Source organism: Lepisosteus oculatus, chromosome 8, assembly GCF_040954835.1.
Source record: "Lepisosteus oculatus isolate fLepOcu1 chromosome 8, fLepOcu1.hap2, whole genome shotgun sequence".
Taxonomy (NCBI): domain Eukaryota; kingdom Metazoa; phylum Chordata; class Actinopteri; order Semionotiformes; family Lepisosteidae; genus Lepisosteus; species Lepisosteus oculatus.
This window is the reverse complement of record NC_090703.1, coordinates 23,636,724-23,780,902: the sequence shown is the minus strand read 5'-3', so window position 1 is coordinate 23,780,902 and position 144,179 is coordinate 23,636,724. Positions and strand designations below refer to the sequence as shown.

The window sequence follows — 144,179 nt, the reverse complement described above, 5'->3', positions numbered from 1 at the left end:
CAGTCTTACTTTGTCTTCAATTAATCCAGTTTACCACTTCAAAACCAGTGGTAACCAGTGGCTAGCATCCTCCAAATAAGTTGTTTTTCAGCTAGTTATTTGGAGCTTATACTTCTTCTCTTGTCTTATGATCTTCCCTTGACCCTCATTCTGTCAACTATTCTTAATCTTATTATAATTTATTTTACATTTATTTGTTTGTTTTATTCATTAAACAGTCAAAAATGTAATTGTAACAAAATTCTTCACATACCCAGATTTATATATTGTATGTATGCATATTAGTACTTGTTAACATTTTGCTTTAAAAAAGAGTCAATCTTCAACAGACGAAGTGGTTATTATCGTAGACTTGCACTTGTTTGTAATCATTCAGTTTCATTCAATTTCTGAAATAGTAATAGCTGACTTCCTCTTACCTTGCTTGTGGTTGCGGGTTGCCATGGCGAGCGCTTCCTACCTAAGCTTGCTTGTACAAAATTGCTTTCTAAAACTTATGAGTACAAAGTCCATTGCTCATAACGGATATGTACAGTACAAAAAAGTCTTCACAGATCAGTTAGATACAAAATACCAAATGGGTTATTTTGAATCTCTTGCATATCACATTTCTTATGTTCTCATGCTCATCTTCCATATCCTCTTCATAAGTTTTCTCCTCAAGATGAATCACCCATCTTACATTTATAATGCATGTTTGCTTCCTGTATGTACTGTAATATTCAATAGTCCCCCATGTTACCCATGGCCAGCAGCCATATCACCCTGCAACTCACAATTGGCAGCCCACTGAAGCTAAGCAGGTGTGAGCCTGGTCAGTACCTGGATGTGAGACCTCCTGGGAAAAACGAATGTTGCTGCTGGAAGAGGTGTTAGTGGGGCCAGCAGGGGGCACTCACCCTGCGGTCTACGTGGGTCCTAATGCCCCAGTATAGTGACGTGGAGACTATACTGTAAACAGGCGCCGTCCTTCCGATGAGACGTAAAACTGAGGTCCTGACTCTTTGTGGTAATTAAAAACCCCAGGGCATTTCTCGAAAAGAGTAGGGGTGTAACCCTGGCGTCCTGGCCAAATGTCCCATTGGCCCTTACCAATCACGGCCTCCTAATAATCCCCATCATTATTGCTTCATTACTCTGCTCTCCCCACTGATAGCAGGTGTGTGGTGAGCGTTCTGGTGCACTATGGCTACCGTCGCATCATCCAGGTGGATGCTGCACACTGGTAGTTGTGGAGGGGATTCCCCATTACCCGTAAAGTGCTTTGAGTGGAGTGTCCAGAAAAGCACTATATAGATGTAAAAAATAATATTTATTATTATTATGTTAAATTTCGTTTGTCAACCAGTTTGACAAGTCCTGGACAATAAACTGTAAGTCTTTTTGTATTGCCTTTGTTCTAGGTTTTTTGCCACTACAACTTTTGTGTTGTCTGAAACTTTGACGAGCTACAGTAGAGCTAGATCATTTATGCAAATCTGAAAAAAAAAACAGGACTAGAACTCCAATTAGAGTTCTCTCCTGTAATTTTAACTCTGTTCTGCTCGTTAACCAGTTCTCAATCCATTCACATACATTAAATTAGGTCAGAATGATCTCTTTTCATTTATTAACCACATCCAAGGCTTTCAGAAAATTATAAATAATGCAAATATACTTGTACTACCTGTATCCTTGGCTTTTTATGTATCTACTTAATGTGAAATGGAATTAACAACTATCAGAGGGCAGCACAGTGATGCCTTGCAATGCTGCTGCATTAATGTGTGCATGTTTGTGTACTGTATTTGAGTGCACAGCGATGGACTGGTGTCCTGTCCAGGGTGTATCCCGCTTTGTACCTGTTGCTTGGTGGATAAGGTTCTGAGCCCCTGAATTAAATAAAGAGGTTTAGAAAATGGATTAATAGATAAAGAGCTAAAATATGCTAAATATGTGGACAAGGTAACATTACAGAAATATGAATGTGTATCTTCTATAAAAGCTTGATCAAGTCTTTTAATGGTCTAATCTCTGCACAGATTTGTCTTTCTCATCATACAATCAATGTGTTGCCACACAATGACACATGGAAGATGGTAGACCTACTGTATATTTGACAAAATGAGGAGCAGTTGCTTCGTTTAAAAGTAAATTGCAGAAACAAATGCAATTAAAAATAGTTCAAACCTAGTGATAAGCATACAACTAGAGTCTATTTTGTTACCTTCAATCAATATTTTGTGTAATAAATGCATTCATATTCAAATAATATCTTCATTGCTATTCATTCTGAATCCATCCACATAGCTTAATGTTAGTACTCATTTAATTTTGGAGATTACACTTTGATATAACTGGATATTCTTTTTACTGCAGCTCTAACCGTGGTTTTCTGTTGTTCACAACAATGAATCAGAAAAACAACATGTAATCCTCAGTAGCATTTGATCTACAGTATACCGTAGATGTACTAGATTAATTGCAGTAAAATTATTACTGCGTTTTAATCCTCAGGTAGAAAAATAATGAAAACCTAAAGAACATGTTAAAAAAGCTGGTTTTCCATTAATTACAGGATAGTAAGGATACAGGCCTATAGCATGATTGATAACTATTTCTACAATAACACAATTCTGTGCAAACTATGCACGTACAGTATGCAAAGGGTGTGGAAAGAAAAGTCATGAGAGTAACAATATGTATATAGTACTTAAAATAATGGTTCTTACTATCAGACATGCCTGGACAGCACTCATGGAAATCAGTTGTAATGAGCTGAATCTTTCCTATAAAAAGCTCTTTAGCAGGAGTGGTTTATCTAAACATAGATATCAATCATTTGCTCTCTCATTCATTTAAAGACTTTCCTTCATGATGTTCTCTGCTCAGCCACCCCAACCAAGCACATCTTCCTGATCTTGATCAATTCACTATGGGGTGCAGATGGTAGAGGAGCAGGATTACCTTGTCAATAGGGCCAATTTACCTCCCTTCTATCCAAACAAGTTAAAACCACATTAAACCCTAGCATTCATAATATGCAGCTCCAATGAGCTCATATACAGTATATCTCGACAAAGATATTATTTTATCTAAACATTTCTTAGTTTATAATATTTGATATTCAACAACAACAAAAAAAATTCTACATGAAATTTCTCCTATCGTTCCACGCAAGTTCAAAAGCACTGCATATTCCACTTAAGATGCCTTTCTTCAGGTGCACCTTCTGATAAGGCACATCTTTTAATATAACTTGCATTTTTTAGTTTTGTGTAATTTTACATTGCCCTTTATAGACGCAGCCTCTACATTGCTCATGTCTAATTGCACCGACATTGCTCATGTCTAATTGCACCGAATTTGCAGGTGAATTTGTAGTCATTTCCGAAATCTTTGTGAATGAAGCTCATAATGTGCATTACAGCTGCCGAATATCAGCTGCCATTATCTTCATTGTTCTGTACATTCTACTCAACAGTAAGATGATAAACAAAAAATCTTTAAGAAATTCTAAATTATACAGTGATACGTTTATGTGTGATAAGTACATCATAAAAAATAACAACACTTTTAAATTGTTTTTTATGGATTGTATTTTTATTTAACATCTGTTGCAGTCTTGAGAGCTTTCTGACACTGAGATCATTAAGGAAAAATTTCATATACACTGAGCTACTGGCAGCTTAAAGAACAGAAACAGATTAGAGTGTCAGTGGAACAAAGCAACAGGAAAGAAAAATAAACATCTGTTCTCTATCATGATGTTAAAAATGCCCTTTATAAAGTAACATGCTGCTTGGCAAGTCCAATTTTTTTTTTTAATGTTTCAAGCCTGATGAAGGGGTTTGACTTCATCTTATGCAAATTTTTAGCACTTGGCTCTAATATTCCCTGTATTGTTGAGGTGTTGTGACATGGCTTATATGTCCTTTTGAATGCAACAACCGTACAGGCTACAAAGAAAGGCACAGGCACAAAGAATGAAACTGCGTCATCCAACTAAGCAATGGAATTTTAAAGAAAGTGAATCACTATCCTGACATGGTTTTTTAAATAACCATCCTACGTTAATCATATGTGGCATGAAGAAGTAAAAATGGTAATTCGTCTAAGTGTTTTCTCTATATTTATACAAACCCTGGGTAATTCTGCAATATCGATTATATTATTTATTTAAAAAAAAATGTATTTTGATGGACAAAATATACAAAATAATTTATATATGCAAAGTTCTGAAGTCACAGCTCCAGCATTTGATTTACCGTCATTCAAAACTGGTAACATGGCACAATTCAATTTAATTTTCAGCTATAGGACTCACAACTATAACTTGCCTTACTCATTATTTTTAGGAATGCCATGTTGTGACTCTATATGGAAATAACTTTTTGTTATAGAACCTGAATTTCAAGTAAAAAACATTTAGAAATGCCTGAAAGGAAAGTTTTTTTTTTACATTAATTAAAAGCAAATTATTAGAATTCTCATAGATTTATCAGAATTGTATTTTGGTACCCACACATAGCAAAACACATTATAGATAATTTTGTTAACTGGTATCTTATAAAATGAAAATGACTCAAATATTCCCACATTTGTCACAGGGTTATGGCACTTAGTAACAGCACAAACAGGACCGTTTCACACAAAGCCCTACTTCTACAATATTGTCAAAAACACAAGGACACTTACAAAACCATTTGGTTCATCTAGCCCATTTGGCAGTTAGCATGTAATTGAACCAAGGATCACATCCAGCTGTTTCTTCAAAGACATCAGGGTATCACCTGCACATGGCTAGTTTATTCCATACTCCATACAATCCTTTGCATAAACGACTTCTCCCTGTTCTCAATTTTAAGCAAAATTCTAAAGTCAATTGAGATTTTGAATACTTGCATCAGGTCCACCTGTAATATTCTCTGTCCGATACTAGAGGTTCAGTTCCATTTGCCTGTCAGTGTAGGTCATTCCTTTGAGCCCAAGAATTTATCACTTTGCTCTTCTCTGGCTGGATTCCAAAGTAGCGGTGTCTATTTTGTAACATATATGAATACAGAATATTCAAAATGAGGCCTTGCTAGTGTATTGTACAAACTTAACATCATTTGTTTTAAATTCTTCTCTTAAAACTAAAATCCTATTATCTTTTTTGTTTATTTTACATATCTAGAAGATATAATTTAAGAGTCAACAGAAACCACTTCTGTCTTCTTCTAAAGAATCATCTTCAATCTTTGTATATATATATAATGCATGCTATAACTGCTTGCATGTCAAATGAGTTTAAGCATTCTTCTGTTAAGTAATCTGTACTCTGTTTTTTAAACACTAAGTATCTCTCAATGGAAATAGAAACATTGCCTTGAATGCCTATCACCCACAATCTGAAAATTAATATTTTATGAGGAACCATTTTGATGTCACAGTTTGTCTTACTCTAAAACCATTTTGTATTTATTTTATAGAAATCAGTATTTGTTTAAAAGTCTCCACTTCTCCTTCTAGCACTTATTAGCATGTAATTTGATGGGGAACAAATTCCTTTTAGTCAGATGGGAAGTTTAGTGCATTACCTGTGACAATTAAGCATTTTTTTCATTCATTTGTCCCTTAACAACCCCATTAATGCAATTGTAAAGCATTTTCTGCTTAATATTATAATAAAATTACACTGGACTATTACTTGCTCTGAAACTGTTATTACTATACCTCATGCTCAATGCACCATTTTTTAAGTTATCATATTGTCTGAAAATGTTCTTTAAAAAAAAAAGCAAGTGGATCATGTAGTATTAGTTTCTTATGTCCACAGCAGCAAAGGATCATCTGACTCAACTTCAACTTCTTCTTTACCATGTATTACTTTCCATTTTGACATTTAAATGTTATTACCTGACAAAAAGCTAAGCATTTCAACTGTGAAGATGGATACAATATGTCAAATTTGAGTTATTTGATTTTTTGCATCTGCAGAGAGCTGTGAATCAGGATTAATTTGTAATGCGTGTTAAATCAGACATCAGTTAAATTTAGAGTTTCTTGGTAAATTAAAAAAAGGATGATCTGTACAGTACAGTACATCTCTGTGAACTCTGTTCATACTAAGTTTGATCTCTAAAAACTGCTGTGGTTGTCAATCAACATTTTAAATAGAATAGAATAATGTTACCCTGACTTCAGAATTAAAAATTTATAATGATTCTTCAACACAAGAACTATTTCTGCTCATATGAAACAAAAAAAAAATGGAAAGACAAGTGCAGCATAATTTACAACTGAAGCCCTTAATCTTGTATCTTGAAATTAGACATATGATTTTCTATTTCTATTATGCGTTAACATCCTGCTCAATAACATAAATATAATATATACCATAGAATGGTATGTATTGTATTTAAAACCATAACATCTTAAGAAGTTGTACTTTCCATTTCACATGACTGTATATGTAATTGTTTTTCTTCCCCAATAAAGAATGTAATACTGTACATGTAGCATAAATAACTTACTACTGTATAGTGTAGTATGAATAACAACTTAAGTATAGGTTGAATAATAACTTAGTATAATAAGGATACAGCACAGTAATATTCTTACAGAGCAAACTTTGATTTAGAATCATAATGGCTTTTTAAATTTTATTTTTTATTACATCATTTTCCCTACATTTCCAGCATTAAGTTACCAAATCAATCACTTTGAAATATGCAGATAGGTTTCATATTAGAATTAACTCAAAGCTTCCCCTGTTTTCTACTATTATTTGTATCATTTACCAATCTTTAATTCAAACTGGCTGTCCTGACCTGATTTTTCAAGATTTTGAATAGTGTTGTAGCGGCGAGGCTTATTAATAAGGCAAAATTAAGTGTTTCTGAGCTTTCCCAAATTAGGCCTCATTTCTCTGTTCATCTCTGTGGTCCAGCCACAGAGAAACTATTCATGCAGGCTGATTTAGGGTTCCTTTGATAAGGACAGCTCCCAAAGGGGGATGCACTTAGCTAAGCCTGGCTATCATGATCAATGGTCATCCATTGGCGCCTATCTGTCTAGGGAGTGCCAGTTGGACATCTGGACTGCATTACTAAGTGTCAGGAGTAAGTGACTCATATCTCACCTTGATCAACCAATCAGGGACTGGTAGGGCCAAGTAACCCACGTGGGACTCTGATGCCCATGGAACTTTCAGCCAATCAACGAGCTGAAGTTCCTCCAGGTAAAAACAGGCAACACAGAGAGCCTGAGAGATTCAGTAAGATTCAGAAGGGATTCAGGAGGATTCTGTGGACAATTCTAAAGGGAATTCAAAGGAGAATTCCAGGGCAGGACGGCCCAGGAGCAGAAGGCTCCCAAGGGCAGGACATTCTCGCAGCGAACCTCCTGACCATCCTGAGACTCAGCCCGGACAACCACGGAACGGCCAGTGTGTCCGAGTGCCAGAACTTTCCTTTGTTCTAAGAGTCGAGAGCGGGGGTTGCCAGAGAGTAACCAGAGGATCCACCCGAGGTTAGAACCAGCAGCAGGCCTCATGAACAGGTCGGAACTGTGGACAGCTGAATCATTATTCAGAACTAGCTCTTCATCAGGAACGAACCAGTCCTCTTCCTGACTTGCTGGGACCCACAGTCATCTTTTCTCCTGTGCACAAACTTTGCTAGTTACAGCCAACACTAACTAGCCGGTCAGTGAACATCAGCAGCTCACCGTCGCAAGCCGCACAGCACAGCCTGGCACCGAGCCAGAGAGCGCGGATTGGACAGCAACAGCCTGCAACTGTTTCTTTGTGCCCGCAGGAGATCTGAATCCCCAGAGATTGGATGAGTATTCAACTTCAATGCATTACAGCTCGAGAATTCAATTGTTATCCCAACCAGTTGATATCAATTTAATGTACTTGTTTTGAGTATCTAATGTAGAAGTTATAACCAAGTTCATTTACGAAACGGTCTTAATGAATGATATACTGAACGTATGTCCTCTTGATATGTGTAACACTTTGTAACTGACTGAATATATACCTTTTGTATTCTGATAACCCTCTCGATAAGATCTGTTAGGTTTACATGCATATTCTATGTATTAATAAATGTATCCTCGTGTATTAGTACCTGTGTGTGTGCGTTGTTTGAGTTATGTCGCACATTAGGACCTACACAGACCGCAGAGTGAGTGCTCCCTTTTGGTCCCACTCACACCTCTTCCAGCAGCAACTTCAGCTTTCCCAGAAGGTCTCCTACATTATCTAGATACTGGCCAGACTCACAACAAAACCTGCTTAGCTTTGGTGGGTAGCCATTTGAGAGTTACAGTGTGATATAGCTGCTGGTTATAGTTTTAAGCAGCAGCTATATCACCCTGTGCACACCCTTTTTGTGCATGTCTGATCTCCTTTTGATTTATTACTCTTTCTCCAGTGGTGTGCCAGAAGATAAAGAACTCAGGTGCTTCAAAATTGTATAAACTGCTCAGATGTCTTTTTGGCATATCTTTATTAACTTCAATAATAGTTAGTCCCATCCTATAATTTCTATTTTTTTGACACCCTATTGGTAACAATGACTTACATAATATAAAATAGTTATTATATATAATAAATACTTTATAGGAAAGTTTGATTCACTTGTTTTATTCAATTTAATTTAATTCAATTAATACAGTAATGTTTTCTTAGACCCTATATTTATTCTGTAGTTTGCTTGTAGAAGAGCATATTACTTTGTAGCGTTTTACTATAGCAAAATTAAAAACTAAATGATCAAATAAAACAGCACAACCTAATACCTTATTCAGAGAAATAATTAATAATCTAATGCTTAATCATTTATGAAGTTACAAAACATTAGCTATTATATAAAGTTGATAAAAAGAGAGATTTAGTTTTCTCTCTTCCACATGAAAAAATATGTAGTTTTAGAAAGAAGATTATATTATATTTTTGGAAAGAGCCTAGAGGAAATATTGGATATAGACAGTTAAGCTGATGAGAGCTTAGCTTGTTTGTTGCATACAGTAGTAAAGCAACAACATGACATAAAATTTAGATTTCTATTTAGAACACAAAGGTCTCACCAAAGGTAAGGTCAAATAATTAATGAAGAACTAATAGAAACAATAAAACTGTAACATAAATTTTACATTCTAATTTCTGCAGATGTCAGAGCAAATCAAGTTTATCAGCTAAACATTTAACAATGGAAGGATGACAAAAAACTAATAAAACAGGACGTGATGTTGTTATTTACCTCATTTAGGTCACATTTGTATTCACAGTTGAAGACCATATTGAAACTTAAAAACAGAAATGTGCTTTCCTATTGTAGAATATCCTGAATTTATTATTATTTTCTGATATAACTCAGGATTTTTTGGAAAGTTAAATCAATAGCTGTTTGAAATAATGCGCAAAATCCATTCTTCATGCACAGCCCTCAAAGGCTATATGAGGGGTATATGTGTTTTTATGGGTCTGACACATTATGATTGTTGAAATTGTACTGTATCACATTCAACTTGAGTTTCCACATTCTCTCTTTTGTTCTCTAAGCTTCGGGATTGGAGTTAAACCATTTCCTGTGCTCATATAATAAGCTCAAATCCTGATTCTTCTCACTATACCAAATGAATTTAGTGAATCAAATGAAGGAATCAGTCAGGAACTCTTGATTCAAGGAAAACCAGTAGGAACATGAGGAGAACATAGAAACACCATGTAGATAGCACCCCAGGTCTGGAATTGAACCCAGGGCCAGCACTGCAAGGCAGCAGTGCTAACCACTGCACCACGCTGCCACTAGAAACCTGATCCAAATATTCAAAATCTTCAAAGGCACTGACAAAGTCAACTCAGTGAACGTCTTCAATATTAGCACTAAATCACTGACAAGAGGTCACAAGTAGGAGCAATGTGGGAGCGCATTAAAATCCAAGAACAGTAGGCTTCTTTCAATGTCTGGATTACATCCTCAAATCAATTAGGTAGAATCTACCAAATGGACTAAATGTCCTGAATGACCTCATTTCATTTGTGGCTTTTTTATGCTATTACATTTCACTCTCTGGAAGTCTACAAATTTGCTTTGGCAAAATTGTACAAAGTTGCAACTTTTGTTGGTTATTATAAAGGGTCTTTGGTTAGCAAGGTGATCTGTTCTTAATATTTTACTAAAATATTATCCTTTTTGTTAACATAGCAATACAACTACAGTAGTTGTGAGAACTGAAGGATATAACAGAGGTATTGACAGTTATCGTTACTTAACGCACATATCAGAATGTGAACTTCCTGTGTTTCATGAAGCAGACAGCTTTGAGAAAAATGCAAAAAGAAGAAATATATTGTATATTTGTACACACCCCAAGCCATGTGTTGTACCCTACAAAAGTCAGCAAGACTACAAAACAAATTCAGATACATACAGTGGCTATCAAAAGGCAAAACACTCTATAATGTCAAAGTGAAAACTACATTATACAGATCCTCATAAGTTAAGTATAAATAGAAAATAGAACCAGAAATAACCCCAGTTTAGTCAGACTTGATTTAATTCATAAAAAGATCAATCTAATTGCTTGAACAAACTTCATCCTTGAAAACCAGCTTCAGGCCAGTGTTGTTTTTTGTTTCCATTTCATGTTTCTCATGAAGGTTCCATTCATTTTTTAAATAAAACTGTAACAATAATTTGCCAATTTGCATCATATACCATAAATATTCCAGCTGTGGTTTTAGTACACTTATGTGACATTAACAATGTCGAAATATGTTTGTTCTTCCATCAGTCCAATTTGCACAAGGGCCTGCAGCTTTGAAAAACCTACAATGAATAAAGCCAGTCTGCAATGAGAATCTGATCTATTTTCCTGCATTGCACTGAAAAGTTCAGAGCAAAAGAAAATAAAAAAGTAGGATATTATGTACAATTCGTGTGCAACATTTAGTGAAACATACCATCCAACACCAATATAGTGGCTCCAGGCGTTTCCATTCCAAGTAACTCTCCAGCAGAGCAATCTCAGACTGCAGCATCTTCAAGATCTACAAAACAAGGGAGGTTATTGCAATACACATAGCACCATGCTGCTCAGCTCAGTAGGCACACAAGCAGACTCTGCAATGACAGAAGAACCATCAAGTATGTTCCACAGGCAAGAACTGTGAGGGATCTGGTTTAACTATGAATGTCACAGAAAGACAAACAAAACAAAGAATTAACATCAGAGTACATCGTCTTTACTTACAGTAATTGCACTATGATGACATCATATATGTGTAGTACATGAAGAGCTCATAAATATAGGTAGCTTGTTCAAAAAGCATGATTGTTTTATAAACTAGAATGGTGCCATGTTATCAATGCCATGTTTTAAAATAACACGGTAAAGTATCGCAAACTGCAAAGAGAGAAAAATACCCCAAAACAAAGTACTGTTTGTGATTTCCCACATCCTAAGAGCATGTCGATGCTAATTTTCTGAATCAGTAAAAAAAAATGTCTGAACAAACAGCCTCAAGGCAAAACCCAAAATAATACTAAATAAATAACAACATAACAAATTCTGTACTGTGTTTATTCAAAACTGTTCAAAGCAACAATAGACCCACTGGGAGCTCCCTGTTGCAAATATTTTCTGTAAAGGAAATGCTTTCCATGCCTGGAGGTCCTTGCTCAGGCACAAAAAAGATAAATATGTCTGCTGTTCCTTCCAAATGGATCTTGTTCTCTGTAAAATTCTTAATTCAGATCTTTCCCAAGTTGTTCAATGCCTCAAAATCTCCAAAAAACCAAAAAAAGTCAAAAGAGTTTATTCTAATGATCTGTACAAATGCAACCCTTTGTGATATAGCGTGAACCTAATCACATTTTAATTAAATTAAACTTGCAGTTATCTGTGTTAGGGGACAGTCTGTGCTTAACTAAGAAAACACTAAACCAAGGCATTAAGAAGGTGTAGATAATGTTGCTTAATTCTGCTGTAAAGCAGAATATTTCACTTTTTATCACATGAAATGGTAGCTTGAAAAATTAAAAAATTAGTCACTAAGTGGATCAGCTGATTCTGATCCACTTAGTGATTGATTCTGCTCAGAGCTTAAGTTGGGTTCTCTGGATCACTGCTCAACTTATAAGGATAAGACAGTTCCATAAAAAAGGAACTTTTCGGCTGATCTTGCTTGTTAGGTAGTGTGCTGCAGCAGAAGAATCTGGAGTGATGACAGAATCAACTCAGACTGCTAAAGCCAGTGGGCGATCCAGACACAAAACAGAATGTTAGTATGCAGTCTGCAAGACACTGCAGTGAGCTGATTTATCTCACTATAAAAGAGAATGGGAACAAACAGAAAGCGTCATAATCCCAGGGAGATAGAATGGTGAACGGTAAAGTCTCAGATGAGACAAAACAGCATCTATTATACCAATGGGCAACCTCTTGGTTATATCAATTAGAGATGCACATTATAAATACAGCTGCAGTGTCCAACTTATTTAGCCCCAGCCTCAGGCAAAACTGAGTAAAAAGAAAACAACATCCACAAAGATTATAAAATTGACTTATCTAAAGAGACGGGTAAAGTTAGTGTTCAAGAATCTGAACAATAGAGGATAAGTCTAGATCTCAGACCAAAACCAAAAACCAAAATAGGGAGCGTTAAGTGCAATAACATTGGCTTGGTTTGAGTACTGTTGTTTCCTGTTGTGGGGATACAGAATGTGTTCAGTGTGGAGGCAGAGCTCTCACCAGAGAATGACACATTGCCTCAGTAACCACATCTTAGAAGAGTTTATGAGCCCCAGCTGTGAGAACACTTTAAGTACTGTATAAGCTGAACACTTCCCAAAGAAGCCAACATCTTGTCTTGCACTAGCTGCAGGCAAGAGCGGAAGTGGGAGATCAGATACTCCGTATGCAGAGGTTCGGCTGTGAGAGAGCCAAGCCGAAGCAAGACAATGTCTGCCTTACAGTTGCCAGAGAGATGACAGCCTAATGGCTGTAGCTAAGCCCCAATTAGGGGCACTGAGAGTGAACCACAGTTCTGGAAGAAACTGGGAAAAACTTTGGAGCCTAAAACAGAAGGGACCAGGAAGAACTGTAGTCTTGGAGGGGACTGTGTGACTGAAGCCTTAAAAGACTGTTTCGTGTATGGAGCCTAGAGAGTTAAAGGAAAGATAGCCTATTACAGTGCGGAAGAAAAGGGCTATCAAGGGGGTCAGTGTGTAGAGTGAGTTGAGTATAGGAGCTACTGTAATAGTGAGGGATGCAGTGATGGCGGAGCACAGGTGTGAGGTGCGCCAGCATCTCCACGTGTGACAAAGCAGTGGAGGCTAGAAAAGGAGAAGCTGCACCAGCAGCCACAGAGGCACAGCACGGGGCAGTGAGAGTTAGGTGCCAAAGTTGTTCTGTGTGTATTTTAATTAGGGAGAGTGTGCTGAGTCTCACTATGAGTGGATAAGTGCTATGAGAATGTGTAGTGTGTAGTTACATTAAGAGTTATGGGAGCAAGAGTGAAGCGTGTCTGTCCCAGTGTGTGTGAGGCCCAGCCTGGTGACATTAGGAGCATTTCATCAGCTGGAAGCAGACCTGGAAGTCTAAGGGCTAACTGACTGTGACAGGACCAGTGGCTGTCTTGGGGAAGCAGGAAGCTCCATGAGACATCTAGGAGCCAGAGGTTCCAAGTGAGCAAGAGAGTAGGAGGCTCCCTGAGCTTCTGAGGGTGATGGTTGGAAGTGAACTTCGTTGAGCCCAGGGAATTGTGAGCAAAAGACTCGGCAAGGGACCTCCTTTATGTTCTCGGAGGAGATCATATAGGACAGTGGCATGAGTAAATTAAAGACTCTGAATCTCAGTCCATGAGCTAAGGGCCCCGAGGTCTCTGACTATGTGGCACTACGTGTTCCTGGTGTCCTGGTGAGGGGCCTGAGTCATCACCACTCTCAGATAAGGGTGCTTGCTGACGTGCGAAAATGGTCTGTAGGCTAAGAGGGACATATCTGTAGGAAGGAGTTCCCCAAGGTGCCAGCAACCACCCGTGTGCTGTCACACTGTATATTGTAAGAAATACAGCAAATGTGTTATGTCTGATTCTTAAAGTGGAATTAAGCAGCAGGTGTGACTTGTAAGGTGAACCTACGTATAGGACAAAAGGAAGATAAAGTATAGAGAAGCTGCAGGCAGTGAGGTGTTGTAGGCAGCAGGCTAGTCACACAGGCACAATGGTGACCAGCATGCAGGTAATTGTGGTGTTGTCAAAGAGTCCAGATCTGTGGTCAAAAGTAAAGCGTGGTTTAAATCTGGAGATATGCATAGGTGTAGCACAGTGAAGGCACCAAGACAATTCCACAATCATAGACATAAGCAGGAAATGTTTGTAGCACAAGAAATATACAGTTTCAAGGCACAAAGGGGCAAATGCAGAAGAACGCTGAATGCTAACTTTATTGAACAGCATAGCTTCCAATGAAAAGCTAACTGAAAACCATGGAAACTACTTCCCCCCATAATTATGCAACATAAACCCCCCACGTCCCCTGGAAAAGGGAAAGAACAACTATTGTTCAGTTCTACAATACACCACAGGGTGACATTTGATAAGTATTCCAGATTAGATCAGCAAGATCTGTAGAGAATTTCCACATCAGTGCACCAAAGGTTATTAATCATGAAACACATTCCACCTTCTTTCTTTTTACTGGTAGTATCAGCTGTCAATTCTGTATATCATGAATCCAGCAGGTTGTACAGCAGTATCGGTAATGCTGGGTTTTAGCCAAGCTTCAGTGAAACAGGAGACGCAGCAGTCTCTCATGTTGTGCTGAGTGTTGATCTGACAGGGAATTTAGTCAATCTTATTGTCCAGTGATTGCATATTTGCAAGCAGGATACTGGGGAGTGAGGATGACAGGCATGGTGCCGGAGTCAAACTAACATGCCATTTCTCCTATCCCGCTTCCTCTTGTATTTGTGTCCCTGTTTGCCCTGTGCTTGAGAAGCAAAGCCATGTACTTCCATTTCCACTGAATTCAGATTCGACGCTCAAAATCTCAGGTCCAAGAATCTTTGTAGACATTTTGTAATGGCCACACATGTATTTTTTACACAAAAATTGAGACATAACATGAAAATAAACAACATAAACTAGAGAGGAACGGCACCATCTTGGTAACTGAGCTGCCAATTGTGTGTGGAACAGTCCTCTGGTTTGAATCCATCTATACCCCTATGGATTTTGAATACCTGGATCACTTCTCCTCTTAATCTTCTCTGTTTTAGATTGGAAAATAAATTAGCTATTTAAACTGTCTGCATATGACAGCCACCTCAGACCTGAATCATTCTTGTTGCTTTTCTTTGAATTCTTTCTTAACACTATATTATTCCTTTCAGTATGGTGACCAAAACTATATACAATATTCAGAATCAGGGCTTACGAGTGCATTTTAGACCTTAAGCACAAATTTCCTGCATTTCAATTCCACACTTTTTTACCATGTATCCAAGCATTCTGTTTGCTTTATTTATTGCTTCCCTGCATTAACTTGATGAGGACATAGAAGAATGTAAATGTAGTAGACAACAGAATAGAAGCAACAATATAAAGTCACTCACTAGGGCTTTGGGCCTAGAGTCTATCAGTGTCTGGCATTCTTTAGGAGGTATGTGGCTCCATTTGCAGCTCAAGTCTGGCTGATGTACGTGGAAAACACAGTCTCAGACTTCATTCCAGAATAATTCATAATCCTCGAATGGATTCAGATCTGGTGACTATCAAGACCATGTCTTTCAGTCATGCTAACCATAATTATAGCTAAGGATGCCTGCCCATTGCTTAATTAACACATCTGTTCCACACCTGTATGGAAGCTCTTGAATTGAACATACTATACTTTTTTGTCTCTCATGTACCCAGACATTTAAATTGTTTGTCCACTGCTGTACCTGTACACTCAGTACACTGTACCTGTACACGCAATTCAGAAACACCCATGAAACCTTTCTTGTTTTTATTATTTACTGAATTTCATTATTTGTCACCAATAACTGGGATTTTGTGTTATCAGTGGGTGCTGCACCAATCCAATCAACTCTCCAGCCAATGATGATGTAAGAAAGAAGGATGTCTGCACCTCTTCTGTATTGCACTCAGGGCTGCAGTGGTGAACCCATTTGAATAACAACTGGGGGTTCTATAATGGAGAGGTATTAAAAACAGACTGCAAATGCTGAGTTAGAAGCTAACTTACAAAAGTATTTCTTTGCATTTTCTGGTATTGTTTTACTTTTTATTTGATATTCATGTAAAATGAGTTCTTAGACTTTTCTAGCAATCTAAAATAAAAAAGAAATCCTAGTGCTTCTTTAGCTCTATACCTTGGGTTGTGCTCAATTAAAACACCATGTGGTGAACAGTACTCAACCATCTGTTTTCATGTGATGAAAATATGAAAAACAGGAGTCTGAGTCACCCAGATTATGCATGTGTGAATAAATCATATAAATACATTTAAAAGGGCATGCATGATATTTGCAACATCTTTTCTTTGGGTGGAGAATGCCACCTTGAGTGCTATGATACACTGAGTGAGGAGCAGTCGCTACCACCTGAAGAAATTATTTTGAAGACGTATAGTATGGAAATACATAACCTTAGCAACAATGGCCTGAGCATGCTGAACTCAAGACAAAAGCTCCTTGTAAAACAGTAATAAAGAGAGAACACACTGAAGCTTTCTTAAAGCCTTCCATTAAACGAAATAAAAGCCAAAGAATACAGAGGTGAATCTGTGTTAAAGTCGGTAACCAAGAATAGTGCAGTTTCAGAGATTTTAATCTTAGAAATAGAAAAATGTCAGAGAACAAGTTTCAGTTTTTTTTTTAACAGATTCTGAATTCAGATACACTGGAGGATTTAAACATTAATTTGAAATTGTTTTATGTCTATAAAAATACCATTACATGAGTCATTTCAAAACAGTTTGGTTATACCATTACATTGTCCCGTTATATGCTTTGGACAAATTACTTGCATTTTTTAAAAAATAATTTCTGGAATAAAAGTACTACTACCTTACATTTATGGTGTATATATAGCTTTTCATCCTACTATATAAATCAAGATCTTTACATGTACAGCTCCTTAAAAAAGGTTATGGAGTTTTGTTGCTGTCTGAACTTGAAATCATGTCACTTTCAAACAGGACTATCTGGAATCTAAATCTACTCCACACTGATAAATTTACAAAATGCCTTTATATGTTAATAAGTTAGATTTGCAACGAAAATAAGAATATTCTCAATTGCACTAGTATTCATCCCTCTGTTACAGCACTAAATTAATTCAGGTACAAAAGAATTGCATGAAAGGTCACAAAATTAGTGTAATTATTTCGGTCTCTGAGGAGTCAAAGTGCTTTAACTTGTCTTCAGAGTAAATGCATCTGTCACCGTGAATTCCCTCAGATAGGTATTGAATTTCAAGCAACTGCTCAAAGAGCAATAGACAAATCAACCATGAAGATCAAGGAGTTTTCTAAACACATTGGGAATAAAGTCATAGATAGGCATAGATCTTGAGCAGGTTAATATAATCCTTTAAGTATAGGATGGTTCGTCATTAAGAAGTGGAATATGGGTTGAGCGGTGACACTGTGGCTAAGGATCTGCACCTGTGGCTGGGAGGTTGCTGGTTCAAATCCCGCAGCTGGCAGAGGAATCCTACTCCATTGGGCCCCTGAACAAGGCCCTTATCCCCAACTAACCATTGTGCTGTACAATGACTGACCCTGCGCTCTGATCCCAAGCTTCTCTCCCTGTCTGTGTCTCATGGAGAGCAAGCTGGGGTATGCGAAAAAAGATTAATTCCTAATGCAAGAAATTGTATATGGCTAATAAAGTGATCTCATCTTATCTTAATATGCAAGATACCACATATATACAGTACTACTAATTACATCTGGCTGCCCTTCCAGACTTAGTAAATTGTTAAATTAACAGTGACTGAAAGATTTACAAAGTCTAAGATCTAAGATGGTAGTGACTGTGCTTACAGTACATTGACAATATCCCAGTTCCTACACAAATTTGTATTACTGTACTCAGATAAAAAAGCTTTCACTAAAACAGCATCGTCTTACAAAGATGCATAGTAGCCATTATGTGCCAGCAACCCCCCTGCATATAAGATCAGGTAGAGAAGTGAATACTTGCTTCACCAGTTGACTTAAAGGGAAACATTAGGGAGGAACATAATTTGTTAACATTTCACAAAGAGATGTAGGTTAGAAATAGGAGAGTCAGGTTGCTTGTATTGAGATTACAACTCCTCATTAAAAAAATGTAAACCGTTTTATCTAGTGGGGACAAGAAAGGGGAAATACATTTAAGAAGGGTATGAAAATGGGAATGCCACATCTTAAATTACGAATTTTTATACTGAATGAAAAATGGAGCACACCTTCTTCCTAGGTTACGCAGGTCTGGACTTGAACAATTTCAACTTTTGTGGTCCCATAATAACATTTTTAGGTAAGCAGAGTTTATGTTACATGAAGAAAGAGCAAGTAGTGAGGCAGGTTCCTTCCCAGGACAAACAGCAACGAGTGAATGTAATGTTGTCTCCACCAGGGCTGTTTTACACTTCAGTCTAGTTTTGCTTTCCCCTAAGTGTGCTAACCTCTGCGTATCATCTTTTTCACTGCAAAATGTGAGTAAACAGCATTGCATATGTGATAGAGGCAAATTATTTTACTACTTACAGTATATTATCTACTGTGTATTTTATTACTGAGCATCACAATGTAGGGTAATGAAATGGATGGTTAAATCTGTTGAAAGCTCAGTAAATCTTAATTACTGTACTGTACATTTTTTAAGCACATGTTTAAGCACAAGTTACAAATCTACGGTTGTGGATGAGCTGAATTCAATATTCACTCTCTCAAAAATAAAATTGCTATATTAACACGTTAACATCAATTTAATTCATTTAAGTAGCAGTAGTTACTTATGAGCGCCTGAATGTTGAATATGTTAGTGAGACTGATTAGGATGTTAGTATAATGGACAGTATACTAAACCTACAGTAGTATCCTTGTTTTAATGTACAGTATCTCTTCTGTGCACACCATATAAGCTTGATATCTTGAATGGTTTTATATACACATAATGTATCAATAAATGCATCCCATGTGTTATGAATTCTTGTGAAGACTCCTAGTTTTTCTGTCAATTGATTCCTAACAGCCAAAGTAAACAATTTTCTGTTACAACTAACCATTGAGCCAGTAAATTCACAAAACCCCTACCGTGTACATATATGACCAAAACAATAGGCTTACAGTATCAAAGGAAAACCCTATTAACTAAGTAATGAAGTCTATATGTAAAGACCAAACACTCCTGGCTGCGAAAATACAGGAAGGTCAGGATTAAACCAAAGAGAAGCAAAACTCAAAACAAAGATGGCAAAATTAAATTTTAACTTTCCTGCAGAGCTAGGCCACTTGTAAATCATTCATTCTGCTGAATGAAGAAGTCAATGAGATTATTTTTCATGAATTCAGAAATTCCATCAGGCAATTTATCCCCAAAATTTAAAGAGGGAGAAGGGAGAATTATAGCACTAAAGAAAATTCAAGGTGTCCTGATTTCTCACTGTGACAAGTTAGCACAGAATGGTAACCTGTAGTCTGGACCTCACTAAAATCAGAATAAGAAAAGCCATCTTGATATTTTCCTTGTTTTGTCTTTCTAGGATCAGGATGACTGTCATCTGTCATCTCACAATCTCACAGGGCTGACTTGGCCTTTTGTCCTCAGCAAGAATATAATTTAAAAATGTGGCTGTTAATTCTTATTAAATGAAACAAAGATATAGGACAAAAGGACTGGTACTGTCAGTAGCTCTTCTGCACTAGTGCAAGTTCACCCTCCATGCCTTGTCTATTCCACCCCTGAGGGAAACCAGTAGCACACTGTAAAGACACCACGCCTTGCTGTAGCTGCAGGTGACAAAAGTTCAGGGAATTAAATACCATTAAATAACTAGCTTTGGCACACTATTCTCCAAATAAAAACACATCCTACATTTTAAAAAAAAGTTATCAAGTAAGATGACAACTTTCTTAGGGCCATATTCAAAAGCCATTTTCATGGCCCTTACCAATCATGGCCTCCTAATAATCCCTATTTATGAATTAGCTTCATCACTCTGCTCTCCTCCCCACTGATAGCTGATGTGTGGTGAGCATTCTGGTGCACTATGGCTGCAGTAGCATCATCCAGGTGGGGCTGCACATTGGTGGTGGTGGAGGGGAGTCCCCATTACCCGTAAACCACTGAGTGGAGTGCCCAGAAAAGCGCTTTATAAGTGTAAGAAATTATTATTATTGTTATTGTTGTTGTTATTATTGTTTTTGTTATTATTATGAGTTTGTGAGTTTCATTTCCACTTTAATAGCTATTACTGGTAATATCATCACCAGTCACATGACAGAACAAAACATCTAAGAAACCAAATCTACATCAAGCCATTTTAAAATCATAAGGAGTGTTTGAGTTTTTAACCATAAAAACAGAGGACTATGACCACTGCTAAGGTAGGGTTGCGAGTCTTCACCCTTAATCTTAGAAGAAGGACTCGGCTTGGCAGGTACCTGCAGTGATGCTGGCATGAGACATGTTGCTCCTCTGATAAGTGCCAAGCACTCAAGCAGGAAAATGTAGAAGGAACATGCCTATGTGTCTTATTACTTCAGAGGTAGACAGCAGAGTCTTAAAACATTCTCAATCACTGGGTCTGTTTCTAGTAAAATACTAATTGGAGATAACCAACTAAGTGGGTAAGTAATACAAAAGTGGTAAAAAATGTGAAATCAAAAGAAACATGAAAAAGAACAAAGGAGATCATTTATAGTCCATTTGCTTGTTGTTAGCTTTTTGACCTTGGGGTGCAAGTCACTACCAAAACTCCACAAGCAGTGATTGTTGGCAATTTGATTGCAACATCTCTACACTGAACAAAGTTTGGGACCTTCCATGTGACAATATTCCAGCGGGGCAAACACACGATTCTCGTAACTGCAGAGAAGCTTTCTTGCAAGATGAGAATGTGACAGTTATGCTGTGGATGTACAACACGCCAGTCTTGAGCCTGCAGGAGCATTATGATTCAATGCAGTATTATGCAGCAGCACTGAGCATCAGATCAGGTGAGCAAGTGAGGAACTGCTTCACGTTGAACTAAGGTAACGCTTTTAAGAAGTTCAGAGTAGGATTTATTCAGAACACCAGGGTTAAAGCCCCCACTCTTTCAGGAAGTGCCATCGTATCTTAAAAGTCCATGTGTTCAGTGTAATACCAGTGCGCAGACCTGCTGAGCAGTCGTCTTGAAACTGAGGGCTGAATCCAATTGGGATCTGAGCAGGGTGCAGCAAGCATGTGAAGGAAAGCAGATAATCCAAAGCAGGGAGATCCAGTAGTCAAAGGAAAATGGAGCTGAGGTAAAACAATCAAACAATTATGGAGCAAGGGAACACTTCGACACCCTGAATGCTTGTGGCTCTGCTCTGTCCTTTACTAGGACAACAGACGGTTCCAAAATCCCAAACCTACCCAACAAAGAAAGAAAGACAGAGCTTCCCACAGCAAACAGATAAGTAAAATGAAAAGAAACATTTGAAATGAAAATTACATTTAAAGTTTTGTGTAGATGTATATTCTGTTTGCTAAGGAGTTTAGATGGGTAGGGAGTGAATATATACTGAAATTTCTGTAATATATACAGTACAGCGTGTATGAACAGATGAAAACCTATAGATCATCTGCATGTGCACCCACAGTATGCCAGCTAATACAATTGGAGAAAAAAAAATGATAATTGTAGTGAAAGATGTGAGTTAGTGCTGCCTGAAACAAATATAACAAATATATTTGTACTAAATACAAAAAAATAAAGACCAAAATAAACAGAACCACAGTTAAATAATACATCTGTTGATATAAATAATAAAACTAGAACATTACCACATGAACAGTCTGGAATTCTACAAAAATCACAAAACATTTGTTTGATTTTTCCCTACGTTTGGCATTTGGAAACCCTCCGGGCTCCCATGGTATACCAGTGGTACCCTTTCGGAAAAGCTTGTCTGCTGTTCTATTGTTCATCCTGTATTTTCACTCCAGTAGATGGCATTAAAAAAAGCTCCTACTTGCATCATCACAAAAGGTGTTTCTGAAGTCAGATTAGTAGTGTAGGGACAAGACCTATCATTTTACTTAGAATTAGGTGATATTAAGGATTTCTAACAAGCTTTGTGTGCCTAAACCAACAGCCTGTTGTTTGTTACAGGGATGTAGCGAAAGAGGCCCCTCTCTGTTGTCTCACCCACAGGATGACCTTGTGGACTTGCATGTGAGCAAGTGAGGGAGACGAGCTTATCTTTAGGATAACGATCTTTCTCAGAACAGTCCAGATCCAGTTAAGACAGATGTCCACTGCTGGAGCCTGGCAGAGATCTGACATCTGAAGATAACCCTAAAAGTCACAGGCCACTGTCAATCATCCAACAAGATGACCAACTAATAAGGGACCTGAAGGGTATGGGCACCCACTCCACCTGGTAGCTTCGTGACTGATCATCAACCACATATTTCCCACTTAAAAAGCAGTGCATCACCTCTAACTTCGCCTTCTTCTCTGCTCAACTAACTTGGCTGACTGACAAGTTGTCTGAACTTTGGGACATACTGTAAATGTTTTCCTAAAGCACAAAGTAAGAGATTGAGTCCATTCATATAGTTAAGAGAATTCTGCCTGAGCTCTAGCCTGCAGCAAGACCTCATGGCCAGCTAACTACCACAGTGCGCCTGCTTGATCACCGGAGCAATACGGTTGGACTTTTTGTCAACCATCCTGTATAAAGCATTATTTAGCAGTAGCCACTACATCAGGAGCAAACCAAGATTCTCCTCTTTTTGTGCGACTCACCCAGACTGAGCAGACACCACCCTGTGCGCAGACTTTGCCCCTAGTTCAGCTCAGAGCTGACCCGCAGAATCCATTTGAGGGAATCGACTGCCAGTGCGAGACAACAGCAGGATCCTTCTCCCTGATGCTTCTAACTGCTTAAGGACTGGAGTGGCACAGAGCCAGCAAGATTAAATAGCACTGCAATGGATTTAGTCAGCTGTTCCCCCATCCTTCTGCGTGGGAGTTACAAATCCACAGATGTGGATGAGCATAATTCAATATTAGCCCTCTCAAAAATTAAAATTTTATTAACACATTATTAATATAATTAATTTAAGTAGCCGTAGTTAATTAAGAGTGCATGAATGTTGATTATTTTATGAGACTGATTAAGACGTTAGTGTAACCAATGGCATACTAACCGTAGTACCTTGTATCAGCTTGATATTTTGAATGTTTTATGTACACATTATTTTTATGTATCAATAAATGTATTCTGTTGTTGTAAATCCTTGTAAAGATTCCTTGTTGTTCTGATGATTGATTCTTCATAGCCAAAGTAAACTCACACAATTTACTGTTCCAACTAATTATTGTGGCAGTAAATTCACAAAACCCCTACAGTGGTAAAGAACAGATAGTGAGGATTCGATCTACTCGTCTCACCAGAGAACAGGTAGTGAATTGTGCTTTTAACAGAGATCCATTAAAAGCAATATTTAGCTGTTACCATTACTTAGAATCTATGGCAAACACATTTTTTTCACATCATTTCTTCTGAAAACACCCAGCAGGGGGAATAGTGAGCACTTAAAGTCATTATTTCAAAACAATTACATTTACTTGTTTGTTTGCCAACTGACCTAATCTTCTTCTCAAGCCAGCTGACTATATAAACCTTGGCTCAAACAAAATTCTTAGATCTGATTTGAGTTTCTTTATTCTTTCTATATTACACTTCTTCTTCTTACATCTCAAGATGTTTTTTAAATCAATATTGTTTGCCAAGTATGGAAAACTATACACTAAAGTCATGGAAGGCAGAGGTGAAAAGAAGAAGCTTATTTTCTCAGTTCTCAGTTATTTTATTTTGTCAGTTATTTTCTGTTTTATTACTGTAATTCCCATATATTTCTATTATAATATAACTATTATATAATAACAGCTTCTATTATTTTCATACATCATGTAAGATATGATAAGCTTTGAAATAAAGTGGCTATCAAATGCATTCAGTCCCCTTGGACTTTTTCGCATTCTGGTATGGAACAATTAATCATTTGTTTTTTTTTCTTGTGCCATCAATTGACACAAAACACTGTATAATGTGAAAGTGAAAGCAAAATTCAACAGATCCTCCTAAAATAATTCTAAATATTAAATAGAAAAAACTGATTGCATAAGTATGCACTTCATTTCAATCATCATTTGGTAGGGGCACTTTTGGCAGAAGTTATAGCCATGAGTGTGCTTGGATACTAGCTTTGTACACGAGAACATGGTTAATGTTTGTTCATTCTTCTTTGCAAAATTGCTCAAGCTCCCTTGAATTCAATGAGGACCATTGGTGAACAATAATTTTCAACTACTGCCACAGATTCTTGATTGGATGGTGGTCCAAGGAGAGTAAAAGCAAATGTATAAATTACAAGAAATAATTTCACGATTTAAATACAAAAGACTGAGTTTAAGCTCAATATATTCAGCCAAAAAAATATTTTATTTATTTATTATTGATTTTATTTAACATAACTGCAAGTCTGTCCCCTTACATTAATAGTGGCCAAAGACGGTAAATTCAGACCACATCAGCACTGATAAGTGGGTGCACAGAGCCCTTGCAACATTGAATGCTTTTATGATTAAAAAAAAATAAAACTAATTGATTGCAAGCTTGAATGCAGATCACTGCAACATACCATGAAAACAGTCAAGGCACTGTTACCAATAAAATCAATAATATAAATGAAATCTTTTGCCCCCTGTTCAGCTGCGGGGGCAAATCACGATCTCAATACTAAATCAATACATAAAATTAAATTAATAAGTATAAAAAATAAAATTGTACAATGTACTTTTAATAACTCATTTGGAATACTGTGTACAAATGAGTATAACATAAAAAGTGCAGAGATGAATGACCAGATACATTCTGGCCAAGAGGAATGGGCAAGAAATGCACCAACACCATCTGCAAAGATGGTAGTGACCTACCCAAAAAGATCTGTGACTTTAATTTCTGCCAGAGGTGCTACACCAAATAGTGAGCTCACTGATCTGAATAATTATACAATCAACATTGTCAAATTTAGCTGATATTTACCATTACTTAGCTTAGGAACAAGTAATATGTTTATTCCATGCTGAAAAGAAGAAGAAAGAAAACAACGTTTCAGCCATAGAGCCTTCGTCAGGTGTGAGGTTTGCTCAAACCTGAAGAAGACTCCACGGCCGAAACTTTGTGTTTTCTTTCTTCTTTTTTTCAGGATGGAATAAACCTATTACTTGTTCCTTTGAGGCCTATGCATGCTGATTCAGCTACCCACCTGAATTACTTAGCTTAGGCATATAAGTCTTCAGTTTTAGCATTAGGTTTTGAATAAAATATTAAGTTACAAATATTCATATTATTTATCATTTTGTAAATGCACAAAATCGGAAGGACTCAATACTATCTAGAAAGTGTCAGGGCCAAAGCTTCATTAACTTTTTCAGTAGCTACCTACTGTATGCTACTGCTTTCAACATCTCCCCATGACTGACCTCCATCTCACAGATTCCAGGGCTTTAGGGTTTCACTGGGGAAAAACAACATTATTCATTGCACCACTACAAAACAGAATCCAGTTACATATTCACATATTAGAACTCACATATTATATATATTCATATATTATATATTCACATATTAGAGACCACATCTCAAAATCCTACCCCAATCGAGCATGTTATGAGCTAGAACAAACAGTTATCTACTGTTTGAAATGCGTTTAAGGGTGTTTGAAATCAAATGTAAAACATTTCCTTCTCAAGTACATGATTATTTAGCAATGGACTCAGACATCATCTCATCTCATGGACTCATCTACTTAAGGTTACCTCCAATGGATGAGTATATCTAGCTGGCAAGTAACCATTCACACTTGATTGACACTTCAGGAGGAAAATAGTGTCCCTGAAAAACTCTTACAGATTCTTTTACAGATAGATAATCTGTTTTAGAACTTCCCCTAATCCTGAGATGATACTCTACAATAATATACATATTACTGTTAAATGTATTGCAGTGATTAAGGCCACACCTGAAATCCAGGTCTTCTAGATGCTGATGTAAGCAATCCACTTAAAATCTGCAGATAAGAAGAGTCTAGGAGCTGAATATTTCTCCAAAAGGCTGAAAAGGCTTCAGGCCCATCTCAAACACTTTGAAAAACTGTGTGTTTCATCTTCAAGTTCTTCGAACCCAGGATTCCCACCTGTCATCCAGAGCCTCACAGCAAATTAGATTTCTGTAAGAGGCAGTCTTCTACTGGATAAATATTTTTAAACAAAATAGATGCCTCTACAATTTGAATTAATGGTACATTTGTGGATATGCTAAGAGATAAGTGAGATTAAGCACCTCTGTCATCATGGCACATAAGAATGTTGTTCTAGCTATGAGGTAAGCTTCGCAATTCTAAGCACATGCAACGTTTACCAGCACACACAGATATAAACTGTGATAATTGTTAGAGAAACACTCACCCTGTTCTGCTCCATGGGGTCTTTGATGAAATTAGTTTCCATAGCAGAAAGATGGCTGACTGTAGGGATGATTTGACAGCCTTTAGTGTAGGAATGGATCTAAAACAGATTAAAGAGCCTCTTATTATATTATTACTTGTTATATCTGTATTATTATTTCTAACTATACAGTTTGTAAATAAACATGCCAGTATGTCTTTGAACTGTAGGATGAAACCGGATAACCCAGAAGAAACCCATGGGATGATAGGGAGAATATATAAACTGCACCCCAGGTCCAAAACTAAACCCATTGCAAGGCTGCAATGCTAACCACTATGCCAACGTTCTGTTTTCAGTACTATATATTTATTTATTATCAACACAGATACTTCATTGTCATTTTATACAGAATCACTTATAATTACTTGTAAACTCTTGGGACAGCTTATACTGTATGTCAACGTTTTAAGTTTTTTTTCTAAGTATTTTTACTATATCTCTTCTCTGCTCCTTGGGTAATACAGCCACTTAACATTCTTAATCTCACAAATCTGATGTACCCACCACATTTTTCCAGTTATCTGTGTATACAGTACCAAACTATCTCACTGGATCTCAGAAGCAAGCATGTCTGAAGCTGACTGCTTTGTGGATGACAGAGCTCAAAGGAAACTCATATTGTTGCTGGAAGTAGTGCCTAATTCCCGCTGGACTAAAATGTTCCACATATGATACTAAGGGACACTGAGCATGGAAGACGTACTATATGATGAGACAGGTGCTAAACTAACATCCCTCTCTAAATTGCAGACAAGCCTTTGCAGCATCTGACCTGATGCATTTTAAAGTCTTAAGTTTAAAAAAACTCTTTAACAAGTTCTAAGGCAAGTCAGAGTAAACCTTTTTTTTTCAAAACAACCCCCCCTCCCAAAAAAAAACAAACTGCAAAAGGTTAAAAATCATAAGGCACAAAATGTGAAGGCAGAGGTCTTAACTGTAGTCACTGAGAAGGTCAAATACATTATCAATAGAGCATCCTTGTTAAAGAAACAAATATAATACTGGACCATTCTTCTCATAGAAGACACATTACCTATATAAGAAAAACTTACAATTCTCAGCATTTTACACTGCAATGTCAACCTCATATGAGCTAACAGTGGGCATTACTCCCAACTGAGCAAATTGCAGTGCTCCAGACATCTGTGGAGTAGGACAAATTAAACACTATTCTGGCACATCAACTTCAATCACATTTGATTATCACATATGCAGCCTTGTCCAAAACTATCAGACACCCTCTTACAATATGAATGTCAAATTTGCCTGGGAATCAATGATAACATTCTGATTTCAAATTCAGTATTTGTTCGTGCCTCTATCTGCTTGAGTGACTGCTAAGAGGCCCAAGAGGTGTAATGCCCAAGCGATGCTTGGTGGCACAAAAACTGATGTTACTCTATTACTCTATGGATTTTACTTTTACATGTGTGTTGTCTGGAATAATTTCCACTACGTGTGTTCACAGCGTTGCCCATTTAGTTGTGGTTGAAAAGCACTCTAGTGATATAAACAGCAAGTCAGCACAGGGACCAGAAACTAGTTAATAAACACAAAACAAGAAGTCATCTTAAGGGACAAACTTAACTAAACTGTCAATGATGCAAAAATAAGGGGAATGGCAAACACAGAAGAAAGAGCAAGGGACTTACTAAAAGACAAATTCAAGGACTGAGCAGACACTTGGCAACTGAAATTTAACACCAATAAGCACAAAGAGAGAAACATAAGAAGTAAGAAAATACAGTTGCAAGAAAAAGTTTGTGAACCCTTTGGAATTACCTGGATTTCTGCATTAACACACAAACAATTATATTTCTTCTTGTCAGTTCTGAACACATCCATATATCCACAAGTGATATTTCAGCTGCCAAAATGTCTTTAGTTCCATGATTCCATATTAATATTCCATATCAAGTGGTATTAAATCAGTACTACAACTTTTTTTTAAAACAATAACAGCAAGTACAGTATTTTTATTACCTATTTTTAGAAACATTATAACATTATACTGTTGCTTTTTATTAAATATATATTAATTATACACAATATAATAATTCTATACAATATTCATTATAAATGAACGTCAAAACTTTTCCAAAATAAATCTGTGAAGGACGATGGCAGTGGACTTTGGCATGCATGGCTGCCTCTGGAACTGGCTCTGTGGTCTTTATTGATGATGTAACTCATGTTGGCAGTGTGACGTGAGTTGACGTGAGTTGACGTGAGTTGACGTGAGTTGACGTGAGTTGACGTGAGTTGACGTGAGTTGACGTGAGTTGACGTGAGTTGACCTGCAGCAAGACAATGGTGCAAAATATACCTCACACTTAACCAAGGAGTTCCAAGTGGAAACTTTTGAATTAGTAAAGTCAATCTTATTTGAATTCTCTTCTGTACACACTTTACTTGTTTAAATGGAAATAAAGTCAGAAAACCCTACAAACATGCATCAACTGAAATTGGCTATAGCTGAGACTTTGCATTTCAAAGGAACATACTGTATAGTATCAAGAGTCTGGGTCACGTATATGAAGCAGTCATGTACTGTATGTAAGAAGAAGGCAACCAAATACTACCTTTACCCTAGGTTGATTTACTTTAAATTAATTTGGCCCAGTACTCACCTGAAACAGGGGGATAGAACACAACAAATGATATTGCTCTAAAGTCATATAATAATGTAATGGCTAAACAAAAGCTGAAATTCTGTACTTTTGCCTCATATTAATCTTTTCATCTGGAGAAGGGATTTCAACAGTACACAGAAAAATGACAAATGTCACTTCACTGTCTGCGTACAATGATTTTCACAGGCACCCCTGATCCATTCTAGATAAAGGCAACATTTGATTATGTGCCATTTAACCTTAAACCTTGTTATGGAAATCTGGACTGCATAGGTGTCTATTGTATTTTTTAGTAATAACCTTCAAGAAACTATGAGAGGAGAGACCCCCACATTTTAAAAAACGTCTGTTGAACTATTTTTAAATATATACTGTATGATAAGATCGATCTCAGATCACCTAACTGCAGGAAATTAAATGAGCTACAGTAGATGGCTCTAAAAGAAAAATAGCTTCCTTTCATTTTAAGCTTTTTTTAATTTTCTTATAGGCAACATAACTCTAATAGAAAATAATAATAATTATAATAATTGTTTACACTTATATAGCGCTTTTCTGGACACTCCACTCAAAGCACTTTACAGGTAATGGAGACTCCCCTCCACCACCAATGTGCACCATCCACCTGGATGATGCGACAGCAGCCATAGTGCGCCAGAACGCTCACCACACATCAGCTATTAGTGGGGAGGAGAGCAGAGTAATGAAGCCAATTCATAGATGGGGATTATTGGGAGGCCATGATCAGTAAGAGCCATTGGGAATTTTGGCCAGGACGCCGGGGTTACAACCCTACTCTTTTCGAGAAGCACCCTAGGATTTTTAATGACCACAGAGTCAGGACCTCAGTTTTACGGTTAATCCGAAGGACGGCGCCTGTTTACAGTATAGTTTCCCCATCACTACACTGGGACATTAGGACCCACATGGACCACAGGGTGAGCGCCCCCTGCTGGCCCCACTTACACCTCTTCCAGCAGAAACCTTAGTTTTTCCTAGGAGGTCTCTCATGCAGGTACTAACCAGGCTCAGACCTGCTTAGCTTCAGTGGGTTGCCAGTTGTGAGATGCAGAGTGATATGGCTGCTGGCAATAATAATAAATGATAACTATACTTCAATTACTGACACTGTTGTAAAACAGGAGAGACAGGATCATGTCTGACCATGTTTCACACATGTTAAGTCTTAAGTAATTAAAACATAAAAGTCTTGCTAAAATAAATCTTGTTTTTAATTTGACTTTAAAACACTACTATTTGTATCCATATTGATTTCCAACACTCTTATTACCCAGTTAATTATATTTTACCAAGTCTAATAATACTGGTAGAAGGAAAATGCATAAATATTAAATATAAATTTAAACTTTATTTTTCAGCATCGTATTTAAAAATAGAGACATTCCTTCTCCTGGTGTGTACAAGGTAACTAGGTCAGTCATAAACATGAACTCTGTTACCCAGCAGTGTGATCGTGTGATGGACAGACACTCTTTCAGTGGTTCTCAAGATCGCAGGTCTTAAATGAATAAAGCCATGAGGCCTGCCAAAAAAAGACTGGTTGGATTCCATAGGGATATACAAGTATCACATCAGTACCTTTTAAGCTTACTGACAGCCTGACAACATATTTATTTTATGCAATTTCCTCTGAAGACAACGAGCCACAGGAGCCCTGTTGTAAACATGGATACAGGAGTTTAATGTTATTTCAAAGGTCAGCAATCATGATGGACTGCCATGTGTCTCTTAAACCTCAGGTCATTCTGCCATGCACACTGTGTTAATGATAAAAGTGCACACAGAAGATGTAGGCATGAGTGTGATCTGAAAGTAAGGTCATTATCACGCACACTATGAAAAAGCAGGGAGCAGTAAATGAAAGGCAGACATCAGGGCTTCACCGATTTAAGACCACTCTCTAATGTATACTGACCTTTTGATTCTGTACTGATTCGGAAGAAAATCGATCATGAAAGTCCCAAGCTCTCTCCCCAGAAAGCTTAAATATGAACAGGAGCAACTGTGAGGCCCATGTGCAAGCATCCATTTAGCACTACATACTGTATAACTTTATTACAGGATTAATTGTGAGTGTATAATCTTTTTTTATTATTATTGGTAAATGTATCTTTCCCCGTCTACAGAGAATTTAATTCTCTAATGGAGTAATGCATTTCAAAGACGATTATTGCATTAACCAGGGGACATGTCTTTATATAGACAAACACATTTTAATCAAGTGTGGCAGGACTTGCTGACCACAGTGTTAATCAAGTAGTAACTCAACCAAGCCACAAACGATCCAGAAAAAGCATACCCCTGTAAGTTCCATCATCATCATTATTTACCCATTTAGTTGATTGTTGTTTTTTCTTCAGATTTAGAACCATCGCTCTCTTTGGTGTTCTGCCTTCCACCATTGACCCCTATATAAAATCCCTGTGGCACTCAGTCAATTTCAGGAATTTCCACTACCAGCCAAAGTTAGCAAGCAGCAAAACTTGGACTTTATAAAGCCTGCAATATCCAGGCTAAAGTATTTATCTAGCACACCACAGTAATGTCTACCTGATCATCGCAAACCAAGTCAATTACATGGCCAATACATTTTTTTTTGCTCCAAAAAAAACAAGTTTAGTTACAGTAAATTCTTATATTGATATATATCTTCATTTCAGTGATTTTTCTATTATGGCCAGTCAGTTCTGCTTTTACTGTTCTCACAGTGCAAATCAGATATAAGGCATTTAATTTATTACTATGACTATTTTTTACAACACAAGTATGAAGGGGTTATAGTTCTGGTTGAGTATGTGGAATCTAGTTAGCAAAAAACAGTTGCGTTCCCACAGTGGGGAAATAATGTAAAATTACATTTCCTAAATATTTATTCAGATTATTTAAAAACTTTTAAGGTTGTAGAAAATGTAAAACCATCCTCAATATCTCTGTGCCTACAACACCTCCTTCACTACATTTAATACTGCATAGTGACAAAGTATACTGTGCTTTTCTCAGGGTTGAATTCAATTAACAAATGATAATATAACAAACAAAAACATACTAAACCAGTTTTGATAAAATAACACAAAAGCAATGTTCAAAATTATTATTTTTTTAAATGAAGCAAAATGGTGTTTTCCAGACATCTTCCCACAAACCCTTAATTATAACTGAATCACTGGTTATTATAAGACAACCTTTCCATAATGCAAAGATCTTCAGGAATGTGTTTTTAGTGTTACAGCAGAACACACTCTACTGGCAAATTTCTAACCAGATGGGAAGCTCTGCCCAGGGGTTGAGGTTGAAACGACTTAAGGTTTGAAGAAAACTTTCCTGTGTGTATACTTGCCTTGTGCAGCAGTATGGCTCTCTCCTCTCGTGAAGCCTGGACAGTCTTCCAATGGAGCCTCAGTCTACCTTGCTGCCACTGCAGGTGCCTGACACTGCTCTCCAGCCCTTCGGCAACCTCTGCAGACACAGGCAGGTCTCCATCAGCACACACAGACAGAGGGAGCTGAAACAGAGGTACAATAAGGTGTAAACAGGACATTGCAGAATTGGCAACCATTCTTCAATTTTTAATAGAAATTCTTTTCAAATAGACATTTCAACCTTGCCCTCATTATAATGTTTCCATCAAGCTAGGAGAGATTAAAAAATTGGATGTTATTCAAAATCTTTTTTATCACTGTCCAGAGTGGCTTTCATATTAAGTGCAGGACTGAAACACACTTTGCTAATAACACTCAGATCTACAGACTACCAAACCAGAGAATGTAGTCGCTGATGTGTGATGTGTGTCACTTGTTGTTAAACAAGGATTTGTTAGTAAATAAATAACTGTGACCTTCCCCTTTAAGCAAGAGTAACTTGTCTGACATGCATGTCAAAATCCATTTCCTCCTTTGGAGGAGTCAAATACCATTTGTTTTCTTTATAATATGCATGTTCAAGAATATGCACGAATATGCAAGTATACTGAGAGGCATTAAAAAGCAGAAATGCCATTGGATCCAGTACTCTTTCATCAATTTATTCCTTTGCCCCTCAGTATTTCTATGTAATTTTCAAACTAAAAACTATAAAATACCAAAGTACTTACACTGAAAACTAGTTAACCAATAAGAAAGAACAAGGGACATAATCTCTATTGAGTCCAACATAACCTTGTGTATACTGCAATGATCCATTTTAGACCCTTAGTTCTTTCTGACCAATATCCATGATTAAGAATCCTTTATAGCTAGGAAACAAGTTGTAGAAAAGTAGTTATATCTGTGTATGATGTAACAAACCAATATGGGCTGGTATAAAAAAAACTTACATGAAACGAAGGACTGACAACTGTCAAATTCATTTTAACATTATCTTGTACAATGTGATCCGCACAAGGAACATATACATATCACATGAGTTGCAGAAAGCATGTTTCTACATATGGCACAATGTGGAAATGAAATCAAGGGAGATTACACTGAAGCTTTATATTTTAGATTGAGCAAGTTTGACAAGTTTAAAATATTGTTTGTTTTTAAGTTTACCACAAAAAGAATTTCCTAGCTTAACAGTACATTGAGCTCGCAGAAGAGCAAGACTTAAGATGAATATTTAAGTAAGAATACATTCAGTCAGTAGCAAAAGTGATTCAAAGTAGATTTGACCAAAGAATAGAAAATCCTAAAGCTATGACCACCATTTACTGAGCTGACCCTTCAAACTAAATATTTTAACACGTATGCAGGGTCACAAGGGTAAACTAAAATATTTATGACAAAGAGTATGAAACATGGGTGGCACGGTGAAGCTGTGGTTAACATTGCTACCTCACAGCTCCAGGGCCCTGGGTTCCGTTTGGGACCTGAGGTACTATCTGTGTGGAGTTTGTATGTTCTCCCCATGTTCACGTGGGTTTCCTCCAGATGCTCCAGTTTCCTCCCACATTCCAAAGACATGCTGGAAGGTTAACTGGCTTCTGGGAAAATTCACCCTACTGTAGGTGTGAGTGTATGCATGTTTGTGTCTGTTGTCTGTGCGGTGATGGAGTAGTGTCCCATTTAAGGTGGGACACTGTTTGCAGGAAAGGCTTTGGCCCTCCCGTGACCCTAAATTGGACATTGTACTTGGGAAATGGATGGACAGAACATAAAACACTTTTTTATGCATATCATTGGTCATCTGGAACAGGTGGTCCCAAACTCTGAACTCCTTGAAGTAGCTACTGAAAAGAACTTTATATTCATTTAGCTACTAAAATAATAATCAAAATGGCCTGCTCATATTTTTGCCTTACTAATTATGTTTTTAACACAGTAGAAAATGCATAATCCAGTCACTCTAATGTGCACAGTAGAACTAAAAGTTAAACAAAAATACATTTTTAACCCAGCAATATCTTAAACTGTTAAACTGTAGTAAAAACAGAACTTACTTAATATTATGTACTGCAGCACAAAATATCTACTGTGAATTAAGTAAACAATGATTACGTTAGAAAATATATTTTTTCTGTACGTTTTACAGACCTATTTTTTCTACATATAGAAAGGGTGGCAATTTTCAGTAGTGTATAAACCATCATAAATGTGGCCTAAAAAAATCAATACAATTTCACTTCATATTCATGCAGCGGTTCTTCAGTTGGATTAACTGAATTAAGAGTGTTTAACATATCTGTCAGAGCTTAATAGTGACAAATTCACTCGAGTAATTGACTTTGCTTCAATATAAAAAATTGATCACTTTTTTAGTGATGAACAGTAACACCAACCAATACTTAAAAGGTACTTTTAGTATACAAATACTAAAAACCTTTGAAATTGGAAATGCCTTTTTATATTCCTTTAATTGTACTGACTTAATCTTAGGAGCAAGCAATAGGTTTATACCATGCTGAAAACGAAATAAAGAAAATACAACATTTCAGCTGTGGAGCCTTCTTCGGGTGTAAGGGTATAGGCCTGTTCTTGATAAGATAGTTGCATCAGGATCTCTGGGCTCAAGATTGGAAATGACAGAAGGAAACAAGTCATCAACTCCTAAAGACCTTCAAAGTGTTCTGGTCCAAACGTCCATACAGAAGAGCCTGCAGAAGACTCCACTACCCAAAATATGTAACCCCCAACCATCAATACCACAGCAAGTGATCTCTAGAATGAAAAAGTAAATCTGATAATGAATACCTTTAGGTCATACATTTTCTTAACCAGTTCTTAACCATTCGTAGAAGTATAAGACTTAGACTGGCACAAAATAATGTAACCAATTTTATTAAGAACTGAAAGATGTTTTTATTAAAACACTGCAGAGATTTTATTTTATTTAGACAGTATAGTAAATGCAGGTGAATTTATAAGCACATGTCTTCATAATTCTATTTCCTTTTACCTTGATATTAATACAAGACATCTTCTCAGATTCACAAATAATTTGCATGGTATTATAAAACACTATCTGTACTTATTTTTCTTTACAAAAATATGTGTTCAGTCTTTCCAAAGTAACAGGCATCTTCACTGGCATTTTGCTGAAGATAAGTGAAAGTATTTCATTGCACTGTAAAAGCTGATAACGCTGTAACACCCTGTTATTAAGGGCTGCATATTTCCTAGCATTTAATACACCTCAGTTTTAATCATGAATGACAACCACTACATCAACAGTGGAGATTATTTACTTAAATGTAGGGGAATGTATGAATCGTGCTAAACAGCCAAAATAAAAGGAGCTGAATATATTAAGGCTTGGTCGTCAAAAATGTCAGAAAACTGTGCTGTTCAAATTCCTTTTCTATATTAACAGAAATCTGAGGCATAACGTACTTCTGTCAGAGGAATAAAAAATTGAAAATGTTTAATCACATTAAATGTAGGCTTACCACAGAGTACAGAAAGACAACTGTTTTACCTTTACCTACATGTTAGTGTGTTATGTGATGTCTACAGCAAGTCAAATAGATTACAATGTTAATTTTGCAAGACAAAATTAAGGAACATGACTTAAGGAAGAGCTGGGTCTTTTTCACAGCTTAATTGACGAATCTGAATTTAAACATCAGTAGGGATGTGCACTAAACATAATATAAGGACACATTTTTCTTTTTTGGCAATTATAGGAGCACATACAGTAACTATCCATAACTATTAGCATGTGCATGTGTATGTTCACACTAACTTAAACTGCACTTGTTTAAGTAATGTTTGGTTAATAATGTAAAAATAATGCCCACCAATCTTGAAATGGTCAATTCCACTTCTTATTCACCGAGTCACTATTGTGGGACCTACAGTACATGAATATGAAATAATGAACCGAAATCCAAATGTCACAAAAAGGTAGCAGCACATTACAACTCTACCATAGTGTTGTCTGACAATGAAGACAAAGCCTTTTACATGACAAAAGGATCACCAGAAAAGATTATCCTTACTCAAACATTACATTTCCTATAGTCCCAAAATAAAGAGAAGAATAAATAAGAGAATGCAAGGGTCTACTTATCACTAGGCATAAAGCAAATAATCATTAAGGGGGCTAACTCAAAGAAAGATTTTTTCACATGTTTACCTCAAATTCATATTCAAATATTGGGTGCACGTGTAGTTAGCAAAATTCAGAACTACAGCCTCTAAGAAGACTTTTACTGCAGTCCATGTGGTACAGCTTCTTTCCAAGCAGTAATAATAATATTTTTTCTCAGGGAAGACAGGAGGCAGTGCAAGCTTTTCTCTATGTCAGTCAATTACAAGCCCACGGGTATAACACACTTGTAAGGGGTGACTAATGCACTTAAGATATGTACAGTATATTGGAGATGACTACATGGTCAATCCAGGTTCTGCTTAGAGCGAAGGATAGCTCTTACAGTTAAGAGGCTGTCTCTTTGAATCTGGACTGGTTGTTAGCCAGGTACAATCAGACCAAGTGTCAGAACACACTGAATTGGCAATGAACACACTGAATCCCAGGGCGCTTCTGTGTTCATACTTAGCCAGGACATCCTGGGCTAGCCATGGACCAGTGACCTGAGTGGCTTGCTGTGTGCTCGCAGGGCCTGAGTTGCACAATAAATCATGTGTGAGGCAAGTATGTGTCACTTTCAACCCTCCTGTGTGAATTGCCTAAACAAATGAGGGGCTATGAATTAAAAAAAAAAACTTGTTAATGTATATGAATGTATTGATTGTAATGTTATAATGTAATAATACATTCCCCTACATGTAAAAAAAAGTTTATAAATATATTTAAACATTATAAAATTTTTCAGATGTCATAAAAAAACAAAAGCCTTTTGACCAATTTGCTATATTATATCCAGTGTATTTCTAAAAGTAAAAATAGGCTCAAAAATACAATTCCAGGAAGCTGGATGACTAGCTACAAGTCTTATCATGTGAACTTTTACAGCACAGCCACTAAAAATGACTCAGCCCTCAAATGACTCAATCCCAGCACTGAGCAATCAGTGACAGTGACTGAGAGACAGAAGGTGGAATCTTGCAGCATAAGAAACACCTCATATAATTTATTAACTGAAAGAAGCTGAAGACAACTTTTCTCAACTAGGTCAGAGTTATGCTGACACCTACTGGCGTAAATATACAAACTACTTCTTACCATGTCCATTTTGTTTTTAAACTGTATGGCTTTCAATTATCTTCTTTTTGATAATTTTCTTTCTGACCAAAAGATAACACAGGGCACTAAAATCTACAAAAAATACCCCAGACCCACGGCGAGAGCAGTTCAACCTTGTATGAAAACAACCAGAATGAAAATGCAGACCAATCGGCACCAGATGTCTTTACTCTTTATACAATTGTTTGATTAAATAGCACAAGACCTGGGGGAATAGGGTTACATTAGCTCAATTTAAACTAAATTCTCCCCACCCCTCCACAAGTGCTTTGGGGACCCTGATTTGGGGAGCTCTAAATGTTCATACCAACTGGGAACCAGCTTGACATCTTGGGCATGTAAGTATATGAACATATCCCAATTGCTCAGGCTGACAGTTCTCTTATGTGTCATTCATTAAGCAGTTTTTATCTCTCTCAATAGAATTCTGTAGGTGTCTGAGGAGAAGATGTGAGAAACCTTTGTGTCAAAAGATAAGAGTTCTGCTAGCACAAAATTAACATGCATGAATTGCACCAGCAGAAACAGACTTCAGGCTCCTGAGATCACAAATCCTGCTGTTTAGTCATTTGAGAATGACATATTAGTTTTACAGAAATCCAACCATAGTTATTGGCTAGTGATGAACACTTGCACTATAAACACCAGGCTGTCCTTGAAATGTCACTTCTTAAATCCTTCAGATTTTACCCTTAATGGTAAATACAACTGCATCGCAAAGAGAATTCCTATACTCAAAACTCCTTAAATATTTCAGCGAATTATGTTTTAATCATTCATGCCTTGTGTACAACATTAAGGTTTAAAATTCTGTGAACTAACAAATGCCATTATTAAAGAATTTGCAACCCTATGATTAAAGAACTTTAGATTTGTGCTCAATTTAAATAAGCAATTTACCTAAAAGCATACAAAAAGTAAAAAGTAAACAGTTAAACACAACATTGCTTTCAGTTGTCACCGAGTGACAGATTTGTTCAGGTTCATTGTTAACTGGAGAAAATGAAATAAAGCTGAAGCGAAACATCTGCTCTAATAATTTCTTTTTCAGCAGTCGAATAGCTGCGTAGCAGAGAAGGAAGACAGATTAACACAGCTAAAATAATACTAAAAGACACTTTCAGCACAGGCAAGAGTGCATACGATCCTTTGAAAAACAGATCAAAATGGCAGATTAACTAAATTCTATTTTAAAAGGGATTGAACATTGCACTCCAATTACTGTAGCAATTTACATTATTTAAACTTAGTTTGATTAATACTAAATTCTAATAAAACATTTTTCATGTTACAATAATACTAATATAATAATACATTAATGTAATATATAGTATCATAATAGTAATTAGTGTAATCGTATATTTATAGTACAGGCTTAGTACTTACCATAAATCTTATTTTTTCCTTAATAATTCTGTTAAAGCATTCCTGTTATGGTTTGTATTTTTATGGATTTTATTTTTAGTTCATAAGAGGTAATGTCGTACTCATGTTAGAATATTATTACACATGTTCGTTATTCATTCTTACTATATTGTCCATGAAAAATGCTAAATACACAATTTAAGTTAGGATTTGCCTGATGAACCAACTTAGGCTAGCTTGGATTTCCATACTGATTTGATCTCAGGAGGAAAAAGGTCAAACCTACTCCTGTCTACATCCATGGGAGTGGCGTGGAGATGGTGGACTCGTACAAGTACCTGGGAATCCACATCGACGACAGACTGAAATGGTCTAAGAACATCGAGGCCATCTATAAGAAGGGATAGAGCCGACTTTACTTCTTGAGGAGGCTCAGGTCCTTCAATGTATGTAGTAAGATACTTCATATGTTCTATCAGTTGGTGGCAGCGAGCGCCATTTTCTACGGTGGTATGCTGGGGCCCTGGGATTAGAGCAGTGGATTCAAAAAGGCTGAACAAGCTCATCAGGAGAGCAAGCCCTGTCATTGAGTCTGACCTGGACCCCTTGGAGATAGTGTCTGAGAGGAGAATGGTGTCCAAACTAGAGGCCATCATGGACAACATCTCCCATCCCCTCTATGACAGGTTTGTAGAAATGAAGAGCACGTTCAGCAATAGACTGATTCATCCACAGTGCAACAGGGAGCGCTACAGGAGGTCATTCTTGCCTTCTGCCATAAGACTGTACAACGCATCCACCTTGCGTCTGAGCAGAGGCAACATTGACAGTGACCTGTTTCTGGACTAAACACATCTACTGCTACATCTGCTCTCTTTCTTTTCACGTTCACAACTGTTTGTTGTGCAATATATGCCAGGGACCTATGCAATACATTTATATTTATATGTATTATTATAATTGTTATATAATTATTATTACTATTATTATTATTGTATCATTCGTTACACTGTGGCTATGTTGTCTGTGTAAAGCTGCTGTTGCACTGCAATTTCCCTCACGGGATCAATAAAGTATCTATCTATCAAAGTTAAAAAAAAACTTTAAGTGTCAATGAATACTTCTCTCCAAAAAAAAATTAAAAGTTCTAATGCCAATACAGTTTAACAATCAATAAAAACTATCTCTTATTTTTTAGCTACCACTTCCAATAGAATTGTATTAAAATATTTTTAAGACAGGCCTCATAAAGCTCATTTCTTTGCTAAATAAAATATGAATAATTTAGGAATTATTGATTAACATATTTTTAACAGTGTCATACAGTGCCCAACCAGTTTGTCCTGATGTTTCAGACAACCATTCAATTCAATGTTACACTCATATGAAATGTATGTCCACATGGAAAAGCGGGAAATTAAAGATATTCTTCTATGGTGCGACAAACAGAATTGTGACATTTAGACAGGCTGTCAGCACCACAGCTTTCTGGAGGGGCCACAGCTGTGGGTAATTAAAGGCCCTGGACCAGCCACAGCTGTGCCACGGCCTGTTTAAACAGTGTTTTATCTGCAGTAGGGTTCTGAGGAGCAGGACTGCTGCCAGCATTCCAAGTAGGAGGGATTGCAAACCAAGCCAGAACTAGCAATAGATATCAAACTGAGCCAGGTTCTCTGTTCCTCTTCTTTTTTAATACTGGATACCAAAACATAACTCAGAAGTCCTTATTCGCTCAGCCTGTCACAAAGACATTCTGGATTGAACACCAACAAGGGGAAAGGATAAAAATAAAGGACGACCCACACACTGCCTATTTACATGTAATTATCTGCATCTATGGTTTTCACCATTTTGTGGGAAGTGCTCATTAATTGCTTTAGCTGATGTGGTGATGATTTCACTATTGTTTGAATCAATGTACTGTGCCAATGCGATTATTTTAATTGTGAGTATTCATTATCTATACAAACATTCAGAAGCAGTGAAGCACATGAGCAGTTCAAACAGGTCCAGGAAGATTCTACTCCAGGAGGAGAACATACTTCTGCATTCAAATAAGAGAAAAAGTTAAAAACAAAGAATTCCAAAGCTACAATTCTAGAGTTTTTTTAATTGGAGCTATTTTTGTCTCTTTCTGGAACACAAAGAAATCACAGCAGATAATTTATATAGAATGTATAACATGTATTATTAGAATGTCCATCAAGCTACCACCATTGGACTAGAAGGCAATGGAATGGGGTTCTAGGCATTTCACTATGAGCTGAATTTCCAGACAAGGGCACAACATCCAAAAGCAAGTCCATAAGGATTTCAGTTTGAGATTCACAATACTGCTGTTGACCTTTAGCGCTTGAACATTTTGAACACCCTATACATGTTTTGTGCTTTGTTGACCCTCAATTCTTAATATGGGGCTCCAAACACTGGGAAATCATACTTTCTGTACTGTTGCTCCAAGACTGTGGAATGATGTCCCATATTACATCTTGTGAGTCACACCTGTCTCTTTCGTTACTTTTTGTTATTTTACGTATAGTACATTGAAAGGTGATGTAGAAAAAGATTATTAGATGTCTATTATTACTTGGATTACTGTGGTGATTATTGTTATTTGTGTAGTAAGTGCTACTGCACTAACAAACTGATGCAGAATGAGTGGTGGAACATCCCATTATCACCAGTCAGTTTAAATTATTTATAACTGGAAAAGCCTGACTCATTGACATGTCTCACTTACAAGTGCAACTCCCACTGAACTTAAGCAGATGCAAGCCTGGCCAGTACCTGGATGAGAGACCTCCTGGTCAAGCTAAAGTTGCTGCTGGAAGAGGTGTTAGTGGGACCAGCAGGGGATGCTTAACCTGCGATCTGTGTGTGTCCTAATGCCCCAGTATACTGATGGAGACACTATACTCTAAAAAAGGTACCAGCCTATGATGCATTAAAAACCAAGCTGTTTTTCAAAAAGATTAGGGGTAACCCCAATCTCTAACCCCTAATTTCCCCCTGTTCTTTACCAATCATGACCTCCTAACAATCCACATCTATGATGATTCATCACTGTTCTTCTGCCCACTAATAGCTATGTGTGCTGAGCATACTGGCATACTATGGCTGCCGTCGCATCATCCACGTCCACTGTAAGTGTAAGGAATTAGTAGTAGTAGTATTACATTTAATAGGATTGCACAACTGTTCTTCAGATATTAGCAGGTTATGCTCACACAACACCCAATACAGCAAAACACAAATATGTACAAACATCAGCTGTGGACAGCTTTCCTGGCTAGCTTTAATTGAGCATCTTCAAGACAAATGGGATATAGAATTCTTTAGCTATAATTCTTCAGTTTTCATCTAGACACTCATTTTTAATAGGACAAGATATCTCATTATTTAATTCAATTGCTCATTCCATCAGTGTAGCAACACTGCATGGTCAGCAATGGGTATAATTAATAAAACTGCCATTGCTGAGAAGGCTATCCCTGTATGTTGGCTTCTCTGATGAAGTCATATGGATCTGAAACAGCTTTACCACCATTACAATGTATGCTGAATTATTTAGGTTGAGTAATGTATTTCACCACCTGGTATTCAGTTTATTTTTAGAGAGCCAGTGTACTGTAAGATCAAAATACAGCTATGTATAGCTCTTATTATTGTACAACAACACACACTCCAATTCCAGTGTGACATACTGCTAGCACTCTTACCACAGAGGGGGGCGTAATGTCCTCCAGCCTGAGGCAGGACTTCTCCAGCAGGTGTTCCAACAGGCCAGCCCTGGACAGGAGCCAGGAAAATGCCAGCAGCAGTTCTCTGCTTCCTTGAGAGCCATCAGTGGGCAGCTGATAGAACTCCAATGCACCGTAGCCACAGTGCCACAGTGCTGACTGCACAACACTGACCTGCCTCTCTGGAAAGAGAACACAAAATTAAAGTAACTAAAGGCTAAATAAAAACCTAGCACTGTCTGATAATGATTGATCGCTTTAATGCATTGTTTGTGTAATTATTTTTAAAAGGTAACCAACAGATTAAACAAATATAAGAAATGATTGACTTTTTGTGGTTTTATATATCAATAGAGTGTCTACAAATAACTAAAACTTAGGCTTAATGCAACTTTATCTAAAACTTTAAAAAAAGATGAATCTTTTCATTCCTTTCGGGACTTTTAAAAAAGTGCAGTACATTTTATTTACCTATTACTTTTTTAGAGAGCCTACTGAGGAGTTTATACTCTTCAGGAAAACTAAGATACAACAGATTTCCATGGTCCAAGAAACACATGAAAGGCTAGGATATATTGCAGCAGATCTCAGTATAGATGCAAGCTGTTTTTTGCTTATATGCATGTCCATCATCAATAGGCTGAAAGATATAAACTATTCATGCTTGGATAATTAGGTTGGTTTCTCTCAGTGTAATAACCTGTCTATACATAGCAAGAGCTGTTCATTAAAGGTGTCTGTTAAGCTGTCTGCAAGCTGTGCACTGGAACAGATTGGAAAGCCCAGCATTTGACTACCCTTGGCTTAGCCTGCTGGCAAAGACAGATTGGAAAATTTGTGTATAGTGTTTAAAATCAAAACTTTAGCAAAAACTCCCACAACAATTTCAGTCAAGTTACCTAGATTTCTTATACTATTCTACCCATTAAATATACACTGCCCTGTTGTACAGTTCACTCTACAGCGAAGAGCAATATTCTCTGCTCTTACCACCTTCCTAAGAGTTACACTTGCATGCAAAGGTTTGGGCATATCTGGTTAAGCCTTAAATTAAGTGAGATGAAGACAATTCCAGGGTTGAACAATTACTCTGACTCTCCTAAACTCTCAGGTTGTGATAGTTGTTCTGCCTACTTTCAATAACCATGGGCTCTTGAGAGACTTGAAAACAAATATAATTCACTCCTACAAAAGAATATAACATATAAACAGGTCTCTAAACACTTTACAAACAAATTACAAAATGGAAATATCAGAAACATCATTTATAAATGATTTAAAAAAAAGGAGTTGTTGAAGTCAAGGCAAGATCTGGAGACCCAGAAAAATCTCTCCTACGAATTCATCACAAAAGTCAACGTCTAAACTCTGCAAAACAAAGCCTTGATAAGCTGGAAACTTTTTGAAACAAAGTGCCGTATACTGCTGAAAAAATGTAACATTTAGGCAACAACCACAGAAGATATAGTTGGAAAAAAATGGGTGAAGCATTTGAAGGAAAGAGCACCCTGCCAACCATTAAGCATGGGGGTGGATCTATTATGCTTTGGGCTTGTATGGCAGCCAGTGGCACAGGAAATGTTGTGTGGGTGGAAGGTAGAATGGATTCAAGCAAATATCAACAAATCCTAGAAGGTAATGTCCCAGAATCAGTGGAAAAAATTGAAACTGGAAAGATGTTGGATATGTCACAAAGATACCTCAAAATCAACCACGAAGTACTTACAGGAAAAATTAAGGTTTTGGAATGGCCTTCACAGTCCCAAAACTTGGGACTAAATATTATTTGAAAATCTGTGATTTCAAACATGCAGAGCATCCAAGTAGATTTAAATATATTTCTGAGCTCAAAGAGTTCTGCAAGGACGAGCTACAGATAACATTTGGTTGTTATCTAGAGGAACTATTACTAGGTACTGACTAACAGGGTGCCCAAACTTTTGCATGTGTCATATTCACTGTTTGGTTATTTTTATCTATAAGAATGTTAATAAATAGCATTCAAATTTGCATAAAGATAGCATGTTTAAGTTTGTACCATGCAGAGGTTCTGTCAACTTCTTTTCACTTAGAGATTTACTGCAACATACTGTACAATCGGACCAGGAATGCCCACAATTGTGCACACAACTGTACTGTTTTGCACACAAATGACAACACAGAGTAGTGTGTGTCCTTTCAGCACTCAAACAACCATTCACAATTTATCCTTCTCCTTTCCAGATTCTGTTTGGTAAGGAATTTTACTAATATTCCAGAGCCCACAGCCAAACATTTTCAAAAAGCAATCTGTAACAGCATATAGGCCTATCTGTCTTCTCATGGCTAGAAAATTCAGCAGCTGCTTTATGGGAAGTGCAGGAGGAAAACAACTCTTTATTATTCACTGTTTCAGCTCACTCCTGCGCCCATGCAAGGAAGGGTGAAGGTCAATCATTGTCCTGTGATCCCAATCTCTAATCTGTCTCCATCTAGCCAAATCCTCTTTGCACCCAAAGACTCTAATCAACAATCACCAGCTACTGAACCACAAAGGCTTAATGCCTTCTCAAACAGGGAGATTAGGGAAGCCATCTTTTTTTTTTGTCCTGTTTTGCATCTGCTTTTTTTCCCCGTCAGATTCAGAACTTACCTATATGAGATTCTTGCAAGGCAGTGCAATCACATCCCAAACTGACTTCTCTTTCCAACAAGCTGTGCAAAAACCTCCAAAACTCAACAGTCTGAAAGAGAACAAGAAAATTGATACAGTAAATATAATATAAATGAGATACATTTTTAGGCTAATAGAAAAGCTCCACATGTACCATCACACAACATTATGCAAGTTGTGAAGAAAATTGCAATTCTGTTGTTCTGTGTTCTAACCTGGTTTACTTTACATAGAGTTCTACTGTAATAAGTAAAACAAATTATTTGAGGGTGGAAACCAAGGGTAGTCAAACACTGGGCCTTCCAATCTATTGCAGTGCAAGGCTTTAAAAGGCTCAGCTGGACACTGAATCTGCCCTGGAATTGGTTAGGTGCATTCTGGGACTAAAGAGCTACAGTACAGTGGGTTTTAGTTCTAACCAAGATTTCAATAATTCAGCTGACTCCGCTATTGGGCTTTATTGGTCAATTCTACCAGACATGTCTTATTTAATGAGACTTATAAGACTTCCAGCAACATAAGAACACAAGAAAAGCTCAGAACAGGCTGTCCAGGATAGACCATCATCATGTTTTCTCTAATACTTCCTGACTCTGTCGAACAGAAGTTAACACCCTGATGTAGAAAAAGGTAAATGCTGAAGTACAATACCAGCATTAAATTGAGATTATGGCTCAATTAGGGTCATAAGAATGGTGAACAAGAGCTTTTTCCCCCTTTTAAGCAGGTTAAGGTCATTATAGAAGGATTATTAGCAGTATCTGCCTCTATCCTGTTTAAATATACTGTAGCTACACTACTCTTGGGTGTAAAGGCAGGAAAAACTGCCTTTACACCCTGTGCTAGGATTTGATAATATAATATAGCTGCAGTGAAACTGTACAATACGGGTACGATCTCTTACCCCGTCCGCCTTGCCGAATTTGGCCCGTCTGAAGGCCTCCGGGCTGGGAACAGAGTCGACTCCCAGTCTGGACAGCAGGTAGCAAAGCGATCCTATCACCTCCTTCATATTCACGTTTCGTTCGCGTTGCATGTTCGTTTATTGCAACATCTACCAATAAATTTATAATCACCAAAACTTCTCAGTTGTTAAAAGAGAGTTTAATTTTCCCGGTAGCACAACGATCACGCACCGTTGTCATGGTACTGCTGTGTAAAACTTCCGTATAATGAAAGAAGCAAAAAGACAAGACAAAACAGAGCAGTCAAGCTCGAACATAAAACTGTTGATTTCCCTAGCGCGCCCCCTGTCTTGGCTTTTCGTCTTCTGTTTTGTAATTGTACTGTTTTTTATTTGCAATTTGGTAACATTTTATCAACGTTCTTTTCTGTACACCGCAGGGTGAGGATTTAAGAAAGTCAATACCTTGCTCCGATCATGGTCCTGCTTTTTTAAATGTTGAATTCTAAAAATTCCCAAATTTACAATTTAAATGAAATACAGTACTTAACTCAAGGGTATAACAGGTGCTTAGATTTAGAACTTACGACCTTCCAAACACAAATTCTAACGGCTACTCTACACACTGCTGTAAAATGTCAAACTTATCAGCCAGGGCTAAGCAATTAACCCTTATTATTGGTTTATCAGCATAACATAATCAAATCACGTGAGGTCACTTGAAAATCATGTAATGCATATATTTTACAGACTGGTCATACTCTGCTCAGTTGTGCTGTCAAAGTACAAAACACGAGATTGCACCTGAAAGAGTTCAGAAAGCTGGAACCTACATAACCTATGGCTTTAAAGGCAAGACAAACACAGTGTGTTATAATAATAATCTCTTATAACAGAGATCAACAGATTACTAACAAACACATTGACAGGATAATCAAGATGTTTTATGTTCCTTTGTCTTAACACAAAAATATGCCCTGGCATTTTTCTGATAATGGTAGCAGTTATGCCTTAATTTATTCCTATGTTGTAATCACATTTCCATTGTCACTTCTTAATTTCCTGTACTTTCAGTTTGTAAAATAGGTTATGTTTATCTACAGACTTTGTATTTCTTTAATACTCATTTATCTTCCTTTTTGTTCCCTTTTAGTGTGTACCAGTGACTGGTATTCACACATGGGATGAGGACTCAGAATTGAAAAAGCTTAAATGATTTCCACACAGCTAAATCTGATGATAAAAGATGATAAAAGACAGTTGTGATAATAATAGGCATCAATTCTACACTGAGAAACTGGTTATTTCATCTTGAACTATTTGCATCCTCTCCCTAACTTCATCAAACAAATAATGCATTTCTAGAATTCTGTGACATTTGGTCATTGCTACAGAAATCCACTCTTAAATGACACTGCTCTTTATAGTGATGCTTCCTTACATATATTTGTGCAAATTACTTCTGATTACTTCTAGTCCTTTGTCTTTTGCTCCTTGCACTTCTTTGATCCTTATCCTTTGCCATACTCCTGCCTTTCTGCAATTATGTCTTGTCTAATAAAAATGACAAATTGATCATTGATCTTAGAGAGTATCATCTGTTGTTAAACAAGCTACAGCTCCAAGTTCCACTGAAGGCACCTCATCTTGATCCTGGCATAAAAGGTAATTATAGGCCCATTTCAAGATCGCTATTTTTGGTAAGTCTAGCTTCTGTAGAGCTGAGTGATTACCTTGCCATTAAAGAGCTTTCTGAGTCATCACAATTAAACTTTCATTCTTGGCATAGCACAGAAAGAGCTCTTGTTAAAGTTTCAAAGTGACAAATGGAAGTGACAGCATTGATGGATATATTAATGTGGTCAGTTCTTATATGAGATTCAGTCAGAACACTTGTACTCCATCTAAATCTTTTTTGTCAGGTGCAATATTGATACGGTAAGTCATGGTTTACTAAAATGCTAAGAAACCTGCACACAATACAATAACAGGTTTATAGGAATGGAGACAGTGAGAACTACAGAAGAGCTACTGTGTGCCAACTCAGCAAAGTAATTAAACATACAAAAGTCCAATATAGGAATAAATTAGAACAGTGGTTAGAAAATAACCCCACTGCTCTTTGGAGGAGCCTTCAGATCATCACAAATTATATAAAAGAAACCTCCCAATGTTATGGCTAACTAGTCTCTGTCTCTAAATCTTTTTTGTCAGGTGCAATATTGATACAGTAAGTCATGGTTTACTAAAGCGCTAAGAAACCTGCACACAATAAAATAACAGGTTTATAGGAATGGAGACAGTGAGAACTACAGAAGAGCTATGTCAACTCAGCAAAGTAATTAAACATACAAAAGTCCAATATAGGAATAAATTAGAACAGTAGTTAGAAAATAACCCCACTGCTCTTTGGAGGAGCCTTCAGATCATCACAAATTATAAAAAGAAACCTCCCAATGTTATGGCTAACTAGTCTCTGCCAGATAGACTGAGTAGGTTTTACTGAGGTTTGGAAAAACAGAGGCTCTTTAACAATGATCATAGCCCCTGCATTCTGATTACCTCATCAATTTCTACTACCTCATTGCCCTCATTTCTTCCCTCTTCCTTTCAGCCACGAGTAGCACACATTGAGTTCTCAAGCTGCCCCTCTCCTCTCCAGCCTTCTCTAATAATCAAAGAATGGGAAATTCAAAAGCTCTTTGCAAGACAGAACTGCATGAAAGAAATTAGACCTGGACTCTTCTGCTACATCGAGACATTATTCAGACCTCAGAGGTGTTCACTGATATATTTAGCCATTCATCATTGTAACATCCTGCCTGCTTTAAATCCTCCACTATTGTTACTGTACCAAAGAAGGACAAAATAGCTTGTCTTAATGACTATAGATCAATTGCTCTTACTGCTTCATAATGAAGACTTTCAAATTTATGATACTTTGTTATCTCAAAACTATTTCACAGCTCAATTTTCTACAGTGTGTATATAAGCACACATATAAACAGGTCAGTGGATGATGCCGTTAACGTGGATCTTCATTACATTTTTCAACACTTAGAATCCACAGGTGTGTATGCAAAGATTGTAGTTCTGCATTTAATACTATCATTCCAGAATGATAGTATTAAATGTAATTAAATGTTCCATCTGCCAGTGGATTTTGATCCTTTCACAGATAGAAGTCACCAGGTGTGGCTAAGCATTTATTTGTCAGACTGTTTGTAAATACTGGTGTACTTCAAGGATATGTGTTTTCCTTTTCCTCTTTTCCTTGTTCACCAACAACTGAACCTCTAGCGACTCTTCTGTCAAAATAGTTAAGTTTGTCAATTACATTGCCCTTGATGATGAGACCATGTACAAGATGAGTTGTTTGGTTTCATTGTGTGCTAAAAACCACTCCGAGTTTAATACCCTTAAAACAGTAGAAATGGTGGTTGATTCCCCCAAACCACTCCCCCTGGTAAACAAAGATGTGGCTGTGAGGGTGGTAAAGTCCTTTTATGATTGCCATGAGTTTATGAGCTATGATTGCCAGTATCCTTAAATGGAACATGAATATCACCAGTATCACAAAGAAAGAACAACAGAGAATATACTTTTTGCCCCAACTGAAAAACATTAGTGTCACTAAACCAATTCTAAAGCAGTTTTACAGAGATATTATTGAGTGCATTATAACTGCCTCTATAACTGCTTGGTTTTGCAAAGAATCTGTCAGCTCCAAGCTCCAAAGGCTAACTGCAGTGTGTTTCGTTCATTTTGTGAAGAGGGTCATTGCCTGTCATGTGCCCTCCATTTGAAATTTGTACAGTTCCAGAGCAAGTGGGAAGGAAAGATTGCTGATGACCCCTCCCACACAGGTTACAGTTTCTTTTCTAGATATGTATTTTTTGCTTAACCAGAATTCCCCGTCATACAATAAGTGCACTGTTTTAATGATGTCTGTTGTCTTGTTTGTGTATATGTTTTTGCAGCATCAAATACACCAGAGTACTTTCCTTGTACATGAAATGTACTTGGCAAATAAATGTGATTCTGATTCTGAAAGTATCTGCTTTTTATATTACAATACTTAAATAGTTAACTTTGTTGGTGCCTGCAAGCTCCAGTCCTGTAGGTCAATCTGACTGATAGAAAACACATTTTGAACTGACATTAATTCTCTGATTTCTTTTGTCCCCATTTTGAATGCTTGATAATTTAATGTTTCAGGTTTTCTGTGATGGCATTGTTTTGTAATGTCAAGCAATAGTTTGAAAATGAAATAGAATCAGTGGGCCAGCACAGTGGGAGCTGAAGCACAAGCAGTTTATTGTTCAGAGACTGCAGGCTCTCCACAGGCTCACCAGGAGTAAAAGTCAAAAAGAGTGTCTTATCTAACAGGCTGTGCTCAATTATGGCTATCACAGGAGAAGAACTTAATAATAACAAATTATTTTTGAAATGGTAAATATTTCAAAAAGAATTTACTGAGTACTGAGACATTAACCTGACATGGATCCTCATTTAGCATATGTGAGAAGGAAGGATGTAGTGGGGATAACCTTTCTTCTGGAGGTTAAAAGCACAGGAAGGTAGAGCTCTGTTATAACTTAAGGCAAAGAAAGAACATGTGTTCAACACTGAAAAAAAGGTAATTGGAATACAAATGATGAAGCAGTACTGAAGTTGTCTATGTCAGGGAATTTAAAAGACAAACATTATAAATTAGTAAACATTTCAACTAGGAAGAATTTGAGAAATTATTCTCTGCATAAAAAAATACATTTTACTCTCTTACAATTTTCTAAAAGACATTATCACTACAGTGCAATGCAGCACCTAATAGAACCTCTATTTTAGAACAGTATCTCAACGACAGCATTTTCCCTTTGGCGTTACACATTATTATAAAGGTTGACACCAGGATTACATTTTAGGGGGATTATATTAATTGAAAAAAATCTATCCATCCATTTTCTGACTGCTTTAATATATATATATAAAATATTCCAGCAAGCACAGAGTGCAAGGCAGGATACTCCAGTCCATTATAGGGCGCACACAGACAGACACACTCACACCCACTCAGACCAAGGCCATTTTTTTCCAGAAGCCAATTAACCTACCAGTATGTAAAAGGAAAATCACAAAAACATGGAGAGAACATAAACTCCCCAGGTGTATCTGTTCTCCAGGTTAGTGTCTTATCCTTAAAGAAGGTGAGGCAGACACAAGGGAAAAAGAGGGACTGCACCCTGGATGAGATGCCAGGCTGTTGCAGGACCACACACTGTACATATGGAAGGTAATTTAGACACACTGATCAATCAGGGCGCCAAAATATTATTGAAAATGGGACTGTTTAAAAGGCTGTACAGTGGCACAGTGGTTAGCATGTCTGCCTCACAGTGCTGGGGCCCTTGGTTCAATTCCACAACTGGTTTGCTATCGGTGTTGATTTTGTATGTTCTGTCCTTGGTTGCTTGGGATTCCTTCGAGGTGCTCTGGTTTCTTCCCACAGTCTAAAGACATACTGGTGTCAAAGGCTGTGGTTCACCTGGGTAATTGGTTTCTGTGGAAAAAAAACTTGCCCTGGTGTGAGTATTTGTGTCTACAGTATAAGTGCTCTGTGATGGACTGATGTCTTTTTCAGGGTTTATAATGCCTTGCTCCTGTTACTTGCTGGGCCAGGATCTCACTACCAAACAACCCTGTATTAGATAAAACAGTTAGAAAATGGACAGATGGAAAAGTTTAAATACACATTGTATTTAACATCATTATAAATATATTAAATATTAAAACAAGAAAATATTGTTCTAATACAAAATCAATGTACTGTATCAGGAAATGAGATTGAAAGAATCATTAAGTACTTAAAAAAGTTTTGTGTTTTAACAAAATGAAAAGTCTTTATTAAAACTATGAACAGCATGTGAAATATCTTTAACATTGATTATTTAATAATATAGCGTAGTTATTGTAATTCTATGGAGAGAATAAATCTAATATCAAAAGAAAAGGACTCCTTTTATACAGCTGTATGTACTACCTCTGTTTAATGAACTGCTGCTGTATGTAAGTCACAACAAGGAACTAAATATTTCAAACTTTTTAACAAAGGGTGGATTTTCATTTACAGACATACAAAAAAATGGTGTAGATTCTGTCAGCAATACATCCTATAGAATGCATCTTATATAACAGCCCAAGAGCCCAAAGTGTGATTATCTGGGGAAAGCAATTTAAATAAGAGCTATAACATAAAGTAACTGTTTAAAATTACATAATGTTTTGATATTACCTGCAGCTATCAAACAAAGTTTGATACAAAATATATGAACAGCTGTACTTATACAGGCTAATATGGATACTGGATACACAGCAGTATTATATAATAATCCACAGACAAAAAGCATTTTCTTACATTCTTGCATTTTATTCTTAACTAACTTAACTACTGTATTGTAGTGCCTATGGCTCAAACATAAACAGTTGGCATTTGACAATTATATTCTAAATTCAACACAAAGTATTTCAGATACACTTCTACCTTGGGGTCTTTTAATTCAGAATACAAAAAATCACTGGTTTACACAACACCTCCTATAGTAGTAATATTGTACTGATATTCTACAGAAATAAAATTATGTTCAATTTATATATCTGTCTCATTCTTTAAAGCTTCATTTTCTCTCTGAGCAAACCTTCAAATATTAAATACATGCATTGACACTTAACATTTCTATGAAATAGATATTGTACTTTAGCAAAAATAATACAGATCTTTTGGTTCAGTAGGGCTTTCAGATTTCAACACTTGCTTTTAAAGCCACTTAGTTAAAATTCTTAAAGACTTTATGGTAATTTAAGAGTATAAAGGTGTCTGTCACTGCAGGTGAAAGGACCTAAATTGATCACCTCTGAAGATTATTTTTCAGTAAACAGTATAGGAAACAAAGTTAAATAATGCTGCTTAATAATGATTTAAAGTTAAATCTATGTAGAAATGACATAACCTACTGCATTTTTTACAGAATGCAAGGAAAAAACAACACAGAACAATGTTAATTTAAAAACATTTAATGTAAACATAGAACATAGATCACTCTAGCAATCCAACCTGTGTTATTTACATAGCCATTCAACTTGTATATTTATTTATACAAATACTTCATCTAATAATTTATTACAAGCCAGTAAAAATCACTTTATAAATAATATTTTCTTCAATCTAACAAGTAAACAATTCTATAGATTTTTTTTTCTTTCACAAAATAAACTTTTTTTCTTGCTCTCAGACATTTGTTAATGCAGTGCACCAAAGTGAAACACCATTTAACTGACAGTAGGCAGGATAACACCCCAAGGTCTTCCTTAATAAGTTGTAATAAAAGGTGAAAAAGTAGGAATTAAACTTATGTGAATTGAACAGTGTGTTTAGTATGTCATAAATGTGTTGTACATTCCATCCCATTTAACAGACAACCATGCTTTGAACATGGGCTACATTTGTCATTCCTGACATGTTCACAGAAAAAAAAAAAGATGAGACTGCATTCACTGTAAAACTCTAAAGTGATTCACCTTTTTCATTCACTTTAGAGGTTCTTTGATCACTGTTGTACACATTAAGTAAATTTGTACATGCCAATGATGGACAGTGAGGTTGTCCTTTAACTAGGTTAAACCAGCACAAGCTTCAAGACAGAAGCATAATACAGTCAGCACATTGTAGCAATGTACTAAAATTTGACCCCTACTAGGCTCCGTGAAAGTCAGGTTTGCTGCAACATGGAGAAATTGATCCATGCCAACTGTCTTCATAAACATAAAAGGTAGTTTTGAGCAGCCTTTACTCTCATAGTCAATAATGGAAAAAATAGTCATGACCCAAACCACATTTTGCTTATGATATGCCTCTAATAAATCAAACTGGACATGTTGGGGTTTTGAAGTGTCACTGGAAACTCAATATTTTAATTTAAGCACATTTATCAAAACTAACATATGGTAGATTACTGTGCATATGAAATTGCTGTGAAAGCGAATCTTGTTCAAGTAAGTAAGAGGCAACCATTTCTATAAATTCACTGATTACAGCATCCAGACATGTAAATCAAAAGTGATACTGAAACTGGTGTATCCAGTTTATGCTAAATGTGCTTATGTGACCAGAAAAAAACAGTGCATTCTTTAAATTAATGCTTCCTGAACTAGCTGAGAGTTGACAGAACACCAAATAGTTAATACTTGCTTGTTCCTTGTCCTTGAATCAGGCCTCTAGTGCAGTTGGTTGATTCCATATACATATTTTATAAATAGCAAAAAGACCAATTGGTCATGGAGTGTCCAATGAAAGTGTACTGGTGCTATAACAATTAAAAAAAACTGTAAAAATAATAAAAAAAACTTTAAACATAACATAAAAAAAGATTTTAAGCCACGGCTTTTAATTAGCTTTCTCCATCTCCTTCCTCTTCATCCTGTTTGATAACTGGGTTTCCTAAAGAAAATGAATATATTGGTTGAGGAATCATATTGGTGTTCAGATCAAGCTAATTTATTTAATGTATTTATTTAATGTAGCCTTGCCACATGGTTATCCATCAATGTGCTTGACTATAATACTGAACCATTTTTGGCCCCTTTCATTTTATCAATTTTTACATCATTGCTGAAAACGGACAACTCAATACTCCAACATTGAAAACAAGTCTTACATAGTTTTTCATCACTGATAAAAGTGGAAGCAGTCTGATATTTATTGGTCATGTTTTACTTGAATGTGAACATACTGTACAGGTTTAGCAAAACACCTCAACAGAGGTTACATTTCACCCTTTAATAACATTCAGAATTGTGTATGATTATGGCTGAAGTTTTGTGGTATTTATTTTTCAAGTAGCACAATTATCTTTAAACCATAATTACCATTATTGATTAAATTGATCTAATTCTGGCTAAGAAAAGTACTTAACATTGCTTGTGTTTTAGATAACTTTAACATATATTGTTTAAGAAGGTATACAAATGTTTGTATTGTCTATTTTATGGTTAAACAATATTGTCAGCAGTTCTTTGACACAGCATGTGGCAAAAAAAGAGCTAAACTAGGTTATCAGAAGAATGAAAAGTGAGTTAAACAAGTCATGATCATATCCTTGAGGTCAAACAAATTTGTCTGGTAAACCAATCAGCAGTTCAGTCAAAATGTCATGATACTGTACGTACATAAAATCAAATTCAAATAAAGTGCTACCCACTTAAAATAATTAAAAAAGTCTGAAATACTTCTTACATGTCCAGAAATTAATTAGAAGTATTCTGGCATTGCTTTCAATACCATAATTTCAGTACAGTGGTTGGATAACAGAGTCACATAGTCTCAGAGACCTAACAAAAAATACCACCACACACCAAAGCATATTATGTACACTATTAATTTGTTTCACTGAAATTAAAGACCCAGACATTAATTTGGTTTTAATCATCAGGTTAAGTACAAATAGAAATGGACGTGGAAGGTGTTCATTTATGCTATAATGTACATTCTCTTTATGAAAAATATAATGCTTAACTCAGACAAGGAGAACCCGGTCCACCTGTGCTTGCTGTTTCACATTTTTATGTCTATATTTAATTTAAATGTATTTATTTATATTTAAATGTATTCAATGTATTCCAGAGAATCTGTAACATGCAGAGGTACCATTTGCATGGTACAGTGCTGTATATTGTGTTAGCAGCTGAATGTTTGGGATTTGCAATTTCCATGATTAAGTAGGACCCCAAAGACGACACTTGATCTGATATTCCCTGTGCCACTACTGCATCTTCAATCATTAAAAAAGGACTCCTTCAAATTTTAGTCACTTGTCTATGAAAAATGACTTAGATGTAAGTTTCTGTAGAAATGAGACCGCACACATTTGAATCCATATTCATTTGAGTCATGTTACTGGAGCATGCTTAAATTGGACCTGGCCACTGTTGACCACAGATCCTGTATTGTACTACTGGAATGCTGAATGTGACTAGTAGCCCACACCAGGAAACACAGCATAAGTGTAAGGCTCACACATGGGAACCAATGTGCTTGCCATCTGGTGATGTTGCCTGGGGTAGTATTACAATACTGCCAAAATATTGCTCTTTTACAGCAGTGCCAAATCAACATGCTCTTCTGACTAACTCTCTTTCTAATAATGTCCTCTATGGGCAAATTATATGAAGTGAAAAGGGCCAATTATGAAGGAGAATGGTGAAGAGCTATATATTTTATAGTGGTATTCTCTTAATCAAGAAATTGACTGGCATCATGTAGATTTTGTTAATGACTTTGTTAGTGCCCAGTGGATCATACACTTACAACAACCATCTAATTTGTAATGTTTTTGCTTCTGAGCGTTTAAGAACAACTTTACTGACATAGTAAGATATAGTAAACTAGGGATAGAAAATCTCAATGCTTAAGGTACGAAGAAGCATTTGGTTTTCTTTCCACCTCTGATCTTTAATTACTTACCACAATTAATTGATAAGATAAGTCAAATCTTATCTTGGCTAGAAATGTAATGGTGCATGTATACTGTATATGCATGTATATGCATGTAATGGTGCATGTATACTGTATATGTATAGCTGCTATGTGCTCTGAATGCGCCAAATTTCCACTCCAGTGTTTTCCACATATTAGTGATGTTTCCACAGTATTAGTGATATTTGGCGATATTGATGATGTCACAACTTACATGTTGTGCCATTTTAGAATAATAGCATTTTTTGTGTTCAATCCCCCCATATCAGATGAGAGTAAGTATTGGGACACTTAGCTGCCAGGTGTTCCTTATTGGTCAGGAATTTCCTGTTGTATTGATTATGTACACATAAAAGATCAGTGAATGTGTAGTGTTGGATTGAACCTTTGCTCTACCCTTTGGAGTCTGCCTTAGGAGTCAGCAGACTTAAACCAACATGGACTCTAGAGAACTGTCTGTGAAAGAAAAGCAAGCAATTTGGATGATGAAAGAAAAGAAGAATTAAATAAGCATGAAACTGGAAAATGCATAGCATTGCAAAATCAATAATTTGGAATATCTTGAAAAAGAAAGAAACCATTGGTATACTTGGCAATCGGCGATGACTAGGTCAGTTGAGGAAAACAGTTGATCATGGTAAAAGTATCAATGCTGTGAAGAAAAAGTCTAAAACAACTGTTGCTAAAATCACCAGCAACCCTCACAGTGCAGAGGTGAAGATATCACAATCTACTGTTTGCAGAAGACTGCAACAACAGAATTATGAAGACACAAACCTCCCATCAGGATGTGATTTTTTTTAAATAAAAGGGCCAGATTACAATTTGATTAAAAGTACAGTGATGAGCCACTAGATGAGTTCTACATCAAAGTGTTAGAGAGAGCTCAGCCAAAGATAAACCTCTCCCAAAGTGATGGTAAGGTGAAAGAAAGTGGAGAAAGGAACTGCAGATAATCCAAAGCATACCACTTCATCTGTGAAACATGGGGAGGTAGTCAAGGCTTGGACACACATGGATGCTTCTGGAACTGACTCATCTTTATTGATGATGTTACTAATGATTGTAGCAGCAGAATAACTTCAAAAGTGTACATACTGTAAACATCTTTTCTGCCTATGTACAAGAAAATGCCTGCAGACTCATTGGCTGGTGATTCATCATGTACTGTAGCAATACAATGACATATCAATGATGAAGGAGTTCATCGGGGAGAAAAAAGTGGAAAGTCTTAGACTGGCCAAGTTAATCTCCTGAATTAAATCCAATCGGGCATGCATTTCACTTGCTAAGAAGGAAATTGAAGTCAGAAACAATCCCAAGACAAACAGCAACTGTAAATGGCTGCAGCAAATACTTGGCAAAGCATCTCATAAGAACAAACCAAGAGTTTGGTGATGGCAGTGGCCACAGGCTTGATGCAATTATTTTGTGCAGAAGATCTGCAACCAAATTTTTGGTCGAATACATTTTATTCTACTTAAATTTACTTCATTGGTTATTTAATTTGTCCCAATACTTACTAAAATAGGGGGACGGAACACAAAACTTAGTATTATTCTAAAATGTTAAAAAAAGCATATATGTAGAGAAACACAGAAAATGTGACATTCTGTAATTTTGCCTCCTATTTATCTTTTCATCTCAAATACAAACTGCTTGAGTATATACATGTAGAAAAAATAGCCATTTTGAAGACTTATGGAGGGCACTGAAGTTCACACTCCAACACATTGCAGTGCCACCAAAAACAGTTACACAGTTACACAGTCAAGCTAAGCTTGAAACCAGTGACTTTCTACATTATTTGACAGTTCTATAATTGACTGCTTATTTATTAAAATATCTATATACTATAACTAGGTTAATCAATTTTTCCATTATTTGGATACACTGGTGTTTAAATATGGATTTTGTTTTTAGTTAAAAATGTAACTACTTAAAACTTACCATCTAGTTTCTTTAGTTTAGGAAGTCGCTTGGTTGCCTCTTCTATCCAATTGCCTTCAGCAGAATATTTCTCTTCTAGGGGGTTTCCTACAAACACTAGATCCACCAGAGCAGGTAAATCTGCCAGCTTGATGAACTCCCCTGAAATAACATACAGTAAAGAATAATTTACTGATACAGGCAAGTGATTGGCAGGATATGATTAAAGTCTTGGTATAATGGGATTGGCTGAGAACAACATAGTTCTCAGCCAATCCCATTATACTGCAAAGTCACATTCCAATTACGTTACAATTTTAATAGTAAAAGTTAACAACGGATTTGTAACTCTAAACTACCAATTTATGCTTCTATGGTAGCCATTTCACATTGAAAAAACGTGACATTTTGGACTTATTGCTCTTTTCTATTATTTCAGTATACTAAAGGAAATTAATTGATTCCTTTTAGTTTATTGACTGCTTGTCTTTGCCTTGATTAGTCTGGGTTCTCCCATCCCAGTTTCTTCTTCATACTACTTGTGCTCTCACTTGATAAACTTAACTGAGCCCTTGTTTGAATTAATAATCTGACTTTTTAAATTGTTTTCTGGACCCCAAAATCTGGAGGCTTGAAGATCAACTATAAAATTTTACAGGGGTCACTTATAACTCGGCAAACTCAACCAGAAAAGTAATTTACTCCTAGAATAGGTTGAGCTCTATTGTTCAAATACCACTGCTGTGAGCAGGGACATAAAGAACTAACTGGAGATTTCAAATTCAGTGGGTGTAAAAATGAAAAATATAAAACATTTAAATCTAAACTTTTAAATTGCAAATTAAAATCTAATCGAGCATGGAGACAACTATTTACTGGCTTACCCCATTCTTTCACAAGGTTATTGGACATGTACAGGACCCTCAACTTCTTCATCACATGAATGCCTTTCAGTTTCTCTATCAAATTGTAGGAAATCCAGAGTTCCTCCAGGGTATCACCTACTGCTTCCTGCAGGGAAGAAAAGAAGTGTGAAATAGAAGGATTAGTGACTGCTGAAAACAATGACTATTCAATTCCTGATGACTATCTACATGATGCCAGTCGATATTCTGATACAAGTATCCAGTATCAGGATGGGTTAACTCCTGCTTACTTTCACTTTTGTTCCATAAGGATATATCTAATGCAGCCTCACACATTAATGTCTGGTTTATATTTTGTTTGATATTTAATGCATACAAAAAGCAAGAACATAATAAAACACCCAATTAAGTATCCAATACTGCATGACTCAGAAAACATTATATAAAGGATCAATACACACAGTTTTTTAAATTATCTGCCCTTGCTTTTTCAATGTTAACTGTTAATTGATACAATCAAATTACCAGAAAAAGAAATTACCAGTCCATTTAAATTCTTTATATTGTTCCGCCCCAATGATAATATTCGTAGATTTTCTAGGAGAGAAAAAAGCAAAGTGTAAGCAACCAGTAGGTATGCATTAAATCATCTATATCCAATTCTACAAAATTAACTGCTTAAATACATTTATTTTAGGACATATCCAAGACGTTACTTACTAAAGAATGTCCAAGACTGTCATAGATTATCTATGACAGAAACCCTATTTAAGTACCTAATCATCACATTCATTAAAAAAAGGTTAAAACATTTGCTTTAAGAACAATGATTTTGGTCAAATAAAATACAGAATGTCCATTCAAAAGTCCAAAAGTCCAAAACATAATATTTACTACTACCCTCACTTGACCTGCTCAGCGAAGTAAACTAATAACAAAACAGATGTAGCATTACAGTTTGATATTTTTCACTTAACTGCTTAATTACTACCATTACTGTTCTTTCAGAAGACAGCATCAGTTAAAACCAGGAATCAATATAACATACTAATTTTCAAAAGCTACCCTGAAACAGGTTGTGAAATTTATATTCTCTATGACGTGCTTATCACTGTATAACAGAAATAAAACAACATACTTATGTGTTTAAGTACACATTCATTTTATGTGCTCAAGCTAATAATTAAGTAAAAACAGTGGATGCTTCATGTACAACAGAGCTCATCAAAAGCAGAAAAGCTTTACAGTTCATTTAAATGTGGGAATTGGACGTTATGTTTTGGGCTAATGGCATGGGAGCTTCCCTTAGCAGAAACCACTGTATGTCATTAAATATGGGTTATTTTGATCTTAAGTAAGGAAAGATTTATTTCATTGCATAATCAGTGATGCTGACATGTATGGTAGATGAATATTACTTTTGCACAGTTTATACTTACTAAGTCCATTGAGATTGGCTATTTTTTCAATGCAGTTTGTTGACAGTGATAATTTCCTGTATTAAGTGAAAATCAAAGAAAATATGAATATTTTGACCTACGGTAACCTTTCTACATTTTTATATAAACAATCACATTTTTTCCTTGAAAGAGTAATAAAACAGGAATTTTATTAGAGAAATGTTAAAAGGTCACATTTGGCAAGGGAATTATATATATTACTGCTTATATATAATAAAATTATAATAATTCCGCATAGAAGTTTATGCGGAGATGTCATGGACAAATGTTCTAGAAATTGCAACCGTCACTGTCTCTTACATTTTTTTAGCTATTTAAATACAAGAAAACCGTACCTAAACAGAACGAACAATTTTGTTACTTAAGTGTCACCACTCTACCACTGTATGCTTTTACGTATAAGGTAAAATAACATGCAATACCTTGAATGTGCACTCAAATGAAAAGTGATTGTAACTAACTTTGTCATTTCTTGATGAGGATTAGTAGAAAATAAGAGTTACAAAGAAAATACAATTAAGTGGTACTCATCATTATTCAATACTATTTTGGTGGACTGAGAAAGCAATAAAGTGCATGCTTGTAGTTCTTTTACATAGCTCATTTTCAAGAGGCACACCATGTTATAGAACATTCATGAAATAAAAGTGTACCAGCCACAAATCAAAGGTCAAACTAAATGGAGAATTCAGGGCTTCACACAAATCTCTTTCATTACAAATCCCTCAAAATGAATTGAATACACAGTATTCCATTTAGTCACTGCCTGCTCTGGATAGTCTAGCCTAGGTGACTGGCTGGCCAGCAAATGACTAGTTGTGCCATAGTGATCAACAACTGAAACCCAGGTGAACACATAGTGCTTGAGCAACGTGAAACATTAGGCTAAGGCAACTAGATCTGCTCTGAGAAACCGATCATACAATATACTCACTCGCAGTTTACCAAAGTCGATAATGAGGCATCCATCTTTTCAATGGGAGGAATCTGTCCATACAGTTTCACTGCCTTTGCTTCTCCTACTTTCTCACCTGCTTTCTCCTCCTGTTTAAGAGAAAAGAAACTTACAGTTTGGCCACAAGTTTGGGATTTGTTCTTTAACAATTGCAGAGCACTATATGAAAAAATGAAAAAATGAATACAATCTGCATTTAATTAAACAGAATAATCCTTATTCAAATTAATCATCTGTCCTTAATCTGTTTACTAATCAGGAATACAATTTGCAATCATTTAAAAAAAAATCTGGGAGAAGTCTGGAGAAGGCACATTTAGGCCCACTTCGAGAACGAGTGATGTCACTCAGAACACTACGTGTGCAATACAAAGGAATGACCACTATGCCATAATTGAAGTCATAATTGAAACACCATGAAACACCACTGTAAAGTATGCATGGAATTTAACCTTTTCATTTTGTGCTGGAAAACAAAGAAAATTTGCTGGTCATCACTTAGTATTAGGACAGTGAATGAAGCCATTTGCTTTTGGGCTTTTTCCTTAGAATTTCACAGGTTTAGCATCTGTTAATCTTATATATATAGGAAATATATACTTTAAAATATATACTGTAGCTCTTTTTACTCTAAAACAGTAAATAAATGTTTAAAAAGTTTTTCTCTCTCCAGGGTGTATTTTTGGCATTATAAACAGTGAATCAGATTTTCTTGCTATTATCACTTCAGATTATTTCAAAACCATGCCTCAAAATCAAGCTGAAAAGCACCTTGAAGACAACACTCTCCAGCACTTATTCTTCTCAAACACCTTTTTTAACAAGCAGGAACAAGAAAAAAACAGCAAAAAAACAAAACAAAAAGGGACTACTTACAGAAAATTGGGACTTGCAGAATAAGACTGAGTAAGAACAAAAGTACCTTATGGTTGGATTTTTTCTTTTTATTAAATACCTTGTATAAGTGCAAATCACACAAGACAAATGCATCTGTCACATTCAATGATATTGTTAATATACAGTGGTAGCAATAAATGAAAAATGTCTCTAATTGCAAATGCAGCTCAAAACATCCACTCTTCAGATGTGTTCTACTTTCCTACCTATGTCTATATACTGTAGGAAATGGGAGGAATTTTCACGTGAGAGATGGGAGGCTAAGAAAAAATGGTGCAATGAGTGTCAGTACTGGAAGTTCTACAATATAGTTTTCAGAAGAAATTTAATTCAGTGAACTTCTCCACGTGGTATACGGGAATCCTCATCTACATCCACAGATGTAGATTTTTGTATTTTGCAAATTATTATTTATGCATAATAATTAATCACACATGTGAAAATTAGCAAATCATCACCAGTTCCTCAGTTAAAATCTGTATTACATCTATCACCTGTTTATTAATACAACATACACTCCATTACAGTTAACAATAAAAAGAAAATACATAGTACAGTCCTTGATAAGGGATATGCTTCACCACTTCACTTACCCACTTTACGAGTGCTTCTTTTATTGTTGTTGCCTTGGCCTTAAAAAGAGAAAAAAATGTCTGTTTGGTGAATAAGTACAAGAATAATCACTTTTTCCTTGAGATGTTTCTAAGCTTCTGCTTCCAAAAATGTTGGTAATAAAGTTCACTAAAAAACCTCAACTGTAGTGTGGAAATTAGAATTTACCCGTATGCATCATACATTACAGTATATGGTATATTGAAAAGCATGCCCCCAAATCAAAAGAAAACACTTTTTTTCCTGGGGGCTATTCAATACTTACAATGTTTATAACATCAGGAACTCTTAGTAAAGCAGGCTGAACCCTCTGCAAACCATACATTACTACAGTAGGTCAGTCATGTGCCCTGTCATTAATGTGCTGTGGCCAGGAGTCCTCACATTACAATGGAAAACAATAGCTAAGCACTGCCAGAGTTGTGTAGGCTGCTGTTAGCTATGATATCAGTAAAAAAAACTCAGACTTCATGAGCACTCATGAATCTGTAAGATTGTCAATGGGAGAAGTACAGTAGGCTGTATCTCCCTTTCAGCGAATGGTACTTTTCCTGTCTGGCTTGCCACAAAGAAAAAAATAGCTGGTAAAGAGATTCACAACATTACAGACCACGGTGATTAATGAGGTTCAAAACAGAATATCATTAGAAATAACTGAAATCTTAAAATTAAAAAGTGAACACATAAAGATTAAAACTAAAGATGGACGTCTACTGAAATTCACATATTACGCATTAAAGACATGAGTCAACTTTCTGAGATTTCTCTAGATGGTGTCTCAAATTGTCTACCTAGTAAACAACATGTTGTTCTGGTTACTGAGAGACATCAGCAAGTGATTCAGTGCACCTAGTGGTGGACAAAGAGGCCTTTCATTGTAAAGTGCTGCAATATCTGAGCATGTTCAATATCAAAAGTATGCTGGCATTTCATTTCCAGACAACACTAACAATTTGACAAGGAGTCCCACTTAAGAGACCACAATTGTTAGTCCTAGAGCAAGTTATGACATTCACTGCCACTTTACTAAGGTCAAAAGTCAAGGCTGCAACTACAAAGACAAACTAAAAAAATGTGCTTCTTTCATAGTAACAGTACTATGTCTGTATGCAAAAGTTAAAATATATGCAATACGTTTTCAAGGAACTTATGTATCAACCCATTCCAAAATTGTGTAGTAAACAGAATCGTTCAGCCATACTAAATGTTTGTGGTCGCTAAGTGAACATTAATTGATCAACAAAAGCTAACTAAAAAATAAAAAGCAGTTAAACCTCAAACCTCCATAGATACCTCTAATGTTAACAGCCCAGTGACTGATGCTACATTTTTAAAGAAGGATATAAAACGTAGATGCCCCCCCACCACACACACACACACAAAAACATCACTTCTTCTTATGCAGCAATGCAGTCGTTTGAGAGAAACATACAGTATACGAAGGTATTTGAGAGCATCCAAAACTGTAAACGTCTGTACACGCTTGGCTTGACAACTGTTTTTACAAAGATACTACTGCAAGGTAATGACAAATATGCTGCTTCGTTCATTTCTATAACAGACCAAAGTAAATAAAACGATTTTTTCGTGTATCCTCAGTAAATTCGGGTACAATCTGAGCATTGTACACTTTTCCTAGCTATGTCTTATGAGACAGGCAGGGTTATTCTAATACAGGTAACAAGCGTTTATTTTATTTATCTACTTAATCCCAACATTACACTGAGTTATTATTGCAATGTAATTAATATATAATTATATTTAACATTTTCTACAAACAGCGATATGAGTGTCAATGTTTGTTGTGCTCGGAGCCCCTAACTGGTCTCACTCACCATGTTGTTCTCCCCGGTTGCTATGACACAACTAGGCTTCAGCGCATGCTCATTACTGTTAAACTTCAGCACGCACGCACATACGTATCCAGAGCGTATGTATGCGCAGTATTCCTTATCTACTGTGGTAGAAGAATGGATTTACTATTATGGATGTAGTAAATACCCAACATTTTCTATAGTGATTTAGTTAAAAAACATTAAACATGTTATGCTGTATAGGTATATTTAATACTCACGGGAACAATGTAGAGCAGGAGTTAGGAGTTTCTGAATTGGAAGATTATGTATTCAAATTCCAAAGGAGATAATGCTGTTTTACATTTAGGTACTGTACTTTACTAAAATTGCTTTTAGTAGAATGGCTAGCTGTATACATTGGTACAATCATAAATTGCATTAGAAAAAATGTAAAGCAAATGAATTACTTTTATCAATCTTTCCATTCATTTCCTATCCACTTCATCCAACTCAGGATCACAGGGACCCCGGAGCCTAACACAGCAAGAAACAGGTACAAGGCAGGATTCACTCTGGACAGGATGCCACCCCATTGCAGGACAGACATACACACCGGGGTCAATTTTCCTAGAAGTCAATTAACCTACCAGTATGTTTTTGGAAACCAGAGCACCCAGAGAAAACCCACAGAAACACATAAAGAAATTCCCCACAAATAGCACCACAGGTCCAGAATTGAAGCATGAGTCACAGCACTGTAAGTAAGCAATATTTACCACAGTGCCACAATGCTACCCACAATCAAATACAGGCTCCTTCATATTATGTAATTGGGGAATGAAGCTGGGAGGTGTTGTCTTCACCTTTGATTCAATCGTTTTTGTTCAGCAATGTATGACAAATTGATAAAAGTGCTGCACTGTTAATGTAACAGACATTTTTAAAGCTCGTACGTATTCACTGGGGCATGCCAAGTATAGTATGCAGTTACCTAGCAGCATATTATGAATGCAGTACAGCATATTGTTCAGCCTTGTTTTCAGACCACAAAAGAGAACTGCAGTCTATTGTAATTTGTATTATACTTTTTGAATGGAGTGGTATAGCCTAAACCTAGCAGGAGAGACATATAGGTGTTTACTACACCCCAATTCAGACATTATAGAAATACTGTACACCGGAACTGGACTTCGTTAAAAAAGATATTAACACATGTATTTTCTATACTGACCCATAAGGAAACAAGTTTTCTTTAGTCCTTTTCTAAAGTCTGTAGAAATTGGTAGGCTAAACAATAGCATTCATAAAAAGACAATTGGTTACCAGGTAAACTGTGTAGGAAAATCAATGGATCAAAGGAAAATCAATGGATGCAGAGACATGTAATCACACTGATCCTTTCACCCCCTCTAGTGGTAGCTTTTTTTCAAAAATGATAATAAGTGCTTAACTTTATATAATGTTTTCATCTCAGAAGTCAGAAGAAGTGTAATATGATCTGGCTGAAGCAAAGCAGCCACACTATACAACAGAGCAGGAGGGGCTGTGAGAAACTCCTTCGCCAGTTAAAGGGGAACTATGCAGGATAGGTTGCTCAAGGCCAGAATGAAATCTTGCCAGCATAACAAGTTAACACCAATACTCTTTTGAAAATTACCATGGGATTATTAATGGCCATCTAATCAAGACTTTGGTTTATTGTTACAGTCAATGGATAGAAGTTCCTAAAGCAGAGTGTCCCCAGTCACTTTACGAGAGCATGGGTCTAGAAATTCTGATCTGGGGGAAGAGAGACATCTACTGGCACGCAAAAACCACTGACAGAAAAAATCTCGATTCATTTTAAGGTCTCCCATCCCAGTATTGTCCAGGTCCAGAGCTTGCGAGCTCTCACAAGGTCAGGTTATGAGTGTTTCAGAATTTTCCTTAATGCTAGGTGTCACATTTACTAAGTCATATCTCTGCCTTATTTTTGAGTCACTATTTTATTAAAATAAACAGTATGCATATACAAAGTATAGTACTTTAATAAGCATACAATTTATTTTACTTACTGGCAGCCTCAATGATATCATAAGTTGATGTAATCCTCAATCCCATCATAATGTAATTAAATCATATAAAGGGCTAACTTGTTTTTGCTATCAACCACAACATAATCATACTATAAGTGTTTACCATTCTCTTAAGTGCATGATTACACTGCTGATTCCTCCAAGAGGTCTAATTTTGAGGGTCAGGGCTGATCTGACAAGCCAAGAGGTGGGTAATAAACATAGGCACTGATGTTGGTCCCATTAACAAGTTTCTTAATGAGTTCACTTAATGAGTGAAGTATCTAATATGTACAGGTTGTGCAGCAGACAATTTACACCACAAATGTTCAAAGGGAGTTATCAAGTACAGTATGTGGTATTTGTTGGCAAAACCATCTTAAAGTCAATATATTGAATCCAATTCAGAGTGCTAATTCAAATCAGCTGTTAAAGACAACACAGACTATAGCACAACAAGTCATTCAAAAATATACTTCCCGCTAGAATTTTTCTTTTAAGTGTGATTTACCATAAAATAACCACCAATGTAAATGATAATGCGCCTTTTGAAAACTTGAAAATTAATATGAGTATATTTTAGTTGGTTGGGAACTTTGTTTCCAATACTTGCAATATCTAAGAGACATGCCGAAAAGAGAAGATACAACTTTTCATCTGTGGAGACTTCTTTAGGTTTGGAGTGTAGAGCCTCTCTTCTTCACACCCGAAGAAGGTTCCACAGATGAAAAGATGTTTTTCTTTTCTTCTCTTTTCAGCATGGAATTTTCTTTTACTTTTACTTGTTCCTTTGCAGCCTGCGCATGCTGATGCAGCTACCTACATGAACTAAAAAACATCTCCTCGTATATTAATATACCTCTCATTATATTAATATAGTGGCAAAAGTATATACTGTTTTGACTTTTATTAATTTTAAATTGTACATTTTAATATGTTAAATATTAAATTAATATTAAAAAAGAAAGTAGGGCTGTTTTACAAAACAAAATTGTTCATCCTAGAACCACACCATTGGCTTCCCAGCTAGTGCTCTCTTTCCATTTTTAAAATCCTTGTAAAACTTTTCTATTTTTTTTTCTCTCAAGCCTTCCCACTTTTCTAATCTTAGATGAGAAATCTAAGTGAGAACAGAGACCAGCAATGTTACAAACTACTGTACACATACGCAAAGGAAAGACTCCTTACCATCTCACAACAAAAATGGAGATGGACCACCTTTAATCGCACAATGTCCTGTAGAAAGTAATGTTTCTACTTCCAGTAACTGTTATGCTGTGGAGAGAATGCAGTTCTTTCAAACTACTAATATATGAAAGACTACTATCACTTAATAAAAAGGTCAATAGTACACATATTATTTAATATATTTATTTTAGTATAGGAATAAGAGTGCATTTATTATCCACAAGGGCAAGAAGGTGAGAAGACACAATGTACAGCATTATACAGTGTTCGTGTCATATATCTGTTATTATACAGTATTTTTTTTAATGTGATGTATTGTGGAAATGAACAATAGATGTTCCTCCCCTTCACAGGGGATGTGAGGTGGTTTATGGTTCCAATGGAAGTAGTTTTTAGTTAGCTAATTGTTGGAAGCTGTGTCATTGTAAGCTGTGTCGTTCAATGAAGTTAACGTTTAGTATAATACTTGAGCAGCTCCGTATTGCGGGTAGATATAATTTTATAATTTGACAATTTAAGACAGAACAAACGCATTCATTTTACATTCAATTTACATCACGCAAATTACATTCCTGAATGTCCCCCGTGTTCTACAATCTTCGGGAGAACATGAAAAATAATAAAACTTTGTTCGGTCATCTCCTCCTCCCAGAGCCTGTTAATTGATTATGATGAGTTCTTGTTTTATGCTCTGAACTTGAACATGAACTTGAACTTTATTGCCATATGTAACCGGTACTGGTACAATGGAATTCTTACTTACAGAAAGTCTCTCGTTTGTAAAACAAGTGTAAAAAAACAAAACAAAGTTCAAACAGTGCATCAAGACAATGTACAAACAAACAATAGACAATATGCAATTAAACATGCAGACAGTTTGAATGTAAACAATACAGACGTGTAAACAATGATTGGAGACGTACAATAAATAAATTACAATGAGGTAGATGGTGATGGTGTAGGTGTGGTCCGAGGGGGATGGCTAAATGTGTTCGCCAGTCTCACTGCTTGTGGATAAAAGCTATTGAAGAATCTAGTGGTAAGTGACCGTATGCTCTTATATCTCTTGCCTGAGGGCAGTGGGGTGAAGAGCTCATGCCCGGGGTGGTGACTGTCCTCTGTGATGGCCAGAATTCTACCACGGCAGCGGTCCTCATAGAGCTGTTTAATCTCGGTGAGACCGCAGCCGATGATCTTCTGGGCCATATTGACCATTCTCTGCAGTGCCTTTTTTTCTCGCGAAGAGGTGTTGCCATACCACACGGTGATCCCGTCTGGTGAGGACACTCTCGATAGTGCAGCGGTAGAAGTTCACCAACACATGTATTGGCATCCCCCATCGCTTGAGGCACCTCAAGAAATAAAGGCGCTGCTGAGCCTTCTTCATGATAGAGTCAGTATTCAGAGTCCAGGTTAGATCTTTAGAGATGTGAATTCCCAAAAACCTAAAGCTGGTGACTGTTTCCACTTCCGTTCCATCAATACTGAGTGGGCTGTGAGTGTGTGGCCTGTGTCTCCGAAAGTCCACTATTAGCTCTTTCGTTTTCTTTATGTTCAAGTCCAGGTTATTGCTATGACACCACCTAAGCAGCTGTACAACTTCATCCCTGTAAGTGGACTCGTCATCATCACTGATCAGTCCTATTATAGTGTTGTCATTGGCAAACTTAATGATGCTGTTGTTGCTGTGTCTTGCTGTGCAGTCGTGAGTAAATAGGGAGTACAACCTTGGACTCAGACAGCAGCCTTGTGGGGTTCCAGTGCTCAGGGTGAGTGGTGTTGATGTTTTATTGCCTATCCGCACCACCTGTGGTCTCTCGATAAGAAAGTCCAGCAGCCAGTTGCAGACAGAGTTGCACAGACCTAATCCCCTGAGCTTTGTCACCAGTTGACTGGGTATGATGGAATTGAATGCTGAACTGTAGTCCACAAACAGCATTCTCACATACGAGTTCTTAGTGTCCAGGTGTTCCAAAGCTGTATGCAGAGCCAGGGAGACAGCATCATCCACTGATCTGTTGTTCTGGTAGGCGAACTGCAGGGGGTCCAGGGACTCTGTGATGGAGGAGTTGATGTGTGACAACACCAGCTTCTCCAGGCATTTCATCACCACAGATGTTAATGCCACTGGGCGGTAATCATGTCACTTTTGTCTTTTTGGGGGTTGGAACAATAGTGTTTTTTTTAAAGCAGGTGGGGACCATGGACTGTGACAGGGAGGAGTTAAATATGTCTGTAAACACTGTGGTCAGCTGGGCTGCACATGTCCTCAGGACGCGAGGTGGTATCCCATCAGGCCCTGCAGCCTTACGGATTTTCACCCTGCTCAGAGTCTTCTGCACGTCCTGCTCTGAGAGTTTCAGAACAAACTCGCCCTGCACACTTGGGGTCTTCTCAGCATTGCCCGTGTTCAGAGCATCAAAGCGGGCATAGAAGTGGTTCAGCTCGTCAGGCAGGGATGCGTTGTTCGTGTCAATCTCCTGGCTGCAGCCCTTGTAGCCTGTGATTGACTGTAATCCCTGCCACAGCCTCCGGGTGTCAGCGCACTGCATTTCAAGCCGCACTCTGTAGCTCCGTTTGGCGCGTATTATGGCTTCTTCTAATGCATACCGTGATTTCTTGTACAGCTCTTTGTCCCCCGATTTGAACGCGTTGGATCTATCTTTTATTTTATTGCGAATGTCGTGGTTGAACCACGGTTTCTGATTGGGAAATGACCTAATTCTCATTTCTGGTACACAAACGTCGGTGCAGTATTTAATATAGCTGGTGACCGCGTCCGTATACTCATTTAAATCTGTGTCGGGAGCTCTGAATGCGTCCCAGTCTGTACTATCAAAGCAGTCTATTAACTTGCTTTCCGCCTCCTCAGACCAACAACGCACTGACCTGTTCGCAATGGGGGAGGTCTTCAGCTTCTGTTTGTACTCAGGAAGCAACAGAAGAGCGATGTGGTCCGACTTACCGAAACTCGGTTTGGGAAGCGCTTTGTATGCTCCTTTTATTGTTGTGTAGCAGTGGTCTAAGATATTGCCTCCTCTTGTCGGTACAGTGACATGCTGAATGTATTTTTGCAGAACTTTGCAGTTCAGATTGCAGTGGTTGAAGTCCCCAACTACAATTGAGACGGCTTCTGGGTGGGAGTTTTGGTGCTTGTTGATAATGTCGTGGAGTTCGCTATGTGCTGCTTCCACACAGGCTTGAGGTTGAATGTAAACGGTTGTGATAATAGTGGCGGAAAACTCCCTCGGCAAATAAAAGGGTCGACATTTTATGGTCAGGTGTTCTAGATTCGGCGAGCAGGATTTAGAGATTACCTTCACGTCGGTGCATTAGAGCAAGTGGTGCATTAAATGCACGTAATTCAGGACTGGTGTGGGCCTTAATTGCGCCCGGGGTTCTGGAGCTGAGTGGTGAATTAAATGCACGTATAATCCAGGATTGGATTGGGCCTTAATTGCGCCCGGGGTCCTGAGATTAGCTACGCTTTGATCGTGCACGGATTGGTGTGGCGTGGTTTTTTGTTTTAAAGGAAACAGAAGTAGCAGATATATATATGTATGTTTTTGGTGTTTTCCTTGTTTGTGAAATACATATACACACGCACGACACTAACATAAACACACCTCATAATAAAAGAGCAAAGCATTAAATAGCAGGATTTAAAGGACGTTGAGACCCGAGAATCGCCCTGATTGAGCTCAGTGTGTAAGTCCACCCCGGGGCAAAAGCAGCAATGCTGGCATTCTGGGGATGGTGAATTACTGATCAAGAAAGGGGGTTTTCGAGGTCTCGTTCCTTACCTGTGAACAGTGTGGTGTAAGTCCTCTCTAAAGTCTCTGAGAGGCATTTAGATCTGGAGGTAACAGACGCCCTTGGCTGAATGAGTGCAGGAATGCACAGGTTTTTCAAGTGAAAGTATCCCCTTACTGTATGAGCTGTTACCTCACACATGACAAAAGTAAAAGAGACCGAACATGTGTGCTAACTGATGGTTTGAGAAAGTGGTGGAAGGGTCCGTTTATATATCGGAAAAGTGTAAGTTGACGGGAAAAAAAGGAGAAAAATATGCAAAAAGTTGAGTTTGTCAGAGGGAGTCTGGGGCGAAGACGCCTGTAAAGAAAGCATATGAGTATTGATTGGCAAAAGCACAAGCATGTAGCTCCCACCCTGGTGCACGGCCGGCACCAGTGGTGGCAGATACATGAGAAAAAAAAAAGAAATTGGGATGTGACTTCTTAAAAGTGTGTTTACGGGGAAAACAAAAACCCGGAAGAAAAGATATTTACTTGCTACGAAAGAGTATAAACAAAAGCGAAAAGAGGCAGTGCAGGAGAGTCAGAAACTAAAGGAAGAATTAGTTCCTGGTCGCACTGCACTAGTTAATGTGTTACAACCGTCAACTACAGTAAATTATATCTTGCTCTCCCATAAGGGAACAGACAGGCAGGAAATGAAAATAATTGGGATCGATTCTCACAGTGACCATATGGAGACGGAGGGTCTGAGTGGGATGACACCTGGTACGAGTGTGATAGAGACGGAACAGGAACTCCCTTCTTAAACAGTGGGCGCCCGCAGACCTGTACTCTCACCCTAAGTGGGAGAGGGCCTGATGTAGCGGGGGCTGGCGCTGTTGATGACAGCGTCACTCTAAGTGTCTCGCACCCCATCGAGGGGGTCCGCAATCGCACCTACCTTCCCTGATTCCCCCATACCATCAAATCCAAAACCGGAAGATATTGACCAGTGGGCTAAAGTACTGCACCCGAAATTAGGAATGCAGCGAACCTGGAGTGCGCTTCAGGAATTAAAAGATACTTATGGTATCTCCCCCCTGACTGCCGCTATGATCCTTAGAAGGACAGGGGAAAAGCGTGTCGGAGAACTTAAACAATTGTGTGAGGATAACGGCAGGGGAGGGCGATGGGAATGGGTTTGGCGATGGCTTAAACAAAATTATCCACAAAAGACAGATAGGAAAAAGATATCTGCGTGTCAGCAAAAAGAAAGCGAGGATGTGGCCGACTTCACTGACCGCTTCGTCACACTCTGGCTGGAATGCTCAGGACTAAGTGACGAAGATGATGTGAATAGCGACGCCTTTGCTGTGATTAAACAAATTTATTTGGGCGGTCTTAAGCCTGATATAGCCAAAGCCCTTCAGTTAAAAGAGCCTGAAATAGGGCAAGATACGAACAAACAGTTTGAGGAAATAGTTAAAATGGCATGGCAAATCGAAAGAAATATGTATGCTAAGGTGCGGGCAATACAAACAGGGTGGACACCCCCCATACTGAAGGGTGGAGCTGGCCCTGACACCCGACTAAGTCCAAAAGGCGAAATTACAAATTGGTGCCATTATTGTAAAAATTTCGGACATTGGCAAAAGAACTGCAAAAAGCGATTAGCCAGTGAAGGCAGGATTGGACAGTGGAATCTTAAACTGACCTCATAAACTGTCCAAATACCATGAACCCCCCTCTTTACCATCAGACCGAGTGACGTCAGAAACGGAGAAGAAGATATTATATAACCCAAAAGTTTGTACCGGTACGGGGAACAATACTTCGGTTTTGTTGTTTTTTGCAGGAAACAAGACTTCGGCTTTATTGTTCCTTGCATGCAATAAACTCATCTGTTTTACTTCATCTCGGGATCAACAGTATTAATTCTATTTAATTATTATTAGTATTTATTTAAGATTTTAATTATACAAATATATTAGACATAGTGACCTTAAAACCTTCATATTTAAAGCTAGATTAAAGCTAAACTTTCAAGTAATTTGAATGAATTTGTGGAGTTCTGTAACATTTGCCTTATGTTAAGCGGCATTAGTAACCAGGAGATGAAGATTGTGCCAAGAACTCATCCTGTGGAGTTAAAGTTCCTAAACTAAAACTAAATCAGTGACTATTGGGAATGTGTATTGAAGACGGAGAGTGAAAATAAAAGCCCACACCCAGTTTCTCTCCCCCTTACTGTGAGGAGACAATGCACCACTAAGCACAATACATTCCCTCGAGTGCTACATCAGAAAAGTTAAGATGAAATGGGTGCTACACGCCACAAGTGAAACTTTGTTGTTCACGCATATTTCCAACAACTTTTTCAAACAATTGCGGTGAAGCCAAATAATTATAAAACTATCAATACAATGATATAATATATAACTGATATAATATAATTATGGTGGGTAGCTGCACCAGCATGCATAGGCTGCTGAGGAACAAGTAATAGGTTTATTCCATGCTGAAAAGAGAAGAAAGAAAACACATTGTTTCTGCTGTGGAGCCTTCTTCAGGTGTGAGCTTTCACAATATACTTATATCAACCAGTAAAAAGAAAAGGGGCAGAAAAAAAAAACATTCTACCAATGTAAATAGCTGTTACTGTACAATCCTGCTATTTTGTGCCTGTTCTAAGAGCTCAGTCTTTGGCACATGCTTCCCTGATGCAACTATTTGCACCCCGACTTTGTTATCTCTACTGTGCCCATTCCTCTCTACTACTCCTCCCATTTGACACCCTGACTGTGTTATCCAAACCTTAAAATGCAACTCTCCTTATAGATGGTTATACAACTATTAGAATTATCTTGAAGCCAGAAAGTAATAATAATAAATGAACTTTATTTTATATAGCGCCTTTAAAGGTGGCTTCTCAAAGCGCTTTACAGAATGTCAACAACAATAAATAAAAATAATACATAAGATAAAACAATTACGATACACAGAGGAGACTGAGGATGGTGGTACTAAGAAAAGCAGAGAGGTGAAGAATGGAACAGTTAAGTTAAGGCTTTTCTAAAGAAGAAGGTTTTGAGTCTGGATTTTAATGAGTTTAGAGAAGGTGACTCTCTGACTGTAACCAAGACTCAGCAATTTGCATGCTAATCACTGAGTAGTTCCCTTTCCCCAGAGCAATTAAAGTCTGATTAGTTACTAATCAATGTGTGCTCTATAATTATGAGTTCAACATTCAACACTCATAGAAGATTTCCAAACATTTTGTGCTGTATGGTATAGTGACTAGCAGATGTGAGCATGTTTATCAGGAAAAAGAAATTTGTCAGTAGATAAGAGCCAATTGATTTATGAATGCATTCAGGCAGATTTACTTTATCTGCCAATTAACTGCATACAAAAGTTTCCTTTAATCATTTCACAGATCATACATATTGTTAGATCAACAACAAATGAATTTATACCAATACAAATGAAATCATGAAGGAGCAAAGAAGAAAACATTTTTGTATATTTTTGCAGTGTGAATGCTACCAAAAATTATAATTAACCCTGTCATCTCAAAACTTAGAGAAAAAAAATGCGCTCGTAAACATTCTCAAGCCTTATTTCAATATGAATGAAATTCCTAGAGGGCACAACATGCCAATTCATTCTGGCACCTAAAATGAAAGGAGGGGCACAAATAGCAAATCAGATTCAACTAACTTGTATATTTTATATACAAGACAGATATCAACTGAATATCTCATATATAATATTTTTATTATATATAATATTTTATAAGACAGATATTAACCAAATTAATTATTTTTATAGGTGACAATACTGCTGTTTGTATGTTAGCACTTGTCAAGCACAGGAAGATTGCAATACTGATGGAAGGGTTTCAAAATCCAAGTGCAAGTGAACCGTATCGGATCAGGTAACGAGTTTATTCCATGCTGAAAAGAAAGGAAAAACAATGTTTCAGCCGTGGAGCAAATTCAGGTGTTTCCTTTCTTTTCTTTTCAGCATAGAATAATCCCGTTACCTGTTCCTTTGCAGCCTATGCATGCTGACGCAGCTACCTACTTGAACTACAGTATCTCCTACTACAAAGATGCTGTAAAAAGTGGTCACTCTTTTTCATGACACGGGTGTGACACATCTGACCAAATACAACCCTCATTCTCATTGGCAGTTAGCTTTTCAAAAGCTGATGACAGTAAAGTAGATTAGCCATATACAATTTCTTGCATTAGGAATTTGTCTTTTTGTATACCCCAGCTTGCTGTCTATGGGACACACAAACAGGAAGAGAGAAGCTTGGGGGTCAGAGCATAGTGTCAGCTGTTTATACAGCTACCCCATAGCAGCTGGGGTTAAGGGCTTTGTTCAGGGGCCAAGGAGTAGAATTCTTCTGCTAGCCATAGGATTTGAACTGGCAACCTTCCAGCCACAGGCACAGATCCTTACCCACAGTGCCACTGCTCTGCCCTTGTAAGTCCCAGACAATATTCAAGTTATTCAAAACTATTGAGTTATTCATAACAAAGTGAATCCAGCAAAGCCTTGGCAAAGCATCTCAAAGGAATGGTGAAAAGAATAACTTACATGACTTAGTATTATACATAAATGCATAGCTACAGTATATGCACTACTTTTTATGTAACTGGATTCAATTTGTGCTCCATCAGGAGTATCTACAGTAGATTGCAGTGATGCTGGTATATGCAGGAGTTAAATAATTCGCTCTGCTGTTCTTTAGAAGACTGCACCTATGAAAGCAGAAAGAAAATTCCTTTTACAAATCAGGCACAGGACACAAAGGGATGTTTTAATATTCTCTTCACAACCGGGTCACTCTCCTGCAACCTCAGGGACACACTACAGACCTATGATATTTGATTAGAATTTCTGATGTCCAACTTGTAATGCACACATGTCCTGTTGGAATTTAAGACTTCAATGATCTTTTTAGTCACAGTGCTAAATTTTCATGTTGCAGGGCTGTGTATTATAACTTAAAGCATTAATTAAGAACAATTTATTTTGAACACTGAAAACCTTGGTTTGAACACTGAAATATGGTACATTTTTTAGTTGAAGGTGGTAACATTGGTAAATGTAAAATTTTGAGATCTACAGTATAAAAGTAAAATGGCAGAATACAGTTAACTGTTAAATGGCAGAAACATTGGAGGAATTTAAAAAATAATATTCTACTCAATTCCAGTGGAAGAACTGACCCCTTCATTTACCTTATGATAAATTTTGTGCATTTGTAACCTGAGTGGGAAAGAAAGGATACTTTTCTAAAGAGAAAATGATAACAAGGCCAAAGTATTTTTTTTACTACTAAGGTATGTTATACTGATATCTTTATCAAGAATTCCTGGTTTATTTGCTCTCTCACTGCTTTCTCAACTGTAATTGCCTGTAGTTTTTCCCCCGTTATTGAATATCTTGAAATGTTTGAAAAAACAGGTTCTTGTTTTATGCCCTCTTTTTTCTAATGTAGTGAGAGTGGTAGTAAAGCTTTTTTTTTGTCTACATTCTCCATTTGCTATTGTGCAATCACAGAGTCAACCAACACATCAACAATTATTTCAAAAGATGATGTTTGTCTGTAATAACCCTTCTGGAAAAAGAGGTAAAATATAGGACTGCAACCTAGACATAATGCTGGCCCATTGTAGGCAACATAAACAATTTAGAGACATCAATTAACTTGATGATGGAAGATGGAAGAATTAGAGTAATAATGTGGACACAGAAGAGGATGCAAGCTTCACACAAATGCACCCCAGTCCAGTTTAAAGCTGACAATATTTTAGATATTATCCACATCTTATAAAGATGATTTTAAAAGTTAGTCAAATTTAATTCTAGAAACAAAATATTTTTTAATCTGTATTTTGTATCTGAACTACAAGGGTCACATGGTGCAGTGGATAGCATGGCTGCTTTGCAACACAGGGATCCCTGATTCAATTTCTGGGGTGTTATCTGTGTGGATACCCAGTTTCTGGGGGTTTTCACCAGGTACTCTGATTCTCTCCCACAAACCAAAGACATAGGTACAGTAGGTTAAGGTTTTCCCTTCTGGGAAAATTGGACCTGGTGTGCTCTGTGATCAACTGGCATCTTGTCCAGGGTGTACCCTGCCTTGCACCTATTGCCCACTGTGGTATAGTCTCTGGTTCCTCCTGAATAAACCACTGGATAAAGTAGTTTATAAATGGATGGATCCAAAACTGTATTAGGAACATTTTATTTCTTACTGTTGAGTAATCATTCTGGTTTATTCTATGTGTTATTAATTTGCATGGTAACATGCAAATAATCTCAGTGACACACTAGTTCTACTATCGCTAACACAAATGTTTATTGGCTAACTGTAAAACATGCAAACTAAATAATTACAATATGTAAAAGATTTTACTGTGAAAAACTATTTGCCAGTTTCATTCCAAAATACAGATATGTAACAAATCTGTATTGAAAACCAATTTATTTGATAACAAATTGAAAAGATAATAAATACTCCTAGTGAAAGAGATATTGATAGGGAAAGCAACTAGGATTTTATTAGTTTGGACATTTTATTAGTGAAGAAAGTCTGGATAGTGAGCCAGTTTCAGCATTCTAAGGCAATAGATTACTTTCCTTACAGTGAATTGTGCAGGCTATAGTCATATTCATATTCTCCATCACATGTAACTACACATGAGCACTTGACCAAAAACAGCACAAGTCAAAAACATTGAAAATATATACAGTAGGATGAACTTGATGAGACACAGAAAAACATGCCAATTTGTATTATGTAAGATGTTCGCATTATGTAACAAGAGAAAGGGGGTAAAAACATGGGAATATGTTTCATGATACAGTATATGCATCTGTGATTACATAAAGGTAAACAGTATTGTTTATGAGAAAAGTTTCTAGTGAAATTCTAAAGAAGGATTTTCTGACCCATATTCTTTTGAGATACACATTCAGATGAAGTTATTATTTATACTTCAGTAATATCACCAGATTATCTTGTAATTTTGACCTCAATTATATAAGACCCCTACACAAAACAGGGAAGTACACATACAGTAAGTGGCAAAATGTCATTAAGCAACTAAATTGTACACTTTATTAGTTTTAAATGACATTGCACACAAACTGAATAAGAGCTGAACATTTTCAATCAATTTTATTAAACCGGAGTTTCTCACTGGGAATTGACCACAAGCAGTTTCTGCATGTAAGAATTGAGCCACTTTTGTCGTTCCATAGCGGTTAATAATTTACTCTTTTCCCGAAATGCCGCATCATCTGCTACCACTATGTTCCTCTTCTCCTCATTGGCCATCTGCTGGGACCAAGGCAAAGGCCAGCTCTTGTTGAGATCCTCCTCCTGAGCAAGGGATTCCATCTCTGATTGGCTGAAAGGAAGCCAAACCCTTCCTGGTAGGCGCAGGGATTTAGGCTGGGGGTCAGAGATTCCTGGAGATGACATCATCTGGACACTCCAATCACGGAGAGACACAGAAGGGTAGAGAACTTCCAACTGTGGACGGAATCTGGAAGAATCATCCTGACCAATTCGAGGAGGTGCAAGTCTGGTACTAAGAAAACATGTAAGGCTGTTTACTTATTTCACCTATTACTTTGAATTACATGTCTCAGAGTTTAACACACATTACAGTAGGTCATTCTCTAAATGTTTGACTACAATTATAAATACAATTTTTAACACAAACTTAAATACAATTCCTTAAATTTATCCAGTGCTTTTAATCCTAAAGAATCTCAAAGCATTTTTGCATACGGTATGGAAAGGAAGTTACTGCATTCACCAGAGCTGACAGATCAGCCCCATTACTTAGCGGATTGAGAAATGAGAAACTTCTTCACCAGTTGAATTACTACTACAACACTTGAAACCACTTAATACAGGAACTCAGATTGTAAAGCCTAGATTGAATTTAAATCATGACACTGAGGATAATACCCCTACTATTACAAACAATGCCATGGAATCTTTAATAGCTATGTAATCAAGACCTTGGTTAAATTATCTCATCTGAAAGAAAGCGCGTACTACAGAACAGTATCTTTAATCCACCAACACCATAAATACTGTAGCTGTGATCAAATTGTCCTGGAGGTGTCCATTCCAGTACTGACCGGGTCCAAACTTGCTTATCTTTTGAGATCGTTTTAATGAGTTTGACTACAGGGTGGTAGCGTTACAGGTTCACATTCAGATGATTATTACAAACTTAATACATAAATATATAATATACATGTGACTTTGAACTGAATGTTCTGTGATCCTGTTGTTTTGGTCACTGTGTTGGACATCATCGAAAATACTTTAAAAAGCTTAATTTGGTTGTGCTTTATTATAATTAAACCTTTCCCTTAAGAACATTTATAACTTACACATGCATTATTAAAAAGCAGTGTCTTCATCTAAAGTGTTTGTGTCAAAGTTGTTCATTTAAATAGAATACTGTACCTCTGCATTTGAACAATACAACATCTTATTTTTTAGTATAATAAAACTTCTAGTTTAATTGTTTAACCTTCAGGTCAGCTTTTATCTTCAGTACAGCATGACATGGACTTGATAATAAACTTGTTTTATTTTTTGCAATGCCTTTTATAAAAAGTAATGCTTTTTATACTTATCTCAAGACAATTCAGAAAGAGGAAATTAACCCAATTATCACCAGATATTTGAAGGGATATTTAAATGATCTGAGCTACTGCAGCTAAAATTGTTTAACTAGTGGAGTAGTTTCTTCTAATATGTACCAAAGTACTGCATCAAAACATGACGCATTTAAAGAACCAAGTCAGACCCACCTCACATGCAAATTGTGGATGAAAAATACAAGCCATTATTTTCAGATTGAAGAGAATGAAAGACTGTTTAGCTTTCTAACAATCTGAGGCCTTTTTTCAACCAAATGTTTAATCTCTGCACTATGAGTATCCTGAATACATCAAAACCAGAATTCCCCATGCAAATTAAGGTATATTTGCTATATTTGCTGAATAATCTCACATTGTGGGCTCAAATCTGTCTCAGTATCAGCTTTCAAGTCAAAATTGTATCAGGTATATGCTACGTGTTTGATTTGAATTTTCTACAAAAATCAAAAATCAAAATCAAAATAATAAATACTCCTAGTTATGTTTTGCGTTTTCATAGAATATCAATTCCAATGTAATTCAAGCATCAGCTTTTCATTGTTTTAAGCATACAGGTTTCACAGAAAAATAGGTTTTGATAAATTGTGTGTGAAGTGAAGTGAATTTTTTAAATGGTTGCTGTTAGAAAAAATGCTTTTGCCTCACTGATTAAGGGCCAGAGTGCACCCGAACACCCACTTTTCTTTGCAATAGCAGTCACTTGTGTTATAAGACACGATGAAACACAACAAAAGAAGTAATGACCTGCTCTCTCTTGAGTGGCTCCCTTACCTGCGCAGGCTGCGTAGGCGAGGAAGAGTGTAACCAGAAGGCAGCAAGGTCGAGACAACAAGAGCCAGGAAAAGGAATGCTGAGCGAGGTGGGGAAACTGGCTTCATAATCTACAAAACAAAGAGTGACACTGAGGACTTGTGTGTGTCAAGTGAAGAGGCTGAGCTATTGAATGAGAGATACATTCTTGTGAAGGGAAGGTCAGAGGGTTTCATACTAAGTACAGTATATATAGTGTTATTTCGGTACATTTTCAAACTGCTTCTTCCAATTCAGGGTCGCAGAGGAGTCGAAGTCTCTCATGGCAAGCAATGGGCGCAAGGATGGACACAGGGCCTAGCGTCACCTCAATAAATTGATTTCATAGCTGTACATATGTAGCAGTACAGTTTGTAAATTCGACTATCCATTTTTTAAAATTTACTTTTAGTATATGATATTATAATTTAAATTATACATTTTTGATACCTTAAAATGTTATTAATTACAGTTTTTACATTTACTTTTAATAGCCTACTGTAATTTGCAAATCAACGTTCTCATGTATCCTTGGGATGTCAATCTCTCCCTTAAAAAATTTTCTTCTTGACAAAAAGAAGGTATTCACTCTGTGGCTCAACTCCAAAATTTTATTCTGCCTGACAGCTCTTTTTAAACTTCATAAAAACTCGACCTAGACATATGAAAGACCTTGAAGACTGTGGATTCTCTCTTCTGTTCTTTCACTACTTTTTTCTAACTTTTCTCTTTTTCTTTTGCTTTTCTCTTCAAAATCTCTAGTTTCCTTTTTTCTGTTATTGTTTTTTTTATGTTATTGGTGGATTTTCGCAGTTTGTTTAGGTACCAAATCTTTCATGCCATGATGATTGTTCACATTTGTTAATTATTATATATGGTACCTTGTAATATTCTTTCTTTTCCCTGAAAAAGCAACAAACAAATGATAAAAATACTAACAGTTTGACAGTTTCAGATTATCTGATATGTAGTTTACTACACAGTATTCAGGGTTGCCTTGAAGAAATTACAAATGCACAATTACATTCAGGTGAGCTGTAAAGGTGTTTATGACGGCATACTTTACATGTTACAGTTTTATTTTGAAGACTGAAATATAATTATTATTAATAAATCTATAATGCAATATTAATAATTAATATTGCACAATACGATATTACTGTAATAGTAATTACTTTGAATGGATGACACATAAAAGGAACATTGAATACTGTAGGCTTTAGATTGTTTTCTATTAAATAGTAGAAACAATATGTAGTTAAATAGATCAGAAAAAAATAAATATTAAGTATTATTCCAATAAATTGCTTGGTTGTTATGAAACATCTTTAACAATGCACATGTACTTTGCTAAACATCACCTAGCAAGGTTAGACATAAATGGTTAGATGAATATGGAAAACATGTACTCAAAACTAAGAATATCATCACTAAGAGTTATGTGCCTCTGCCTCTTATTTTAAGAAATATCCGAATTAAAAGCAGTTCACTGTGTTGAGCTATATATTAGGTACTAATCTTCCACAATCCTCAGAAGTTCTTTTAGTTTAATTTTAGTTAACAATTTCAATGCTCAACAAGCACATTTACTTAGGGATTATGATTTCAGTGCAGGAGAAGAATTGGACAAAGCCTGCAATTTGTTCTTGGGTTTGGTTAGTATACCATGATTCTTGCTTCTAGAAAGGTCTAAGTTAGCAGTACTTTTACTCATTGGCACTTTGGAACATTGCTATTGACACAGCAATTCAAAAGATATGATATTTTCTGTTCCTTGTCGAAGTGCGTTTCCTCATCTTTTTATCATTTCTTTCTCTTTTGATTCTTGACAGCAAGCTAAACACTTTAATGTACAGTAATCTCTTGTAGAAGTGTACACAGTATGGTCTGTTTCATCTGTAGTTGCTTTTGTGTTTTGTGTTTCCTTAAAACAGGGTTTAAATACGTAAATATAAAAACTATTAAAAAATAAGATGCTAAAATGAACATTTGTGAAGCATCCTAAAATGCACAAAGCTCACCAAAGTACAAGCAGTTCTAATATCAATAAATTTCAAAACCAACAAGGTGCATATAGAGTTTATATTCAGTATACAGTATGTGAATATTATATTATACTGTATATATAAAAATATGATATAATATATAATCTATTAAAATAGTGACCCAACGCTTTGCTACAAAGTCATTTGTTAGTTTCTTGTAATATAAGTGCATTATTTTTCAGTGATACTGCACTATTACTGTATACTGCTGTAAAAAACAAATTTTCTTTAAAATAAGCACCTTTACATAAACCAATGAGAAGACTTATTTCCTAAAGTAAAGTAGTATTAAATCAGTTATATAAACTTTTTTTCTCATGTATCTTAACCCAAAAGTATAATATATAATATAGGAACAAGTAAAGGTTTATTCCTTGCTGAAAAGAGAAGAAAGGAAAAACAATGTTTTGGCTGTGGAGCTTTCTTCACGTATTATATACTGTATGCAATATACTGCATAATATATACTGTATGCATGCATTTGCACTTACCGGTCATGCAAAATGTAAAAGGGAACACATGCTACCTTTTTAATCAAAACTAAATAACACAATTTAATAATTTACTTTAATATATTACTTTGGAGTGCATTACTTTTACATTTGTATTTGTGTCCCAACACAGAAAGCATGGACGCTGTTTCCATTGTTTGTTTTGTTTCCCTGGGATGTTGTAGAGTGTGCTGAGCTCATCTTCAGAAAGCAGCAAACAAATGTCAGCAAAACCCTTTACATATTATTCAGCCTTTATGATTCTCCTACGACTTCTAGCCTTTTTGCATGTGAGATATGGTCCTCTGAATATTAACGAGAAAGACAACATTTTACAAGATCAAGAATGTTAAGTCACTGGCCCACCTCCTGTTGTTAAAGATGCTCAAGAAGAACTATGAGACATGCAATAATAAATAAAAATAGGTTTATATCCCTGTTATTTACCAACTAACTTAAAAAGTTTAACTTAATGATGAACTTGACAAAGCACAGCAAGCATTTCTTAGCGCATTTTTCAATTCAGTTTTGTTGGATCAATACTATAATTTGTCTCGGCTTCATCTTTCTCTTTTTCTCCATCCAAACGATTGTTATTTATTTCATTTTTGTCAGTTCTAATTTATTGGATTTTGTGTCGCTTGCTAGTTTATTTCCCTGTAGTACAGTAGTTTAGAAGATAACATGGTGAGAAATGAACAGTCTTGAGTAAAAGGAAATGAAATGCTAAAAATATTAAGTATTTTTTTAAATGGGGTCCTTACCTTTTGAAGTGAAACCTGTCCCCAGCTTTCCAAATTAAGCTGTTGAAGTGCTGGCCAGGTGCTGTACCTAGTGAAGAAACTGTCATTTTTGAGCGCCTCTTATATAGGCAAAATACCACACATCTGTCAAAAAGGATGGGGTGACGGGGGAGAATGAGATTAAAAGAATTGTTTTTCTGTGCATGTGTATATGTATTTCTTTAAGCGTAGCTTTTAAAGGAACTCGTAACAAAAACTGTGGTCGTCTTGTTCTGTTCTTAATTTAGAAACAAATCTTGAAGAGCAATAGGAGCCAGGAAACCAAAGAACAAACTAAGTTTGCCTCTGTGGAGGCTCCTGCATTTAATGAGGTCTTGGGCAAACTCAACATGTTTAAAAAAATATTCCTGTAAGTCAAGCAAATCGTTTGATGATCTTTTGTTTTTAAGACCAGAATCCGAAGTGTTAATGATTCTATTTCTTGTCCCTTCTGGTTCCGATTCAAATTTGATGCATATTTCCTGGCCCACACATGTGTAGACCACATTAGAGCATTCGGCATATCTATCGTTACATCTCAGAGGTCAAATGTCATCTGGCGTTAAGTGTAGATTATGGAAAAAGAGGAGCCCAATTTGCAAGTAAATTGATCGCTCCATTGCTTTTCTCTTCCTACGCATACACCAAGCAGGAAAAGGAAAGAAGGAGTCCTCGTTAAATTTGAAAAGGCCGTTAAGAAACCTGTCACAAGATTGATATGCATAGATATGGATGGAACGCTTCAGAATGGATAGAGCCAATTGTTATTATTAGTATAACTGAGAAAAGGTTGCCTTTGCAGTGATATAAAATGCGGAAGTGACAAATAGCAAGTAGTGAATCTTTCGTAAGTAGATTATTACATCATCACAGACCAAAGTTAAAATTAAAGACAAGTTCCTCTGTATGCTGTCACGCAAACTAAATGACTAACATTTTAGTTTCCTGCTTCCCATGTGAAATGTTTCATGCAGATTTGTTCAGCAGTGAATCCTGCCTTGTAACATGTGTCTCTACGTTAACCATTGTTTTAACATTCCAAAAAACACTAATAAATGTGCCTCTTTAACCATTGTTCTGATATATTGACATATTGACCCTCACAGGACCAGGACTGGATACCTTTGAACTAAGGGAACTGAGCATTTCCAGCCTAGAACAGAAGAGATTTCTATTCAAGACTTAATTTAGGTCTATAGAAAAAAGTTGACTTATCTATGAAGACAAAAAGTTAGAAACATATGCATTGGTTAAAAGTTCAAAAGAATACAATCATTAACAGTAGATCATATGGTTTTTTGGTTAAGATCTTAAAAGATTGAATGGGAATGGTCTGCAAAACTATTCTTCAGCAAAGAGCCAGCTGGGACAAACTACTTAACCATGCTGTGAGATCTGATTTACTGGGGTGCATCAAAAACCAGACAGAGAAAAAAAAAAGTAAAAAGGTACTAGCAACAAAACAAGCACAGTCTTTCTTTCTTCTTGTGAATCTGAAAATAAGAAAACAGTATTTGATAGGACAGGTGTGAATAATTCTCAGAAATTCCCAGCCCTGGATCTGCTGCTTTTCATTCCTGCTGTGCTGTTTACTCAATTGAATCTTTAATTGAACCACCACATTGCTTGATTGGACCATTGGAAACCCTTTTTATTGCTTGGAATGTAGAGATCTCAAGTTACTTATGAACCTCAATAGTTAAAAGACAACATGTTTAGGAATTCAATTTCATCCTATAATTACGCCAATAATTTGCTCAGGCATTATGTATCAATTAGGGAAAAGTAATGCCGAACATTGAAATGAAACAGTTTTTCTAATCATTAAGGTGGTAGGTTTTCAAAGCAATTGACATTACACCTTGAACCCCTTACATGGATTATTGTGTTAAATTAGCCAACTTTGGTTGACACTTTTCATTTTATTTCAATTTACTAACTGTGTAAATGCTTTACACATTCTCAACAGTGACAATCTAACAGACAACTTTAATTATGAGATTCGTCAGCTTCGTAGTTTTGAAATGCAAAAAAAACTTTTTTTCTGAAACTTATTTTCATAATTTAAAATAATGACCTTGCATTCCGTGGTAGCTGCTGTGAATCACAGGAATATGAATTATTGTACTTGCTCGTTATTTTAGAGAAGAATCAAATTACTAAATCAGCACGATTTTTTGAGCCTCTTGGAGATAATTAGTTCAAAATGGGTTTGAGAGGCCCAGGATCATAGGTCACAGAACTGATTGAAAAAATGTAAAATATCAATGTTGACCAGCAGTGACCTTATGAGTCATTTATATTTAATGAAACTGACATTCAAATTCTTTAATGTATCCAAGGCAGGATTATAAGGAAGTCAAAAAGTGCAAACAACTTTCTTTTGAAAATGGAAACAAGGAATGTACTATAACATAGAATGGAATACTAATAATCTAAAACTCAACTCATGTTCCACCATGTACATCAAAAAACATTTTGGTTTCTGGTTTTATGTCTCTTTTGGCATGTGTACTGTAAATGGAATCCACTAAAATGAGTGGATGATTAATGTCAGCCTGAAGCTGGGATTGTTGTTGTTGCTGATCTCACTACATTGCATTATGATCAATGCATATTGAAAATGATTTTCAATGTATTGTTATAGCAATGATTGCTACGATAGGCTCTGAATCCCTTGCAACCCAGAAATGGATGGATAGATGGATAATACAGCAATATTGTCACCAACATCAACATAATCCCTTCAATTTGTAGTGGTACAGTAGTTATTGTCCCCATTGCAGGAGTTAATCAAGATATAGTGTGTCATGATAAAGTACCTGGGAAAAGTGTCAAGTCTCTTCAGCCAAGCCAAACAGGCTTGTATTTGCATCCAACCAGTTAAATCAGAAACATACACTGTAGATCTGTACAGGAGCTTACTTCCAGCAAGATCATATGTTATCCAAAATCTTCAGTAATGTATTTAATCATGAACAAATGACTAAATAACACTTTATTACCACAATTCCTGAATTTAACTTTAGGATTGATTACTTTAAAACATCCCAATAAAACATGAACATGTAATTTGAGTTCCTTAAAAGTAGATTCAGTACTAATAATAAATAATAACAAAAACTACACAGGCAGTGTAAGAAGCCTTAGTTTAAGTTATCTGTTTTTAATTTTTACCAACTTTGCCTTCAGATATCTTTCACATTTTAATCACTGTCTAATAAGGCAATATAGAAATAGTACTGTAGGAAATCATTTTGACTAATTTCATTTTTCATCATTTTTGCTTTTCATGTTCCTCAGGTTTTTTAAATTATAATCTCCTCTTTAATTTAATTAATCTTACATTTAATTTAATTTCCCTCTTCCCTTCTTTTCATTTTGGAGTTTCTTCTATCTTCTAGTGACATCACAGTTTTTTGCATGTTCTCCATTAATTTCTTTTTCTTCCCTTTTACAATTCCTAAAACAGAAATGGTGTTTCAGTCATTTCTTTTTGTTTTAGTTTTACATTCAGGGTCTCAACACTATGTGCATTTATTACACAGCACACAGCTCAAAAGTCTTTATTGGAAAGGCATAAAGATAGTTCTCTTTAACATCAAAAAAGCACTTCTAATTTTGGTTCATCGTTTTGACATTGAGTAGTTGACTTTCCACTTAATTGCTTAAAAAATTAAATTAAAATATAACTATTGATTTCTGCATGATGAAATTATTAACATTAAACTGGACAGAAGGGGGTGTTTAATTAAGAACTCATAAGTATTTAAATGTACTTATTTCTGTACTATTGAAAGTTTTTTTTTTCTTTTCAGGTTAAAAACATCATTCTAGTAGAAGGACATGGTATTTAGGACTGTTTAAACCCTCATGGTGGCCAAATAGTTACTGTAGATCCAGCAGTTCCAGCAATTTGTGAAGCACAAGACTGAACGATATGGCATATAAGACCAGAAGGAAAGCCTACATCCCTCAATATAAGCACAGTTTGACAACAAATATTTACCTTTTAAAAGATGCATCATTGGATGCATGACAGTGGTTACAAAGAATTGTCTTTGAGCTTGCTTATTCACAGCTGCCACTACATTCAATAAAAAATGGTGACTTCACTTGATCTTCCTACTCGACCCTGCCGCTCTGCATCACACCTCATTAAAAATAATAGAACCCCGTCATAGCAAACCATTATCTTCCTCATCTTGTATTCAAAATCCCACAGCTGACAAGTTGTCACACATCAGTTTCTTCTTTCTGACAGTCAAGATATCATCTCCCTCCAACTTTTTGATTAAACACAGCACCCCTTCCTTCACTCCAAAAACCAAACAAAAAACAGTTTAATAAAGCACTTCTGTTTGCTTCGTCACTCAGTGACGTCCTACAGTACATTTTCGGGATTCTTCTGGTTTTGGTAAAGAAAGTGAAAAGCGACATTGTTGCATTCAGTTGCTTAAAATACAAAAATATATCTAATCATTACAGTAAAGCAGCCTGCAGTATTATTTTTAAATTTCTCAAAAACAAAGAAAATTATGTTGTACTTTTTATATCCTGTCACCTAACTTTATTTTAATTAACCTTATTTTTCCTTTTTATACTGTTACCTAGGACATTAGAGAAAACACTACTGTTCTATTTCACTGCAAGAATAGGAATCTCAAAAAGATAAGACTAACGATGAATTGCATCAACTAGGATATAAACATAAACAACAGAGATTCAATAAAAGCACTTTACAGAATGAAAGAGGGAGGTAATGTGGTGGGGCAGTTAGACTTTAGCTAATGTTGATGGTGGAGAAAAGATACCTGGGGTTGTTATGGTTATTTTCAATGATGTGAGAGAAGTAGGTGGATCTAACAGATTCTATCATATCCTTATATTCAGACAAGTAATCTTTCCAAGCCTTAAAATGTAAGTTTAGGCCAGAAAGACGCCACCTACTCTCAAGTTTTTGTATCCTTTGGTACTCTAAAATGTCAACCAGATAGTTTAAATCGGGAGTATAGTTGCGTGAGGCATCATGTACTACTGGTTTCCCACCTTTCTCCCCTCCTTCCCTCTGGTAAGCATTATAAGAGCAAAAAGGCACAAATTTCCTGTAAAATAATGTATACATGTGGTTCACCTGGTTCTGTTTCTGACCAATAATTTTGCTTTTGTTTCTAATCCTTGTGTTTTCCTCTACCCATGATACCAAGATTCCCATTAGAAGTCGAAAGGTTAAGAGAGCATGCTCTCTACCAGACTTATGTAGGCCAATTCATAAGTTACCAACCCAATTACCAGCAGCCATATCACCCTGCAGCTCACAACTAGCAGCTCCCTGAAGCTAAGCAGGTGTGAGCCTGGTCAGTAACTGGATGGGAGACCTCCTGGGAAAAACTGAGGTTGCTGCTGGAAGAGGTGTTAGTGGGGCCAGCAGGGGGTGCCCACCCTGCGGTCTATGTGGGTCCTAATGCCCCAGTATAGTGACAGGGACACTATACTGTTAACAAGCGCCATCTTTCGGATGAGACATAAAACCGAGGTCCTGACTCTCTGTGGTAATTAAAAGTCCCAGGGCATTTGTCAAAAAGAGTAGGGCTGTAACCTTAGTGTCCTGGCCAAATTTCCCATTGGCCCTTACCAATCCTCCTAATAATCCCCATCTATGAATTGGCTTCATTACTCTGCTCTCCTCCCCGCTGATGTGTGGTGAGCGTTCTGGCACACTATGGCTACTGTCACATAATCCAGGTGGATGCTGCACATTGGTGGTGGTGGAGGGGAGTGCCCATTACCTATAAAGCGCTTTGAGTGGAGTGTCCAGAAAAGCGTGTAAGCAATTATTTATTATTGTTATTAATTCTAGGATGTGTTTGCTCACATCAAATCTCCTCGACCTTCTCAAGAGAAATAATCTCCGCATGGCTTTTTTTCAGACTCTGTTTTTTAGGCTGTTATCAATGTACCAGATACTTAAAACAAGGAGCAATCTGCACAAGAAGGCGTCCTTCAGATGAACTGAAGACTTCATGGAATTGTTCATAGGAGTAATTGTGTTAACCTCAGTGTCCTGGTTAAATTCCATGCTGAATTTGCAGTCTGGCTTCCTTAAGGTTCCCCTTTCATTCAATTGGTGAATTAATATCTTGGTTCTCCACTTGAATTGTCGTGCAGTGGGGCTGCTGGCACTGAATGCTTGTTGCACATAAGCCAGGTGGGCATTGCCCTTCAGCGGAGGATTAACTGTAGGAGGTCAACACAAGTAAGTTCTTTATGATCCTTTTGTTTGAAACAATATATAGATATAAATGCAGTTAATTGTATAAAGCAAAGACATAAAGACATAAAGCAAGATGTTGGACTTGCCCTGGCTTCTTACTGGAAAAGGATGAATTACATCATCACATAAATTAGCTATAACTATCAAATGTGTTATATGGGCCAAATAACCTTTACTATTTACAGTATGTGGTACAATACATCAAGGATCACCTTGTCTCACTTGGTGATTCACAGGTGAATATAGTAGATATATACTGTGGCAAACACTACCTTCAGGCAAGGCAGTCCCAAGGACCTGCACAAAAACATGTGATCATTGCTGAACTCATGTCCAAGAGGTGTTATTGCAGACTGTTCCATGATTTATATCCTTTATGTACTAAACAAACTCTAATGCAACCATGAAAGAATGTGCCCAATCACCCCTCACCAATAATCTAAGCAATCAACAAATTATTTCCCAATGTACCTGTATCTCTTTACAATGTTTAGAGACTATTTGGCAGCCTACAGTGGTAAGCGTGCTATAATTACTCTCATGTTTTAGGCCGGCCTGCCACATACTGTAAATTTGAGCCTCACTCATGATGATATTTTCAGTGTGGAAAGCCCATCTGATATCTCCTTTTAGGAGAAATGCAATCATAAAAAAGTACCATAAGTAAAACCTACTGCTATACTGAATGACGCTTGCAACCATTACTCACTCTGACAGATCAAAGTCTCCCTTTTCTAAAATGTTCCCTATGAATTTATTTCTGTATACATGATCTTTCAGTGTAGACATATATGAGAAATCCTTCGCTTTTTGTGCAAGAAATATTATCCACAAGCCCTCAAAGTACTTTACACACAGATTTAAGATTCCATGTGCTTATAAAGCAATAAAAAGAAAGCACACTGATCTATAAAACGTACCTCAGTGAATTTTGGTCAACTTCTGGATTGATTAACCCCTGATTTTAATATGTTTTGAAAGAGCTTTGTGAGTGTAATGTTAATTAAATCCCCCATTCTTGTAACAATACATATTTGTTATCAAGTTCAATTGATATTTTGTAATGCTTTTAGACCTTGTGCCACTTCCTTAAAAGTCATTAAAGCTGAGAGTCATTAAACACTGATGAATCTTGGCAGATTGTAAAGAATTGGTGGCATGCTGGTGTGGAAGTTAGACTCAAAATGGCAGACTAAGGAATCCTCAGGTACTTCATCGAAACAACCCAGGACAGCAAGGTACCAGCCCTGGACTTTATATAGATTTTCATGATTCATTATAATTCATTTGCCACAGGAATGACTTTGGATTCATAGCTAGTAGGTTGTGGGTTTAGGGTCCTGCTGCAGACACTGCTATAGTAATTTGAGTATTTTACCCCAGTTGCTACTGTCCACCCAGCTGTATAAGTGGGGACCAGCATTATTGTGGATAATCCCTGTGATAGACCGGTGTCCCATTTAGGGAGCATCATGTTCTCTCTAGGGCAGCATGGTGTCACAGTGGTCAGCATTGCAACATTGCAGCACTGGGGCCTTAGGTTCAATTCCGAACCTGGGGTGCTATGTTCATTGAGTTTGTATGTTTGTATGTTCTCCCCATGTTCATGTAGGTTTTCACAAGGTGCTCTTGTTTTCTCCCACAGTTCAAAGACATACAGCACTAATATGTTTTTACAGTTTTCTTCTGGGAGAGGTGTGAGAGCGTGTATGTCTGTATTTGTGTCTGTACGTGACTTATGATGGACTGGCGCCCCATCTAGAGTATTTCGTGCCTTGTGCCCATTGCTTGCTGGAATAGGCTCGAGCTCCCCCGCAACCCTGAATAGAATGAAGAGGTAAGAAAATAGATGGATGTATCTTCTTTCTTGCAAAGACCACGATGAGTTCTGTCATGATGAGCATTTATAATATGGACCGCACTGTTACCTTATCTTTAAATGTAACAATGGCTTTACAGTATTTTATCAAACATACATAATGTCAACAAATCCTAGACTAGCACTTCACCTATTCTGATTAAAATAGCTGCTTTCATTTGTTCTGTTTTACAGTATCTTGGTAATAAAGAAGTTATAGTGTGGCAAAAGTGGCATTACATGTCTCTTTATTGTTATTACATGCCAGGCGACCCTGAGAGCCATCCACCACTGGCACTTCTTTTACTGTGTGAATGAAAAGGTCATTCCTCCCCCTGCCTTTCCTTTCAAAACCAGATCTTTTTGCTTAAAGCAATACAAAGTTGAAGAAACCGCAAAAAGTATCAAAACTGAATGTTTTATGTGTTGATAAGCACCTGTGCTTTTTTTTCTGAATATCTAATACTTCATTTTAAAAAGCAGCGATTTAAATGGTTGAACAAATCAGTTTCGAACTCATGTACTAGCAAATGTACCACAGCTGTACATAATCGTCAGCAGAAGCTCAACAGTGGAGGCTAAAACTACTTTGGGGAGATTTCAGTTTTAACTGTAGTGAGAAATTCCCTAGTGTTTTTAATTGCTTCCTTTTCAGTCTGAACTTTATCTTACAGTATTACTCACTGACAATGAGAATCTGACAATCTTAAATACAGAGTGATTTGTGTGTGATTTCTGTTCACCGTATAGGGTAACTGGAAGAAGTTATATGCTTTCAACAAATGAATTCAATCCTATGGAGCTTCTAGATATGTAAAGGATTATCATTCTTTAATTTAAGGAAGTGTGATTGCTCATTGTACACATTTCAGTTTTTTACAGTACCACTGCATGAATTTGATCTCTTTCTAAGGTAATCAGATAACATTTAGCTTGTAATGACATATAATACATGGTTTCACAAACTGATAAACATTCTAATCAGGGAGTCAATACATTTTAATTAAATAAAAGTTAATGAAATGTTCTGAGAACATCGACCAATCAAACAATCTGAAGACAATTCCTGCCATTAAGAGCTAGCAGTGAACAATGTATCAACCCTGAGATTCAGGGGAGTGCAAAAATTCTGTTCTGCAATAAATGAGTTTTAACAGGTGTCTTCCCATGTCAAATCTGGGAGTTTAAAGCATATTAAAATATTAAAGGAATCTGTCTAAAGTAGCATCAGCAATCTATTTATCCTGCTGAGGGCTGTGGCAAGCCAGCACCTGTTCCAAAAGCACAGGGAGTAATGTAGGATTGATCTCCACTGGATGAGATGCCAGCCTATCACAGGGTCAGAGACTAAACATTACTATTTTAACTGTTTATAATAAATCAATCACATTTGGAAGGAGGCAGTTAGTGTAGCACACTACTCTATACTCTATACTCTATACAGAGACACCTGAGACTGGAAATCAATCCAGGCTCCTGAATCTATAAGGCTGTAGTGGGAAGTTCAATCAATCAACAGATTGATCAGTCAGTCAATCAATCAATCACATTCAATCTTTTATTTGCTATAGAGTCCTTTGCAACAGCTTGCTACAGAGCACCTTACAATTTTGTATAATACTGCAAATTTGACCATTAGGGCTAGGAAGAGAAATTAAACTTGAAAAATGAAAACCTGGGGGGTCCCAGGCCTGATTTTTGACACTCCTCCAGGCAATATGATCTGTGGTACAAGTAAAGGTAAAGTCCACACAGCCCCCACAGCAACATATTGTGCAAGAACTGATGCCTTAGCTTTAAGCACTAGCCTTTGGCAATGAGTCCAAATGCTTCCCCATTACACTGTGCTGCTCCACTTCATTTAAAGATTGTTTAAGTTTGTTCAGACAAGAGAACACAATCTATGAAAAAGGGATAGTGAGGAGACAAAGGGAGAAGGAGATCACAAAATGAGAATCCCGCTTTTCAAATGTGCTTTATTATTGTACTCATTACTTCCTGCACACCATTATCTCATGGGTGTCTGTATGGTATGATATCACCTCTTTTTTGTTACATTTGTAGAAAACAAATGGCTGCACACAAAGTAAGGGGAAATTAAGCATAGACAACATGACCTAACCAACTAACATAACTTTGGGAAATTGGGAAGTAGAAAGAAAACACTGTCAAAAGAAAACCAGGTAAACACAGGGGAATGTGCAAACTCCACAAAATGGACCCCTGTAGATTGTAACTCTTCTATGGTAATTGTGTGTGATGTTGCACTTCTCTATACCTTGGCAAATTCCTGTCTACAGATAATGAACGTTTTTAATCATCTATCCATCTTTTGTTGTCAATTATGGTTTTGCAATGTATATTACGTACTAATGTGCCATTGCAGTTCTTTCTAATTCTAAAATTTTGCTTTTGGCAAAACAAGAATTGTTGTTCACAGTTATTCAGCTCAGATGACAAACAATACAAAGATCCAAGGGGGTTGATGGAGTTCTTAAACCATTGATCTACTACAGTAGCAACCAAATGAGCAGGGGTTCTTATATTTAGTAGCCAGGGTATTTTTTCAACCTATATGAAGTCATTGTGAACATAGTAAGCAAATAGAAAGTGGTTTTTAAATTAGACCTTTAACAGTTCCTACTTCACAAACTGGTAAATTGCACTTGTGCTAAATTCTCTGTAAACAGCATTTTAAATGATATTTGTGGGTGACAGTTTATTTGGAATTTGGAATTTGGATAAGTGTGAGTGTAAAGGGAGTTGTTTGCACTGCATTAACAGAGAGCATAACAGCAGAATGGTCCAAGCATATGGTTTACACATTCTGTGAAGACCACTGGTCTGAATAAGTGGAGCACATCACCAATATGCTTTCCTTGAAATCTGTCATCACATACATCTACGAGTAAATGTGTAAATAGCACAGCGTCAGAATTTCCCTTATGTGTGCTGTGCTTGTAATGAGTGGTAAATCATGCTTGTAAACATCAAACATCTGTGAGTAAAACAGGGCAGATTCCATTTTCTAAAGACTTTGACTATAAAGTTTGTAATTATGAAAAAAATAGACCCTCGTAACAGTTATGTTAATATACATTTTATCTTATGTCTTAAAAATCCTACACACTCAGAATAATTTTGTTAAATCTCAGAGGTATTAGGATCCCGATATACTGTACAGATCGATGGGATGCTGAAAGCCTGGAATAAACTTAAGTAACACTTCTAATTGTATTCATTACTTAGCATCCAGGAACTGCAAATAGAATCTGTACAGTATTATCTTTGGTAGCAAAACAAGTACATAATGTAATTCCACCACTAGGGGGTATGATCACACAAAAAGCGTTGAATTTCAAATTTAGTAATGGGTTTTTAATATCCATAAGACTGAGCTCTTAGTTAGTTGATAATGATACTTTTTAACTTGTTTAAACACTAAGACCTTGGTTTCATGAAATGCCAGGCTGTTATTTTTGTCAGTTTATTGTTACCAAGAAATATAACAGTGAGAACTCCACTTAGCTGGTCATTTATTTTGTACAGCTTGGTCACAAGTGATACTGACACTGCATCAGCATTCCTTCAATAATCTTTGTTCTGCCTTAGTAGAATTTCTTACAACACAGACACTTGGATGGGAGAAGACCAAGACATTGTTATAAGGTTGAAGTTAGCCTAAGTAAATAAGAGGTGAGTTGGAATGAAAATTGTAAGATGAAGATGTTTTCCCATACCTGAGTTAAGAGCAGATAAACCCAGTTAGAAAACCCAGCATGCATACTTTACACATATGTCTCTGCTGTGAAGATGCTGTTAAAACTCCACACTCTACAATGCATGAAAGCAGGAAATTCCCATTTCAGAAAACTGTTTAAATATAGCAATTCTCTTGCATTTAGTCAGTGTCTTTAATGCATGTGTGCTGAAACTCACTCACCATTTCTAATACCAACATATATTACATTTTGTAAAATATCTGTTGTAGTAATGCACACTTTAAATTTGGCACAAGCATACAAAGTATACAAATACTTATAGATGAAAACAATAGTGATGTATAATAGAATGTTACTATAGAAATTTGTACCCTCTCCAAAATACAGTTTTAGATAATAGTTAACATGCAATTTTCCACTGTACTGTAAAAAAATAATAAACAATCATTATAACTGAAAAATGATTTAAAAAATCATTGTAATTGTCAGATATAGTCTGTTTTCTGACTTGAGGACATTTAAAAGCACTTTTAGTACAATGACAGCGTTCCAGTTTTTGAATATGTTTTATGCTGCTGTTTGGAGACATTGAAGGCATCTGTTTAGTGCAAACACAAACAAAATAAGAAGGACTTAAATCAAAACTCTGCATGTCAGCTTGTAGTATGAACTTTATGAACAAACATGCATTTCTGAGAAGGGAGGACAAGGGAAATCTGGACAGCTATATAAAAGCAAGGTTAGACTGCACTGGAGAAGTGATTAAACTGTGGCTACTCCTAGCCTAATCTGGTACAACCATTAAAAATTACATCTTCCAACACATTTGAAATACTGTTATCTATATCATTATATTATTGCTATATATTACTGCTTATTACAGTATATTACTGCTTGTTATATAGTGATAGTTGTACAAAATCTGCTTTCCAGGCTGTAATTTTGAAGTTCCTGTAACAGAACAGCCACATCTGGGGGGCAGCATAGAGACACTCCAGAACTGGAATGAACTGGAGTTACCTGGCTCCTAGTTTATTAGGAGATTGGCTTCACCTGTTTGAGAGCCAATTCGCTATTTAAGAACTCAGAGCGTAGACAGAGGTTGAGAAGATCCTTGCAGTCTTACAGATGTGAGAAACTTGATTTCATGGTGAAATTATTTGTTATTAATGGAAGGTTCCAGATTATATAGTTTGATTAGAAACAAAAACACACCTTAAAAGATCACTAGCTCTTAGTAAATGGTTAGCAAAAACATGGAAAGGGGTGACATCAAGCAGCACCCTTGGTTGGTGCCATCTTGGCCCGCAGCTCTAATAACAAAGTCTGTAAGAGCAGGACTGCCCAAGTGGGACCGACTGGATCGAGGTTTTAATTAGTTTTAATTACATCAGGGTTGGTCTGATCTCCACCTAATTCCTGTTAAAGGGGGTTTTATGTGTAGATCCTCTATAACACGCTACCAATCGAAGGGGGATCTGGCACAGTTCCAAATTTAAGATGAAAGTGTCAAGTGTTGATTTCCTCCAAGATATGGGTATTCAAAGTCCCAAGGGGATATTTCAACATGTTTTATTCAGTCTGTTTGGGCTGTGTGTATCTGAGGCTCTGAATGTGAGATGGCAGTTTTATCCTAGGGTTCAAGTTCACATGTTCATAGCTCATAAGTCAAGTTCTTACAAAAATCAATCCTTTTGAAGAAGGGAAATTCATGAAGGGAAGGACTGTTCTAAAGAATCAAGGCCATTCTGTCACTCACAGTGTACTGGCGCGTCCCTCAGTACTCTGCAAGACAAAATGTACAACTTAAGACAAATATGATTCTACGTTTTTAGATAATTTAAAAGTGAATTTGAAATCTTCTTCTTGCACAACAAGACACAACAACCCAGGAGGAAAATGCAAGAAGGCAAGAATCCATAGTGACAAGAATATTTCAGAAGAAAATGTGAGAAACGTTTCATTTGCATTACTCAAATTTCACTCATACCTGCATGGTACAGTATGTGGTTTGTGCTAAAATGCATTTTGTGCTATTTGCAATTCTTGATTGTAGACTTTGTCAGTGGTACTAATGTAATTAGGACAAAAAACAGAGGAGCCATCTGTGCCTTCCTGGCTCTAGGAAAAGTAAAAGCAAGTGAGCCAGGCTGTACTGTTTGTTTTTGGTTATTTTACAGGTAAGTGGACATATTTTATGATCTGTAGAGCAAAACTGACATAAATATACAGTATCAGTGTTACTGAATGTTCATAACATCTTTAATTATTCAATATGAATGATCTATTACAGAAAAACATTTCTTTTTGTATTTAAGTTTATTTGAAATAATTTATTGCTGATGTTCATGTGAAATAAAATTGTTCTGTGAAATATTTGGAATTTTAATTAAAATTATTTTATTTTTCAAAAAAGCTAAGATATTTGTTTCAAAATTAAATGCCACTCTGTAGGCGCTTTGTGGAGAGAAAATCTCTGAGGGAACGACAATGCTAACCTTATTTAGATTATCCATTCTCAAAAAGCCATTTTGTTCTGATAAGGGTTGAGACAAACAAGCTGCGTAAATCCTGGAAGGACAGTGTGTGCAAGGTACACTAGGGCTAAATTGTCTATCACAGGGCACACTCACAAACAATTCAGAGACAGCAATTGGCCTAATCAGCATGTCTTTAGGAGGTGAAAGCACCAGAAACTTGTAAACTTCACACAGGAGGCAACTAACTAGAACTTAGCCTAGGATCCAAGAACTGAAAGGAAAGTTAAAAGTGTTTTTAGGTATTCAGGTATTCAGCATTTCCTTTTCTATTGTGTCTTAAGGTCTAGTTTTGCCATTTTTTGCCATTCTGCTCTCCTCCCCACTGATAGCTGATGTGTGGTGAGCGTTCTGGCACACTATGGCTGCCGTCACATCACACAGGTGGATGCTGCACATTGGTGGTGGTGGAGGGGAGTCCCCATTACCTGTAAAGCGCTTTGAGTGGAGTGTCCAGAAAAGCGCTATATAAATGTAAGCAATTATTATTATTAATTATTGTGGAGATCTTGATTAAAAGCCATAAATGAATGGAGAATTTTTTGGATATATTCTACAGTAACTGACACATATTTCTAGAAGCCACTGTTCCTAGATAATGAAACATTTTACTGTATGTGTACCATGAAAGTAGATAAACATATTTCAATGTAATAACTGTTTGGAATTTCGATAACCATTAAGACTTCAACTGGTACATCATTGTATTATTTTCAAGAGAGGTAGAGATGTATCGCTTGTCCTGTGTATTTTGGAAAAGCAGGAAACACAACAGGGAGAAACTACTAAATCATTTTACAGAACCCTTTTTATACACAATCTTTAGGGGAAAACTTTTCTTTTTCATTATGATGATGAAGAATATAAAAAAATATTATCAAAACAAGACAAATATATTGAAAATAAGACATAGGAGCTCAAAGTCATAGCATTCCTTATGAATGCTCTGTAAATAGTTTCTTACAAGATGTCCTTATTTGTGAACATGACATTTTGTCATTCAAATCAGGCTCTCCGTCTCAGTTGGTGGAGGTTTGGCAGCTTCTTGTTCGGAGGTCATAGGCTTGTACACAAAATAATATTCCTTCTTGGGTTCACTGGGTTCGTGGAAGCTGGCTTTGATAGTGAGGGGCAGCGCATCAGGGGACAGCTGCTGGTATATCCCGTCTACAAGAACAAACAGCTGGTAACACTCAGGTTCCAGGACTTCAAACTTCTCTGCACATTGATTACACAAGTCCTGGGCTGTGGTGGTGGGTCTAGCCCCCAGAGTCTTTGTATTGCAGCCTGCATCCAGGAATGAGACATTGATGAAATCCTGCAAAGTTGAACAGAGAATGCAGAAGGACAGGTCAGACAAAAACTAATGGTTTTGTGCATAAAATATCGCTTAATCATTGAAATTTGTAAAATACAAATACTGTTGATCATTTAAATCCAACATACAACACTTTTCTCACAAAGGTTTGATGCAAATGAGATAAAGCCATAAAAATTCAGTTGTGTATTTGCAACTGACATGAATACACATCTGCTGTGACACAATACAGCAGTAGTGTTTCAACAGTTCTGTACACCTAATTCCCTAATAATCTATAAGACCTACTATATTTATTGTACATGTTTTATACATACTGTATGTACTGTAACTACTCTAATACATATGTAACATCTCTTATAATTGATTAAGTTTATGAAGCTTGTGATCATATTAAAAGTGCTTTTGAGTGCCAAAACTATGATGACAGAACAGGTTGTCTTTGTCATTTCATTTCTAACTCACTGTAAAAGGCAAAGCGTTAAAGAAACCACATTCTAGGAATTTATGATCGGATCTTTAACAATTCCAACATTTTCACCATTACTTTCAAGCTAAAAGCTGCAAATGACTGTTTTACTTATAATAGAATACTGTACATAGTGCTAAGAAGTAGCAGGTTACATGTACTGTACAGTATATCTTTGTTATGCTGGGTGGTTATGTATAAAGTGTAGTGTTTCCAACCACCAAATATCAGAGCCAGTATCCAGTGCTGTGCTAGCAGTGCTCTCAGGTCAGTTGGCTCGAGGAAAAGATGCTCAAGATGCTGTTCCCTGAGGTTTAACAAAAGATCGCACAGATCCTGACTATCCAATTTTCTAAACGTTTGGTAACTGATGGATGGTCAGTAAGGGAGCATGGTGCCGTTTATAATAACTATCACAAACCATTTGATAATAATTCTAAAACAGAAAGAAGATATATTCATTCACCATTTCCTTGATAAGCTTAATGAACATCTCAATTTGTGCCATAATAGACCAAGTAAATGTGCGGATCTCCACACTGCCTAATTACCATGTGGCAGCAATGCTGTAATACAGTATGTAGCCCTGTTCCTTACAACATGTAACTTGAATATTTTGTTTTAAAAATTAAATAACTAAAAAACTGCCCCTGCTGCCATTGCATTGACACAAGGATGCAAAATGTAGTCTCAGCTCATAAAGCTTTCAGATGTTTTTCTCTATGAATTTATGAAAATATGCAATACAAGGTCTATGCTCTGATATTGCAGTGCAAAATAGACAATTGTTTATTGGTTAAAAGTAACCCTTCTCAATTGGACTACAAACTTTCTTTATTCTAATGTTTGCAATGCCTACCAACAAGGTTTTTTGAAATTATCCAATCAAAATCTCCATTATTCCAATTTGAGACTGCTTTTCCCTTTTTTTCCCAACGTAAATGTTATGTATTAAACAAAATAAGAAAACACAAATGAGTAGGTGAACAATTAGAAATCACTGAGTTGTACACCTATTCATGAAGAGTACCTGTACTGAAGTCCTGGACACCCTGGCCCTGTTGAGAGTCCGACGTCTTTCCCAGCGGTGAATAGAATCTTGTATCTCAAGACTCAGCTGCCTTGTAATTGATACTTTGTCATAGTTCTTAATGTGCTCTAGGGCGCCATAGGTTGTGGTTAAGTAATAAGACCCTGTCAACAAGAAGAGGCCAAAACAGTTTAAAATCTTCATCAGAATTGTGGTGGTTTTGTAAAATAATATTAATAAACTATTGAAAGCATTGTGTAGAACACTTGCATGTGTAGGGACTTAACCGTAAACTAACCTTGTTGCAAAACTTGTTTTTTGTTTTGCCTCAGTTTTTGTACTGCACTATGATCTTTTGTAAAATGTTGGTAAAACTGGTATCTGATAAAACTCGGATGCATGGTTGCTTCACTTTCCTGAGCAACAGTGTTTTAGCATGGCACAATTTGATGAAGCAGATAGCTACAGCTTCACTAAGCCTGAATAATGTAGTCATAGAAAGTGAATATTACAGTATTATATTACTCAAAGCTCCAGGCAAATGCCTTTTGAGATTGGCTTTCAGTGTTACTAGCTTGGAAAAAAAGATTAGTTTAGGCGTTTTACATGTATAAAAACAAACATATCATACTGAATAAGCTAATTCTTTCCTTTGCCAGCGATCACATTTAACAATAAATTTATTTTTATAATTTATGTCAGAGAGATACACAAGCTTAAAAAATGTTGTTACAGTACTTGCCCACTTCTAAAAATAAAAACTGGAAAAGCATCAGCCAATATTTAAGGTATATATATCTATCTATCTGTTAAATATGCTAAAACCTAGGAATAAACCTAGGCATATAGTGCCTTGCAAAAGTATTCATCCACTTTTGATGATGTCCCATATTCATGAATTACAGATGGTGTATACATCTCTTTCTCAAAGTAAATATTTTTTTATCATAACAAAATACTCAAAGTAAACATTTTAGTAACAAACTGCAAAGAAAAATGAAAAGTAAAATATGATGAATGCATAAGTCTTAACCCTCTTTGCTAACCTAATTCCTAAAACCTAATTCTGCATGGAGTTTGTAACAAAGCACTTAAGCTTTTAATACAGTACTGCCAATGTAGCAATAGGATTTGTTGTCTGACTAGGCAAAATTAAAGTTTCAGGCCTAAATATAAAGTGTAAAGTAAGTGTTAAGCCTAAGTATAAAGATTTGGAGCAAACGCAATGCAGCACATGATTCTATCAGTCCCAGCTACTTCTCATTAACAGCTACTTCTCACTAACAGGGACTGGGAAGATTTATTTTTACAGGACATTGTAAGGACAGAGAACTGAATGACTTTCTTCAACGATAACACACTGAGAAATTTGGAGGCATATTGTATGCATGCGACCTTTGTTCATGTTTTTGTTATAGTTATTATTTTAATTATATTTAAGCTTTGGTGTAACAAAATGAAACAATTCATTGGGGCATAGGGTAATATGGTTTTGTTTAATTGTTAATGCACTGTGCAGACATTCTGTGGGACTTATAGATTAGTTGTATTTTGATACATGTTTGTGGTTTAATTAATCAACAAAATGAATGTCCATTTCTTTAAAAAAAGCAGTTATTTATGTGTTCTACCTTCTCCAAGTTGCAAAGCAGGGTCCATGAGCTCCATCATGTACTCCACATCAAGCAGCATCGCACTTATATTGCTCCTCACTAACACATACATCAACACTGGGAGGAAGTCATCTGCACCATGGTGCTTCCCTGAATAAAAGATAATAAATTGCAGAATCTCAGCACTCCTGAATTCCTGTCTTATTTACACTCCGGGGTGCCATAATTTTGCACACAAAAGTACCTATACACCTATATCTGACATTTTTAAACCAACAAAACAATTTTGATATTTTACTGTGTCCAAATAAATGTCAGAAATGACAACTTCAATACCTTTAAAAAGATCAATACCTACTGTATAATGTACACTACAGGCAATATCAATGCAACTCTTTAAAGTAATATGTGCAGAATGACTAGAGTGGGGATGATCTTGTTACCTATCCAATACCAGGTAATTCCAGAATCACATCAAAACAAACATTTTCATCCCTGAATAACAGGCGCTCTCTTAAAGCACATCTACTGTGGACTTTGTAACAGTTTAGAACAAAGTACAGCACAGAAGCACTTTTCAAGCATCCACATGAAAAATAAAACTGTATTACCAGCACAGAAAAGGAAGCCAAGTCAATGAGGCCAGATTTGGAAAAGCAGGAAGCCTTTTCTTGGCTTCAGCCAAGTTTGGAACAGTAGAGCTCTACATTGTTTCTAGCTAAATCTATACTGTTTTTAGAAATGCAGTTTTAGAAGTGTCATTCATAGACCGCTGCTGATAAACAACCAAGACCCTTGGCCCTGAGAAGAAAGAGAAATGATCTAAGCTACTATTATTTTTGATCAATGGGACAAAAAGAGAAGTATGCTGTAGAGAAGTAAGAAGAAGAGAAGTTGATAAGAGCTAAATGTGATGCTGTAAGACTACAGATCTGCCACAGATACAGTAGGTGCATGCTATCATTCAAACTGTGCACACAAGATTATCAGACCCAGCATAAAATTATCCTTAACTTTTGCAAAGTTATTACTCTCGGGTCTGATAAAGTATTGAAAGCAAAAGTAAAAAAATATTACTATGCTTTAAAGTTACATTTAGACATAAATACATATATTACTCCCAAGAAATACCAAATGGAATCTCTTGCAAACAAATAAAATTGTGCATGTGCATTGCATGGATTTATATATTTTTTGTTGTCTACTTTCAGCAAAAAAGATGTTCAACAAACTATTGTGGAGTATCTTCAGTGTTTAATTTTCTCCACAACTTCTGTCTCTATGCAAACTTAATGCGTTTCTGAAGAATTTCTGAAGAAAAACCAAACCCTTCACATAATTTTAAAAATATTTTTTATCTTGGATTGAGAAAATTGATAATATCTTTACACAAATATTAGAGTTCTTCAGGTATGAATCTGTGTTGCCCATGACTTATTAAAAGTCAAATTTAGAAAAACATGAATTCAAATTCTTTGCAAGAAATAGGAATGTATGAAATGTGGTGTAGTGTGATGAAAGAAAGGACATTCTTATGTTAAACATACAGTATATTAAAATAACTATCAGGTGTAATAAGTCAGTCTGCTCTGCTCACCTGGACAGCCCACTGACATGGAGTCATAGATGATCTTGCAGGTCTTGAGCAGGATGGCGATCTTCTTTTCAGGGGAATATTCTTTGTGTAGGTTTGTAAACTTGAGGTGGATCTTCTCCATCACAGGGGTCTCAGGCACGCTGGTGGTCACCCCCATGTCAGTAGTGGTGGTGTTCAACACAACTTGCTGGTTGTCTTTCAGTCTTTTCAGAGATAAGTCCTTGGTATGGATGTCCTTCAGCCCATTGTAGATTGCTTCCCTTATTGGTTTCAGAACGCTCTTGCACAGAGCTGCCTCTATAATTGCTTCTGTAGATCACAACAGGAATGAATTAAAAAAGATGACTTAAGCAGTTCATATCAGTTTTAATACTGTAGACAAGTTTGGTCTCCGTGTTATAAAAACAATATTTCTGCTAAGGAATCTGTCTGGATAAGAGCAACCGCATACATTCTGGGACTTTAAGGAAGGTCCTACTCTGATGAACATTTTTATTCTGGAAGAGAGAGGACTATGACAGAATCCTCAAAGACACTGACCAGTCAAACCAGCGAACTTCTTTAGAAAGAATAGTGAATCAATTATCTACTATTCTTCAGATTACCATTCTTCAATTCTTCAGAAGCCTTAAGGATAATCCCCATACAAATTAAACACAACATCATACTAATCTTTGACAAGATGTCTCTAATGTCACTGTTACAAAGTGCAATGTGTAAATTGGTCAGTGCTGCTACATGCCCCTTTCTGGCGCAACTGCAAAATGTGACCCATGTCACTTCCTCTCACTGAACTTTGCACACTTCAATCATGGGCTACTTTTACCAGACCTTCAAATGCGTAAAACGGAACTATGCAAAAAATGAACAATGTACACAGAAAAAAAATGTAAATGCTAGAAAACAAAATACATCTTCTGATAACAGACCTTCCCAAGTAAAAGGGAGGGTTTAAAGTCAAGGTCTTATACTGTATGTGCAAAGTAACACATTTTATATAAAAAATAATATAAACATTATTTAGATAGATAGATAAAACTTTATTAATCCCGTAGGGAAATTGATTAAATTGATATTCATGGATATGTAAATTGTATATTTTATGTTTGTGTTTATTTACCGTTCTTTTGCATTAAAGCCAAGAACAAGGACTTCTTAACCCATAGGGTAAAATGGTCTCCTCTCATTTGTACCTCCCTTACCTATTCTTACTGGGGGCTCCTTGCTAAGAGCTGTTCCTAAGAAAGAGGAGACCCTTAGTCAGAAATGTAATAAAACCCCTGTATTAGTGGATGATGTTAAATACTATGAGGCAAATTGTATATATTAGTCTTTAGTTGAGTTTTTTATATATATGGTAGCAAAGGACAGGTAAAAGTTTATTCCTTTGCCTTCGGAACACAGCCAAAATGTTGTCTCTTTTCCTTTCAGCATAGAATAAACCAATTCCTGCTCTTTTTGCAGCCTATGCATGCTAACACAGCTACCTATTTGAACTTATATACTGTATGTGCACTTACAGTATGTCTATATCCTACAGTATTATAAGGAATTAGCATTCTACCAGCTAAAAATGATACATTTTAACTAAAAAATCTATGATCGACAAGTGGATGTGTTAAACCTATTAATACCCATCTGCCTCTATGGATGATTTTTTCATGTAAAGTTTAATATGGTGATGTATATTTATCAATGATTGTACTTGGGGGGGGGGGGGTAGTGAGTATGGGGATACTCACTGGTGAATAAAATTACACAGGTCGGGTAACTGATTTTTAAACGCATGAAAATATGAAGGTAAAGCATCATGTCATGCTTTTTTTCTGTGTAGCAGAGCTAAAACAAAGAATTTTCTTGTGCACTGTAAACCAAAATGTTTATAAGAAAATATTTGTCAAAACCTTCTTTTGCTAAAATAATTTCAAAGCATAATCTGCAAATGCTTGCCTCTTTGATGACACTCAAAAACAGATAAAAATAAAACAGGTAAAGGGAAGATTTACATCATGTTATGGTATGTGTCTGCAAAGCATTTTTAATATGATCAATAATCATATTACACTGCATGTCTGAGTAATGTCTGTCCATCCATTTCTAACTATTGTATCCTATACAGGGTTGCGGGGGAACTGGACCCTATCCTGGCAATGAAAGTGACATGGCATACATGCGAAAACTGGCCCTTGTGTGAGTACTGTATGTGCATGTTTGTGTCTGTGTGTGCCCTGTGGTGGACTGGCATCCCGTCAAGGGTACATCTTGCACAAACATGCACATACAGTACTCACACAAGGGCCAGTTTTCACATGTATGCCATGTATGTGTTTGGACTGTGGGAGGAAACTGGACTACCCAGAGGAAACCCACATTAACCCCTGTCCTTCAACTGCCTCTATTCTGCTTCCTACTGAGAACAACAGGTGCACAGTCTTCATGAATGATCTAACAGTAGTATTCATTTGATCACATTCACATACTGCTCTAATAGTTGCAGTTGCAACCTGTGGATAAGTACTTTGGTTTTAAACATGACCCATTTCAACTGTCTGTTTGCAAATCCCATAGTAATATGCTTCATGGAGGAGCTGCTATTGCAGAATGTTAGAACTGGATTGGCAGAGTTTCTTGAAAAGGATAGTGCACATATCAACATATTTTAACATGTAAAAAGCAATCCAATATTGCAGATTTTAAAGGCACAAGAAAACATGAATATACAGTTAAGTTCAACTTTTATAGTTGCAAAATAGAATGGTAAAGACTTTCTTAAAAGCCCAGGTAATGCCATTTGGTTTATTGTCAAGTCACAATCATATAACCATTACCCAGGGCACAAGATAATAGATAGTAAATAGCTCAAGATTATTGGAATCCACCCTCCTGAAATTTCATTTTTTGATAACCTGATAATAAGAAAGAAACCTGGGATGATGGGGAAAATAGTCATCTTTCAACTGTTACATACATAATCCATCAAAAACACAGAATGAGAACAAAATCATAAACACAGGACAGGAGGAGATTGTTACAGACAGAATAATTGGTCTCTGAGCTTTACAACTCCAACTACAAAAGGATAGTACCAGACAAGTCTATTTAGAACATACGGTATACCAACTGGACTTTGAGCGTCACACCCCCTTAGACCGGAGCTCTAAACATTACTCCACAGTTTCCAAAATGTGGTAACACAAAGGATTGGAGCTGTGTCACTGCTGCACATACGCAAGCAATGGTATAACAAGAAAGGGGCATGTTTAAGGAAACATTGTGATTTAATTCTCCACCAGCAAGAAATGCTCTCAAAAGGCAGGAACAGAAAGAACTACCGTTTGAGTAGAACTACTGTTTTTATTAAGTACATCTGAGAATCGTTTACTGACCTCCACTACCACCTGACATAAACCTCAATGAAATGTCAATACAGTATATAGGAAAAAAAAGATTGCAAGCATCATGTCATCTCAGAGGTGATTAAAATGGTAATGTGTCATCAAACAATAAATATTTTGAAGAAATTGTGTTACCTAGTTTTTCATCTGTATATACAGCAGTTTCCACAAGTCCCTGAAGCTCTGCACTTTGTATCAAGTAGCTCTTGAGCTGTGTCATCATCTGGCGGATCTCCTGGAGCATTTCTGTACTAGAAGAGTGTTTCTTCATAGTCTCCAGGGTGAAGGTTTTGTAGTCCGACACTAAGTTCCCAAAGTATGTGTCCTTGTCTCTAGCCAGCTCTACTATCTTCTTCTGTAGCTTTCTGTCGGCACTCAGAAAGCTTGTGAACATGTGGGAGATGTTGACCATGGACAACCGCTGCTTGGCTTTGTCTAACATGATGGTGGGGTTCCGCTTTATATTGCTTTGACTGTGGGATTCCATCTCCTCCTCTGTGCTGCTGGTGGAATATGAGTCATGGTCAAGAATTGTGGGGTTTCCTTCAGGCGAGAACAGAGAGACATCAGGACTTTTGAGGTCCATAGAATTCAGAGACTTTCGTACTGTGTTTGGCGTGCTGGAGGTCTGAGGTGAAAATCCTGGTTCATTCCCAGCTGTGGCATTAGGTGCTGATGAATTTGAACCCTCTGAAGTGAGTTCATTTACTTTCCCAAGTTCAGTATTAAGTGTCACTTGAGAAGGTCTCTTCTTCCTTGGAGGGGGAATTGGAGGCATCTTTTTCACTGACACAGGGGGTTTGACAGTTCCCAGTGATGAAGTTTTAGAATCATTCTGTGCTGGTTTTGTTACTACCAGGGCTTTCTCTGACTGAGCGTCCGCCATTTGGGTATCTTCAATGCAGATCAGTGTAGCGACAGGCACTGAGTCAACATCTTTCTTCTCCAAGGATATCACTTCTTCTTTTATCAGAGGCTCTTCAGAGAGCTTTTCAGACAGTCTTCTCCTGGGGGGCACTGGAGGGATCCGAGCATGCTTCTGGAGTTTAGATTGCTCTGCGCTACATTCTGGTTTCTGAGCTGTGAGGACAAGGCTACTGCTGGATTCCTCATTTGGCTTGACTTTGTCCTTTGCTTCCTTTGTACCACCCAAGAACTCCTCTGTTGCTTGAGGCCGAGGTGGGATGGGAGGAGGTCTCTTGTACCTTGGCTGCACTGTGTTTGGAGTGTTCAAACTCTGGCTTCTGGTTATGGGAGGAGCTGCTGAAGGCAGGCTGTTGCAATACTCTTCGATAAAAATAGGATTGACATACCACAGCCTGTCATTTCCTATTGACAGCTCAATCTCACATGAGCAGTGACTTGCATCGGTCTGAAAATGCTGGCCTGTTCTCAAACCTCCGGCACTGGTGTTCAAACTTCGATCCCTCAAAGTATCTGTTCTCCGGTTCATAGAAGAGCCCCAGAAATCTGCAAAAGCCAAGGTGAAAAAAAAGTAATAAATTCTGTCTTAAAGGAAGTTACTTCCTTTGGATTGCTCATGCTTTTTCAATTGAAAATATTGCACAAATTAACAGCTAGCCATGCAATATCAGAAAAATTACAATACTACTAGTTTTGTAATAGTAGTAGATGTGTCTGTTAGTGGTTAATTTTGACAGTCACTATTAATAAGCAAAACAAAAAGACAAAGGATGGCGCAAATTCTCTTTACAGAAATATATTACACAAGTTGATATGACACCGAAACATTCAGCATTGCACACAATGACTGTGGAAGAGACTGTAAAAAATATTCAAACATGATGGAAGAATTTAAATTACCTATGTTAGATATGGTTTGGGTTCAAAAGTTAATTACCTTAAGTCTCCAAGGACCAAACTCTTTTTAACTCAACAAATGTCTTGCATAATTAAGAATGTCTTCTAAACACATTACATAAAATAAAAACAAACGGCCAGGACTAGGGTTGGAGATCTCTGCATTACACTGAGTGACTTGCTCATAAGCGCTGTGTTGAAGGCATTTTATAATACCCCTGTAAAATAGCCTGAGATATCCTACCCTGAGATGGGTGGTCTCAATGCTCTACACACACAAAATCAAATAATAATCCAGGATACTTTATTTGATGCCCTTTTCACATCAATAACAACAAGCAAAAACAAAGAAACAACACCCAACAGTACTAACACTGTGCACACCCTTGATGGAAATTTGAATTCCTAAACTCTTTACCAATCAACTAATAATGACCTAATTAATTCTTACTGTCCTTTAGGAGTGTATAGTGGCCTCTAGGTGCAGGTCAGCTGTTACATCTCTCTCTTCAGCTGACCAGCCACGCAGCCTAACAGGTAGTAATATTTAATCATTCTTCACACTTGTATAGTTCTTTTTTGGACAGTCCCCGCAAAGCGCTTTACAGGTAATGGGGATCACCACCACCAATGTACAACTTCCACCTGGATGATACAACAGCAGCCATAGTGCGCACGTAAGCTCACCACACATCAGCTATTAGTAAGGAGGAGAACAGAGTGATGAAGCCAGTTCAAAGATGGGGATTATTGGGAGACCATGGTTAGTAAAGGCCAATGGGAAATTTGCCAGTGGCTTGCCAGTTGTGAGTTGCAGGGTGATATAGCTGCTGGCATTAAGTAAAAACAATAATGTAACTCTACGTCACCCCTACAAATCTGGTGGGCCAATTACCAATGGACTTTTTCTATCCCCCCTCTCAAAAGACTTTTGAGCTGTAGAAGCATGACATTGTGTTTTAGTGTACATACAGTACCTGACTAAGATTTCATATTTTTTTAAAAAGCGAATGGGGTTTATTGAACTCTCTGAACCTTGTTCCAAGTTGGTGAAGACACGAATTTCAAATTGAAAAAAAAAGAAATACTATCAGTCTCACCTGAACCCAGGTTTGAAATTGTCTCCATGTCTTCATATTTTGTTGCCTCAATTATAACCTGGGGCAACTTTAAAGTAAAAGGAAGCACATCTCTTAAAAAAAGAACAAAACCAAAAATTACAGGATGTAACAGTACTTGGGTATTATGTGTGCTAAAAAAGCATATCACTAATATAAGTTCTGTACCTACAGTTCTCATGGTTTATGTTTTTTGCAGTGTGAGCTTCAAATATTTGTACACCTTGCAGATTTAATGTGGGAATCCTTCCTCCACTGATTCCTAGCTAACTTTAATTTTGACATAAACCAGGAGGTGTCAGTATAGACCAGAACATTTAACAATTCAAATTGAAAATTGATAGTTCCTGCTTGTTTTTATTTTGCTGAGCTGTTGGAATATTGAGAGCAATGCTATCACATAACACATAATGAACTTTAAAGAAAGTAATATGTCAGGCAAACAGAAAACAGCTCAACACACAGGAAGTGTGCAGCCAGCTATTGTGTACTCGATGCATTTAAAGATAAAGCCCAGCACTGAATGTCCCATAAACTGATATTCTGAATAGTGTTGTATCTAATCACCTTGGTAAGTGTGAAAATCAGCAATACCTGTATATTAAACCTATCCAAACCCCAATAAGAAGCGGGGCATTCAATCAGTCACTCAGCAAATTAGCACCTGTACTTCAATTTCTGTTAACTTTTGTAATAGAACAAAAATGCTCAGAGTTTTGAAGCTCTACTCAGAACACATGAATTAAACTGTAGTTTGAATGTCATTGTGGTAAAACATTTAAAGCCTGAAATGAAAAGGGTGACATGGAGCTCACTGTTTTCAGAAACAGACACATTACTAAGACTTTTGATACAGACTAAAACTGTGCCCTTTTTAAAGGACTTTTTAAAACTAATAAAGGACAGAGCAGATTGAACATAAATTTAATTTTTCAGACTGAGAACAGTGCAGTGTTAAAAATGTAGATATATTGTATATTATTTTAATGTCTGCTGTGCCTTAGGAGGTGCTCATATCATAAAGTAATTTAAGCAGACTAGCTAAATGACATGTTGATGTTAATAATCATCAGAATTCTACTACTAATAGTGATGTACTGTACATGTGTAGGTCAGGCTGTAAGAGGTAAACACCGGGAACTTTATTTGCTCTCAACAGAATGACTAAAAAATGAATATAATCTGTGGAACATGAACATTTTAAGGCTCATCTAAAAGATTATACATCACTCAGTGAGTGATGTAGGGATTTGAACATAATGGAGATGTGCAAAGAAATAAGAAGGAAAACAGCCAGCCAAGGTGTTGGTAACAGAAACTCAATCCAATTCAGGCGCTCTTACCTGCTGACACAGTAGAAAGCGATGAGTTTGAAGATATCGTCAAAGACCAGCACTGAGCCCTCAAGGTAGAGCACTGAAAAAAGTGAGAGATGGTTTAAGTTTAGAGCAGAGACAATAAGAAAGCAGCTAATCAAAAGCAGTTAATCAAACCTATTCTCTTTGAGGTGTGGAGGAGCCTGGTTTATCCATTAAAAACCCATGTAAACATCACACAAATAAGCTTTCAAGGTCAGAAACAAACCCAGGGGCCTACAGAGAGTTAGCAGCGGTGCTTAACATCACAACAGTGTAGTTCCTATCTAGACTATAATTTAATTCTTTATCACAAAGAATCTAACTGCAACAATCTGCTATAAGACTGTCTTAGAACATACTTGAGTCAACACAGATGCAGATCGAAAGGGAAAATGAATCGTTCCCTTCCATCTCAGTGTTGGTTGGGAACAAACCCCAGAGTGAACAGAGCACTGGCTCCCAAATTAGGGATTTGCAAAGGAGAGTAGAACTCACCAGACTAGTACTGTTTAGATATCAAAACCATGAGAAAGTCTCTCTGATTGTGCTGTTTTGGTAAATCAGACTTTTATAGTGCAGCATGAAAACTTCAATTTATGATAGATTTTATTTTACACTTCTATTTTATATAATTGTTTACGCTCATCTAACTTTCCAGTAAAAAGGAACCCGTGAAGATCTTCAAGGCAGACAGAGGCGAAGTTACATAACACTACTTAACCCCCCCAATCTCATTTCCTCCTTAATCCTCTGATAAATGTATTCTCAGGAGTTAATTCTGATCCCACGTCAGTGTGCCATGTCACAGTGTGGGCATTACAACCAACAGCCTTGGCAGAGTCAGAGAGTTACACAGAATGGGATGGGATATGCAGTACTTTCCAAATTAAAATATAGTGAAATACAGAACATATTGATGACTCCTTTAGTACCTTAAAGTATACAGTATGATTACGGCAATAGATTAAATCTAAGAATTCAGACCTGTGAACTTGATATTTAGAAGAAGGACCTACAGAAATTTCTGCTCTATGACTTGTTGCACAACTTCGCATACCAATGTGTTATAATTGTTGTCAATTCTTCTTGGCAGATCTGCTCAAGATTGTTGGAATTCCCATATCGCTTCTGGATAGAAGTTTCCAAGTTTTGTATCTGAACACTGGAAAAACACAGAGGGACACTAACCTTATTTTTAAGCCACTCCAATGCAGCATTGGCATAGAGCTTCAGGGTTTGGTTGAAATTCTTTACTAGGCCATCAGTTTGGGAGTGATACTGTATACAGATGTTCTTAAAAATTTGAGTCTAAGAAGACCTACAACCTCCTCCATGAGGCGTGAGGTAAAGGGAGTTCCCTGGTCAGTAAAGATCTCTTTAGGCAGTCTGACTCTTGTTAATAATTTTATCCCTCTCTTAATTATACTTCTGATGGCCCTACAGTGGGGTATGGCTTCCAGGTATTGTGAGGTATAATTGACAAATAAGATAAGATAAGATCACTTTATTAGCCATATACAATTTCTTGCATTAGGAATTTGTCTTTTCACATACCCCAGCTTGCTCTCCATGAGACACACAGGAACACAGACAGGGAGGAAACGAGCCATCAGAAACCCCAATTCTCAGATGTCATGGGAATTGGTGAGAAATGACGGAGCCTTCTTTATTCCAGAGTTAATCAGAGAAAAAGAAGAGGAAGAGCCTTCAATATTAGTGTGTGTCTGTGTCACTACCCCTTTTCCTCCGTGTTTACTGAACGCACAGATGACCTTTTTAGGTTTTATTTCTGGAAAAACAGCTGTTTCCAGTTTCCCTGAGGAGATGTCGTTTTTATTGACTTGTGAGCTGACAAATTGTTTGAATCAGGGAAAATCTTTCCTGAGAATAAGGGGATATGGTGGCCCCAGAGCAATGGCTCAGGAGGTTCAGGAGGACAGCAGGGTCACACTTTTGTCCCCCATGAATGCAGTGAATGGTAAGGCATCAACGATCCTCAGTGAGTGGGTTTCATCGCCTCTGGGGACACCAGACATAGGGCACTCCCTGAGTCAACTAGGGTTTATGTTGAGTGTCTATTCAGGAGTATCGATTCCAGGAATGAAGCATTTTGGAGGAAAATCTGTAGGTGACAATCTGCAAGCGTCATTTGCTGGTCCTTCAGGAAGGAGTGGACGATGTTACAGTCCATTCTCACGTCTTCATTGAGAAATTAATCTGCCTCATGTTCATCCGTGCCATTCTGGTCACTGAGATTCATTTTGGGTCTAACCCAGGAAGAAAATGGACATTCTTGATTTCAATTGGACCCTTCGGCTGCTTCTCATCTCTGCTCTGCTCTCCCTTCATTGCACAGTTCCTGACACAAAATAGAGGCACCCTTTGGATTATTGGCGATGTTGGCTGCAGAGAGGTGTCTCTCCAAAGGTCAGTTTGCATGACAGTTTGTTGCGCTTCAGGGAGCAAGTGTTGTAAGTATATGTTAAGGACTTTGCTCTACTGTTCAGCTCAGGGTTAATGTGAGCAGTTCCAACCGCTTTCTATGTAAATGAGATCAAACATTTGGGAGCAAGTGGAGATGCGGGGATCATAACACCACTCCTGAAAGCATTGTGCCTGGACCCATACAGTGACTCTTTCACATGCTAGAATCTCCTCTTTGAGACGCTTGTAATCTGAGGTGGCAGTGCTGTCCAGGTTATAGTAAATCTTTTGGAATTTGCCACAGAGAAATGGAGCTACAATACTCCAACAAAGGCTTGGATTCCCCTGCAGGTGTTTGATGGTCCTATTAAATACTCTGAGGTATGGTATGCTTCCATGTCATTTTCAGGAGTCATTTTTTGTAAAACATGACTAGGCTAGACTTGGACGTGTGCTGTGGGATCAGAGTCCAGACACATTGTTGTGATTTTCCCTCTCATTTTGCAGCATAGATCTTACTTAGCAGTGACCTGCTACTGTAGGTAGCGAGTCTGTGCTGAGGCTGCCACCTGGAATGTGGCTGGCTGTGCCTGCGGAGTTGAACTTGGTGTTATAAAAGTCATTAGCCTCCCACTTAGCAGCCACAGACGGAGTGAGGGTTTGGACCATTTCATATCAAGTAGACTCAATCAGTCTACCACTGTGACTTCAAAACAAATGCAGCCCAACGTTGGGCACCAAAATTTGACATTGCTTGGATTTTTAGGTTGTGCTCTTCACCGGCTTCATGTCTAATATCTCTCAAGGAAATAGATCGCTGGTGTGACATCACTCCATTGAAGGCTTTTTATTACCTAGTTAAGGGCGAGTGTTCTACAAGATTTACTTTCTCTGGTGTAGCGAAAGAGTGTACCAGAGCTGAGGACTCTTGTCCTGGTTGTGGCACACCTTGTTAGCCTTTTTATATAGCCCTCTGAATTAGGGTGTTGGTGCCAAGAGATATTCACATGGATGCCAGGGAAGAGCGAGATGGCTAGTTTTCTTGTCTCAGGGGCCCTCTGGTGGTAACTAGTGGACTTGGAAGGTGAACCTTTCTTCGCTTTGGCGCACATTATTATTGTTATTGTTATTGTTATTGTTATTATATTACAATCCTTCAACACAACATTGAAGATAATCAGAAAGCAACAACATGAAAACTGTGAAGTACCATTCTACAAAACCACATTTTTGGGGAGGTTCATTGAACATGGTGCTACAAAACATTGGTAAATTATTACTCTCTTCATCTTTAAATAAAATATTTTCTAATGTCAAACATGACTTTCCATGTTTACTGAGCCCCAAACTAAAATTTTATCAATTTTTTATGTTGTTATTGTTGATCATACCAGTATTCTGGTTGGTATTAATAATGACAACTCATGACTGAGCATCTAGTCCTCTTTAGGCAACCTGCTGTAGCTTAAGTTTAAAGCATGCTTACAAATGACTCCTCTCATTCTCTATGGAGAGACTATTAATGGAAACAGGAGGGCTAATGCATATTTGTAAAGAAATCAAATTTATATTTTCCACTGACGGAAATGCATTCATCTTTAGCCGAGTCAGTGGTTATCATATTTTGTATTTCCTGTTACGTTACCATAGGAACTATCTGTGAATGGTTGACCCTTTCGAGTGAAGCTTCCACTTTATTTTTAGAAAGAAAATGAAAGACAGAAGAGCACTGCCGCAATACACTACACCCCTGCCTCTGTCCACCTTTTTTAAAAATTTTTGAAAAATAAAGAACTCCCTTATTCTTTTCTGAATGAGACTGTCAGATACAGATGTAATTACATTGTTAGAAAGTAATACTGGTAGAAGCAACTGCAACAGTGTCTGCTCTGGCTCTGAGATCCTTCTCTGCACAAGAGTAGCACTGAAATAAAAAGAATCACTGTTCTCTGAACTTCCATTCAAGAGCTAAAACTGACAAATTTAAATACAGTATTGTACATACAGTAATGCTACTGTTTAAAATATAATATTATTTCCTTGTGTATGAAAAACTATAACATACTTTTCCTCAATTTTTAATTGAAAAAAAACTTTATCTACAGTCAGAGTACATGGCCTTTGCATAAAATATGTACAGCATACTGTATAGTGGTTCTGTGTAATAATTCTTGACTGGGTCTTTTATGCTGAGTTATATTTTAAACAGTGGAAACTCGTGTCCTGTTTCTAAAACATTCTCTTTTTAATGTTCACTTTCTACAGATAGGCAGCCACGTTCCTGAGTGCACTCTGAAATGTGTTAGGTGAAGCAGAATTCATGTGGAAATGTCAGGAATACCCTAGTTTTACGTATCCTCTCACATAAAAAAGAAATGTTCTCAGATCAAGGTGTCAAAGGTTTTATGGAGAGAGCTATCTGTACATCACAAACTTCACATTCTTTAGAGGTGCTCTTTTTTAGTCGACATTCACATATTATTGATTCTTTGACTATCAGCTGATGGAATAGGTTTTGAGATACTACCTTTTAGTAGTAAACTAATAAGGTTAGTAAACTCGGCTTCCCATCTTCCTTAATCTCATTAAAACCTACGGGTTTTCCTTAATCTATAAGGAAAGATAACAATGATCAGATGAATAAAAAAATTATCTTAATGTACAGTAAATGCTTGTGTATATATAAATGAAAATGTCTGGTTATGATTGTGTTCTTGTTAATCTTTTTGTATTACATTTGTATCAGATAAGATGAGCAAGTTCAGATTTAAACAAATACAGTTTTTATGTTTCATGCATTCATTTTTCTTGAACTGTAAATAATGATGTATAGTCCTATGAATCCAATTCTAACATAAAATGTCCTCTAGGTGAAATTGTTTATAAGAGTTAGTACATTGCAAGACTGAAAAGCATACTGCAAGACTAAATTACATAACACCAAAGAGGAAATCCCCACACATCTGTTTGTTTTGACATTATGAAATCAAATACCCAAGAGGCTAACCCTGGGCTAAATTAACGAGCAATGCAATAAAAATGAAAGCAACATCTTGGATACTATAATGTTTTAATACTGACATTATTGCCATTTATGCAATGTTCCAAATGTTTTTTTCTTTATTTGCTCCAGAGAAAAATTAAATTCCATTGATGAAGCCATTTTAAAAGTTGAAAGTTTAATGTCTAATATGAAGCAATATAACCACAGAGCACAGAAATAACAGCAAAACACACTTTTAACTCCGTTTCTACCATCTTCAAATATGCAAAATCCACTCACTTCTTCCTAATGTCAATCAAATTCATTTAAAATAATGTAGTGCCCACGTGGGCTAGGAACAGCAGCTGAGGGGAGGGGCTACCCGCCCATATATAGTGGGACGAGGGCTGGAGACGCCATCTTCCCTCTTCTGTCTGTGTAGGTGTGGTGCAGTGCTGTATCTCCCCTTTCCCTATGTGTGTAACCCCCCTCAGCGTCTTTGATAAATGTCCTGAAAACCCGTGCCAGAGCCTCCAGCCTGTTTCTTTCAATCACCGAGCCCTGGGAGTGTACAATACGTTCTAGAGCAAATGAATCTCAGGAACCTCTATGTGTAAAAGGGCAGAAGAGAAAAGTATTGAGTTAATGCAAGACATTAACTGTGAACACAGGATATGCACTGATTACTGTTCTTAAAGCAACAAAAGCCTAAAAAGCAACAAAAAACATACTGCAACAATATGATCAACAAGAGGTTTTTGCGCTTGTAATAGTATGATAATGAAGGTTATTAAAAAGTAGAATTCTCCTTCATTGAGACTGTTGTGTTTTCCTTCACCAGTGTTTGTGCATCTTGTCTTGCTTGTCTGATTGTAGTAATAATAATAATAATAATAATAATAATAATAATAATAATAATAATAATAAAACTTATTTTATATAGCACCTTTAAAGGTGGCTTCTCAAAGTGTTTTACAGAATGAAGAACAACAATAAATAAAAAGAATACACAAAATAAAACACAATTACAATATAGAGATGAGACCGTGGATGGTGGTACTAGGAATAGCAGAGGGATGAAGAATGGAACCAGTTAAGTAAAGGCTCTTCTAAAGAAGAAGGTTTTGAGTCTGGATTTCAAGAAGTTTAGAGAAGGTGACTCTTACAAGTGATTATAGTATAAACTACAGTACAGTATATGTATCAATATAGTTTTAAAGTGAAATGTAGGCAGCAGCCATATCACCCTCAACCTGGCAACCCACTGAAGCTAAGCAGGTGTGAGATTGGCGAGTACCTGGATGAGAGACCTCCTGGGAAAAAAAGGTTGCTGCTGGAATAGTTATTAGAGGGGCCAGTAGGGGGTGCCACAGTATAGGGACACTATCCCGTAAAAAGGTGCTGTCCTTTGCATGAGACATAAAACCAAGGTCCTGACTCTCTGTGGTCATTCCATCTGGAAAATGGTTGCATTATTAGTGTTTCAACTGCTTATGTGGATTTATTTTTTGAAATTTATGATTAATTTTCAACTGTATTGTACTGGTGATCTCTTTTTAAAGTTTTAGCAAAATGTTCATGTATGGTTACTTTTACTTTTTCCAAGCTGTTCAGCCTCTATTCACCTTCTTAGACTATCAAAAAAAAACAACCTTCAAGCTTTAACGTGAAGTCAGAATTCTCAGAAAAGTGAAATACTTTTAGCTACAAGCTATGCCTGGACTCTATGCAAATTAATTCAATTCAATTCTTATTGTCATAGGTTTCCTTTACTTCTCGCTGTGGTGTAAATCTTAGCTGCCTATGCTCATTTCAGAAAATACAACCTCCAGTCACCCCTATTTAAAATCTTTTCATTCTTTAACTGATCACAAAGCTATCTTATTTAATTTAAGTACTCACTCAAATTAGACTCATATTAAACATATTATGACATTTCACAACCTTGAGTCTCTTTTTCAGGGGTCCATCAACCCTGTACTTTCATATGTAATTAATGTCATGATCAACTTTGAAGAGCTTGATGAATCCTATAATTACATCTTTAGCACTGCTGTAAATTCACTTGCCCCTGAGAAAACATGGACAGTGTCCTTCAAGTGCTCCTCTACATGGTTTACCGAAGAACTTAATCTTTTGAAGGTTCAAAGGTAGAGACTCCAGTGCCTGTGGGGAAAATCAGGCCTAACTGTTCATTTGTTTGCCCTTAAGGACCAGCAGTTCCACTATGCTGCAATTTTGAAAGCAACTTGCAGTAAATATTATTTATCACTAATTGATGAAGATACAGTAAGGGATTTCCCTTGGCTATTTAAACTAAACCAGCTTATCAATCCTATCCCCACAGTACCCTCTACAGCAACCACTGAAACCACAAAAAAGTGCAACTTTTTTCTTAACCTTTTTAAGGATATAGTTTCCATTATCTGGCAAAATTACAGCTGGTTCAATCTGTACGGTATCTCTTCCTCACCTTACCTGCTCTTTGCAAGCTTTAACAGGGTCTCTTCTGTTGCTCTGTTGACCTTTGTTTCTAGGATGAGTACATCTACATGTTCCTTGGATCCTATTCCTAAAGTATGCCTCTGTTCGAAGCCTGCTTACTTATTCTGATTTAGTTAATCTTAGCTTTGATTCATGAATTTAACCTTTACCCTAACCTACTCTCCAGTTCTTAACTCCAACATCCCCTTCATCTCAAAGGTTCTTGACAAGGCAGTAGCTACTCAGCTACAGTTTACTTTGAGTTCTAAAGATGGCTGTTGCAAATGGTCTCCATCCATCCTTGTTCTGCTTTGTCTCTCAGCTGCTTTTGACACTGTGGACCACAACATTCTTCTGCAGGGAATGAGGGACTATATCTGACTGGATTGCAATAGACTGTAATAGAATTCCTCTTTCCAACAGGCAGCAGTTTATCTCTACGGGGAAAACAAGATCAGAGTTGTCACCAGTGACTTATTGTTTCTCCAGTTGTGTCAGTATAAGGTCAGTATCTGGGCCCATCTTGTTCCTAATCAAATCACCATCACTAGTAACTGAATGTCTATCATTAATGGATATGTTATCTACAGTGGCCAGTAATTTGGGTGTCAATGCTTCCCTCAATTTTTCAAATCAAATAAGAAAACATCTGTAAGTCTTCATATTTCCATTTGAAAAATATCTCCTGGCAAAGGTCTTTTCTCAATTTTGAAGATATTAAAAAGTTAATTATTTTTAATGTCTGGACCTGGACTATTGTAACACTCTCCTTTGTGGTTTTCCCTCAATCACATAAATTAAATTACAACTTATCCAGAACAGTGCTGCTAGGGTGCTCACCAGATCAAGGAAGTCAGACCATATCATCCCTATTCTACCAATGCTCCATTTGCTCCCTGTCCCCCAGAGAGTGGATTTTAAAGGCTCTAAAACACAATGGTCCACTTTACCCCACTGACCTTTTTTTATCAAACTTTTATCTTATCTTATCTTTTAGATAAGGTCAATTCAATCTACTGCAGGTCCCAAAAACCAAACTACATACTAATGCTTCTCCATCTATACCTCCCTGATTATCTCAGAAAAGTGTTTCAAATGATATTTTTTTTACTAAGACCTTACTAAGTCTTTTTAGCCTTTGTTATGTGAATCACATTGGAATTTGTTTTAATGTGGTTTTTAACTGGTTCCATTTTCAGGGCCATGAATGTTTCATTTTCACCATGGCCATCACATCCTTGTACACTGTCATTCCCCACAATGACCCCAAGCACATTCTGGACAAACCCACAGTGCTTTATCTACCAACCCATACTCTTGTATGTCTTGCAGAATTGGTCCTCGCCATCATGGGACCCAGTTAAGCAAATATTTTTGTCGGCTGTGTAGAAGAACCACATGCTCTAATGATTAACTAGAGTATTCCCTGCATATTCTCATCAACTTCCACCCATACCTCAAGTATAACATTAATATATCTTCCACAACTCTTCCATTTTTAGACATAAACCTTTCCATTAACCATCCACGACTCTCAACTTCTGTCTATTGCAAACCCACTGACTCACAAACAGTAGCTCCTATACAGCTCCTTCCACCCCACATAGTGTACAGTACTAAACAGTCCCTTTTTCCCTGTTCCTCGGGTTCAACGATTATACAGTGATGACAAAGATTTCCATAGCTAAGTCTTCAAAATAACTCTTTTTTCATTAACAGAAGATTCCCTGCACATTTCTCTTGAGCCAAAAACAGCCCTTGTATCATCAACCCTCACAGGAAATCCTGGACTCACACCCGCATTCCATTGGTGTTGCTTACCACCCTCACACCCTTTCTATTCCCAGAACCATTAAAGAGAACTTCCCTGTCTTACAGGATGACCCCTTCCTTGGTACTCTTTTTCCCGACTACCCCATTATCTCATATTGCTGATTAATAATCTGCACAACCTACTGTACTTTTTCACAGCTCCCTTAAGTTCCCAGAGCAACCATCCACACCAGGCACTTACCACTGCAACCAAACCCGCTTCATCATCTGCAAATCTAATACAACACAGATGTGTGGACAATTCTGGGTCACCCAGATGACATCATGTAGTTCCAACAACCACATTTACTTAATCTCCTGCAGAAAATGCCCAGCCGTTTACATTGATGAGACAGGAAGAAAACTGGCAGACCATTCAGGGAACATGTCAGAGTGAGGATCAAAGATCTTCCCAAACCATTTACTGTATTTCACCTCGATCTTGGTGAAATAAACACCTTATGCCACGATATTGCTGATTTCTATGTCTGTGTTCTCACAGAGGGGTTTCAGAAGTCCTATTGCCCAAAATTATCCTGAAACTTCCACCCCCTTCTCTCAACAACAGACTCATTTCCTGTTAAATCCGCTATTCTCTATTTATTTGCTGATTTTGGCTTTTCACACCTCTTCAGCTGTTCTCCCTGAGTTTGGACACACATTTTCACCTGCTTTATGCCCATATGCTTCCTGTTCTTCACCCCTTCTAAACTACTGTACAGCCAAAATGTTGTGTCTCTTTCCTTTTTCCTTTCAGCATGGAATCAACCTTTATCTGTTCCTTTGCAGCCTACACATGCTACAGCTACCTACATGAAATGTGCTGTAGAAATTATTTTTATTATTAAAATACATGTAACACTTAAGGAGCTGTTTGAGTGAAAAGCACTGGAGTTGAACAGAAAGTTGCATGTTGAATAAGTCTGTTCTAAAACAAATGCAGGGATAAACTGAAGTATTTTGTTTAATTTTAAACCACAATGCTGTCCTACAACCAGATATGTCATGACATGATACATCTTATCTGTAGGTATAGAAATTGTTTAGCTTGATTAGAGCAAGATTATTTTGATTAATTGCAAATTAATGCTGCTCTCATTAGCACCCACTCAAAGCCCTATTTTCCTCACTAAGATCCATTCCTGTGTGCTTCAAGAGACCTCAAGCACCGGTGTAGTTGTACGAACGTGACTGACAATGTAGCATTAGTGGAACCTATTGAGACAGGAAACTTGTGGTCAGACCTTCACACCCTTAAGAGAGTTTGAGCAAATGTGAGAGGTATAATCTGTAAACACACTTCATCTTTTAAAATATATTTTTTTCCACCAAAGTACATCCCAACCTCAAAGCTATTAGCACGGACATCTGTGTTGTACAGTACACATCACTCATAAATTGAAAAAAAATTCTGAGAGCTACTCAGTATAGCTCTTGGAAGCTACAATTACAAATTATTAAAAAAGCCAAGCAAACTTCTTAAAAAACCTTTTTTTGTGCAAATGAAAGAAGGCTCTTAGGCATGTTTTGTTCATTGTTTTAGTTTAATATCTAAATGAAACATAGTGATTGTGTACATCAATTTCTTAAAAGTGTCTAGAGTCAATCACCCAGCTGGGAAACCTGTCCCAGTCTCCCACAACTCTGTGTATTCTCCATCATCAATTTCATTTTAGTTTCTAATTGTGACTCTGTCTCCTGACTTACCCCTGTCTATATTGCTTAGGATCTTATATACTGTAATCAGATCTCCACTCAAACTAAAGAGATTTACATAAGAAAATGCCTGCACATGAGATTGGGCCTTTCAGCTCTTCTTGTGGTTTTATAGTTTAGTAAATCTTAATTTAAAATTTTATCCAGATGTTTCTTAACCACAAAACAAATTCAAATATATTTCAAGTTTCCTAAATAATTACTTAGAAGTGTAATTATACAGTACTTTATCGTGTTAACTGTGCATCTGCAGCAATGTCACATTTACATATTCATATACAGCTTTAGAAATTTCTTCATCATTACATTTTAAGCACCTAAATACTATAGATCAGACAAACAGTATATGATTTTATTTTTAATAACAAAATAACAATCATTTAAGTCTTACAAAATTGCTCTCAGTAGCCTTTTAAGGATAATGGATTCTGAAAAAGCTCCCATAGGATCTTATAATTCTTTTTCTAACTGTCTGGTTATTTAGGAGATCAGAATGTCAGAGATCTGGTATTTTATTTGTGTAGGATGATGATATTTCATCTAGCCTCCACGATTCCCCCCTGAATGAAACAACTACTTACAGCTTTTTTCCTCTTTGATCACGATGTCTTGTATGCGTGGCTTTCCATCCTTGTCAGAGAAGCGAACTGAAAGAACCATTTTTTTTAGATTTGCATTCTTCTTCACCAGGAATATCTACAGAAGATAAAAAGATATGGTTACTGTAAGTGATACAAATCCAATTGAGAATGTTTCTTGGACCTTCCTTGCTACAAATGTCCCCCGACTATTGTTTATTGTTTCAAGATTGTGATTTTTGTGAGCTCACAGAAAATACATTTAATTGCCAGCAACTACTGCTGCATGCAGTATTGTTGTGCAGTTGATAAATAAACATTGATTTGATTTGATTATTGTCATATGTACCTGAGTGCAATGAAATGCATACTTATGTGTTTCCTCAAATAACAAATGACATAAATTATTTCACAAATTGGAGACAAGAACATGAGACAATAACATGTGTGCCATCTAAATACTGTCAAAAAGTAGCAGCAGTATGCATAAATGTACCGTTAGAAGCAATATACATGAGAAATACAATAACAGTAGTATACATTAGAAGGGTAACAAATGTAATCTTCAGCAGCATTCAAGTAGCAGCGATGTGCAAATTTTAAGGGACCTATTGTACAGGTAATTAAAATTTAAAGTTGTAAGAGGATGAACTATGCTGTGGTTACAAAACAAACCTGAAGAGCTATTGCAAACATCATTAATACTATATATTGTTATATATCCTAACAAATAATCAGTGTTCGTTACTGTTTATCACTTTTCACTTATGAGTGATAAAATTAATTTGCTAAGTGTTTGCCAGTGCATATTTTAATCTCTTTTTATAAGCCACTTGCTTATGATTCTGTGTTTGTTAATTTCACTAGTTTTGGATTTACCTAGTTGTTTTTTTAAGTATACCTGAATCTAAATCACTGATAAAGTCCAGGAAAAGTAAATGGGGCTAAAATGGGTCCCTGCAGTACACCACTGCTTGCATCTGGTCTGTACAGCATATGAACACCACCCCATGTTTTCTTAAATACAACTGGTAATACAGCATCATACCCTTGTCAGGTATTACATTTAAGACTATAAATTGTTAACAAAAGGTACAAATACGGCAAAAATGCTCAAATTGGGGTGATGTAATTATTGGAGTACCACAGGGATCTGTATTATCTATATGAAGAGCTATGAACAATAATAACAATATTAACAAAGTGCCAATGATAAAAGGTACCATGTGTTTCTACACATTAACTTCTAAAAGTGTGCAAATATTACATAATGTGCATACATTAAACTATGAACTTAAAATTACTGTTATTTCCTTTAAAAATAAAAAAAATAGAGTATCGCATGCATGGCACTTAACTGGACAGAATGTGGAGCAGTGGGTAGTGTTCTGGAAGGATGTGGGTTTCAATCCCAGGAAACACTAATGTTGCCCCTTTTGTGCTATGTGTCACCTGAATTGCTCCAGGAAAATATCCAGCTGTATACAGTATGTGGGTAAAAATGTAAGTTGCTTTAGATAAAAACATCAGTTAATTCAATTTGGAATAAAATAAAGCAGAGCTTGAATCTGGTGTATGTGTGTGCATACAAGCTAACCTGTCGTTTTTAATTAGAACAGTCAACCACAAATTCACAAGACTGATATTAAGTGAACTTCCTCTTCAAATAAATTTAGACACTGTCCTTCTATGCTAAATGACTTCAATAAGAAACTCTGCATGCATAACAGAAGTGTGGAAATGAAATATAGGACCTAACAAGAAGGAATAATCAAATACAGCCATCACATTACCAATCTGTGTTTCTCTCATCAAACAACTGAGCTGTTGCAGCAGTACCTTTCTTTTGTGCCTCTTGGGTTAATTTGATTTGGAAAGTGCATTTCAAAATGCATGTTCATTGCATAATGCAAACATAGAGTGCCAGTGCATCAATCAGCATCACACACATTCTCGACTAGAATCAACTGTGTTGTTGTGCGTTTCAATAAGACCCTATCCTCTCAGAATGAACATTGTAGCATATTGCTAAGCACATTAGGTATCTGTGAAAAACAAAAAGAGGATCTTCCCACAAATAGTGCTCCCCCAAGTGGTGGCTGGAAACCATCACTCCATCCATTTTCCAACTGCTTTATCCAATACAGGACCCAATACAGAATACAGTGTATACCAGCAAGTAATAGGCACAAGGTGAAATAAACCCCGGATGGGTCACTAATCCCTTCCAGGGCACAGACACAAAAACATGTACACATTCACATCAAGGCACAGAAGCCTATTACTCTACTAGTATTAGTCTAGTAGAAAAAAAAATTGACTACCTGGTGGAAACCCATGCACACATGGGAGAAATATGAAAACTCCATGCAGATAACAACCCAGGTCCAGAGTTAAACCCTGGGCACTATCACTGCCACCCACTGTGCCACCATCCCAGCTGGAAACCACAGTATGCGCAATATCTGTCAACTACTTTTGTAACTACAGAATGGGCAAATATTGTAATTAGGACCTAGCCTAATTAATATCACTGCTAAAATTAATCACCATCACTATTACATCTACTCAGACTTATGCAGAAGGAAGAATTTTCTAAGCTTATAAAGTCTTGAAACTCCAGGGTCATTAAAGTAGCTTTTTTATTATCCTATGTTTTGAAATGCAGGCAATGTGGCCTTGTTTACTTTATTGCCTTACTGGTTTTCAGTCTATTGGTCGACTTTTGGCTGCTTTAAAAATATTTGTAAAAATTAACAATAAATGTTAAAATATTGTATGCGTGACTGGGGACCCTTTGAAAGCTGGTTTCTCATTTCACTGCTCCCACACTTTTAAGCTGCTTGAAACGCTTAATCAGAATTTAAGCCTTAGTGCAAGTTGAATATTACAATATGAATATTACCAGCGATAGTTAGGATTAGTGCTTAGATTCACATAAAGGAGACAGGCTTTGAGCACTGGTCTTCTAGTGAGTGAAAGTGAGCAAATTACTTATTATACATGACTTATATGCTTTTTTCCTACAGTATATTGAAAGAAATACAAAAATAAAATTGTACAGGGAAATAACAGTATGGCTGTCTAACTTCTGAATAAATACAATAGAATAAATTACAAAGTAAAGCAAAATAGAAAATGTAAAATATATGAAGGCAGGGTTTCAGGACACTAACATTTCAGTACAAAATTATATTATATGAAATGACAGTTGTGAGGTGATTCTGCAATAAATAAGGCAATGCCTATTTTAATATAAAATCTATCAATAAATAAGTTAGCACATTATGTAAATGCCTAAAATATGAGATATGGCACTACATACTATCTTATTTAGATACAAGATCTCACAATAAATAAGGCAATATATTATTTATTTATTAATTCACATATTCACAAAAAAACAGGTCCAAATAGATGTTTGATCTGTGAGGAGACATAAAGCTTTCTGACTGCTACAAAAAAGTGTTTTTATCTAAAGAAGGTGAACAAGAACGCGTCAAAAAATACTATTTTTTACAAAAGTAATAATCTAAAAGGTCTATCAGTTTGGGAAGCTTATAACATTAGCTACTCATGTTTTTACTAAAGAAGGAAGCAAGAAGGTTGGGCAAAAAAAGAAAACACTCAAGGAACATTGAAAAAATAAGACTGATGCAACACTGTGTGTCTGAATGCTCTCACAAATCAAATACGAGACATATCTAGTTAAATATTCAGGATAGACACAATTAAGGCCTGACAGAGATATAGAAAGGATATTATGGTTCTGTGATATGACTACTGCATTCACAAAATAAAACCTTGAATCACTGAAGGACAAGAAAACACTTATGGTTAGTACAGAAGAGTTATCTCACACTTTTTGCAGAAAGACAATGTAATGTCAGAAGGAGGACAAAAGCACATTTCTACTTTTGTTTTAGCATTATTTCACTAAATGATCCTCAAATCCTTATTATATAATATTATTTATATATATATACGATGCCATATCATCTTTAGTCTTTAAGTATCCTAGAATGTGCATTCCAAATCTATACTTTTGTTTCTTCTTCTAATAGTTTCCTTAATCTATTTTATTTCATACAAGAACAAAAATTGTTCTAAAAAAGATATCTCCCATCGAACTTTGCGGTGAAATGGCAATGTTTTGAAACAGGCACAACACCGCATCATAAGGTTTACAGTGGGGGTTGGGCTACATACTGTAGTTGTGCATCTGCAGAGGTCAGGGGAAGTGGGCATAACAACAACAGACTAGATGATTTTACACACTGATAATGGATCTAAAACGGCAATAGTGTTAAAATAACGCACACCATCTCTGAAAAACTGAAACTGTTCTGTGAATTTCAAATGTTATGATGAGATTAAATTGAAAATGCAGAATGCAAAGTAATATAGTTCTGCTAAATTGCAAATCAGCATCTTATTTTATATATCATTGGTTTACAAATAGTTTGATCCTACTGATCCTACTATAATTTGTTGAGGAACTACTTGATACAAAGGTATGACGCAGCACTTTCCTGTGGGACCTATTGAAGAACTGATCTCTTTCTTTACTTTTTAGTATCATAGTCCTGTAGTCTATAGGACAACTACAAAGGTCTTTACACCTTACACCTAGGTTAACTGCATTAATGTCCAAGCAGATAGGATCCTGATATCCAAAACAGTTCCCTCATGGTGCACAAAATGTGTTTTTTTTATAATCTGATTATTAACAACAGAGATCCAAGAAACATAAATGTTACAAATAAAGAAAAGCCTTTTGTTTTGTTTAGTGTCATTCACACTGTCAGTATGAATAGCATGGCAAATGCTCCAAGAGACATACAGTACTATAAAACGGACTAATTCATCAATCTTATTTTTGTACAAAACTGCGATCAAATACATTTTAGTTATAAATATCTTTTAGTTATAAACACGTAATTTATTAAGACAACACTGAGTATTCAAATTTTTGTTTGAAATAAATTATGTAATTTAAATTTAAATATTCATTGTGGTTAATTGACAATCACAATGAAAATGCTCAAAGTCTATATAAATTGATTATTTAATGCTTGTCTATACAGCCTGTAAGACTGAAACTTTCCAGGACGATAAGTGGGCACCTCTGCAAAAATAATTTAGTATTGACTAAATTACCTTTACTATGCTGTGCAAGAATACAGATTCCCTGTAATTTTTTTTATCTGTTTAAGCTATTAGTACATACCAATGGTCAACATATATACTGTATATATAAAAACTTCGGTAGCATTAGACATAAGGATTAGATTTTAATTTTTAATTAAAAAAAATATATATTTTTTTTGTCTTATTGTTCAACACTGAGGAACATAATTGTCGCACATCCTCACCCCTGGAGGTTCCCTCTGCAGGATTTCAGAAGCTCGTTCTGGGCTAATGCCCAGCTGGAGCCAAACTGGACAAGTCTTGATTAGTTTCTCCAGAATGCTGATGCTAGGCAGGACTAGCTGATTCTTAACAGGAGAAGTGGGCTCGCTGTGGTTGCTCCTGCTGTTGGTTTCCAGTGTGGTCCTGAAAGAAGAGGAAACTGACATTAGTCAGGTAGGTGTTTGTTCAATGAAGTGTGCATAAAATGTGAAGAGCAGGCAACAGTCATCTAACTATGCCAGCCACATATTTACAGCACATATGCAGTGGTCACTCACATACTGTAGTACTGCTCCTAGCTGTGGTTACAAGTGTTGTAACTGAAAATGCTAGATTATCAATTACAGGTACTTCTGCTTTTAATATTTCTTTATGGTGTGGAAGGAATCCTAGCTTTTGGCTTGCAAAGTTTGCATCTGATATACCATACACAAGTGGTTTTAAATTCTGGTCCTGGTAACCCACACACCTACTGGTTTTTATTCTATCCCACCTTAATTCGATAATTGAAGCCTTTTTTTGATCATGTATTTTGCTTCTAGTCACAAGTTTGGGATTTTATTTCATTTACAAAATCCAAGGGTTAAATCTTCAAAATGTTCAAGAGCTGGGAACAAACAGTTTAAATTACTTGTATTATTATTAAGTCAATGAAAGGTCTGATTGTGTATGGTAACTGAGGGCTCAGCTGGAACAAAAAACAAATGGTGTGTGTGTCAATGGGACCGGGATTGGGAACCACCGCCATGGAATCCCTCTGGCTGAAAATAAATGTCATTATGCAGTGTTGCAGAAACCAACTGCTAATTTTCAATACAGTTGTTCTAGTGGACACACTAGAATTGTCTTAAAGGTCTACAAATAATTGTGACACATGCAACATCACCAAATCCCTCTCAATTAAGTTATCTTATCCCACAATACATATTCTCCAACAACAATAAAAAAGGGGTGAGTGCAGATAATCATTTGAATGCTGTGATGTTGAAATACGTATTGTTTGTCAATAAATGAGTGCTGATCACTTTCAGAGATCTAGAATCAGTCGGGCACTTGTGTAGCAGCTGTAATTATACACTTTGTAGTCAGATGAGGTTAAGATTCGCAGTTTGATTAGATGCATATCAGATACAGTATGAAAACAGGAAAACAATCTAAGCCAAAATCTTGGTTTATGTCACTGTAATGCCAGATTTGACAAATGCTAGGTGGAAACAAATCCTAGAGCACCTGCAGACAGGCTCCTCAGTGTAGATGCAAGGTCTTTTGATGTGCAACTTGTTGCAAATATCGAAATATACTGCCAAGTAACTAGGAGCAAGACAACTTTTTTTGCAACTAAACAGGCAAGAGGCACCAGGTTTCTATAGTTCTTGCTGGTGTATTTCGCGGATCAGATTCAACCCCCGAAATCAAGCAAGTTTTGAAAATATTTTTTGGTATTGAAGAAAAATGCTGTGTATTTTTTTTAAAGAAATAATATAAAGTAACCTGCTATTTATTAATTAAGCTGTGCTGCTGTATCCTAATTACTATAGTAATTTAAAACCACTTGTAACCTGCTATTTATTAATTAAGCTGTGCTGCTGTATCCTAATTACTATAGTCCCCTAAAACGTATAAATGGATTCCAGCTTTGCTGTGGGTAAATCATGATGGACTAGTATGGTAGAGGTAAGTACTTTTAGGCCAGTACCACCAGCATAAAGGTTGTCCACTGCAGAGGGGTGTCCAACAGTATGTGTCCACCCTGAGGCAGTAGGCAGACTCAAAGAGAAAGAAAAGCATTTTCTGTCAATATGGATTGCTCTGGCTGATTGGACACACTCTGACAGCAGGGTGGTCTGTAATGTAGTTGACATGGGATATTCTCAATCCAACGCCAATAGATATAAAAGAAAAACAGGCACATGTCATTGAACTTTTCATATGTATTAACAAAACAACAAATAGTTGATCATATATAAATACTCCACAACTTCATTTCTTTACCAGAAAGAAAAAAAAACTCCCACAACAAATGAACAAACTTTTAATATTTACAACATGAAGAATAATAGCAATCCAAAATCCCAAAACTTCCAAACTCCTATTTAGGACACTGTGTGAAACCCAAGTAGCTATGGCTGCATATTTGAGAAAGGTTGATGTTGCTTTTATTGTCCAATGATGTTCTGTAGGCATGTAATACAAACTGTGAACCAAAACTATGTTTAAGTGTAGCCTAGTAATATTCACATTTTTTCACTATGAGCTAAATTTTAGGAAATTTAAAGAAATATCCTCCTAGCTCTCTTCAGTTAAGAAAATGATCAAAACCTGATTTAACTTCTCACTCCATTCTTAGTACGTTCTTTTTGGATTATTTCAGATGTCACTTCTGTAAGTCATACTATCCATTATTTTGTATCCTTCCAATGGTTGAATTTGTCTGACCTCTATTTAACTGTATACTATAAAGTGAGGCACATCCACCAACTATATTAGGACCACATCAACACAGATTCCCCTGAGTGTTACTATTTTAAGATGAAAAGATCAGTTTGCTCCTTTTTCATACAATGGAGAAAAGTTCACATGTAAACAGAGTCCCCATCTCTAAAAGAGATTGCTTACAATCACATGCTTCATAATCAGTCTAGAGACATATGGAACACCTCTTGTACAACAACGATGTTAAAAATGTTGTTCCACAGCAATTTTACTAAAAAAAGAAAAGAGGAATTTGAAATAATTTTGCTGTAGAGAGCCATTATTGCAGCTGATCTTATCTGAGACACAGCCTCGGAAATGCAATAAAAGACCTCTCTACAGAAGGCCTGCCATAAGCACTTACCTGGGTTGCATCTCACTGGCATTTGGTCCACTTGGGAGCACATTCCTGTTAGAAAAAAGAAAAGTTTTTGTATGTTTTCATTTGGAATCAGCAATTATTTTTCTTAAACAGTATATCCATCCAATTTGGTACTTGCAATTGTGTTGACTTGGCCCTCTGAAAATAATGCACACTGACAGTCCCCTGAAACACTCACCTGCAGAGTCAGTCTGCATCAGATGCACTCTTTTGCACCTGACTCTGACTGGGGGATGCAGCATTCCTCACTGATCTCACTGAAGTCACTTTTTGCCTGGAGGAGAGTCCTGAACAACTAATCTCACCTCTGCGTCAGTGATACTCTCATCCATATGCTGCTGCTTGGGGAATTTTAAGCAATAGCTGACAATGACACAACTCAAGTTCAGACCAGCAGTGTATGGACCGCAGTGCTCAACCTGCTCTAAGAGCAAGTGTCTTTGTTCATTGGGTCACTCAGGATTCCAGAACTTTGTCACAATGTGTCCATTCTCAGATCCATACCTCTGAAAAATGTTATTTTTATAACTATTTGCACCTGATTATACAGCATTTCACTAATAATGTTCTACTTTTTAAAACAAAAGCCTTAAATATTATCTGGCATTCTTTAAAACACACATATGTAATGTTTAATATAAAAATGCATCCTACGAATAGTTGCCTATGGTTGAATAAAGACGTATGCCATTTTTTTCTGTTTCTGGGTTATGTGCAGGAGAAACTTAGTTCATATACTCAGTCTAATACAGTACGGTGTACAGTATGTGGTAAGTGTGTACAGTGAAACAGAAAACAGTGATGGAACAGATAACAGCTGGAATATTGTGAGACAGATAACCAAATCAAAGCAAAGGCTACAGCTGTCTGTCAGTGAAATATATTGTCATAAAAACACTTAAAATAAATATTTTTTAAATGTTCTATTGATGCGTCTTGGAAATGCAAATATTATTATTAATGTTGCAGTTTCTGGATTTTTCTGGGTCTCAGTGTTCTGGGTCTCAGTTTTAAATAATGTATTAATATTTTAGTGTATCTGCATGCACAGAGGTTGCACAAATGATGTTAGAATCACTGGTGAGTACCGATGCTACTCAATTTGTCAATGTAGCCATCAAAACAGAAGCATTTTAATATTTCTAAATTAATCAAAATGCATCTCTGGACACAATGTTCTGCAACTGCCCACTATTACAATAACCATATGGTTGATAAAATCATTAAAAAATAATCAAATAATGACATTATTAAATTAAACTATCAATTCACATAAATAATTAAAGTACAAACAAGCAGTGAATGTTTTTCAGCATTTTTGATTATGATCTAACAACACAGAGAGGACAAATTTAGATATTTTATATCAAGTAGATTTTCATATACAGTTCCATAACTAGTAATTAGTTATATATATATTTTATTTTTCAGAATAGTGAGAAATTCTGCAACAGAGGTTATGAAAGTACAAACAAGTGGATAACCTTAACCAATACTATAAGACAATGATAAAATGATACAATACCAAGTACCTTTACTGTTAAATGCAGGTGGTTTCCTCAGTTTAGAACTGAGGAAAGTCCACCTTCATTTAAGTTCAAGTTCACCTTCAAAGTCCATCACTGGGGTTGCCGTCCCATCCATACAGGACATTTATGACTGATGGTGCTTGAGGAAAGCTCTAAGCCTCATCAAAGACACCACACACCCCAGCTACAGACTGTATGACCCTCTACCATCTGGAAAATGGTACCGGAGCATTCGGGCCCGGACTACCAGACTCAGAGACAGTTTTTACCCATGCACTATCAAACTATTAAAGTTTGATACTATTAAACAGCCTCTCTCACCTATGATCTGAACCTCACAGTGCCTTCTTTGTTATCATAAACTCAAACACACATTGAAATCTACCTCTACTTCACACGTCAAAAAGCTCACTCCCCATAATTTTCTATCCTTTATTTAATTCTGTTGATGTATGTTTTTGCACATCTTACATTGTTTTGCACATTACCTGTTGCCTTTTGTTGTTTTACACATTGCCTGTTTTTGTTTTGCACACTGCCTGTTGTCTCTGTCTTTCTTTTATTATACAATTGTATTGTTGTTTTTTTGTCCGAGACTTATCGTCCGAGAGCAAGCTAAATAGCATTCATTATACCATATACCTGTATATGAGTAAAATGACAATAAAAGTGAACTTGAACTTAGAATCAATATGTATAATGTATATACTGTAGTTTTTAATGAGTTTTCTGGTATGATTTTTTTTTCTAGAAATACCCATCAAGGAATGAATATAAACTCCCCTGACAAATTTCCCTGAAAAAGAATAGCAAAAGCATGTCTGACTGGGCCAGGTCAATGTCAGTACTGTGTTGGAAGAGCTACTGTATAAGGAAACAAGGTTACTGCAGGATATTGTGGACCCGACCAAAATCACCAACGCAGTGTCATATTACAGTGACAAGGAACACCTTGTTCAGATGTTATCTATGGTATTAGAAGAGATATTAAATTGACTCCTTGTCTACTTAGTGAATACTTACAGTAGATTTTCTCTAAAAGACTGTCATGAAGTTCCCCTTTCATTCAGCTGGTGAACTAAGTTTGCATTTCTCTACCTGCATTGCTTCGTAGTGGGTGCTGCACTTCAGGGGCCTTTGAAAAGAGTCCTCTCCTTCAATATGTAAAGCACTTTGAGATGCTCTGTGATGAAAAGTACTAATCAGAAATTACTACTAAAAGCTTATCAGAATAATCTCTTTTTGGTCAATCCAAAGGGTTAAACAGTAATACAAACTTTTTGTAGCTACTGTATGTCGGCATGCTTAGGTTGCAAAGGAACAAGTAAAGGATTATTCCATTATTCCGTTGTGTTTTCTTTCTTCTCTTTTCAGCATGGAAAAAACCTTTACTTGTACCTTTACAAAGGTTTTGTACCACTTTCCTTCCATATAGATATCCACAACTCATATCCATGCACATGGTGAAGAAACAGGGCTTGGATGGATCTCGTAGAGGAAAATCTTATGTGGCACATCTCAGTACTCAATATGGGCTTTTCACAACAGGAGACGATTTTCACTTATCTGAAGCACATACTCTTTTTTATCTCCAATTCCCAACCAATAATGATCTCAATGTTTAAAAAAAATGTATATTCATGCTTTGAAGTTTAGGTGACAGATTACTTTTAAAAAATGTTTTTTACAAAGACAGCAACCGCAAAATCTTCATTTGGGTTGTTTGTAGTTAATACATTAAAACAAAAGTAATACGTTTGATTAAAGATGGAATAACTAAAACACAAGGTAAGTACTGCATGAGTACAGTCCTCGAGGTACAGTTCAGCATGCCATTTTCTTACTTTTAAAGTGCAAAATCAGTGAAGGAGACACAACCATATCCTCGCAATATTTTTCCTTTAACTTACATTTGAAGAGGAAACCAAACTCACAAATGAGCCTGGAAAAATCGAGACATCCAAACAAAAGTCCCAGCTGCACATACTTTGCCCATGAGCTCACTTACTGCTCCTAAAGTACTCAGCGTCCCTAACTGAAGCTGTTCATTCCAGTGTTTACATCAGTAGCAGTTACTGTAGATGTAGCATAATTTCACATTTAATTAACTCTTAAAATAACAAAAAATATGTGTATTTGTGGAGGTGTTGATTTATCTTGTACAGTAAATGAAAAATGCAAATATAATAGCTGAGAGTTTGAAACGCAACACTGTGAGTGCTGGAATTCAGATGCTTATTTTCAATTAATGCAACCCCAAATCAGCAATTCAACTATGACATTTACTGCCAGACAAAAAATATTCTAAAATATTATAAAATGCTCAGTAATGTTTTGGTTTTCTGTAAAGGGTTGAAGGTTTTCAGCAGTAAATCAGAGTTTGACCACAGACTGATGTAATTTCTGTCAGGATTTTTACATTTATTGCAACAACGAAATCAGTGTGCTTCCCCAAAAAAACAGTTTCCTGCAAATACTGTACTTAATGATAACTAAATCAGCCTTTCATGAAGCCATTCAGAAAGGAAACAAGGAACTTAATCGAGAAAGGATCAATATACAGGTGCTAAATTCAGACAAATTTGTCTAGAAAAAGTATAGAACTCAACAACTACCACAGCTGTCTACCACAAGAGCTACTGTATAACTGATTAAATCCAATGGGGTTTAGAGTTACATAAATGTATTTCTATCAATGTGTCCTTTGTCACTGCTCACTTCTGCTTTCTGAACTAGCAAACTAATTATTATTACTGCTTTTACCAGTGACATGACTGGAAAACAAAATTCAGATACATAATTTATTTTTTAAAAAGAAAGTCTAGATACTTTCCATTGGAATATGTGCAAGAGGTCCGACAGAAATATATTTAATAAATTTAAGAAGATTCTATATAAAATACATACACTGTAGGTTCATTGTATACATGTATCAGTCATAGAGACAACAATATATTTTGTTTTGCTGGGTAGATTTACGATATGTACTGAAGGCATTATTTCGATTGCCCAGTTTTGAATAAACAAAAAACTGCAGATTACATTTGCTTGACCTCTCTTTAGTGCCTTTTCTAGTTGAGAGACACGATTTTGCATGCTACCAGCTTTCATTTTCAGTTCACTACATGGTTTTGCAAATGCAATGCAATTAGCTAATTTCTTTAACAGCATGAAAGTCTTGTTTGACCATGACTGCATTCATACTCCTCTTGTCTCCAAGCATTTAATGAATAAAATGGAAACACTGATGAGACTCCTGAATAAGACATGGTTCCTTTTGAAAAAGACAAAAACAAATAATTAATGTTTTCAGCAGTATTGCCTAGTCTTAAACAATACACTCACTGTGTTTTACTTTCAGAAACAACAAAATAAAACAAAATAATTCTGAAAATTAGACGTTACCACAATTAACAAGTCTTTGGTCATCTACTGTATGTGTTCCTCAAAGAAGTGTCCCTGTTGTCTTTACCAAATTACGTGTTTTTTTACAAGCCAGTAAGGCCAGAAAATGCATGTGCTGTGAAGAATTAATGCAGAATTAAAAATTCAAATGAAGAATCTGCAAGGTGATGGGTTTGACGATCAAGGGTGAAATAGCAGATTTTTATTTCACAAACTGCCTCTTGTATGCTTTCTGGAATTCTAGTAAATCAGTCACTCATTCAGATGGCCATGGCCTTGGTCTACAGACAGTACACTATTGTATACTGCACAAAACAGAGCTAAGAATAACGTCTAGTGCTAGAATGTTAGCTTTGCATATGGCAATTATTGTTTTAAGGGAATAGGCTTATCCAACAACAGAAGTAAAACATAACATTTTGACAAGAGTCAAAACACCCTGATCACTGTTTTTAGTTCTAATCAGTAAAGATGGCAATTTTGTATACACAAATGCTATTCCTTCTCCTGGATTAAAAATAATTGCTGTAGTGGGAGCATTGCAAGTGATATTTTGAAAAGTGATAAATATAGCTGACATTCAATTTTACACATGTAAGACCACCTTTCAAAATTGTTACTTGTTTTTACTATATATATATAAAAACCTTTTTGATTTGCATGTCCTGGAGAAGAAAAAATAAAAAGATTATGGAAATATGAGAAATGAAAATTGTGCAAATAACTAGGGCAATGGAAAATAGAGTAAGGAGTGTCTAAAAGTTTGAAAAGTTTATCTTACCGCCAAAAAGACTAAGAGACTAGCTGAATATTTAGCAAAAAAATGCTGATTTTTAAAAAAGTCAGACAGACCTAAAGGAAGGCAGTTCTACTTGGCTACATCTGTCAGGAAACATATGTTCTTTTTTTGTTGAGCAAATTTTAAAACAAATTTTTTCATGTCTATTTAAAACGAGTTGCCTTGAGATTGAAAAATACTTCTCTATCTTTCATTTCTCGTTACTCCATCAGATTAAATTACAGTATGTATAAAACAGCTACTGTATAAAGACATCTTGGTCGACAAAGCGTGTTATGAAAATTTGCTAGACATTTAAGAAATGAAAGCTTGCCAGAACATCACAGCTTCTGACATAAAACATTATGATCTTCCATGATCTTTATACATGTATATTAACACAATATGAATGATTTAATTATATAAGAATGTTATGAGACAGATTCAAATACTGTCCCCATTGTAATGTACCAAGACAAAAACCTTGTGCTTATATTGTTGCGTTTGCGAATCTTACTTTAATTAGTGATTGAATAATTTTCTGAGAGTTAAAAAATTAAAACAAGGGCAAAGGTGCTGACTGGAAAAGGCACTCATGTCCTGAGAGAGAAACCATGTGCAAGACAGAGGTTTGTGATCTTAAATGGCAGACTACAGTAAAATTGATTTGAAACAGATGACATCAGACAGGAATCTTGGAAAACAATGCGAAGACATTAACTTTAGTAGCATGGACCACCTTGACCGCACACGATACAGTACATATGCTGAAGAATACATATGTACTTCATTTATTTTCATGTCAAGAATGTTGGTAGAAAGGAGCGCTGCTCAACAGAATAATGTATTTATGAGTGTGTTGTGTTTCTAAATAATTTCAGGCCTGCAGACTAGTAATTCTTAGGTCAAAGGTCAGTCAGGAAGGTCTATTTATTTTATCTAGATCAGAATATAATTATCTTTATTTCTTTTACTTTAATACGTTTAGAGGTGTTTTTAAACAAGGCTGATTTGGTTATATTTCATTTGTTCAATGTGTAATTTTTGTAAAGAGACAGTTTACCTACAGTATATATTTCCTGTATACTACATTGTTTTACATCTTAATGATCAACAAAATCTATAACCAAACCAGCTGTTCAGCATATTTAGCATATTTATTTCAGTTTCCTACTTCACATTTTGTTTTCAAATGAGTGGTTATAAATTATATTATATGTATCGTATTATTACCTGATTCTATTAATCTGCCGAAGCAATTCACAATAAAGGTTATAACCTTTTCTTTTTTATACCATAATATAATAAAAACAGTTCTAATTACCTGGTTTAGAGTAGTTTTTTTATTTTTGTAGTGGAATTATGGAATTCATTCTGATTTTTTTGTTTTTTACTTGACAAAAACAGAACATGCATTATTTCAAACACAAAAGTAAAAAAGTTTGAAAATGAACAGAACATACAAAGGGTTACGACATTTTGGATGCACGCCATGTTTTCCAGACAACATTCAACAGAAGGTTTTAAGACTTCGAACTTCACTATGTATTTTGGACTTGGCATAAAGGACTATAAACAACCAATCATTACAGCAGTCCATAATATTCTATGGGTAAACAAATAAGAGAAACAGCTTTGTTTATAAGCTACCTCAGCACTATTAAAATAAGAATTTGTTTTACAATATTTATTAAAAAAAATGTAACATTAATTAAATTTTCCTCAAAGGGACTAAAAGGACTCTTCTCTTAAACAAAATCAATAAATGTTATATTTATTAAAAGAGATGTTTTAGATGTGAAATTTTGTTTAGTGTTGTCTGGTTTTCCTATTTTGTTTTTTGTAACTGAAAGTTGTTGAGATTTGTCATTTGCTTTCTGCTTGCTATTCAGCTAGACTACATAATTACTCTTCAAAAGACTTGACTGAATATCTATTAAGTACAACTACAGTACTTAACTGTTTTAAACTTGGCTCTAAAACCGCTACAGATGAGAAAAAGTATTAATTGTAGTGGAGTGATAAAATCAAAGAAATCAATTTGGGAAAATAGTTGGTTGCCTTAAAGAAATCTCTGTGTACTCACTTAATTCCTTACAAAAGAGGCTTACATACCCTGGAGAGATTCCAGTTTCCTGTGTGAGTGCAGATGCTTTAATCATCACTGCACTTCAGAAGGGACTCGAAGCGCTGCAAGTCTTCTTAGTCCATCAAACCTCAAGCCCCCGTTATCAGGTGATGTTCACCTCCGGCACCATTCTCTTCTCATAGGATACCTCTTGATCTCTGTCCCCCGCTGTGCAGCAGTAGTTCAGATGGGCCTCTGTGAACACGCTTCTTGGTGTGGTAGTTGGGAACAGGCCATGGAAAAAAAAAAACTCAAGTTGAGTGCAGGAAAGTCTGTGCAGTGCTCTCTCGGTTTGCACAACTTCCTGTATTTGTGTGAACGGGGATGTCAGGAAGAGGCTGTTCTGCTCAATTGTCAGCCTGCCCCTCTGTGTTTTTTTCTCCCTCTCTCCCTTTCACAACGTTTTCACTGATATTTTTCCACAGAAATGTTGTTTCTAATCGTGGTAGCTGGCAGCAGAAGGCCGGAAGGGCCTTTTTTTCCCCATAGTGGGAGTAAACTTCTCTCTAAGACTCAGAGTGCCAGACAAAATTTTAAGTAAACTTTTTTTCTCTTGGAACATGCCTAGACAGCGCTGAGATTAGGCGTTGTTTGAGAAAAGAGTACTCTGAGTGGCTGTAAACTTGCCCCCCACCCCTCCTTCATACACACACACTTACACCCAAAACCCCCCTTCTCACAGTACTTTTGCCTGTCTAAAGTTAAATGGAAACAGATGAACCTGGTCTGGTAGTCATGTAGCCCACCAGAAGACCTTGGAATGTGGAAAAGGGGGAAGGGACGACAACTGGCTAATGTCAACAGACGCTCTGAATCACTTTGCAAATGTCCTGGATTATATTATTATTATCTCCTGTATACACAGGGAGAAGAACTTATTAAATAATTTGAGAAACAAAAGGAGTGATCATGAAAAAACAGTTAATATCATAGAAAACCATGTATACAGTATTTTCATGTATAAGTCATATAGTGTATATACAGTGTATGTACAGTTTATATACATAGGATACATATGTATGTACACATATACATGGTAAAAATAACAATAAGAAGAATTATATGTTCAATGAAGCATCTTTCAATATTTATTGCCTTAATTTATCTGACTTATCATGTGTACAATGAAAGTACTTTTGCACTAAAAACATGATGCAGAGGAATTCCATATACCAAGATAAACTGCTAAAAAGAATAGTTACATTATACTAATTAAATACATATTGCAACACCTACAGTAAGTGTAACAGCTTCCCAAATAAATAGTGGTGCATGACTTGCGGTTAGCCACTTTTGTGGTTTGTCATAGGCATACTGTACATGAGGAGAAGGGTATAAAGAATTTCAAAGACATTGAATACATTTAGCTCTTTAAACATGGAGTGTTGCACAACCTAGACACTCCCTCCATAATGAGCAGCAGGTAAGAAGGGAAATGGTTAGGGACGCCACCTTGAGGCCAAAAGCAACTTTGAAAGAGCTACAAGACTTCAATGAGTGAAGTGGGAGAAAATGTTCATTTGTCAACAAAACGCAGTAACTCCACAAAGCTGGCCCTATTTGTAATGAAAAAAAAAACATCTCAGAACCTACATGGAGTTTGCAACAAAGGATTTAACTGATGCCGCAAATGTGTGACCAAATGTGTTGTGGTCAGATGAGACAAAATTGGAACTTTGTAGCCTGAATGTATAGCATTTTGTCTGGTGCAAACTCGGCTCTATGCATCACTCAGTCAACACCATCAATACTGTTAAGCATGGTGATGAAATCATTAAAGTAATGGAGGTACTTTATCAGAATGTATCTCAGAAGGTACGGGGAAGTTGTCAAGATTGAAGGAAAACTTATCTGAGTAAAGTACAGGCGAATCTTATAGAACAACCTTCTTCAGTCTGCTTAAAACCTCTGGGATAATAACTCAGTCTGCTAAAAGCTGGGACAATAATTTATATTTCCTTATGATAATGACACAAAGTACAAAGTTATATGGGAGTGATTTAACAAGAGGAAAGTGAATACCTTTGACCAAAACTTGAATCAAATAGAAAATATGTGGCAAGACTTGAAAATTGCAGTCCATCAATTATCTCCAAGCAACTTGACAGCCCTGCGACTCCCCTTACTGGATAAAGAGGTTAGAAAATGGATGGATGAATCACATACCACCTGCATACAGTATTTGTAGGTTAGCTTCCTACTTCTACGTATACAGTAAGTCGAAAAATCGGAATGCCGTGAAAATTTTAGTGGCAATAGTATAGTCTATTGCCCAATATATTCTACTGCGAGACGTTAGGAGTACCAAAGAAATGTATTGTCAAGACCTGTAGGTCAGATTTGATTTAAAGAAAAAACAGGAAATTGTGCATCCAACTCAATGAAAGATTAAGTACAACTTGGAACAGACTAGGAGATGAAAAAAGCCGCTTCCACAGTTC

At 36.5% G+C, this 144,179-nt stretch overlaps 4 protein-coding genes across 8 annotated transcripts in view; all 4 read right to left on the bottom strand.

The window, feature by feature from the left end:
• tedc1 (tubulin epsilon and delta complex 1) overlaps positions 1–47,216 on the bottom strand; it is a 70,593-nt gene extending 23,377 nt beyond the window's left edge. The window contains exons 1-6 of one of the 2 annotated variants that reach the window (XM_015351155.2): positions 46,682–47,216; positions 45,757–45,847; positions 43,104–43,306; positions 32,735–32,899; positions 26,702–26,800; positions 10,937–11,023 (exon numbers count right to left, since the gene is read on the bottom strand). In XM_015351155.2, coding sequence (XP_015206641.1) covers positions 10,937–11,023; positions 26,702–26,800; positions 32,735–32,899; positions 43,104–43,306; positions 45,757–45,847; positions 46,682–46,813 — 777 coding nt within the window. In that variant the 5' untranslated portion in view covers positions 46,814–47,216. The remainder of the gene's footprint in view (positions 1–10,936; positions 11,024–26,701; positions 26,801–32,734; positions 32,900–43,103; positions 43,307–45,756; positions 45,848–46,681) is intronic. The other variant, XM_015351154.2, reaches the window with a different exon arrangement.
• Positions 47,217–55,101: 7,885 nt separating this feature from the next.
• dnal1 (dynein, axonemal, light chain 1) lies at positions 55,102–65,817 on the bottom strand. Of its 2 annotated transcripts, none has more exons than XM_015351148.2 (8): positions 65,764–65,817; positions 63,910–63,948; positions 62,399–62,508; positions 61,444–61,499; positions 60,546–60,601; positions 60,023–60,149; positions 59,160–59,300; positions 55,102–55,175 (listed from the first exon to the last, which is right to left on the bottom strand). In XM_015351148.2, the coding sequence occupies exons 1-8, from the start codon at positions 65,764–65,766 to the stop codon at positions 55,126–55,128; spliced, it is 582 nt and encodes a 193-aa protein (XP_015206634.1). In that variant the 5' UTR covers positions 65,767–65,817; the 3' UTR covers positions 55,102–55,125. The 2 variants fall into 2 exon arrangements, with proteins under 2 accessions (XP_015206634.1, XP_006632746.2); XM_006632683.3 differs by lacking the exon at positions 65,764–65,817 and adding an exon at positions 64,194–64,567.
• A 13,461-nt stretch (positions 65,818–79,278) lies between these two features.
• pth2 (parathyroid hormone 2) lies at positions 79,279–85,714 on the bottom strand. The gene is made up of 3 exons (XM_015351196.2): positions 85,508–85,714; positions 82,190–82,299; positions 79,279–80,322 (listed from the first exon to the last, which is right to left on the bottom strand). The coding sequence occupies exons 2-3, from the start codon at positions 82,294–82,296 to the stop codon at positions 79,926–79,928; spliced, it is 504 nt and encodes a 167-aa protein (XP_015206682.1). The 5' UTR covers positions 82,297–82,299; positions 85,508–85,714; the 3' UTR covers positions 79,279–79,925.
• An 11,416-nt stretch (positions 85,715–97,130) lies between these two features.
• Positions 97,131–142,299, bottom strand: rin3 (Ras and Rab interactor 3). 3 transcript variants are annotated; one of them, XM_015351230.2, is made up of 12 exons: positions 141,726–142,299; positions 133,881–133,925; positions 131,008–131,188; positions 125,636–125,750; positions 113,621–113,693; positions 112,260–112,351; positions 109,474–110,808; positions 105,944–106,252; positions 104,365–104,496; positions 102,734–102,897; positions 100,881–101,234; positions 97,131–99,164 (listed from the first exon to the last, which is right to left on the bottom strand). In XM_015351230.2, exons 1-11 carry the CDS (start codon positions 141,770–141,772, stop codon positions 100,917–100,919), a joined length of 2,811 nt encoding a protein of 936 aa, XP_015206716.1. In that variant the 5' UTR covers positions 141,773–142,299; the 3' UTR covers positions 97,131–99,164; positions 100,881–100,916. The 3 variants fall into 3 exon arrangements, with proteins under 3 accessions (XP_015206716.1, XP_069049510.1, XP_015206717.1); XM_069193409.1 differs by having other exon boundaries at positions 97,131–101,234; XM_015351231.2 differs by lacking the exons at positions 125,636–125,750; positions 131,008–131,188; positions 133,881–133,925; positions 141,726–142,299 and having other exon boundaries at positions 97,131–101,234; positions 112,260–112,326; positions 113,621–113,675.
• Positions 142,300–144,179: the final 1,880 nt, after the last annotated feature.

Excerpts from the sequence above, each read along its gene's own strand:
- pth2 (XM_015351196.2), bottom strand. The coding sequence starts at position 82,296 with ATGAAGCCAGTTTCCCCACCTCGCTCAGCATTCCTTTTCCTGGCTCTT. Across the intron at positions 80,323-82,189 it reads CGCCTACGCAGCCTGCGCAG|TACCAGACTTGCACCTCCTC; the intron begins GTAAGGGAGCCA and ends ATGTTTTCTTAG.
- dnal1 (XM_006632683.3), bottom strand. The coding sequence starts at position 64,253 with ATGTATGGTTTGCAGAGGGTTCAGCCTGCTTTACTAAGAGTTCCTGAT. Across the intron at positions 63,949-64,193 it reads TTCCTGATGTTATAAACATT|GCCAAGGCAACAACAATAAA; the intron begins GTAAGTATTGAA and ends TCTCTTTTTAAG. Across the intron at positions 60,602-61,443 it reads AGCCAATCTCAATGGACTTA|AAAATCTACGAATATTATCA; the intron begins GTAAGTATAAAC and ends TTTCTCTCCTAG.
- rin3 (XM_069193409.1), bottom strand. The coding sequence starts at position 141,772 with ATGATTAAAGCATCTGCACTCACACAGGAAACTGGAATCTCTCCAGG. Across the intron at positions 133,926-141,725 it reads GAAACTGGAATCTCTCCAGG|GAATGTGCTCCCAAGTGGAC; the intron begins GTATGTAAGCCT and ends TTTTTCTAACAG. Across the intron at positions 110,809-112,259 it reads AATTTCAAACCTGGGTTCAG|ATTTCTGGGGCTCTTCTATG; the intron begins GTGAGACTGATA and ends TGGCTTTTGCAG.